Consider the following 119,364-nt stretch of genomic DNA (forward strand, 5'->3'; position numbering starts at 1 on the left):
TCCTTCCATTTATATAACTTCCAGATATAGGAGTCTTTAAAATGAAGGTATGAAACTAACAGTAGTAGCTCTCTGGACAAAATCCACCCATGTTGAACATTTTATGTTCACTTCCAGTATTTAACAGTTGGCCAATGGCATGTAGACAATTACAAATGTCTAGCACAGATAGCTTCTATAGTGTCATGATTAAATTCAATAAAATGCATTGTTATGACTACTGCTCTTATATAGTAGAAATTATTTGCTGCATACTCAGCTGAAAGTCTGCTTAACGAAGGGCTTAGATTTCTCCTCCAGAAAGAGAAGGCCATGGAATAGCTGTTAGCAGCAGTGTAGGTGTGTAGTTGATGAGCAGAGGCCAGTTCCTGTCAGCTGGGCACACCCGTGTCTGTATGGGGGGAAGTTTTGTTTTGTTTCAAATAGCCCTCCCCACTCCCCTGATGTTGTGGAGCACCTATGATAGAACACCCTGCTGTCAAGTCTTCTACTGTGAGCTTAGAGATTGATCTTGAGCTGTGGCCTCTAATTTTGAGTCTGAGGTTAATTACTACTTGTATATACGAACAAGAGATGAGCAGAGTAAGTATTAGAATCTTCAACAAGTGAAATCCATGTTATGATTAAGTTTGTGGTCAGATTGCAACAGTGCAAAGGATTGTACTTCCAACATAAGTCGTGCTATTTCTTAAAAAAAAATACATGTAATTGAAAGAGAAAGCATTTCAGTAGGAATATTCTGTGTGTAAAATAATTGATGGATGTTTAGTGCTCACAGAATAGATGCTGGTAGCTATTGTTATCCCAGAATGACCCACGATGAAACATACTGCTTAATAAGTTGATGTTACAGTGTGTTTCTTTCAGAGGCATTTACCCTTAGTTTGCATAAAACAAGCAACATATACTATTGAAACCTCCCAAAAGAGACCCAGATATTAATCTGGATAATGGCAGACTTAAAATGAGGTTATTTCCTATATCACTCCACTTTTTAAGGAAAACAGATGCAATTATGCTGCACATATGCTTATATGCTTATATGCATAATGCTTATATGTGTAAGTGAAGTCTTCCCCTGTGTTTACAGCATACGGGTTAATTTGGATGTGTAACTACTGCAATATTACTATAACTTGATAGCAATATTTTAAAAGTTTCCATTAATTTTCTCTGCATCCCCAGTGCTTAACACACACGCCAAACAGAATTTTGTTCCTCTGAAAAAGTACTGTTACACAAGGAGCAGCAATGTTAATTTGCCAGTCCTTTTACATTGAAATGACTGTCTATAAATGTCCTTACATGTAAGGCATATTTAATTTGCAGTTCTCTCAATCTGTCCTCTTTACATTCATGTCGACTTTTTGAGGGTTCTCTGGCTTGCAGATAAAGAAACTGAAGAGTTCTGTAGTTTGGAAACTCATAAATAGTGAATGAGACCATACAAAAAACTGAAAAAGTGGGATTTAATTTAAAAGTAACATAAAAATACATGTAAACTGTCTTACAGCAAAATTCTGTGGTGGTATTCTTCACAGAACTGCATCTTGACACAAGAAATCTTTCAGTGTCGTCTTAATCGTGATCTCAAAGGGAAATTTTGAGTTGTCTTACCCAATGAGGTTTTTTTCTCCTTAGCACATTGATGGTCATTGTCTTGCATATACCTTTTTCATTCTGAAATGTACATGCTGAAATAAACATTTTGAAGTTTTATCCATAATAACCCCAGGCATGTAAATACATGCACGTTTTCCTTCTAGCTTTGGAAATACTTTGGAAGAATAGATGACACACATGACAAAGTAAGAATGTATTCATTTTAACTCTTTACATACCTTAGCATAAGGGAGTAAGATAGTTGTGTATCTTTCAGTACTCTGCCATAGGAGGATGTAGCAAATTTTAGATTTGCTTATCCCCATGCTCCTTATTGAAGGCCTTACACAGCAAAACTATTGTCATGGGCCAAAATGAGATGGAAGGTAGCTGGAACCTTGGGCCACAGCTCTCCTTGGTTGCAAGCATTCACTCATCTGTGTGTAACTGCTTCTCAGTCCATAACATGGCAGTGTTCAACAGGGAGTAGTTGGGCATATAATTGCCCAATGTAACAACTCAGGGTTTAGTTGGTCTAATTAAGAACCATAGGCATCTCAGCTACTTTTTTTTCTTTCAAAAAAACCCCACACTTCATTACCTTAATTTCTAATTTGGCAGAAATAACGGGATGTTACTCTGTGTGTATGGACACAGGAGGCCCTCTAAATCATTACTAATACAGGTCTGCACATCTTCGTAAGCACTTAGGCTTTTATCAAGGTGATAAGGATGCTATGAAGTTCACATCTTCCAGCTGCTCGAGCTGGTGGCTACCATTAGTAAGCACTAGTATGTGTATCTATGGATGTTGTGAAGAAACAAGGGTAACAACTATTTTCGCATAGCATGACTTCTGCCCAAATGCAAACCATTCACCACCCATCCTGTTCATGCTGCCATTCTCATTTTTACTATGCAATCCTAATTAAGTACCTGTATAAGCAAATAGTTTTACCTCTTTCACAATATTCCAAATAGGTGCTTCTTATTTGGACAGCTAAAAAGTCTATCCAGACTAATATCTTTCTTTTTTTATTTTTTTCATTTACTATCTTATATAAATTCACTTGCAAGCCTTTTTGTTAGTACAGTAATAATGATAAGCTGTATTTGGTTTAATTAAAAACACAAGCACCATTTCTTCCACTCTGCTGTATAGAGAATACTTCCCTGAGATAACATGTAATCAGTTTAGCTTAGCTTCAGATCCTTCAACCACCAGTTACCTTTTCTTTTTCTGTTGTATATTATATCCAAAGTGGAGATGGTCTTTGTGACCTGGACACACATCTCGCTTATGTGGTGAGTGCTATGGAGGACTTTGGTGTTAAGTTATACAATCAGAGCTTGCTCTTCTAAACAGCTCAGGTTTGTTTGCTTTTCATTGAATTAAAATGCTTTAAAATACTTCAGTCATTTTCATTTAGGTTGTTTTTTACTAGTTGACTGCAAATAAGCTGCTTCAGATTCACTGGTTGATATATTTGCAAATAAGTGCCTAAAACATGTGCAATGTCAAATACATTGATACATCAACAGTATAAATTCAGCTAACCATTGAAAGTATTCCTGACAGCATTACAAGGTAATAATTTAATATGTTTTTTCCCCATCTTAGATAGAATATAGATGAAAAAAGACTGTAGTAGTGTACCTCTTGAACACATTAGAAATCTCCCACATTTTTTTATGCAGGGCTGGAGTGTGACTAGAAAAAGTCAAAATGGAATCTACAACCATTAAATTATTCTAGTTTGTAGTTACCAGTATTCACCAGCACATTCTAATCCTTCCATTTTATTGAAGGTTGATTTGATGAAGTGTGCTTTTGGCAGCAACAGAGCAGAAGAGTAATAAAGGTGGTGTATTGGTACCAAGTGACTCATTCTGAAACAATGCTGTTGGATTCATAATTTAAGTAACTGAAGTAATTAATGGGATGTGATCGACCTTGGTGACGAGATCAATAGGAGTGTACATTTAGGTATACAGTGAGTCGGATGACACAGCTTAATGGAATATATCATTCCAGGGATGTTGAAAACAGTATCATTAAAACTTGCTGTAGATCTTCAACAGAAAACAGAAATCATTACTAGCTTTGAAAGAACTTACATGAAGCATTGCACTGAGCTGGAAAAGAATCAGCTGATCTCTTACTGTAATAAATTTGTCTATCTGTAACTCTATGCACAGATATTTTTTGTTTATGTTAAACTCTATAAAGATGCTAGACGCATCCACCCGACCCAGAAGTATAATGTAGGCCGTAATCTCACCAGTGGTCTCCCATCAGACTGCAATTTGGGTTTTTGCATATATTTCAGAAAAGGGCCTAGCTTGTCTTAAGGTCGTGTTGGAAAATTCCCAATAATCTTTGAATAAATTATTTCAGGTTAGCTGTATTCACTGTTTACTTTATAATCTCTGTCTCCTAGCCAGACTTTTTTCCCTAAACTTTTCTAGCTTTAACTTCTGTCCACGGGCTTTCAGTACACTTTTTGTACAAAAAGCCTACAATAAATGTCTCATTGTGAAGGTAATGTATAAGTCATAAGCAAGTGAATTATTAAACTTCTGGGTAATATCTGCAGGTATTCAGGTACAAGTGCTTGGTTAGAACATACTCCTGGCGTTTTTTAAATCCTATAAGGTAACCTGACAGTACTTTCCAAAGTTGCCTAACAATTCTGTCTTTTCCCCATCTTTTGTTCTCCACAACAGTGGTAAACAACTCTGGATTTTTATATCTTCTGGTGCTCATAATGTTTTGGAACATACCTCAATTAGCAGTATAAATTTCTGTTTACATATCAAGATTCTTGTGTAGTTCTTTTAACAAGGACAGTAACGGGGGGAAAAAAAAAAAAAGGCATATCCTCAATGTGAAATACATATCTGGTATATAAAATGGCTCCACCTCCATCTGCTACTTCAAGTTGTCTTTAAAAAGAAAGTGCAGTGTTAGATTATGTATTTTACCTCAATCAGTTTCTTACTCCTTTTTAATTTATAAAAAGCTTTAAGTATCAACTGGCTCTTTGGCAGTTCATTATGACATTAGCAATGTCATAATCTGAATTATTTTTGGCAATTATTTGGATCCTTTATTCTTTTTTTCATCTTAAATATTAAAACATTCTCTTGTAGGTCCATGTATCAAGAGTTTTACTAAAAATTCAATGCAGTTATTTTACATAGAGTTCAAAATCAATTCTCAAATGGCTTAGACATAAAGCAAATTAACTTAGTTACTACAGGTAAAAAGACAGTATACAATCTTTATTTTTCAGTCATATTAATGTCTGAAGTCTACATTCACTATATCTTTAGTATCTTATTTGATAACTTCTTTCAAGTAGCAACTTAGTGTATATAATGCTACATCTGAGATGATCTACACCCTTTCACAGAATCACACAGAATCACAGAATGTTAGGGATTGGAAGGGACCTCAAAAGATCATCTAGTCCAATCCCCCTGCCAGAGCAGGAAAACTTAGGTGAGGTTACACAGGAAGGCGTCCAGGCGGGTTTTGAATGTCTCCAGAGAAGGAGAATCCACAACCCCCCTGGGCAGCCTGTTCCAGTGTTCTGTCACCCTCACTGAGAAGAAGTTTCTTCTCACATTTAAGTGGAACCTCTTGTGTTCCAGCTTGGACCCATTACCCCTTGTCTTACTGTTGGTTGTCACCGAGAAGAGCCTAGCTCCATCCTCGTGACACCCACCCTTTATATATTTATAAACATTAATGAGGTCACCCCTCAGTCTCCTCTTCTCCAAGCTAAAGAGACCCAGCTCCCTCAGCCTTTCCTCATAAGGGAGATGCTCCACTCCCTTAATCATCTTTGTGGCCCTTTAAAACAACTGGTTGTTGAAAATAGTTAATATTAACACTTATTAAACCAGAAGCTGGAAATATGGGAGCATGGGTAAACCACTTTGCAGAGAGCAAACTGTAAAATCAGAGGATGCTTTTCTGAGAGGGAAACTCTGATCTAAACACCTCCTTTCACATGTATGCAAGCCACATAAATGCCAAATGGCATTATTTTTCAAAAAATAGGAATATATTCATGAGATGTAACTGTTAGCTAGTATAGCCAAGAAGTCTCTTTAGTTCTTTGTACTCTTACTGTGAGGTTTGTTGCAGTTCTTTAACCTTATACAGATAGCAAAAATAGATAAATTGATTTTTTTAAGTCTCTACTAAAAAATTAGCAATCCAGAAAACTACTTGGATCTTCCATGAAAGCTGCTGAAAATATGCAATGGGAATGTTTGTTTTATTATACGGGACTCGCTGTGTAGTTATGGCTACGAAAATAACATTCCTTTCTGTCCACCACATTACACCAGGAGGAGAACATACATACTGCGAGAAAGAATCGACCTAACCCAGTATCCAGCGCTTGGCAGCCAGTACCTAGGGAAGAGTATAAGATTAAAGCACTATAAATGATACTATTGCGAAGTATTCTCACAGGCTTCACTAACTTGCAGGTCAGGGACTTCCAGAATAAGTGATGTTGCCTTTTTATTTAGTAATTCATTATGGATTTCTCTATCTAGAGAAACCTAGAAACTTCGTCCAGTTTCTGCTTCCTTCTAGGTTGACTGAATTCTCTGCTTGTGCTTTTATTAAGATATGTTTTTCACTTTTAACTCATTTATTCTATTCTTACTGATGAGTTCTCTATATTGTATTCCTCCTCAGTCATCTCTTTTCCAACCCGAAGAATTCTAGATTACTTGGTAGATGTTAGTTCCCATATCTTGGATTCTTTTTTGTTGCTCTTATCTCAGTCTTGTGAGATTTTTTCAGTTTGTGCTGTCAGGTTTTTTATTGTGGGGTGTTCTTTTTGCTTTGTTCTTGTTTGGGGTATATTGCATGTTGTTGTTTTCTTGGGTGTTTCTTTTTGTTTGTTTGTTTGGGGGGTTTTGTGTTGTGGTGGTGTGTGTGTTTGTTTTTAAGGTAAGGGTACCAGTACTGTGCACAGTGTTCAGAGTGCAGGTGCCCACACACTGGGTGAGGTTCTCTGTTCCTTTCCTAATGTTTAACAATTTGGTTTGAATATGACTGAGCATCAATTTCTGCCTTGAAGTCCTGTATTTACCTAGTGTCACAACCTCAAGATCTCATGTAAGTGTCAGCTCAGTCTGTCACCTTCTAGAATTACCTTAATAAACTGGCTGGTTATTGACCCAGCACATAAATACACCAACCCACTACATAAAATCACCTCCCTAACACACCTCCATATGCTGCTTTATGCTGAATTTTAAATTCACATATAAGATACTGAGCGCTGATATCTGCTAATGCCTGCTGCTGGGCTTTATGCAAGAAACCTGACTGAAAAACTGTACAAACACCAACTGGATATTGCCATGGCCCTGGCACAACACATGGACTGATTCTTCAGTCATGCTCACTACCGAATTATGCAGCAGCGCATAAAGCAAAGTAATCAGTAATCTAGGATTTTCTTACCCAGCCCAGTCTCCAAAGAAGCAGCCTGTGTAATAGGACTGTCCTTAGTAAGGACTTTTCAGTCTGTGCTATTTTAATGAGAAGTGACAAGATTGGCATGCAGCATGTAGGATGGTAAAGTTTAAGAACAGCCGTTTGTTGCTGGTTGAGCTTGTTTTATGCTAGTACGTGGAGTTCAAGAGAAGTTCATTCCCAAGAAATTAATTTTATTGTGGGGAATTCCAGTGTGTCTTAAGAACATAACTATTGATCCTGATCATCATCCCCGTCAAAGTGGTTTTCTGTATAACTGTGCCTATGCTTCAGGATGCCTTAAAGTTCACGTCTAAGATTTTACATTTCACTTGAATTTTTGTGGAAAGCCGTTGTTGAAAACCTGAGGATAGGTTTGATATTTGTGTGATAGTACATTGCTACAGCACTGCAATGTAGCAGTAGATAAGGGATTAATATATAGCTTTGAAAACGTGGAAGATGGGAACTTTTCTATGAAGTGTAGAAGTGAACCTGACTCCCCTTCCATACAGCACAGTATCTGTCCATGTGAAAGGTAGTTTTCTATTTTCCGTGGAATAAAAACTTTCAGCTCTGATCATGCAGCTTTTACCTCACTGTTTGCCCTCGTGTACCTCCTTAAAGATAGCTATGCACACTGCAAAAAGCACTACGTTCATACCTTCAGATTGTAATGCAGATTATACTTATATCAAGTAAACTGATGTATAAAGTAGTTTTTCTTAAATGTAGCCCTATAGCATGTTGTTACTGTTTGGTATACATGCTTACTACCATTATCAAGAGAGAGATCCAAATCTAAGTCTTGAGACTTCTGGAGAAATTTTCACCATTAAAGGGGTCCAGAAGTTTTCTGTCCTGGAATTGGCAATTTAGCAAACTTTGCATAAACTGAAACATTGCTAGCAAGAAAGGAACTCCTAAACTTAACTGTGGAGCTGCAGAAAGTGATGGACGAAAGCTACAGCCAGTTACCATTAACTGTAATTCCAATTCAGAATGATATGGTTTATCTTCTATGAAAGCATCTTTGGTAAAGGTAGCTGGAATTTTGTAATGCAGAATTAATCACACGGACTTTTTTTTTAATATGAATAATACAAATTGGGCTGCCTTGTTTGACCTAACTAGTATTTTTTTTGCCCAATGAGATTCTATAGCTTTGTAAACTTCTGAATCACATTTTTCCTAACCTTTTGGCTTTCGTGGAAGTCTTTAATCAGCATAAATTAAGTTGGTGCATTCATCAGGTGAATTCATCTGCTCCATGCTTTACCTGGTATCCTAGAGAAAAAAGGCCAAAGGACATCAGAATTAAGGTGGGGGTAAGTGAGATTTTCAAACCAGAACTGATATGGTTTCCATGAGGGGGGAGGACCTTGAGCACCAGGCAAATAATATCAGCTTCTTACTTTTTCTATCTTCGATAAAGTCTTGCACTGACAAAAGCGGAGACAAAATTTGGATAAAGTTGCACACGTTTGCATAGGGCAACCACCTGCAGCGCCTCACATCACTGCTTAGACCTGGTCCTCTGGTTTTAGTCAATAAGGAAAACCCTAACTGCTGTCTTGGGCAACGACATAATCTCAGTAAGGTAGGACAGGACCTCTGGGCTCCCAGGAAGAGCCCAGTGGTGCTGATTCTGCTGTGAAGAATATATTAAGGTATTTTCACTAAAAACCAGGGCTCTGGGTACAGATGGGCCGCAGATGGCATGTGAGTGGCTCTGCATTCTGGCCCAGCTATCGGCATCGCCCCCACTGGTTAATCATCTACATCAGGCACGTGAAGGGTCTGGAAACGGAACTGTCGTTGAAGAAGACGAAGGGTTGAAGCAAGTGGTTTCTCCAGACTCTTGGGCTTTACATGAGGCGCACTGTTTTTAGGCGCACGCGCCTGGAACTGCCAGGCCTGTGAGAGGAGGCAGTCGGGAGGGTAAGCTGGGCTTTATCAGCCAGTTCCAGCAGGGCCAGTCACCACCTGCTGTGCAGGATCTGACCCCGCTTGGCTGGCACGATGCTTGGCTGGCACGATGCTTGGCTGGCACGATGCTTGGCTGCGAGGCCACGTCAAACAGCACGAACGCCGCCTCTGTGCCCGGGTCGTGACTCAAGATTTCCGAGGGCCCTCTGCGACCCTGTCTGCTCTTCTGCAGATCGGGGTTTCTTCATCCGCCTGCTGCCCTAGAAGCCCCGTGCCCTCCCGGCCGGGTGTGCGGGGCGGCGGGGGCAGCCGGCCTCGACCCCCAGCTCCGCACCCCCTGCGGCCGCCATGGGCGCGGCGAGCCCGCCCTCCGCGCATGCGCCTCTGGCGGGCAGGGAGCGACACGCTCCGCGCCTGCGCAGGAGCCTGGGCGGCCGGCGGCGGCGGGCGCATGCGCGGGGCTGTGGGCGGTGGGGCGTGTGGAAGGAGGCGGTTGCACCGTAACGGGAAGGGCGGAGCGCCGCGGCGGCGCCCGTTTCCTCCGTCGCGTCTCGGCGGCTGAGGCAGCCGGGGCCGGGCTCACCGGGGCGGCGGCAGGGGGATGATGGCGTACTTCGTGGAGAGCTTCTGGGTAGGGAAGCGCCGCGGGCCGGTCCCGCCGCGCCGCGGGTGGAACGGGCGGGGCGCGGCGCGGTGCAGCCGGGGTCCACTCTGCGGGAGCAGCCGCGGCTCTTACGCCATCCCCGGGACTGGGCCGGGGCCTTGCCGCGGGGGGGCGCGGCGAGGGGGCGGTTGCCGCCGTCCCCCCCCCCCCGCCCCGCGGCCGCCAGCCGCCGCTCGCCTCGGCCGGGCTGGGCCGTGGGGAAGCGGGGCACTTGCCGCGCTGCCCGCGCCCGGGCATCCGGCGGCGGGGCGAGGGGACCGCCGCCCCCGGCCCCTGCCTGGCCCGCCGGGTCGCGGTGCTCGGGGCTCCGGTGGGGACGGGCGGCGGGGGCTTCGCCGGGGCCGTGGGGGCGCTGGGCCGAGCGGTGCGCGGGGTCTGGCTCCCGCAGCAGCGCGGTGCGGGGATGCGGCTGGAGCTGAGTCCGAACTGTCCCCCTTAAGCCGCCCAGACAATGCAGCTGTTCTGGGGAGCAGCACCGACTGTAACAACTTAACAGTTGTATCACGCAAACGCGAAGCCGCGCCTCGGAGCTCTGTGCTTTTGTACCGATAAGTTGTCTCTGTCCGCGTGTCAGAAGGTACAGCCTGAACAGCAGCCAGCTGGGGGAACGACAGTCTTTACAGTCTGGCTTAGAAACACAACTTATCAGTCATCTCTGTGCGCATATATATGTTTTTAAGTGGGCAGATGGATGTGGAGAAAAAAATAAAATATGGACTTGGATTATTATTGAGCCTCGCATGGGGTGAAACTTGTTTTCATTGTGACCGCAGCTGGTCTGAAACATTAAAATGAGCGTTCCTGTCATCATCGGGCTGTTTACAATGTTGCCACTTCGCTGCCTGCTTAGTTTTTAACGTGCATTCCTACCAACTAATAGGGGAAATATAAAAATGGTTATTTGTTCAGAATGAAACAGCAACAAAAAGAGAAAATAGCTTTTAGATGTCTGCTTTTTCTGCGTAAGCAGTTATCCTTAATGTTTAGAGAAAGCTAATTTCACAAATGCAATGTACTATTCTTGGCTATAAATCATAGCTAGAGCCAGGTTTTGTGTTTTGTTTGCAGCGTTGTGTTTAATTCTGACTCTTTAAGGTTTGCTTTCAACAGCATATTAAAATTTAATTAAACAAGATATTGGATTTGCTCTCTTGGCATAAAATCTGCTTAATTTGGAGCTTCAGTGCGGGAGATCAGTATTAAACTAATATGTGGAATTTTAAAAATTTTCATTAAAATAAAATTTAAATTAATTTAAAAGTCGAATTTTCATTTTAAAAGTTACTGTCTCATAATAAGGTTAAAGTAAAATATATGGTTTTTATTCAGCTATCTCAATCGAAATCAAACACTTTTCTATTTAACTGTGTTATATACTGTGTTATGTTGAAGTAAGTGTTTGATCCATTATATTTTATTTGGTCAGTAAGTTAATAATACTTTTAAATCAGTGAAGGCAGTGGGCCATTCCCATACATTCTGTTTCCCTTCCCTGTCTGTCTCTTCACAAATGCCATCAGCAAATATAAGGTAGTAGACATCCACCCAAACTTCCCAGTTCTCTCTCTCCGTTCTACACTCTCTGCCTTATAGCTCTGCTGCCAAAGCCCATAGTGGGGGTCAGCAGTGTGTGCCAGGAGAAGGAGATTTTCTTTTGTTGGTATAGATTTTTCTCCTACCCCAAAAAACAACACAAAGTAGGACAAGTATATTCTACATTATGACAAAGAGACAAGGTCTTAAATTTGCAAAACTTGGCTGATAAACCTTTGTAACACCATGGTCAGGGTTTTATTTTGTGTAGAAGTAAAACAAAAAGGAATGGGGACTGCTCCTTCTTTGCTGTTGTGGGTAAATATCTTTCAAGATTAACTGTAGTGTCTAAATATGATGAATTTTTAAAGTCTGAAAGTTGAGTTTCTAAATGTCCTCAGAACCAAGCACAGATTATAGGTGTGTTCATTTTGAATCATTAGGCTTCTCCATTTCTACTAACTTTTCAGAATAGGTTATTGTTCAGAATTGTTACTGCAGTACTTTGGAAGACTTGGGATACTTAGTATACAGTTTGGAATGTAGTGAGAAAGTTAGGATGGAAATTAGAGGATTGCTGTTAAATGCAGTGAACACACAATGACAAAAAATAGTGAAGAAAAATCCGTAAGGAGAAAGAAGGGTGGTGTTGTGTAGAACTTTGGAAGAATTGTCTTCTTGCTTTTGCCTTGACCTTATAGGTAACACCAGGCGAAATGCTTTTGTCACTCATGGAATGGGATAATTATACTTTCTAAAGCACTGATCTGAAAATAAATCCAAAATATAATTAATATTGCTTGATGTACATGCTGTCATCAGTTTGCACCTGAAATTGTGCATTGGAAATAGAACTCTGGATCTCGAGCTGCAGGATGCTCTCTCCTGACTTGGTAATTTGCTATAACTGATAGGTAAAGGTATCAGAAAATTGAGGGACTTAGCTAATTTCTTCAGAAAAGGAGACTAACATATACGTGAATGTGTATTAATTTCTTACACACTATTTATTACACACTATTTAGGCTGCTGTCTTTTAAGAACTTCCTAGGAGTGCTCATGTAAACAAAACAAACCTTAGCTTCTTTATTGTAATCGTCCTGAAGCTTGAGACTTTCATCTTGTTCTGCTTGTGAAGTGTTTGAATAGTTGCAATCCTTTTGTCGTTGTTGTTTTTAGAGAATGTAAGAAAAATGATGGGTTTTGGGCCTGCCATCTGTTGGCTGCTTCCAAGAGGTCATTGAGAGATAAACATGACTGTTTTTAGGATGTGTAAAGCTGAAGCACAGAGACCTGTAGTGTCACTTGAAAAATTTTACTTTCACTTGAAAAATGTAGGGGTCTGGTAGTAGAGTGCAGCACTCTAGAGGAGCAGTTTTCAAAGTCAGTAGGGTACAGTTACTTTTTGTTGCATCAAAAATTATGATCTAGTAGGATAGGCTATAAATGGCTTTGATTCTTATGACTGCATTTTAGGCATTCAAGTCACGTGGCCAAACATTCCCAACTCCTAATTAGGATGTTGTCATAAAACATTGGGTGCTCGCTGCTATGTGTGTGCTACATCAAAACAGTGATGTAATTTAAAGGGAATACATTCATTAAGTTATTTCCATTATACATAGCTACGTTGTGTCACTTTGAGTACACTCATACTGGTACAGTAGAATAAAAACCATTCATTATTCATTTTCTTAAGACTGTCTAGGAAGTGTTGCATAAGCTTTGACATTGTATTTAAACTGACTGGTGCGGGTGATAGTTTTGTTAATTCTAAGTCTATTGAACTATGTTGAGTCAACAAAAATATACTGTGTCAGTCAGTGTTTATTTATTAATTGTGTAACTTGATTAAACTGTAGGAAGTTCTATGTATAGCTGAAAATGGCTTCTGTGAAATGCTGTACTTGGTGACTCTGGAGGTTCTGAGATATAAAAGTGTGTGTTTAAATTATCTTTGAGAAATTCCTTTTATTTTATCTTTTTAATCGCTTGTGCTACCTGTAGCTTTTAAGAATGACTGTGAGGAAGATTCCTTTCTTAAACATGTAAGGTCTGGCTGTATGCAGAGCTAATAATATTAGCTTTGTGAAGAGGCTTGCTATAGTAAGTGTAAGACGTATTGTCTTAGGCACTTACATGAGATGAGTGACATTGAGACTTGTCATGTGTCCATCTGGAGTTCCATGCATATGTTTACGCAGTGTTTTTCTGCTTGGCATACAGTTGGATGCTCATTTGCAGGAGAGCTGTTGCTCCCTCCTCATGTGTGCATCTAGCATGAGTTGGCAACTCTCTGTCTTTTTGTTCAAAAAATATTTTTTATTATCTAGATAGACAGGAAAAGATCTGTCCTTCCTCATATGCGTAAAACTTCTGTGCAGCTGACCTTTAATTTATTGAAACTGGAAGAAGGAAATTGAAATTGATGAGTTGCTTTTGTGTTTGAACTTGTCAAAACCTTCAGAACTGAAGAAGTTAGATTGCCTGTGTAAACATCAGGTGACTGCTTTTTTTTCCATGTTTTGATGCTTTCAGTTTTCTATAGCTATTTCAGACACTCAAATAGAACTTTACTGATAGCAAGCTTTCAAAAATGTAACACCATAATATTAATCACAGGAGTATTTTCATGCATATAGGGCCCATTAAATTAAATAATTGCCTAGGTGGAAAGGATGAAACGCATTACTTATTTGAAACTGCAGCAAGGAGTAACAGTTTAACAAAAATGACAACAGTGTTTTTCAGAGCGTCTAAAATGAGTTCACATATCAGTGGAGTTAGGAGAATGTCGATTGCTCTGTTTCTTTAAAGTGTTACTCCTCTGTGAATGAAAAGAAGTTGACAATACAAATGGACACATCATAATGAACGCTATACACCTTTCTAAGTTTGTGGATAAAGAAAAGACTGGTTTGGGTTAATATTTGGAACTTTGATTTTCAAATTACGGGAATGACTACACAGTGACTGTTGTTCTTTTGCACTAAAATTTGTACATCAATTGTTAAAATAGGATATCCTTTAAGCTGCGTAAATCAAATCTTGTTGTTGCTGAACAGTTGTACCTAGTTTCAGCAAATACAGAATTTCACCCATATGAGGGAGTTGTGCTCCCCCATTCCCCATTAATGGATTTTCTACAGCAGAGATGTCAAACTCATTTTCATCAGGGGCCACATCAGCCTCTGTTGCCTTCAAAGGGCCGAATGTAATTTTAGGACTGTATAAATGTAACTACTCCTACAGCTATTACTTGGCATATTGGTGTAACTCTGGAATTTTCTTGAAACAAAACTTTTTTACCAAAAATACTTCGATGCTATTATGATTTATCTGTATTAAGATTCTTGTATGCATAATCTGTTGATTGGGGGTGTGGTTTTTCCATAGTTGTATCTCATAGAGGAGCACGAGCAGTAATTTAAGTGTAAAACTAGCTGTAGGACAGCTTCTCTAGACCTGGCCAAAACCAGAGGCAAAGGCTACAAATTTTTCTATTCTAGCCCCCCAAACTGAAGTGATTCTATTTCCCATATCCATTTCTAGGTTTTTCCTGTTTAGTATTTAGCTAACAAGGTGGGGAGGGTGTTAGTCATATTTCATTGATATATCATGTTTGCAAAAGGCCGTTGTGAGGTTTAACTAGGATTTGGAAACTCAATTTGGAGATTATCCAGTTTTCATTTTATGATAGTTTGAAGTAAATTAGGGACCTAAACTATTTTATGTTTAAAAAAAAAATCCTGCAATTAAGTTGGAGTACCGCTTCCACATGTTGCAATTTGAATATTTGTCTGCCAGTTTCCTGGAGAATAAGTTGTGGTTTTGGTAGGCAATTTTAAAAGGAGGATTAGGCAGGTTATGACTTAAATAATTTATAATCAAAAGTACAGTTTTCTCAGTTTCTTCCATTTTTTCTTTGTAATGTGGTGGTATGGTCATGTTTAAAGACTTAAAGGAATGATCGCGCATGCTTATCCACCACTAATGTGTGTACTAAAAGCATAGTTTGAAATAACAATAATTCAGTTATTGTAAAATGTTTCTATAGTTGCTGAACTTTGGTGGACAAAGTCAATCTTTGTCTGAGCTTCTCTCATGAAGATTCTAAAGCCTCACCAAAATAAAAATGTGATTAAGAACTGCATGTGCCTTGTATTGTCTCATATGCTAAGTTTTGCTGTGAAAACAGTATTTGCAGCTGTCCTTTTCTTGCTTCTCACAGTAGCTAAACATATATCTGACTACTCATGGGAACTTTAGAATCACCTTAATAACTGAGAAACATTTGTTTATAGTGGGTAAAAAGGCAGTGCTATAATAGAGAGTATTGACTTTTTACACTGGTACACATTAATGTTGAACAGTTTTAGTCCAATGTAGAGGGATCTTGCACTCATACATTTTGATTAGAAACATAGGAAATAAGTACTGCTGCAGATTACTCAGAAATTTCTGACCACTTTAACAAATGTAGGTTTTAAATTCAGAATCACCTTTATATTCAACAAACAAACTTATTCTCAAAATTTTTCAGTCTGTTGAGTAGTTCAGTAAAACAGAGTTCCTGTAATCTGTTTCCTGTTATGTACAAGTCATGGAAATGCTGAATTCTGACTTCACATTTGCTGACAGGGTTACTTTCATTTCCATGAGAAAATCATTGCAGTTAGTTCTTGATGAAAGGAAATGGAAGGACTATTTGCTCTTGCTTTCTATGACTTAATTTATTTTGTATGCAAAGCTGGTCAGTAATGCCTTATTGTAGGCTTATTTAAGTGAACTGTTAAGTTGTATTTAAAGTTTTGTTTCCTCTTATGGCTTGCTGTCAGGAGACATCTATATACACAAATGAGCTCTCTTACAGTAGTGTAAAATGGGAAACCTCAACAATACCACCAGCTTCTGAAGAGAGTTTTGTTAGGTCTAGGGAAGAACGCAAAAACTGCTAATGAACTTCAAAGTAATTAAATGAAGCCCATGTGGAGAGGGCACCACTTACATTTGGCATTCTTGTACACAGTTTTACAGTTGTTTTTCTGTTGGGTAATGACAGTATCATCCTCAACAGGTGGTGTTTTACCTGTGACTTGACATTCAGAATCATCTTTCAGGCTGATCTGGAAGTCTGTTGCATACAACCTGATGTTATATGTGACAACAGAGGTTCCTCTTTTCCAAGATGTAACTTCTAGAGGAGTCTGCATCTGACTTTACTGTCTGTCTGTCATAGCAGTGGATCATAATTGCTTCTGAAAGGGAGTAGAAGGTCTCACCAGTTCCCTCTGTTATGTGCTGCATTTATTTATTTTTAAGTAGGTTGATACTGGGCTTTTAGTGATCCCAGCTATTACAACTGCCACCAGGAAGGAGCAGGTAAAAACTCTTAATGAAGAAAAATTGGCCAGACACACAATTCCCATGTACAGAATTTTATACAATGTGTGTGTGAAGGTGTGATGTTGAGGAAAAACAACCAAAACACAAATAAACTGTGTTGGTGGCGTATGTGTATGTAACAGGATACATGTTTTTTGCAAATTGAACTACTTTTCCCCTTACCCACAGCGTACATCTCTATCTTTATCCTAAATACAGATCCTTAACTCTAATGCTCATTGTATTTATAATTTGAGCTACTCTTCATGAAAATAACTGCTGAGTGAAGGAATTGTGGACAGGCAGTGTAGCTTTTCCTAAGCAGAAAAATGTCTGCTCTCTGCACAGAGATACTATACTTAATTTGACATAGGTACACGTCTCTAAACATGAGTAGAAGACAATGTAATTTATAGAATTGTCATCAGGTTAATCATCAGAACTCTTGATCATGTAAATTATTGAACAGTTTTGAAGTCTAGATGTTTGCGATTATAAATAGAGCCTGATAATGGTAAGACAGGCTACATTTGGCATTATATTCACAGGGGAAAGCATGTCTTTTAGTTGTGCCAAGCTTAAACTACATAGACCCTCAAATCTGGGAGTCTGCTTTGGACTTGCTGCTTTATTTAAAACTTAATATATTTTTCACATAGCCTCTAAGCCTCTGATAACTATTGATAACACATAAAATGTGGCTTTCAGGAGACTTTTTTTAATTGAGGAAAGTATCTGTTCTGTTTCTCTATTATGTTTTCTACTATTCAATGTGAAGTCAGGAACAAGAGTAGGACTGATTAGAAAACTTAATTTAAGTGGAAAAATTAGTTCCTTTGCAGCAACCTTCAGTTACACTTAGGGAACAAGATGATGATGGGAATTGGTTGTTCTGGCTCATTCCATTCTCTAGAGGTTTGCAAAGTTACATTTCTGATAGATTATCAGCCTTAAGGAAGGCTGCAGCCGGAGGCTGGGTCATGGCTATGCTACACTTCCTGTATTTCTAAAGTAGCAGGAAATTTATGGAGCTTCAGTATAGAAAGGTCCTCATTAAGCTCCCATTATGAAAAGTTGCTTTTAAGAGTTCAGAAGCTGTCTGTGTTTAGCACATTTTGATCAATGTTTTGGTTTAGCTAGAACAAACACCTTAAGACAAAGAGAACATTTAATAAAGGAGAATTTTACTAGTTTTTTGGGAAGAAATATTCAACACTTATTTGTTAAATGCTTATCTCCAAATTTGGCTACAGTAACAACTTTGGAGTAGTTAAATAATAATTTTATTTTGTATTCTAATTGAAAATATTGGTGAGGTGTTAATTACAGTGTTATTCAGGTTGGTTTGGAATGCTGTGGCATTCAGGGTTTTGAGTAAATACAGGAAATTAATAAGCTATGTATTAGTGCATTAGTAGTCAAAATTATTGTGGGCTTCAAACTACAAGGGAAAATGTGACAACATTTAAAAAAATAAATTACGTTTCCTACTAATTGGTGTTCTTATCCATTTCTTTTTCAAACTTATAATTTAGTTCTGCCTGTACTTTGTACAGACCTTTCTGTAATTGCACTTATGCTAAATTGATCTGCATTTTGATGAACTTTTTCAGGTTACAGCTGAGCGTAACTCTAGGAACTGTGGTTTTGTAGGTGTTTTTTTATTTCAATTTGTTTGGTTTTGTTTTCCCCAATGCTTGGAAAAAGTAAAGCAAATAATCCGGGCTGGTAATCTATGTGTTGTGTCTGTTAAGGCAGCTTGCTATATTTTTTATAAGACTGTATTATCTAGTGCGGTGAACACAGAAGTGGGCCTACTACCACAGCTGCTGTGAAGTTCTTCCATCTACCCATGGCTGCTTCCACTTACTTAGCTGGTGGATCCTTGCCTGCCTTCTCCTTGCTCCCACCTCTTCTGCTGAGCAATGCAGCTCTTTTGTCCTCATAGTCATCTGGATGTCTGATCTTTATTTTTCTTTGCTAGCTTTGTTTTTCAGCTGTATAATTTCCCTGATCAGGTGTACATTATGACTGCACACATTTTTCCACAACAAAAGGGATGGAAATGTTTGGAAGAGTGTATGACCAGATGTTCAGGCTCTTCTCACTGGAGATAATAGACGTGCTGTTGTGAAAAGTCCAGGATTCTGCTTCCGATCTTTCTTTCCTTACCACTCTGAACACGCATGCAGTTTTCCTGAGGGTGTGCTTCTGTGTTCTTTGTAGCAGCAGCATTATGGATCCGAAGCTTTTGGATGGGAGGAGGGGAATGGGTAGTTTAACAGGAAAACTTTTATAGTAGCAGAGCTATTATGCCATGCCTTGCCACGTCTTCCTTTCATTTGTATTGTTGCTTTCTCCTGTCTGGGGAAGTTCACCATAGTGGCAGAGGTGACAAGCTGGCTGAATTTATTTATCAGTGTTTACACCAGTGTCTCTGTTTTAATGGTGAGGTACACCTTACTCACGGAAAGATATTTTAAATTTTAAAACTAAACTTAGGCAAGTTTAGAATAGGCAAAGGGAAGTTACCTGTGAGAAGGAAGAGATTAGTGATTTTTTTTTTCTTCTTTTTTTTTATTTTTTAACCAATTTTACAAAAAATTGAGCATGAGGAACTGAGGAGGCAGGATATCCAGTGATCCCAAAGTGTGAATTTTAAATCACGGAAAATAATGAAAGATACGAGAGAGTACAATAAGTACATATTTAATAAGATGGGAAGTGAAAGAATGTAAGATCTGGAGATATCCAGAAAAGAAATGGCTTTGAATAAAGCCTAGAAATATGTAATAGGAGAGTTGTCATTTGAAGGCTAGTAGCAACTGCTGAGGTGATTTTAGTTTGTTTTACATATAGGGGATTGAAGGGAACTAACAGCAATTGGTAAAAAACTGAAGCATTAAAAATCATTCACTTAATGAAACTTCATCAGTTATTAAAATGCGTAGGTTCTATACTTTGTTCTGTAATTGCTTTGGCGTGTTGTGTTTCATAGTTCTACTTTCTTTTTGTTAATCTTTAGGGGGAAAGGAACAATGGCTTTGATGTTCTCTATCACAACATGAAACACGGACATTTGTCAACAAAAGACTTAGCAGACTTTATAAGAGAAAGGTAAGTATTCATCCTCTATAGAGTTTGTTGTTTTTATTTAAATTTATGCTTAACAATAATATGCAAAATATGTAAAAATCAATGAGCATTTAAAAATATCTCTTAAATCCTACCAGAACATCTAGGTTTATTCCATTCACTTACAACTGAAAAGTGGCTCTTAAGCATCAAATAATAACAGGCCTCTAATTTTTCAGCTTTGAATTAATAAAAAAAGAGTTAAAAGCCAGAAGTGTCACATTAGGTGTCCAGCAGTTCATTTAAATTAAGCCAATTTTTTGGTCGTGTTTGGAAGAAAAGCAATAAAGTAGCAAAAATTATCAGTCTTACAAAGTTTTTGACCATAGATGTGCAATTAGGATATTAGCAACTGCTAGGATGATATTAAAAAAATATACTTTCTGATTAAGATGTTGAGAACCTAGGTTTGTTAAAGAAAAGGAGGTGATATGTAGGGACAAGAAAGTAATATGCAGAAAATAACAGGACTTCTTCTCTATGGGATGGAAGGGACAGAACTGAAATCTGCAGATGTGGCAACTTCCAAAACAGATGACCTAGAGCTGTTTTTAGTTCTTCTTTGTGAAAGATGCCTGCTGCTGCTGTGTTGACCATAAGAATTTTCATTCTGGACAAAATTAATTATACATCTGCTTCAGAGTTTTGGACAACACATGGCAAAAACTTGCAAAAGACCAAGGACCTGTTTCAGTGAAGGTCTCTTACAGTAAAAGCTATCCAAAAAACAGCCTTTGTTTTCTGGAATTTTTTCATCAAAATTTCAGTTTTAGCCTCAAACAGAACTCAACAAATATTTTTTTTTAAATTTCTGCAAATGTAACCACCACAAATTCACAGGTACTCAGATGCACTGACATTTGCGTAGTTTCAAAGTGAATTGGAGAAAATGACAAAAATCTTTCCACTAAGTAAAAATGGCTGAGTTCCAGAGTCCATGTGTGATGAGCTGTCTCCTGTTGGAAGGACTATACAAACTAAGAAATCTTGCATTTCAGGAATCCCTGATTCCAGAGAACACATTATGAAGCCAGAGAGGGCTCCAGTGAAATCCTGCTTTGGATCGAGCGGAGAGATATTACACTGTTCATGCTTAGGGTTTGGGAGGCTTTCACTTTTAATATTGACCATTATAAATGGTTGCCTTGTGTTACCTTCATGAGTGCCTGGATCTTTCCTTTGAAACCTGCTTTAATTCTTGGAATCAGTCGTTTTTTATAGCAGTAAGTCATAGACCTAAGCTGTACATCAACTGGACACGTTTAATTTTATTAGTTTTATATCCGTTGCATTTTGATTTGCCTCCATATTTAGATCAGAAGCTCCCTCACTCACTCTGCTTCTTATCCCATTTACATTGTATTCTTTTGGCATGCTCCATTTCATTCACATGGGCCCTAAGGTGAAAGGTCTTATGCAAATGCATTAAAAAAACTTGATGCTATATCTGGTTTGGATTGTTTGCTTTATTGTCGTGACATAAAGAAAACTCAGCAGTTGTTTCTACACAAAATTCCTGGTAAAAAGAATGTGGCATTCTAGGGTTTTTTTCCACTCTTTATCAGCTCCTACAAGTTGAATCTTGAATGAGATGTGCCTTTGCAATTAATAAGTAAAAATATTTGCGCCTTTCTCTGCATATTAAAAATGTTTCAGTTGAAATTACTGCTCATTAATTCTAGTGGTTTGTCAAGAAGGAGGCTTTGTTTTTCCCTAGTTAAACAACTTTAAGTAACATTTAAGACTAATGATTAATGACCATATAGAAATACATGAGGATCCACATGGGCATTTTATCCTCAGTGAGAGATCAAGAAATGTATCTTCTGTTCTTGTGCATGGATGTGCCAAAGAGATATGCAGCTGTCTTAGAGCATTTTTGGTAAAATATGTGAAAACTTTTAGTTCTCATTAAAACACTAACATTCACTAGAATGCTACTGCTATGTTTTAATCTATTTGACAAGACTGCAATATAGTCCCTTAAGAGCCACTTGCCGTGGGATTGGAAAACATGTCAGTGATGCAGACCAGGAGCAGTAAGTTCAGTCTTTTCCAGTGACATTCTCTAATCAGGATATTAAACCTGGAATCCTGTCCATTCCATTGTGTTTTCTTCAGCTCTGCTTTACTGATGCATCTCAGTTTAATAGGCAGCCAATAAAAAAAAAAAAAAGCAGTTGAATGCACAACAGTTCTTCCTTTTCAAGTGAAGCGTGCATCACTGATCAATCTCAGTCTAAGCTAGCAGTAGTTTGTGGTGTATGGTTTGTAGTTTCAAAGAAATTGATGGACCTTTTTAGTAAAGATGTTTACAAGTGTCCATGTCTAGGCAGTGAAGCCCTTCACTGCCATTGTGAAGTTACTGTTGGGGTGTCAGCTGATTTCCCGGGAAGTAAATATGGTTCAGTAGCACACATTTATTCACATGGGTCAAATTCTTGATCTCAAAAGAAATCGGATTGGACAGTACTTCAACACTATTTTACAACAGCCCAGTTGTCTCGACCATATTCTATTTTGCATCTTTGTTTATCACAAAAAATTAAGAGGTATTGCACACAATTATCTTTTCCCTTCCTTTGTCCACAGATTATAGTCTGAATATTGTTTTGCAGTACTGTTTTCTGCTGGAAATACATAAGTGGATGAACAACATTTATTAGGAGCCTCGTAGATCCTAGTGTTTTTATGCCCTGACTTTTATGTACCTGGTTTTCTGAATGGCTCCCTATGAAAACTAAACTTAACATACGTTTGAACTTTCTTCACAGCTGTCCTCCCATTACTTTTGAACATATCAGCCATTTTTTTTTCAGCGGAGACATAGGAGAGTGAAGACTGCTGGATAAGTAGAAGAGACAAATCTGAGTTGTTGATAATACTTCTAACAAGTCAGAGAACTTAACATCTGTATGTGCTGTTTGACAGTAGTCACCTGGTCAGTCAGGATTGCTGGAGTCTCCGTATTAGCCAGAGAATTTGCTTTTTCTTTTTTTTTTATGGAGGCATCTAAGAGAGGAAAGATGTTTGAGTGTATTTGGATGTACAGACTGCTTAGGGCACAAAGGACACATGTCTCTATGAAGTCAGTCTCTGTTACTTGCTCTGGTCAGAACAGTGTTTTGGTTGTGTGCAGCGTAATGGGGAAAGAGTCTATTGTACCCTTTAGCCTCAGAAATAGAAATGACAAAAAAAAAAGAAAAATTGTATAAGATGTGGGAAAATGTTTTGGTTTTAATTATAGTCAGCTTAAGGATTTTTAAAAGATTTTTCTTTCAGAACTTCTCTAAGAGCTTCTGAAATTGCAAAGTTGTTTCCTCTTAAAACAAAAGGGTTGGAATGTGTTCATTTTTAATAATATAATGTTTATGTACTGTATCTGCTGTTCCAAATGGATATGCCTAAAAGGAGCAGAAGCTTTCGTCCTTGGCTGTGTTCAGTAAGTCAATACCAATTCAATTTTCAGCAGTGTTGTTTCACTTCCTCATTTTTGTTTTTGAGTATTTGGTAATGGACAAGTACTAAAAGAACTGAGAAACAGTTAGATCTATGGTTCAGGAATACATCATCTGAAAGAATGAATTTTGTGGTAGGCAATCTGCTCAACGTTGGTAAAACTTGGGTGGAGCAGGTTATTTATCTGCTGGAGCGTAAATATCTTTATTCTGTTCTTGATAAAGTGTGTAGAAATTTTGTTTCTAAAGAAGTGAAAATGTAAGAAGGTTGGGCTACCCCCACAGGTTGTGGGGGTTTTTTTCTTTATTACTGGGAAGATTTTGTAGGTGAACTCTCTTGTATTTGAGTGTTTTTAACACCTGAACTGTTTACAAATAAGAAACCACTGTGCTTAGTTAGGAGCTGAATAGGTGTTGTGTTGGCTTTCCAATGTTTTTTTCTGCACCACTTGCCTGTAAGCATCATAAAACTAATCTACTTGATCAGAATAAACTGGAAGTGCATATATTCCCATTTAACTTTTAAACATTTAACAGATACCAAGCAAAGACGGATTTTCAAATGGGTGAAAATTAATTTACTGAGGCATTCCTGCTCTGGGTAGTCAGTTGACAGCACAGATGTGGATATAAGTGCCCAACTGGTCAATAACAGCATCTTTCGGTTGTCAGGCTTTGTAACTGTCATATGTTGATAAGATGTGGTAAACAGAACTCTAGTTTTGTGGAGATTGCTCAGGTAAGTATGCGGTAAATTGTTCCAAAGAAAAGAAGTGTGGATTTTGGTCAGGGAAAAAAAAGGCACTGAGCTATCAAACTAGAAAGCTTTGATAGAAGGTATTGATAATCAATCAAAATATATTGTTCATCCTGTTAATTAATTAAACATCAGTGTCTTTTCTGGATGTCTGTACATATGCACTTGTTGCTGTGCAGTGAACAAGAATTCCAGACCTTGGAAACTTAAACTTTTTCATATCATCAAAAATACTTATATATGTGGAAGGATAATAAAGTTATTTGACTTTTTTAAGGTGAATAACTTTGCGGTTGTTTGTGGGTGAGATTTAAAATGTAACTGAGTTATTACATTTTACAGTTTAATCCTCTTCTCCAAATTGATTGTCTAGCTGACTGGATAGTTACTTTGGAAGTCCAGTAGGCTTAAATACATGCCCCACTGTTTCAGGTGACAACTGCTACTTTGTTTCATATTTTCATACGAAAACTCTTTTTTGCTTGGAAAGTGTTGCTGTGAAGGAGAATGAAAAACCTCTGCCTCAGTGGTTATAGTCATGGTATAACTTGAGAGAGGAGTGAATTCTTCATCTCCCTTCTCTCTTTTGCTCCTGAATAAAGGAGGAAAGAAATTGCTTCAAGCTTTTGTATTTTCAAGAAAAGGCAATTACAGTATTTATTCAAATCCAGAATGCTTCTAAATCTAAGTTGACACTACATATTGATTATAGATTTAGCATGGGAAATTAAAATAGTGTATATCTTTACCTTAGTAATAGGAGGGCGAGGAAGACTGATGGGGAAAGACATCGCAGGGAGTCACTGCTGTCATACGCTGTGTGTGACTGCTATTCCAAGGCAATTGACTCAGCAGAGGTTCTAAGGAGGAATCTATGCCAACCCTTGGATTTTGGATCCCCAAAACACAAGTTACTTAAAAAAAAACCTGAACCAAAACAGAAACAAAAAACCACAAACAAACAAACAACAAAACCACAAAACACAAAAATCCGCTTATAAAAAAGACGAGACCCCATTTTATTTAGTGTGATTGCTCAATAAGCTTTTGGTTTGTTTATTTTAATGTTTCCATCACAAATTATTTCATTTTTTTGCTCTGTAAATCTCTGCTGTTTAGACAGTGCTAGGCAGGTGATTGTTATGTTGCTTTCTTGTGACTGTTACTAAAGAATGTTAAAGGCAGAGAGGAACAGCAGAGAGTGTAAGAGGAATCATCTTTTTCAAGTCTTGGGTCCTTAGGGTTTCTTGTATCTGTTCCCTGCAACTTTCTGTTACAGGCTTCTTAGATATATATGTATATTTAAAATATACTGTGATTTTTTTAAAATAAAGTTTTTGAAGTGTCATTACAATGGAGTCATTTTCAGCTAAATTTAAAAGTCCTCTGTTTTGCAGCTTTAGAATGCATATTCATCTGTCTTCAAATATCTTCCAAATTTTGATGATGCTTTTGATGGGTTACTTTGACAGGGCTACAATAGAGGAGGCATATTCAAGGTCAATGACAAAACTAGCCAAATCAGCAAGCAATTACACACAACTTGGGTAAGTGTACATGAGAGAAATAATTAACCGTATACATGTTAGGAATCAAGTTTGATTCTGAATATTTTATTGATGATGTTGATGGTAATGTAACTATGACAAAGCAAAAGACAGTACAGTTCTTTATTCATATTAAAAAAACCCAAAATAAACAAAAAAACAAAACCACAGGGGAACTGTCTGTTCCTCTGTGTTTAAGGTTGAGTTCTTTTCAGACGTAATAAAGAATGTGACTTTCTATTCTGTCCTCCCAAGCCTATGGTTTTTATTCTGAAGAGAGAACATATGGTCTGCAAATGTGGCAGTAAATTTATCTATTTGTATTATTTCTGCTTTCTGAAGTGTTATCTGTGTCCTCTGAGATGTCAGGAATGAGATTTTTTAGTAGATTTATTCTATAGTTTAATTTACATTATATAGAGGGGGTATATTTTTAAAAACTGGAATGGTTGGATATTTTTTCATTACAAAGATTATGCCAACAACTCAGACTTCTTAGATGAGGATGCATTTTTTTATTTGTAGTAATCACAGCTAGAAATGCGGGGAGTTTTCATCAGTGGATACCAGTTGCTGCTGCTCTTCAAATGTTCTGTAGCGGCATGCTAGTTTGAACATCAGTGCTTTAAAGGCTATATATAGTTTTGATGTTTTTCAGCAGCATTAACCAGGAAACCGAGGTAGAAGCCTATCTTTAGAAAAGCTGGAGAAGTCCGTCCAGTAGAGAAATCTGAATCAGAGCAATGACCTGTCCCCCACCTTCCTTTGCATTCTGGTTAATCTCTGTTAATCAGTAAATCCCTTTTAGTGGCAGACCATCTTTACCAGTGTTTTTTGTTGTGTTTTTTTTTTTTTTTTCCTGCGTCTTGTGGCTGTTATGATATAAGACAAGTAAAAGTTAAATAACCAAGTAATTTCTGAATTGTTTGAACTATTCAAGTATACATGTACAAATACTTCTACATGTTAAATTTTGAGCTGCTCTTGCATCATCTTTGGGAATATTGCTTGTCATTATTGTGTGCTTATGACAGAGAAGATTAAGTGATTTTTGCTGTGTTTTACTGATTAGAGTCAATAGAAGTAAAACATAAAACATGGAAAAATTAGTAGATAGGATTCCAAGTAAATTTGAAACATATTTAATACAAATTTATAGCAGTTGTTGGTTTTTTTTGTTTCAATTTTAGGAACAGGACTGAACTTCTGTAAACTTATCAATTATACTTTAACACTATTAAAAAAAATTACTGACAACTACAAGGAAAAAATCCAGATGAACATTACATATTGTTTTCCTCAATCTAGGACATTTGCACCAGTTTGGGATGTGTTCAAAACCTCAACAGAAAAACTAGCAAGCTGTCACTTGGATCTTGTGCGGAGATTACAAGAGCTAATAAAAGAAGTTCACAAGTATGGAGATGAACAAATCAAAGCTTATAAGAAGGTTATTAATTTTTTTTCTTATACATTTCCAAGGACTTGTTAACATCTGTTGTTCAAAATTAAAATGGTTTGGTTTTGACGACTATGTGATATTTGGCAGACTAAAGAAGATGTTTCAGGAACATTGGAAGCAGTGCAAAATATTCAAAGTATCACTCAGGCCTTACAGAAATCAAAGGAAAACTACAATGCAAAGTGTGTTGAACAAGAACGTTTGAAAAAGGAAGGAGCGACACAGAGAGAAGTTGATAAGGTAGTTCTGTGACTTTAATTCATCCTATTCTCAATCAGTAAAACATTCACATTGTATTTGTAAGTGAAATGCTCAGAAAGGACTAGAAGTATTTAAAAGTAGTAGTTGTGACTATATCATAGTGTGCCTTATAATTTGAATAACTAATTCTATTTTGTTTACAGTTACTTCCTTATCTGTTCTATCTGCATTGCAGTTCTAATTCTTTATTTTGTAAATACCTGCATCATACGATAATATTGTTTAGTGCTTTTACAGAAATTACATATTATTGTTTCAGCACCTGTTATGTTTTGGATACATTTCCTTAGGTAAATATGCAAACCCTCAATGCCCTTGCTATAGATTTAAGTGGCAGGAGGTTTTGTGTAGTTCTTTCAATGAGATAAAGTAGCTAATTATATGAGTATTTGAAGCCTGTTCCATTGTGAAGAAAACCAAGTTAACATTACTTTCAGCACTAATTTAACAGGTTCCAGTTTCACAGAGCAAAAACCCAAGGGATGACTATCTTGTTGTTGTATTTAGTACTGCCCTTGGGTCTTGCGGGAGCTTGATCCATTCACAGAATCACAAAATGGATGAGGTTGGAATGTACCTCTTGCTGTTCAAGCCAGTTGCCCAATACCACATCCAGACAGCTTTTGAATGTCTCCAAGGATCGAGGCTCCTCCAGCTCTATGGACAGCTTGTTCCATTGCTCAGTCACCCTCAGAGGAAAAAGTATTTCCTGATGTTCAGAGGGAACCTTCTGTGTTTCAGTCTGTGCCCATTGATGGCCTCTGTTCGTGTCACTGGGCACCACTGGAAACAGCCTGGCTCTGACTTCTTTGCACTCTGACTTCAAGTGTTTGCATACATTGAAGATCCACCTGAGCCTTCTCTTCTCCAGGCTGAACTGTCCGAGCTCTCTCAGCCTTTCCTTGTGAGAGAGATGCTCCAGACCTTCGTCATCTTTTTGGCCCCTTACTGGACTTGCTCTGGACAACCCAGAACTGGATCCAGTACTCCAAGTGTGGCCTCACCAGTGCTGACTAGAGGGATGATCTCCCTTGACCTGAAGTTGTCAGTGTAGCTTTTTCCTGTTTTCAGGAAACTAAGTAGTAGAGGAAAGAGGTCATATTTTCCTGTCTCTAAATATGTCTTCTCTTTTTAAATCTTGATACCTCTGCCTATTTCCATTTCGATTTCCTGATCTGTGTAAGACTCTTGTTCTTGTTAGAACAGTTGTAGTGCCTTTTGTACTCCTATATTGATGGAGCAGATAGAGTTGGTTTTTGTCTTTTCACTGATGACTAAAGTGATCCTGTTGACCGTGTTCTGATTGTTTTATCTTTGATATAAATCTAGCATTTTTTTCCTAGCTTCTGTCTCAAATGCCAGTCTGTTTTGGATTCTAGAGATGAATCAGAAAAATGTGGGTTGGCAAATGTTTTCCTGTCAGTCTATTCAAAGTATGATTTTTCTGAATTCTTGTAAATAGATTGAAACTTTTCAGTAGGAAAAGTTGACTTGATGGAGGGCTTGTTTTTAAGATGCAACGTTGTCCTTGTTCAGTTGGAAACAAAAAAAAAAAAGTTCAGTCTGACTGATTTCTATGTGAGAAGGGAGAAAGGGGAAGCACTATAGGACGAATTTACTGTTTTATGCATCTTCTCTAGATACTTCTGTTTGAACAATTAGGCCATAGTTGAATGCTCAGCAAGTACTTAAAAAATTTCTAGTAGGAGCAGGTAACCGTGACTTTCAGATCTCTTCAGTCATGTCTTTATTCAAATTTACACTCGTAATTTCAGAAACATGGTGACAACCATTGTATTTATTTATTTTTCCATTGTCAGATAATAGGTTTGTTACTTTTAGCACATGAAATGCATTTTCTATCAAAACTGCAGAATAACTACTTAATCAGAAAGCAGAGGATCTACACAAATATGCTAAGAGCCAGATATTTGCAGAAATACTTTATGGAACAATTTGAGGAGGTGTCTGAGACCCTGCAGTTTTCATTGCAGCTGAATGTTAGTGTTAACTTGTGTAATAATTTCCTGTTGTTCTCTGACATGTGAACTTCTCTATTTGTAGTGACTTGACAAAAAATCTTGACTGATCTTTATTCTTTCACTAACTGTAAATCTACTAAATAGAGTTCTATCAATTGCTGCACCTGAGAATAAACACATCCTGTTTTCAGAAGAGATTACTAGTTAATCATACAATGTTCAGATGTTTTGTCATTTTGTCTGTCGTGATGAGCAGGTGTTTTTTGTAGATGCTCATCAGCACATAACACTCATGATTCTGCTCATCATTAAACATGATTACAAGAGACAGTGAATGTTTTGGTTTTGCCAAAATCTCATGCAAATGGAGATTATATAATGCTTTATGAAAAACCTTATTTTTAAAATATTTTAACTTGGCGTTTCCTTCCTTTTCAATGATTATGTTTGGAATAATTTTATTGCAAAGCAGTCTTTAATTATTTTTAAAACCAAGTGTTAATAGAGCACCTTGTACTTTCAGAGTAGTAAATGGCATTTGGGAAACAAGATAGGACTATTTTCTTCTTGGTAATTTCCCTGTGTGAATGTGCAAGAGTGAGAATCATAAAGTAAAATTCAGGACAAACAACTGATGGGTTTGATACAACCTGTCATGTTCTTCTTTTAATGCCTGAAGGATCCATATTCTTCATACAGTGAAGTATGTTCAGGCTTTGTTATGCTGGGTTTAGAACACTACGCAACTAAAATCTGCTAGAGTTTTATTTGCAACTGGAAAAATGGAACTGTAACCTTGGTTCCTCTCCTTTGAAGTCCCAACTGGTATTTCCTCAAGTGAAAAAGTGCTAACACTATATCATTACTCACGATTTTCAGTTATTTTTCCTCCTGTAAATTGCAGAATATGACTCTCCAGAGGGCATCTGTCATGGTTTAACCCAAACTAGCAATATAACCACAATAGCTGCTCACTCACTCTCCCAAATAGGGGAGAGAGTCAAAAGGGAAGAGAGAAACTTGTGGATTGAGATAAACACAGTTTAATAAAATAACAAAATAATATAATATAATGGAAAATAGAATATAAAATAAAAGATACTCAATGCAATTCCTCACAAACTGCCTGCACTGAGCAGCCAGTCCCAAGAAGAGAGAGCTTCCTGGTCCCAGACAGCCGGTCTCAGGGAGGGAAGAGCGAAAAAAGCCAAAAAGGCAGAAAGACCCAGAGGCCACTGTCAAAATGGCAAAAGGCTGAACTAAAAGAACTCCCAAATGGAATTCCACCAAAACGGAGCAGAAACCAGAACAGGTCTCCATCTCCCTTGCTGGCAAATCCAACTGTCCTTAAATACGAAGCATGATGCTAATGGGATGGCATATTGTCACTGATCACCCTGGATGTCAGTCAAGCTCTGCCCCATCCCTGCCCCCCTTCCTCGCTCCTCACACCTGCAGGCACAGAGCTCAGAACAGGCCTTGGCTCCCAGACAACAACTAAGACACCAGTAAGCTCTTACGTTCTCTTTGTTCCAACTCTAAGACACTGGAAAGGTGTTGAAGAAAAATATCAACTCTGTTCCAGGGTGTTGTGTTCTCATTCTCAAACTAAATCCAAACAATGACTGTTCTAGGTAAGAAAAAGAAAGTTTTTAACTTCATGAAGCAAATTAATTGACTTTCAGTCAAACCAGCACAGCACCTCTGTATTAATTCACTTGAAAGTTATAGATAGTGGTCAGCTTTAGAAGTCATTGCAAGTGAGAAATAGTTTCTGTTTTTACTGTGGGACAGATGTAATTAATTTGAAAAAGAGGAGGAGAGCTATTCATAGCTAGAACAAATAGTAAATATACAGCTGTCTTCACTGATGTCATGAACAATTCCGGAATACTTTGGAGTTACAACGGATGGAAAATTTCAGTGAGATAAAATAAGCATGTTGAACAAAGAAGCTAGAAAAAAAGCTGGTGTTCAAGACAATTTTTTTCATCGGCTTTTAACTTGGAAATAGCAAGAATATCGAAGGTTTGAAAAAATCCATCTTGTGTGTCATGCTGTAAACTTTGAAAATAACTTTTTCGCTGCCACAAAAAATCACTTCATTCACTTCTGTTCTTCATGTAATACTGGGATTCTCCTGTATTTTGTCTTTTAAGAATATTAAATCCCCAGAAAAATATTATTTTGGTTTATGAACAACAAAAAAATGTTAAAAATCAAAAAATACTATTATAGACAACACTGAGCTGCATAAATCTGCCCATCAGTATGTTCTGTATTCACTTTCAAATATCTCTTAGCCTTAAAATTTACATTGTTGTAATGCCGATACTTCTGAATTTCTTCCTTCATTTCTAACAGAGAACTCTGTTTTTAATTATTGACTCTTTCGGAATTTCACAAATAACTGGTCTGTATTTCAGCCCTACTTTCTTCCTGTTTTTCTGTTGCAGATCTAAATATTTGACAAAGGCTAATTAGTTAACTTCAGCAGTACAAATTTTATTTCAAAATAAGTATATTATAAATCAGTCATTGCTGATAAGTGGAAGGAATTTAAATGAGGTGATTGCTTTGTTGCTTTTTAATGTGGTTTATGTATAGCTTTCGATAGAAATCTCTAATGGCTTGAATATGAGTTATTTAGTGGTGAAAATCTGTTTTGACGCTTCACTGTTTTGATATGCCCCTGAATTTTTTTAATAGTGACTTTAAACACCTTGGATTAGATTGTATGTGTGACATTTGACACTTTTTTTTTTTGTACTGATCTACAGGCAGCAGTTAAAACAAAGAAAGCTACAGATACCTATAAACTATATGTTGAGAAATATGCTGCATTTAAAACTGATTTTGAACAGAAAATGACAGAAACTGCACAGGTAAGGCTTATAGTAAATGAGTTACCTTTAAAATAGATTAATATGTGCTATTTCATCTCTGAAGACATCTGAAACCAAAGCTTTTGAAAAATTGGTTCAACATAGAATGATCTTCTGTGGGAACTGATATGAACAATAATGTGAGAAGTAATATGTTTGAGATGCAAACACTACCACTTATGTTGTGATGGCACTGTCCTTGAATGACACAGTTGAACACTAGCACTCTCGAAAGACTTTTAGAATAAATTTTTAGGAAGAAAACAAAATTAACTTCTGGAAGTATTGCAGATGCATTGCGATCATGTGAGAATTCTTGTGAATCGCTGTACACTCAGAACTCATTCATAGGAGTTTTAATACTGGGATCTGTCATGGTTTTTTCATTATCATTCCAGCAAAATACTTTAGTTACACCTTGTTAAAGTGTCTTCCCAGGGTTTACCTGAGGTTGTGAAAAGTCCTTACATCTGTTCAAGTTTATGTTGTTGGGTTTTTTTAAAAGACTTTTAATCTGTATTCCAGAGGCTATCAAGTTCTCTGTATGATTGCATATGCTGCTGCTTGTTACATTTTAAGGTTTCTTTTTCAGATCTATTGGTATCAGACCTTTTTCCATTGCCTCAAATCTCAAAAATCAAACTTCATCGATTCTGCTTTTAGTAGTAGTAGTTGAGGACTGGTTGACATACTTATTTGTATATGTTTCTTGGTTTGGTAAAACTTTTACAAGATGGGAGTTTTATTTTTCTTGAAAATTCCTTCCTCTCTTCATTAGTTTCAAAGATTCATTATTGGGCCTAGATGGAGATATTAGGGAGATACAGTCATTCTTGTGTTTTTAACACAGAAGTGGGAAAGTGTTAGGATTTTCTTTAACTCCTTGGTAATACGGATTTCACAGCATGGGGATTGTGTAGGCTGATATGTAATAAGCTGCCCTCTCCTAAACTGTAAGCTGCATTCCTGCTTTGAGAACTTCATTAGAATTTGATCTAGTTCATCTCCAAATAGATACTCAACACAGCTATTAGAGAAAGGTTACCACATGTATCACATACCAGAACTCTTCTCTTCCACCCCTCCCACCCTCCCCCATCCAGACATTTGCAATGAAGTGCCCAGGCATGCTACTGCAAAATTCTTCTTTGACATGACTATTACATTAGGAGTCTTGACAGCCTTTCCTTGAAGACTTTGCAGAAGGCATCTTTTAGTGCAGTATCCTGGCCAAGTTCTGGTTGAGGGAGCTGCAGTCCTTACGCTTTTCAGTTTGAGTTAAATTATGTACATTATTTTTCTCTCTTAAAAGAAAAAAGAAAAAGAAAAAAGATTACTTTTAAATGCTGTTTTTTTCATTGTAGAGTGTGAAGCACTGAGGATTGCAGTTACTCAGTGGTATAAAAAGGCTTTATTAAAAAATAAAAGTTCAACAAGAAAAAGTATGGGTACCATGGTCTGGGCCATAAGACCTGTTGTACTTCTCTCTTATCCCTGATGTGCAAAGACTTGTTTTCAAGACATGTTTTAAGTTAGCATTGCTGTCAAAGTAGCAGTTGTCCTATTTCCATACTTCTTCCTTTGTCAAGTATTTATGCAAGGAACTGTCTTGTAGAACTAATCCTGCTAAAACTAATGTATGAAAGAAGGTTGACTTTAACCCAGAAGAGACCTGCAGTCTGATTTATTAAGAGATCACACAAGTATTTGTGCTGGCACAAAGACAGAGGCAACGTGGTACCAAGGGCAGAGGACTGCATCTTTAAGCTGGCTTAATGTGACACTGGCCTGAACTTGCTCGCGTATGTGTCCGCCTTACATATTTACGTCTGTTTCCTTAGCATTGTGTGTGTCTACTGTAAGTTAAAATATTTATGTATCAGTTATCTCTAGGCAACTTGATTTGGATTAGGACTGGCATGTGTGGTTACAATCACTTGAGAATTTGGGGAATAGGCAACCTCTTCAAATTTAATTAATATGTATCTTAAAACAATTTTGGAAACAGGTATAATATAATAGCAAGAAAAGAATCATTGAAGTGTAACATTCCTCCGGGAGAGTTTCCAGAAATAAGAGTAGGTGGAATGAAACTGATGTGAACACCTACTCCTGCTACCCAAAATGGTAACTTTTTTGTAGTGTTCCTGTTAATTTAACTGTTGTATTTTCTCCATAAGCATTCTAGTAACTCCACCATTTCGTAATTTGTATGAATTGTAATGCAGCCTGACTTCTTCTGCTGTAGACCCCGCCTCTTGCTACAAAGAAATCAAGTAATTCCAGAAAAAATACTGATCTTTTCCGTTTATTTGTCTCAAGTCATATACAAGTGCAGCTCATTTGGATCAAGAAGTTTCTGCCTCTTTTTTATTTACCTTGCTCTGGAAGTTACTGAACCCCCACTGAAATAGATCCTGTGAATGCTTCTGATCCACTGCAGAGCAAGTTCAGTCAGGTTGCGTTAAATCTTGGTCTCACAAAAGCTGTCTGCTGTTGATTTGTTACCTTAAAACAGGGGTGTCAAACTCATTTTCACCAGGATCCACATCAGCCTTGCAGTTACCTTCAAAAGGCTGAATGTAATTTTAGGACTACTTATACAGTCCTAAAATTACGTTTATACAGTCCTGCTTTAAAAGGTCTATATAAGCTTAATCAAACAGATTTAAGTCTTGCATTTTTGAATGCTAGAGTTGGTTTTAATTAACAAGAGCAAATATTTGTAATAATCTACTAGATGTGAAACTGGTTTTGAGAGCAACAGGAAAGTAAAAGGCTTTCGGAATCAGAAATGGTGTGTGGCTTCTTTCCATTCCATGGCAACTCAATAGCACTAGTTTCACCAGTTTCAATAGCACTAGTGGAAACTCAATAGTTTCCACTCAATAACTGCAATTACATATTAACTAAAAAGGGATAAAACATTCAGGTACTCTTATGCAGCCATTAGCTTTTCCGATCCTTCTCTCCTCTCTGACCCTCCTCATCTTCCAGAATGTTACACATGAACACATTTTCTAATCAGAAATACCATAGAAATACATCATACTACTCCTCCACACTTCGCTTGAGCAACTTGAGATATTCCTGTTAGCACAAGCAGGAGAGGGAAACGCTGGCATCACGTAATAATGCAATATACAGCTGGTAAAATTATAAATACCTCAGAGAAAAACAAACAAACAGAACAAAGTTATTTCAAAAACTACGCTGTGCTTTCTTCTGCAAGGCCCATTTGTTCTGTGCACAGAGAAATCCCAAAAGGTGTTTTCTGTTACCATAATTTCGTTGCAATGATAACCCAGTAGTGCAGGGGTGCCAAACTCGTTCAAACTCCGTTCTCCTGTTCCTGCAGTGCAATGTGCACACCTGCACAAGGGTGGGAACAAAGTGGTGGGCTGGATGTTTGACACCTGTGCCTCACAAGAAAGAGATGGTGTTTATAGCAGTTGACTTATTGCTCTCTGAAACAATAAGAAAAAATTAACTATGACTTTAACAAGCTGGCCTTGCTAAATTGCAGTGTAAACTTGTCTCCAGTGAGCAATGAAGACGTGAGTAATGAAAAGGAGTTCTTGTTTAGAACTGACAGAAGATAAACATGAAGAGTATTTGAAATAGATTTTATTGTCAGTGAATTCGTGAAGAAAAATGTAGCGGCTTTCAGCAAGCAAATTAGTTGGGCTTTTCGTCATGTACTAAAAAAAAAAAATCCATTTGAACAACCCATGACAACAAAGGATGAGAAAAGAACTATAACACCTTATTTTGTATCTAGAGACAGAACATGAAGGTGCTCTTTGTTCAGCTTTCTTATTTGTGTTGTTAGGTAGGTATTGGATATTTAAACCAGGCTGAGATATGGAGAGAGAGAGAGAGAGAACAAATCGTTTTACTGTATCAGATGTTACAGCTGGAAAAAACCTCACCACGCTTTTGGGCTGCTTTGGGTTTTGTTTGTTTGTTTGGGAGCAGGGGGAGGCAGGTACAGTTAGGATCTCTTTGATTTGGGTTGGGTTTTCCCAATACAAAAATGGTGCAAAGTTATGTCTCACTACAAACCACAGTAAGCTGAATTTAATTCCTTAACTGCAACAACCCTTTTACTTAAAATTTAAATTTTCACTTGACATGATAATGGACGCTTGGAAACTTTTCACATCTGTCTACACTGGAAATCAAAATTGCCATCCTGCTAGTATAAGTCACATCTATGGAAGTCGCTTTAAGAATAATGATGTAGCTGCACCTACAGTTTAGTTGTAGGGGGCTACTCCTAACATGATTTGATAGGAAAAATAACAACACTTTTGAATATATGGAAGCCCACTTCTATATGAAGCACAGCCTAGATTATCTTAACTTACAGCACATTTCACTTGAAATACACTAGTTCTGAAAACAAAATCAATGAGAAGTGTGAGCATTCTCAGCTGTTTCAGTGCAACATCGGTTGGCTTAGCTTAAATTTGTCTTATACTGTTCACATAGTATTTTTCTGAGGACAAACATCTTGAATTGCTGTGGCATTATTCTAGGTAATCATTCAGTAATGTCCTCACGTAGCTATCCTCTCTTCTTAAACTCCACCGATCTTGTTGCATAGATTTTATGTATTTTTCCTTTTTTCATTATTTACTATCTTACCTGTAGTTATCAAAAGGAAGGGACTCACGATATATTATTTGAGAGGTTAAATTTTGAAACATATTGTCTTCCTAATCTTGAACTGCTAGTTATGGGGTTTGCTGCAATAAACATGGAAGGTTTTATTGTGATTAAAGAAGTAGGAAAATATAGTTCACTGTTGTTTAGAAATCAGATTTGACAGAAATTTCTCACGTTGAAAGATTTTTCTGAGTAAAGCTATAGTTGTATTATGCTATTGCTATACAGTTGCTAAGAAAACATGTTGTCTTATTTGCCCGATTTTCCATCTTGCTAGCAACTTTTAAAAAAATCACATAGCACAGTCAGTTCTTGGAATGGATCAAATAGCTGAAAGTGCTAAATTATTCTCCAAAAGTCTTCTGTCTTATCTAGAACTGAGTAGAGTTGAGTTTGAATGATTTTGTTCTTGAGCAGTCTGCATATAAATAAAGTTCAAGAATGAGTAATAATTCATTTTTAAAAAACATTGTAAAACTTGCAGGAAAACACAGACTTACAAAAAGGAATAATGCTTACTTAAAATGTGTGTACTGAGTTGGACAGCTAAAGATCCTTTTGATGATTTTTCATTTGTACTGTAGGTTAAAACACTAAGAAGTGGCTCACATTTGTTGGATCATTAATGCTACAGAATTATTTTCATACATGTTTTTAAAATGGGCTGCTCTTTCAAAAGTGAAAATAAACAATTTGGTTAATGATTATGTTTGCGATATGGATAATGTAGTTGTATTATGGTACCTAGCTTTATACTTTAGTCAGAACATCTTTGTATTATCTGTTGTACAAGGCCAAGATGGCTCTACTTCAAAGACTTTAGATCTTAAGTATAAAAAAATAAGCAAGAAATAAGGAAACAATTGGGGAAGGGGATGCTTTCCACTAACATAAGAGACAAAAAAATCTCCAAATGGCCAAGTGTTTTGATATGCATTGTAGAGAAGAGTTTAAAGGAGACTGGTACCTCTGTTTTGCAGAGTTTTGTGGGGAGCTCAAATCAAACATGAAGGAAACATCATTGGCATAGTCTCAAAAGTTGATTTTGTTAAAATTCGGTAGTGGAAAAAGGCACACATTGGAAGGTAACATTTGGTACATGTATCTGATAGTAACTGAGAGCAGATATAGATATGGACCATAGATAGTTTTGAAAGCAAAATAACATTGTTTATGTAATAAGGCAATCCCTAAGAAGTAACATCATAGAGTAGGCTGCAAAGGATGACCACATCCTCTATAATTAAGAGGAAGGCTGCTGGATTGATGGCTAGAGAGGCATGTAAGTATGGGAAAAGAGAGACTGAGAGTTTAGAAGTTAAGAGATATTTGACTTGTCCGTATGGAGTTGTGTTTGTGAATCAGAGTAGCAAGAGGTGTTAAGTGTGGAAAGATGGTCTTCAGAGAACTCTCTACATATTGGAGAGAGGATTAAGTGGTACTCCAAAGTTCGAACACACTTGAAAGGGCAGTTACAGAAATAGGAAGAGAACTAGGAGAGAGCAGGAGTAAAGATTTGAAGACGAATACGGTTGACTGTTGGAGAACGTGAGGACACATTTAGTTCTGATCTTTGGCTAGGAAGGGGTCATTGAAAACATTGCAAGTTATTTTAAAATGGCTGCCAGTTGGATGTCTTGGCAAAATGGAACAAACTGCAAAGATTATGCATGGTGAGTTTAAAGATCAAAAAAATGAATCATATTTAAAGCAAAAAAGAGCATAGATTTAACTAGAAAAAGAGAAAGCATGTGTATATTGTGAGCAGGAGAAGGTGCTAAGAAGGAAGTGCAAAACAGATCCAGAAATAAGATTTCTGGGTTTAGATGAAAAGACAAGACTCTTCGGTAATGGACAATAGAGACTTTTTTTTTTTTTTTAAACCCTTCTAACTGTATTTTCTTTTTGTAGAAATAGGTCAGATATTCTGAAAAATCCAGGTAGATAAAAGTTTAAAGAGTAAGCAAAAATGGATAATGCTTCTAAAAGGATTTATTATATTTTAAAGTAAATTATTTCATAATAGTTATTTCATAGCTTCTTTTCTTAAACATGGTAATTACAATGGTCATGATCTGAAAAATATAATTGTGTGGTTTAGTATTTGAAGAAATATTTTCATTATGGTTTATTGCTTGTATTTGTTTACAGAAATTTCAAGACATTGAAGAAACCCACCTTCTTCGTATGAAAGAAATTATAGAATCATTTTCAAATACCATAAAAGAAATTCATTCACAAATAGGAGAGGTAATTTTTTATATTATCATATCTAGCATAATCCAAGTAAACAAATTTTTCTTATCTATTAAATGGAACATTTCTTACTATGTTTCTGGTAATTACAAAATCACATCTTTCGAATTATGGTTAAGTCAACATAAGTTCAAATTTTTATGGCTTCTTGTTGCATTTTTAAGTTCAGTATCACGAATTTTACAAAGCTTCAATAAATTTTGTCTTAACAGAAAGCAAAGTGTTTTGACAATTTGAAGAATTTTTAGTGTATTTCAAATTTCTGTTGTTAATTATTAAATTAGCACTCATTTAACATGTTATCGGGATACTTGTACTTTTCTTTGACTAAAACTTCAAATTATATTGCTCTGAAAATTTCCAAATTTTTGATACACTTTGGATCTCCGTAACAGAAGCTTATATAGTATAATTTCTTTAGATGTAAGTTGGTTTAATTAATAATCCGTATGAGTAGTCCTTAGTTTTTAGATGTTTTGAAGTTTAGTTTTATTTGTGTACACTTGATTTGAGTTGCTATTTTCCTCAGTTTTAAGGTTTTCTGCTAATGGATGATGGTCACAAAAGTCATGCTATTTACTTCTAAAATGTATACATACTGCCTTCTTGGAAAAACTTGTTACTAACAGCATGTGGTTTTTCCTTTATCGGATCAAAAACATCACAACAGTAATGCTTTTACTCAAGCAGGTGGGCGCTGTGATAATACATTAGTAACAGTTCACACCCTTAACTGGTGCTGACTTAAGAGACTGCTTGTCTTGCTGACATGCTAGTGGGACATGTTGCTGATAAATTCATAAAGTAATATATACACAAGTTGTTTCAATGGAAGAAATGGCAGTAAATCCTAAACTGACCATCAAGCTCTATTCTTTCATTCCTTGTTTGTATCTGTGTTGTACACATGCTTCCTATTACTAAAGCAAAGAAAGTATAATATTTCCTTGATAAAACGCCTGTTGATTTTTGGAAGCCCTGTAATAAATTTTAGAGGGAAGTACTTTAAACCTTAACTATAGAGAAAACTACTTTTTAAAGTTAATGACGTTATTTTGATTACTGGTTTTTAAATTCCTTTTGTGTGTGGCGTGGTGTTTTCTTTTTATTTGAAGGTGCATGAAGAGTTCATTAATAATATGACAAATACTACAGTTGAGAGTTTAATACAGAAATTTGCTGAGTCGAAAGGAACTGGCAAGGAAAGACCCGGTAAGAGATTAAAAATAACAGAGTAGGAAATGTTAATTTTAAAACTGTAGATTTCCACTCCTAATAAAAGGTCAAAAGCCTGTTCGTTAATGTGTTATATTTTTAATGTACTTGCAATTTCAAATTCTGAGAATTCATTCGTTTTGGTGTTAATGATTCATAGAAATTGATTAATGCACATTTTTTTATGTACGTGTAGTATTTGTGTTCTAAAGCATGGCAATTTGTAACTATGAGCCCCTCTATGTTGACCTTCATGTGAAATTTCCTTACACAAACTGCATATCTGCTATGTGTTTATGCTTAAATTGTATGTCAAAACCTTATTTAATATAAATTCATTGATACATTCAGAACAAATGTGTCTATAAACTTGCTTATTGAACTGCTGGAACAGTTGCATCAGTTTATTTGATTAGCTTATAAAATTATGCATTTTAAGAGATTGTATGTAGATTGTTCTTTACTAAGCAACAAATGAAGTTGTAGTTCCTGAAAGTACTGCATGTTGGTTGTGATACATAAGACTTTCCTGGGCTGGTGTAAAAAGACAATCTCTCAGTACTGTGTAATTAGCGTTATAGGAAAAATAAAGACTTCACCTTAATATTTGGGCATGAATGCACAGTCACTAGGTATGTGAATACAAGAATTCAGTAGTACTTTTTTCTATTTTATTTAGCATCAGGAGTCCTGACTAGCATCTCTGTCTTCTAGCATAGAAGCACAAAGGGTTTTTTCAGAGCAAGGATGTACATAACAGAGTAAACCTTGAGAATTTATATTAAATTGTTAAATATGGTTACTAGGTGTTTTAAACATTATTTCGTATTCTTTCTGTGATCTAGCAATGCTGATACAGTGTGGGCTGAGGTAAGATTGTATATGGAACATATTTCAAATGTTTCCTGTGTATTTTGCAATTTTTCAGTAAAGATTAAGAAATAAAAAGCATGACCTTCAGGGGTTCGAGTTCAGTTGTTCTGAAATCAGGACAAAGATACATGAAAATTCACTGCTCCGACCTGTTTTTACTAGGTACTGCTGAGATATCATGGCTGGGGATCTCCCTCTTGCATTTAGGATATTGACTTTGAGTTAAAAAGACACTTGCTACTGTAACCTAGAGCACTGTGCACTTCGAGTCATCCATGTTATTAGTGTGGCTTTTTGCTAGACAACATAGTATTTGCAAAAAAAGTAACACTTCGCTTTTTTTTTAGTGGGAGAAGTTATACACACTCTACTTATTTGCTACTTCACCAAGCTCTTCAAATCCCATTAGAATTCTCTGGGGCCAAATAAAAGCTTTCATCATAGCAAATTTCATTTCTTCAACTCTTTTAATAGTGAAATATTCTAAGGAAAGGTAGTGTGTTTAGTGTGGAAAGGTATGCACCTTGAATTTTCTTTTACAGTGTCAAATTATTGTATTGATATCAACTTTGTAGAGCAGTCAGAGGGAAAGCACAGGCAAATTCAGCAGTAAAAGAACACAAAAAATTCACAAGAATTGTGAAGCGTCCAAGATAGGAGCCTAGAAACACAGACTACTAGTGATGTTAGTTATGGTTACTGCTTCTATTATATTCATTTCGTTAACTTAGAATCACATAACTTTGAGAATTAGAAAGATTTGGAAGTTAAAGTGAGGTATCATCCCTCTAAGAATGAGATGGAAACATCCAGTGTGGGAAAGACTGCTTTTTATTGATTAAAAAAAATACTTTTCTACACTTGAGAACTGTTCTTAATAGAAAGGTATTTTAACTCATGGAGCAAATGTCGTAAGTCTTTCTGTGCATGATGCTGATGAAGGAGATGGCTCCTCAGATAAATCTAAATATTCAATGTAAAAATGATACTGACTTGGTGTACAAAAAAAGTCATAGAAAAAAAGTCACTTGTTGCTTACAATTCCAGTCCTAAATCCCTTTGAAGGAAATACTTCAAAATCTCCCAGGACTATGGGCCCAGGCCTTCTCCCTTCTGTATTATTTGTGGGCTGGTATACTAAGTTAGATGGTGGGCTGCTTTCTGAAATACTGAATTTTGAGAACAAAATAAACTAAAAAGGTACTGCATAAGAAAATATTTTATTTTATTTCAGTATATTCTAGTTATAGTTCTTAGCAGAATTTACTTGCTCTTACTTGTATCTATAAAAATAAGAATGAATGTGAAATGAAGTACTAAGAAGGGCTGTTTTATTGCATTGACTATGAACAATTTATGGTAAAGTTTTCTAGATATAGGCAATTATTTTCTTTAATTCTCATCTGCATATCTGAAATTTCTCTTTATATGATGATGTCCTTTATGCGAGATTATATGGGCTCCCTCTGGTGGCTGATTTCTGTCGCCTGAAGTTGTCATATACAGGAACTTCTTCAGTTTAATACTGCTTTTCTAGTACCAATAGTGTTTCTTGCCGGCAGTAATGCTTTGTGAGGTTTTTTAAACTTCATTTATGGACTTATTTACAGTGGCTCTTTTTAAACTGCTACCTAAATAACTTGTCAGCTTTATCACCTACTTCTTACTGATTTCACTCTAAGTATTTTTATAAATTTTAGTTTACATTTTTTAGTAATACAATATTTGAATAAATTGTATTCATTGTTTGTTTTCTTACTTCCATTCAGCGTAATAAAAATAGCCACAAACATCCAGTCACAAATCTTGTAATTTGAAGTGGAAAAAAAATCACTTAAATGTAAAACATTCAAAAACAGAAAGAGAGCTGGCAGGATATGTGATGACTGGTCAGGCTTCAGGTTGGAATTTAATGTATTCTCTGAACCATTTCTAGTATTCAGAGAGACCTGTACAGGCTTGAGGAGTGGATCTGTGTGAACCTCATGAGATTCAACAAGACCAAGTGCAAGGTCCTACACCTGGGTCAGGGCAACACCCAAGATCCGTACAGGCTGGGAGACGAAGGGATTGAGAGCAGCCCTGCTGAGAAGGACTTGGGGGTACTGGTGGGTGAAAGGCTGGACATGAGCCAGCAATGTGCACTTGCAGCTCAGAAGGCAAATCATATCCTGGGCCAGCAGGTCAAGGGAGGTGATTCTGCTCATCTACTCTGCTCTGGTGAGACCCCATCTGGAGTCCTGTGTCCAGCTCTGCAGCCCTCAGTACAGGAAAGACATGGACTTGTTGGAGAGAGGCCAGAGGAAGCCACAAAGATGATCAAAGTGTTGGAGCACACCTCCTGTGAGGACAGGCTGAGAAAGTTGGGGTTTTTCAGCCTGGAGAAGAGAAGGCTCTGGCAAGACCTTATTGCGGTCTTCCTACCTAAAGGGGGCTTATGAAAAGATGGGGAAAGACCTTTTAGTGGGGCCTGTTGTGACAGGACAAGAGGTAATGTTTCTAAACTAAAGGAGGGGAGATTCAGGCTAGGCATGAGGAAGAAATTTTTACAATGAGGGTGGTGAAACACTGGAACAAGTTGCCCAGAGAGGTGGTAGATGCCCCATCCCTGGAGACATTCAAGGTCAGGTTGGAATTACTATGCCCTCTTCTCATACGTGGGGAACTAACTGTGTGTGTTTGCCCCTGTATTAATTTTTGCCCACTACACAGTTTACCAAGAAGGTACCTTGAAGGCCGAATTAGAAGACTCAGCTGTGTTGCATTGTCCAAAAAATTGGGAAAAACAGCCAAGTCTAGGTTATTTTTTTTCATTATTTTTTTCTGGTGTCATTGTTAGTGCCTGTTGGTAATTTATTAAGTTGTCCCTCTTAATTTTTAAATTTTTCTTAAAACTTTAATAAAGGGGAAATCCTTTATTATTGTAATACAGACAAAAATTGAAAGTTTGGCTCCTTAGCCCTACAGTGAAACAGTGGTCTGCAAATGGCAATTATTACGTATGCTGCGCTATTATTCAGCGTGAGAAGGTGCTGGGTCATCTTTTAACTGTAGTGAAAAATTTCATTGGTGTTGTGCTAGCTTGATCCATCTTTCACAGTCTGCATAAACAAGAACATGATTTGCAACGGCAACACGCAAGTAGGCAGAGAAGATTTGGCAAAGAGGAATTGTCATATGCAAGCTGTCTTCTAAATGTACCAGTGAAAACATCTACAATTTGGGCTCTGGAAAATACAAGCCCATAAAAATACTTCCTGTCTCCATTTGTTATCTGTCCAACAAATTCGACCTTTATGGAGGGGCTAGAAGTAGTCTGCTATTTTAAAAACTTGGTAAAATTTGTGTTTATGATCCATCAGCTCTTTGGATTAAATGACAGAAGTACCTTACAATGTTTTTATCCATGATTGCTGTTGATCAGAGGAGGTTTAGGTTGGGCATTAGGAAAAGGTTCTTCACCCAGAGGGTGCTGCAGCACTGGAACAGGCTCCCCAGGGAGGTGTCACAGCCCCAAGCCTGACAGTGTTCAAGAAGAGACTGGACAACGCCCTCAGACACATGGTGTGAACTGTGGGGTTGCCCTGTGCAGGGACAGGAGTTGGACTTGATGGTCCTGATGGATCCCTTCCAACTCAGGACATTCTATGATTCTATGATCATTGGCTCTTGCACATAGAGTAAATCATTTGACTTTTGTTCCACTTGTCCTTTTATATATTAAGAAGAATAGTGTAAGTCATTTTATTCAAATGGTACTTCCACAGATAAGATTCAGAAAAGGACAGATGTAAAATTCATACTCCATTTCCTTTTTCCACCAAATCTAGAAACTGGCGATTTGGTTAGTAATGTATCAGTAATGCTTGTTTAAAAAAAAAAAAAAAAAAAAAAAAAAAGTTGTTCTGTTGTTTCTTGGAGCTGCTGAAGCCTATTTTGCTTTATTAAAAAATTGTCTCAAGGCTCCTGGTAACTCCAGTCATGGGAAAGTTTGAGGTCATGAATGTCAAATGGAGACATTAATTTAGGATTTTTTTTCTTCTCTTTTATAATTTTGAAATTCTTTCTGGGAAGGCTATCAGGTAGTCTAGAGCTGAGGAGATCTGATACTGATTTAGGACAGCTGTAGTGTCAGAATATCCACTGCCTCAAAAGGTGGTGCATATAAAAAAAAAAAAATCGTGGCGTCCTTGTCAATGTCCAGTTGATCCTTGTCGGTTCTGAAGGAACACATTTAGGAGCTCTGTTTCTGGACAACTAACACATTTTGCATTTTGAGGTCTTAAGAAACAGTGGTTTATTTAGGTATGGCATTCCTACTGAAAGCAATGTGGACTTTTCGCAGGCTGCAAAACTGTTGATAAAGCATAATGTTTACTATTTGGATGGCAAGCAAACAGTTTAATCAATTTCTTACAAGTTCATTAGTGCTGCCAGCATTGCCTGTTACCAGAATCACAAAGCATTAAAGCTTCAATTTAGTAAACATTTAAAAAACAATATTCCTATTTAGTTAGTGTGTTGTGTTAAACTATATGTTTTCTATCTAATGAAGAAATGTACAAGATTAAGAGGACAAAGTAGGGGAAAAAAGAGTTAAGAATAACTGTATTACTCCTAAGAACTTTTAGAAATAATTTAGTCCTTTCTCAGAGGCTGAGAGACAAAACAAGGGTCATGGAGTATTGAAGGTTACTTTGATGAAAGCTACTAGCTATTATGTGCTTGAATAGTGAACTCTACTTTGAGAAAAATACTTTAAACAGTGCTGGGTGTGGCATTTATTTTTTCCATGGGTTTGTTTGATAGCATAACAGTTCATAGCATTTATAAAATGGACACTGTACATCAACAAAGTAGATGGAAATAAACACTGAAAATACCTAATACGAATATTTTAGCAGCTCGGCATGACATCTTTGAGGTTCTCTTCCACAAGGAAGTGTAACAAAGCAAGTATTTATTTTGTGTTCTTATAAATGATTTTCTTTATATTTTCTTTAAATATTGTGAATACTTTAATGCTGCCAACAGTTGTGATGAGGTGCATAAATAGCCTAAAGTGTCACCATTTCTCAAAGCCTGCTCCCACACACAATTCTACTCATAAGGCTGACTGAGGAATGAGTTTAGTTTATCAACACTGGCAGTATCCAGGAGATTCAGAAAACTGTTCTTTGTAAAGGAAGGCAGACCATTGCTATATTTCAGAATTTAATGGAAGAAATTAACTGTGGATATCTTTGAAGATTTTTATGAGAAGCTGGGTTTGAGGCAGATGAAGAAGTATTTAAGGGTCCTGTGCTGTAGAGCTTGATTTTCAATGAGAAGCTGCAAGCTCAATAACTATACCAGCAAATGTGTCTTAGTTCTTGTGCTGTTTTATTTTGCCTGCAAAAAATGGGTCCCTTCACAAATAACAAGCCTGTCAAAGCTGATGTGGACTTTAGGAAGTCCCATCTGCCAGCATAGATTTGTAATAGTTGCATATACCAAAGCTGCAAACTTGTTTTAGATTGTGATTTATTTTTTCTTAATGGTTTGGAGAGTTCTAGCTGCACAGGTTTTGTTCAAAAAGTCTCTTAATGCAAGTCAAAGACTAGTAGTGTTGATAAAAATAACTTAGACAACATCTGTAGATAAAACTGGGTTAAAGCTGGTTTTTGAATGATTTTGGACACTCAGTAAGATCCTCTTGAATTTTCTTGCTACAAACAAAAACAGTTGCAGCCTGAGGCAAATGCTTTTTCTGGTCTGTGGGAGCAAAGCAATGCCCATTTCAGTAACTTAAGGAGAAAAATACATTAATTAGATGATAGTCATCAGAAAATGCAGTAGTATGCAGGATAGGTGACACTATGACAATAAAAAAATACCAAACAGCTTTTAAACACCTGAGAATAGAAATAATGTACTGAGATGTGTTTCGTGCTAATAAAGTAAATAAGACCTGTACTTCAGTTACATAAAGTAGCATAACCTTATGTGGAATGAAAATTGAGGGAAAAGTTTGGAGTTTTTCATTTATTTGTTGGAGGCGTATTTTTCTTTTACTATAGGAAGTGTTCTTTGGACAGAATTGACTAGACCATTAACTAAATGGCCTTTTCAAACATGAAATTTTCACAGGAAGTGTACTTAGCAAAATTAGAAGGGAAAAGTGTGTTCTTTTCTCTGCTTTTTCTATCAGAAGATAAAGCTTACAATAAATGAAACTTTCTGAAATCTGGAAATATTTTGAAACCTCTTCAAAAACATCTCTACATTGGTTCATTCTTAGTATAGTGCATTGTTAGGGAAGAGCAAAGGCTTGAGTCTTGGAACACAAGGTTTTTGAGGAAAAATGTGGATTTTAAACTAAGGAAGCAAAACACAGGAATCTAAAGTTGTACTTAAGCCCACCTATCTTGTCTAATAGTCTACCTTTCTAATAAAATTGAAACAAATCCTAAACTGTGGATATGATAGTCTATCTAGTATTAGTGATCACTAATTTGTGTTGCACACGGTCACACTTCTAATTAACTCATCATTTCATTGGCAATAATACTGCAATGTCATAGTACATCATACCAGGACAAACTACCATTGTACAAGTTCTGCATTGAATTGACTGTCTGGTCAACTAGGTCTATATGTCATGCGCTTTCTTGAACATAGATGTTTATTCTGGCATTTGAAAATTAATTCTCACTTGACTTGTATTTGAACTTGTGTGTCCATGGTGCTTCTCAGGAAGTGCAGGATCTCTTCTGCTCTTTGTTATCTTTTTATTGTTGTCTTAATCATTATAGATCACCTGGATGGCTGCCTGTGTCATTAATTCCATTTTAAATGATAGATATTGATTTGTCTGCATTTTGGCAACATAAGGTACAGTGGGGTACACCTTGTCCTGTTGCCTGAATAGTATGAGAGTAGGAAAAAGGAAAATGTCATAGCAGTAGCTAATCAACCTAGCTGCACAGACCTAAGCCCTGGTTTGACCATAAAAATGAAATTTCAAATTCCTACCTTTGTTAATAATGTTTGTAATTTAAATTCTTTATTTAATGTTGAAATGGATTTGCTTTGAAGAGTTTTCTCTATTGGTTGCTCTTTTCGGGACAAAGGAGATATCTAGAAAAACAGTATAAGAAATGCTATTGCTATCATTAAACTTCTTCCTAAGCCTCAGAAATTCAGTTTCGCAGAGTCCCTCTCTGTTATACTGTCTTAGCTGATACAATCCTTCCGAGGATTGTGTAGTTCTGTATCATTTTTGGTAGCCTGGTTCATGAAGAACAGACAGGAGTGGAAAACCCTGATCTTGTCACGTGCATTCATCCTCTTTGCAACCACTGACTTGGATACTGTTATTGATAATATTGCATAATAGTATGCATATTTTGTGTCTTTAAATGCTGAGACATATTTCAAAGTCAAACCTGTACTGTCTTGGGCTCTAAGTAGCTCTTTGGGCATAAATATGAGGGAGATTTTGTGGTAATACTTAATAACGTGTCTCTCAATCTTACCCCTGTGGCTTCAACTTTCTCCTTCTACAAAGAAGTCTTGTACTCACCATAATCTGCAGAAAAAGCACACCAGGAAGAAGTTCACATTGAATTTATTTCCTTATTGATTGTTCATGTGTGGAAACTGTCATACACTAATTAATACTTCTGATTTTAGACTTGGGGTGGAGAGGTGGTTAAACACATATAGTTTGCTTTCTTTACCCACAAAATTAATATTCTGTTCAAGTAAATAGCAAAACACTTTCAAAGCACTACAAAACATGAAGATGTTCCCATGGAGGGGATTTTGTCTAAGTGAAAAAAGATTTTTCTGTGTGAAAAAATCTGGCTACGATAAAAAGTATAATTTTTTTTCTCTTTAGGAAACGCATTCAATTACATGTCTTAGCCTCTGGCAGTTTCACAGGTTTAAGTTCAGAACTTCAGTAAGACAGCATAGCCCTCTTGGTTTACAGGGACAATGTGTGACTGTTAGAAAGACATGATGCTTTGACGCAGCTTTTAAAGATGAGGGCTGTAATTTAACGTACTTACATGTCAACTGTTCTCAAATCTTAGCTGACTCTTCTTTAAGATGAAAACTACTTGAATGTGTCTGTGCGTTTCTTTCATCGCTGCCTACTTGCATGGTCTGCCTTCAGGAGGTGAAATACACACTGTGCAGTCAGGAAAAGCCATTTGTTACAGATACTTACATTTATAGACCAGGCTTATGCAGTTCTGCTGCTTCTTAGTTTTTCACACACACACACGCACACATAGCTTTCACAAGACCTTGCTACTTTCATTTGATGGAAAAGCAGAGTTTGCAAAGATTATAAAAATGAGGAGTCAGGGAAAGAAGAAGGACCCAAACTAGACATGCCATGAAAGGGAAAAGCAGTTGTAATGATGTAAGTTACTCATTTGGAGAGTCAGAAGACAGCAGAGTGTGTGTTCATATGTATGTGTGTATGTTGGCCAACCACTTAGCCTGTGGATAGTTCAAAACCAGCTACATCTAACATCCTGTTGTTTATGTAACCAGAAAGGAAAGATGGGGTGAATTTGAAGTATAAAGCAGAAGAATAGTAGAAAAGAATGAGTAAAGGAGCTGGAAGTGGTGTGGAGGATGGTACTAGGGGAACATAGTGTTCTGGAGATTGATGTCTTAGCTGACATTATTTTGCAGCTGACAGACCTCATGCTTTCATAAATTGCAGCTGAAACTTCCAGTGTGTGTCTATTGTCATAGCAGGTGTTAAAGGCTAGTTGGATCTCGGAGTTGAAACTTTCCTTTGGGTATGTGTTTAATGTGCGTTGTTGAAAATTATTCTGTTAGCTGAGCAATAAAAAATGTTTTCTTTGTAACTGAAGATGTTTGCCAACTTTTACGTTTAGAAAAAAGTCTCTCCTTGCTGCTGATAAACGTCTTACTTGATAATAACTATTTTAAAGCTACTCAGATTGTGATCCTTTTCTACTTTGTTTTTGGTTTGTAAGCTGCACAGAAATACTGCCCCTTGAGAATAGTGTGCTTGAGCTTATACCCACAGTACCAGAATAGCCTGAGATTAATGTTTCCTTTGATCTGGTGAACTGAGTGCAGGGCTGGAAAAGTAGTAACAGAATCAGGCTTAGAACTGATTGCTCCTTTGCTCTCCTTGTATGTTAATTTCTTCATCTAAAGAACTACTTTCCTTGGAAGTGCTACATGTGTTGCCACTGATAATTGTAGTTATTTATGGTGCCACTCCTTTCTTTTTTAAAAGGAGTACTATCACCATGCTGTTGTAGTTTTTTCAACATACATTTAAAAAAAAAAAGAGGATTTGGTCAAGTCTTAAACATCTCTAAAGGCTATAAGCCTGGGCACGTAACAAAGAGTAGTCAGAAATTCAATGATTATTGTGGTGGAACTGTGTCTTTGTAGAATAGATTAAGGCAGGCTGTTTTACCAGTATGATTTTAGTATTTTCCCCCAGACTGGCCTGTTAACAGGCCAGTTGTGTTTTCTGTCTCTTATCTGTTTTTTGGGAAAGTAGAGCTGACTGAATCCACAAAATAATATTTGCTTGTGGTGGTCTGGTACTAGCACAATAAATATGTCACAAATATGTTATTTAGCCCAACGATGGTAACAGCTATTTACTTCTAGTCTGCATTCCTACAAATAAGCTTTTCTTGAATTTAGTTTTATTTCTTCTTCTTTTTTAAATCCAGAATAAGAAGTCCTTTTGTGGAGAAAAATAAAATTCTCCTTATCTTCTTATAATATCACTCCTCCTTTTTGGACAGGCAATAAAAATGAGAAGTTAGTGTTAGAAACACTAATGTGGAGAAACTATATCTTGGTTTCCTGGCTTCTAAGTTTGAAAGCTGGAAGTTCTTTGATAAACATGTCACAGGATCAGATGATAGTAAGAGAAAGATTGCTTATATGTTTGTGTACATACAAAATTGACCTTTGTGATGCAGCTTAACATCTAAACACTAAAAGCAGTCATTTGTTTTGACAGCAGAATTAATTGAGGCTAAAACAGTCGAAATTCCACTTGTATCAAGCTGTTCATTAGGAATTGCTGTCTGGCTTTAGTGCTGTCAGAAAAATAACCCTGTTCTCCTATGATTAAATAGCAGAATGATGGTCGGTCCACTGAATTTGAGAGAGAGGTTGAATAAACTTTCTACTGCGGAAACAATTCAGAAGTGACACGCTGCAAGGGGGGTCAGAATGTGCATTGATATCCAGCTGAGCTGTCAACTGGCACTGAGCCAGGCACGCAAAGCTTTGCCATTTGAAGCAGCATGTGAAGCATATGCAGTTTTTAAAAAAATTGTCCTCCTTTCATGCATGATTTACACTTGTTTTTATCAAAAACAAGAATATGGTGTGTTATCATATTTGTAACTACAAGTACAAATTTACGGAGTTTTTCTAAAAGCTTTTGCTTGAAACAGATATGTTAATGTTTATATGTGTGCATGTGTGTGTGTAAACTGATTCCTCACGATGAGAGGAAGGGCAGAATTTTTTTTTTTTTCTTAGTGTCCGAGTGTTTCTAGTTGTCGAAAATTAAATGCAGTTAATAAATGTAAATGCTTGTGTGGGATAACCTTTCTGTCATGCATACCCACCTTAAAATAGAAAGGAAACAGTTTTGAGAGGAGATACAAATGTAAAGCAGTTTTTAGTTGATTTGTTGACTTCCTGATTTGTTTACCTTTTTAGCTCTGCAGGATTTTCCAGTTCATTGGTGTACTTACTGGGGGCTCTTTTTCAGGGTATGACATAATATTATGTTTTCCATCGTAGTAATAGCTGTTGGCTTTTGCATTTGCCTTGTTTCTTTATGAACCCAAACAGTAAAACTTTTTTTTCCCCCTCCGTTGAGCAGAGTAAAATTATTTCGTTGTTTCGACCTTAGCAGAACATTCTCCCGATGTCTACCACACAGACATTTTGTGTAAGAGGTATACAGATAGGTTAGAAAACTTATCTCTAGGATTTTGTAGAGCTAAGTTTTGTAACTTTTCTAGACGGTTGACAACAAACTTGACTGTCTTCAAGATAATTAGTGTCACTTTGTAGATAAATGAAGTAGCAGGTGTAAGGCTGTTATTTATAAACTATCTTCTGTAGTTGCTTTGTGTATACTCTGAGAATACTGTTCTCAATAGACATAAATATGTGGTAGATGCTGTAATATAATTTACAGTGCTATTATATTTTCTTCACTTTTGTATAAAATCAGTATCTCCTTATTGCTAGCCATCCACTTTGCCTGTTAATGTCATGAAAGCCCACATACTTACATGCCACTCGTAACGAGAAAAACAGTACATGTATTTCCTGAATAGTCTAGGAGATGCATCCTGAGCTGCAGAATCACTGGTGCTTAATATATGCTAGTGCCACATATTATAAGTTATTAGATTAATTAAAATAGAAAATACCCATTTAGTCAAATTACCTTTTGTCTTTTCTGTTCTAGCAAACCAAAGCTTCCTCATTTTTAGAAGCCTGACCCACTCCTGGTTTATTTGCTTCAGTGTCTTGTCAAATAGCAGCTGTCTGCTTCCATGTGTCTGTAAAAACATCATCCATCCATTTGCCTTTTCATCGTGTCCATGTCTGTCTCAGCTGGTAGAATGCTGCGAGCTGCAGCAGCTTGCCTTGGAAAATGCTTTAGGATGATGCTTGGTGGTAATGTTTACATACAATTAGAGAAGCTTACTGGTTTTTAACGCATGCTCTCTTTGTAGAATACTCATTAGCATCCTGATAGCTAGGTATGTATCCTTAAGTGACTGAAATCCCACTAGATACTCGTATCTCCTTCTGTTATAAAGGCTAAGTTTCATTTATGCACTGTGTTATTTTTTTTCTATTCTGTATGTGTACAGTAACAAATATTTTCTAGTCTATGTGAAGGCACGTGAGATGCTTAAGCCATACTTACTTTTCAACAGATCAACATAACAACAGGCAGACCAGACTGTAAAAAAGTTGTCTTGAACCTGCAACTATCTGTGCTCAACCCAACAGAGACTTTTGCGAGGAATGGACTAGATCTCAGCTATAACTTTTTACTTACTCCCATAAATGTCTTAAAATGTATTTTTGATTTTTTACAGTGCTGCTTTAGTTCTAATATTTGCTTTCATTTTGTGTTCATATGAATGTGTGAGAACAGGCTTCCTTCTCAGTTCACGTTGTTATCTTGTTATGAGAAAAAGAACAAAGGAAATCTCAGTGCTTTAACTGTAGCACTGTAAAATATAATTGTCATTGTTATTGCAGTCAGGATGGTCCTTTTCAGTGCTTTGGGCTACCTAGAGACTACTTCAGTGAACGACTGCAGTCCCCAACATCAGCAATACTACTTAAATGTGAAACAATTGCTTTTCTTTCTTTGGATGTTGCAAGAGACAGTGAATCTGTGTACTTACTTCAGAAATTTTGGCCATGATAATTTTCCTGATATTGAGCTGAAATCCTTATTGGTGTTATGCCTGTGTGTATACTTCAGTGTTCAGGCAGAAGTCTGTTAAGCAAGCTTTTCTGCCTCATAGAGAAGAGGTAGTGCATCCACATTAAAGTCTTTGTGTAGCTGTTAAAAAAGTTATTGTGACACCAGCATATGGATTTGCATGCTTTGACTTCCATCTATACGTTACACCTGTCTGGCAATCTCCTTTAACTCCAACCCACTGGGAATTTTTAACAATACTATCTAACGATTAAGGAATCAGGAACCAGATAGATTGGTGGTTCAGAGAAGGCGGCTCACTTTTTTTTTTTTTTTTTTTTTTTTTTCCTGTGACAGTGCATATGCTTTTGTTTCCATATATACAAGTACAGCAGACAATGCAGGGGAACATCTTAAGCAAGTATCCAAATTCCTTATTGATGCTCTGCTCCCATAGCAATATGTGTACCTAAGGCCTCTTGGGTGGCTAGGAGACTGCAGCTGCTTCTAGCAGGAGATGATGTGGTCACAGTACACACTTCTGGCTGGGGGATGGTATTATTGCCTCTTTGGGCACAAAGACATCTGCCCACAGGAGACTCCAGCTGTTATGTGGGCTACCAAAAGCTCGTCACAGCTATCCTGTTTTCTAGATTGACTTACCATAGAGCACCACAGAAAATGTCTATTTCTGTAATGTTATTTCAGTTTAAAAATACGACTCCCCAGGCAAAACGTGGTACTCTTTACAGCAGTCATGTAGGAAGCAGAACCATAGGGAGATCTGAAGTTACAGAGCAAAACTCTAAGAAAATTAAAACCTGCTAAAAAATTTCACTCTTTTCAAAAGGCAAAATGTATGAATTTTACTTTGCTGCAGGCAAATAACGCAACGTGTTTTATTGGTGGAGGTGGATTAAATACAAATTTTACAAAAACAGCAAACATTTTTGGGCATTGGAAGAAAATGCTAAATTTATTTTTTTTATGTTTGTGGATTCATTAGGGACAGCCACTGGCATCTTGAACATCTAGATTCCAAATGGCAAAGGGCCCTAATAGAAATTTGAATTAAGTAGGAAAAGCAAGTTAGCATCAAAAGATGGTTTTGAAATGTAACTGATTCACAAAATTTGTTTTAAGAAAATGCTGTCTTCATTATTGTTACTTATCTTTCCTGCAGTAAAGCAGCTAGTAGATACATGACAAGAAAAAAAGAGATAACTGCCCATTTTGCTGAAGCTTAAAAAACCTAATAGGTATCATTAAGAAGAAAGTGTAGTATACACATTTCCAAGTTAACTTCACAGACCTTAGTGAAAAGTGGGACCTGCTTACTGAAATATTTTATGCAGCTTCGGTAGATCATTACTACCTCAGGCAATTCTTCGATAACTGAGATTTTTTTCAGATTGCATTTTATAGTCTTCCCTATGAGAAAAGAAAACCTTGTTGCAAGAGAGAAGGGATTTGGAGGGGGGAGGGGGGTAAACCAGCTTTTGTTAAATCTAACTGAAAATGCTAATCTGATCTTCCTATTTTTGCATTTCTGTACTAAGCATGAATGTTTCTCTCTTCAAATAAAAAGTTTATCAATCTGAAAAAAAGAAGCTTTCAAAGACTAATGTTAGGCAAGTGTAATGGACAAAATACAGGAATTTGGATGTGTCATTAAAGAAAATATTTTGTTTCTGCTTATGTTAGAAGTAAAAGTTAAAGATACTGATCTGAAATAAGGATGAGTTTTACCTAAGCCTTGAATAATTATTTTAATCATTAGTGTAAAATTATTAAAAGTCTGGGAATCAGTCTTAGTAACTGGAAAGGGTAAAGAAAAAGATGGTATTCTGAAAAAGCTTGAGTACTGTTTTTGTCTAAGAATATGTTTAAGTAAGTCTCTGTTGTTTACAGTCTTTTTCTTCTGTTTTTGTTTTGGGGGTGAGTGTTTGTGGTTGGTTTGGCTTTTTTTTTTTTTCCTCTGGCCAAATGGGAGTGTGCATAGAGTCAAGAAACAGAAGTAGTTGAATCCTTAGCAGAGTGATGAAAATGTATTGTCTGAAGTGTAGTGCTGAAGAAGTAATGGATTTGTTCTTCAGCTTCTATGTTTTATGGTATTTTTTTAAATTTGTTACTCAATGTATTTTGAACAATGGAGTTTAAATTCCTAAAATAAAATGTTGATGAAATCAGTGTGGGAATGTAGACATCTACACTTTTCTGGATTTTTTTGCTGGTTTTTGTTTCATGAGATACATATTTGCTGATTTGGCGAGCAGGCTGACTTTGCTTTACTGTGAATGTAGTGGAGAGCAAAAGAGAAAGGATTGGAAGACCAGCTTAAAATGCCCATGTATTTACAATATTTAGTAGAATGAGAGTGCTGTTAGGAATTTGAATTTCATCTTGTTATATTGAATGATTAGACTTGCATTGAAATTATTTAGTAACTGAAATTTAAAGGGCAGTTAAGACTGCCATTTGAGATCGGCCTTTTGATATTCTACTCTCAAGAGCTTCATTTGGAGGCCAAACAATAACATTATCATAAACAGGATATTGACGGGTTCTAATCCCAGATTCTCATCCTGCTACTAGTTTTACAAGCACTCAGATCTTTTAACTGGTAGCAAAAATTCTGCAGATTCGGTCCTAATTACAATAAATGCAGGTCATTACTTTGGCAATACCTTTAAAAAAAACATTAGAAGTCTCCAAAATTTCAAAGAAAGTTATCTGGTAGATTTTATCTAATATGTCTAAAATAGTTCAATTTGCTTAACATCAGTGAGTACTGAGTTACATTGTCAGATTCTCAATTGTGTTTGTATTTGTTTGACATAAGGATATTTTTTTCTTATTTGCAGTTTTGAGAAATGCTTTCAAAATGTAGCATTTATACTGAATTGAACACAATTTTGAACTGCTGGGGGTTACATTACAAATAGGACCACTTGATTTACTTAACTGCATGAATCAAATACAAATTAATCCCAGTTGTGTAATTCACAATGCTAATGCACAGCTAAATTATTTTTTACTTTCATTGTGGCATCTGTAATTGCAGCACAATGATTTGCTACAGCATACTATTTAAAATCAAACTGAGGCTTGTAGTCTCCATGTTTCTTTTATCTGAGATCTGTTACTTTAAGACTAAGAGTATGACATATTCATTTTGAAAAGAATGTTTTCAAGTATACCTTTTATGTAAAAACACCTTGAAAATTGCACAGCTCTTGGTCTTGTGGTGGATGCTCTCAAATAATCATAACATCATAATAAAGATAAATCAGAGCACTTACTAGCACCTGTGTTTTGGGGCAGGAGTGAAAGTAGATTCTTTATTTGAGGCTTCTACAACTGCTTTCCTTCTGGTTGATTTTAGCTGAAATTTTCAATATTTTAATCTCTCACTTGAAGTAGCTGTTTAAGTTTAGGGGGCATGGAGGGAGGGACATTCTGCTGCCTTCGAATATAGAATTGGGAATCTTGTTTTGAGATTCCCCCCCACCCCGCCCCTCCTATCTTATCTGCAATATTCCTATGTACAAACTTGTGTGCACTCGTTAAAAAAAATTACAGAAGAAGTAATAACTCCTGTATCACAATGCTAGCATGCTAAATTTTGTTTTTTCTTTCATGAATACAGTTGAAAGCTACTGTTTCAAACAGAGGCTGAAGGGCTTATTCATAGTATGGGCTGAAAGTCACGGTGCCTGCCTGCATGTGCTTTCTCTGTTTTCTTCGCAGTCGCACAAGTGCTGTTGTGATTGTGCCTGTCCCTGAATGAGGTCTTACGGAAAATCAGTGTTTTTTCTGCACGTTTTCTCCCAAAAATGGCTCGTAGTGGGGTTAAACAAATTCTAGACCTGGACAGACTGAGAGAATGAGGGTTAGGGCTGCACTTTGCAATGTCGATTGACTGGTACCTTGTGACAACTGTAATGGAAGGCCATAATAATGCATTTATTTAGATACAATGCTTAACCAGTGTTCTTTGCATATTTTGTCCTGTTCGGTCTTAACGATTTTTTAAAAGTTTTTTTTTAATCTACTCTATTGCTGTGTTTAAGATTCTGCATGCCACTCTAATTGTCTAGGTAAATGGATATGAAGAAGAAACAAGAACAACTAATGATACAGAGTCAGCAAAAGTGTGAATCTCAAAATTAGGGCTAGAGCTGTGCTTCTTTCCTTTTTGATTTTTCTTTATATAGCTCTCAATCATTAAAAAAGATCAATTGATAACTTTACACTGATACTACATTATAGATGCAATTTTGAATGAGAAGAGGCAACTGGTTATAGATGTTTCATGTGGTTGTAATAACATAAGCAATTGAATTGTACTTAGTGTGCCCTATTATTTTAGTTTTTCAGTATAAAAGAGTGAACATATTTAATGATTTGCTGTACATGTATGATTTTGCAATCTGTTTGACCATCGACAGGGTGATTGTGCTTTTCTGTTACAACCTAAATTTATAATTAGATTAGCTAGTATTTTCAGGAAATTATAATAGTCATTTAAATATCTTAAATTCGATCTATTGTTTATCTTCTTTTTCATTTCTTTAAGGCCCTATTGAATTTGAAGAATGTAACACAACCAGTGCAGTTGAAGGTGAGTTGTTGTAGCATAGTTATTTATGTAAGAATACTGTGGATAAGGACCTTAAACTCTGGAGTGAAGGGTATTCAGTGTGTGAATCTGTGTAACTTTAGAATACTGCAGTAGACTAAAAAGCAGTTTTCCTTCTGAGAAACAAACTTCAATGAAAATAAGACCTACAATACTTTATAAGCCTAATGCACAAAGGTCAGAGAATTTTATTTTCTTTATTTCTTTAATTTCTTATAAATATACTTTGGCTATGACCCTGTCTTTGCAGGGGGTTGGATTTAGTTCACTTATGACTGTATTGTAACTTAATTTACACGTGTCAAAACATGGCCCAGGCTCTTTCCATTGTTAGTTATACCAAGTCTAATGCAGTGTTATGGTCGCAAAGCCTTTCTTTGTTGGCATAGCTTGTTTTGCTTAGAGGATTGTTTTAAGTGGTTAAGAACTGCTTTATTTGCATAAGCTATGTATTTACTTTTGGGACAGAGGAGTTGACAGTATAGCTATAGCAGCCAACAACTTTAAATTGCCAAGATTGCAGCTGAGACTTAAAATCTTTTTTTAACTGAAGCAGAGAGAATCCATGTTCAGAAACTACTCTTATATCCCATTTGTCATTGGTTTGGGCTACATAAAGCACAGAAAGAGAGGAGGGGAAAGAAAAAAAAAAAGTGCCCAGAGTAGCACTTAAAAATTATTTTGGATTATTTTCTGTCTCTATTAAAATACAAGACGTGGCCGAATTTACAGCTACCTCATTTGAGAAGGTTTGAGTTATTTAACCCTGAAAATTTGTAACAGTGGAAAGATTCCTTATGTGCTGTGTAATGTATTCCTGTAAAGGGCAATATAATAACTTTTTAAATGATGTGCTTGAATTGTCAGTAGTTAAATTTTGGAAACCAGATTATTTCCACCATTTTGCTCAAAAGCATGCTGTCAGTAGTATCTTACATCAAAATAGAATCATAGACTAGTTGGATCATATGCTTGCACTTAGCCATTTTGTTTGGCAGTCTACTTTCTTCACCAAGAACTGGGGAGAGAAGCAGATGTGACAGCAAGTCTGATTGAATATGTAGATGTGTTTTAATTTTATTACTTTAAACAGGTATGAAAGCAATTTTTTTTTCTGTATTTTAGCTATATATATCCAGTGTTAAAAACAGGGAAGAAATCGCAGAGGGAGGCTTGGTTCCAGACTCAGTGAGAGCCAGCCCTAGACCTGGCTACAGCACTGCGAAATCATGAACTTGGCATTAGCTGGAAAGCCAAGAGATGTTCTCTTTTTTTACATATCCTACTTCTCAGGAGAGACCGGGGCTTGCAGATATGGGAACATGGAGGGAAATAAGAACAGGGTGTTGAACTGCAATAGCTGGGAGGGGCAGGGTTCTGTTTCTCACCCAAGTGCATTGGCTGTTCAGGATCAGCCGGAGCAATAGCTCCTGTTGAGTTCCTGTGAGCAGGGTCCCTTTCCTCAAAAATCATAATGCACTTATTTTGTATTAAAAGAAAAATAGTAACACTCTGCATACTCATCATGGAGAGTTGGATGTACAATATGAATCAGTTTTGAAAGACTTATGTTACTAATGTGTTGAACCGTATTTTAGTTTAATTTTTTGATTGGTATGTTACTTAACAACAAATAGGGATAATGTTCTCTTAGTTTGGCTCCATACCTGTCTCCACCCTATTTTTGTATCACTCATGACAGCACTTAAGATGCATTGGCATTCGTATGCACCAGTGGTTTACGTTGCTAAATAGATCCCTTTTTCTTTGATATATAAATGAAATGTTTGTTCCATAGGGATAAAACCACGGAAGAGGAAGCCTTTTGGTTTATCAGGAATAATGAAAAAAGAAAAAGATACTGAATCTATGTAAGTATATTTCCATCTTGAAGCCTTGTCTTTTGTGAAAACTAGTAAAAGTATGGGGTTAAACATTAGCTGATCTTTAAAAAATAACGAAGAAAAAAATATAACAGAAGCTTAGGCGAATGCTATGAATATGAAAACATCACAGCTATTTAAGATTTTTGTAACTAAGGATTTTAAGGAAATAGCATAACTGTATTCTTAATAGTCTAGTCATGTCTCATTCTTTCCTTGCTCTCCCTTGTTCTACGTTAGAACCTTGTAGATAATGTGATTCTCCTGTGTGATCCTAATGAAATAATAGCTCTATACATGGAAAAAGGTACTGGATGCCTGTGTTTGCAGAACTGAAGCTTCAGTTATCCTTTTATTAGAAGAACTTTCGTGTACAGTATCAGACAGAAAAATCTTTGTTTTTTCACTACATCATGTGCACACTCATTTCTGAAAAACCATCATTCTATCTTATGACTGCTGTCCCTGGTATACACTTTGCCATATTCATTGCAGGTGCTCTGTCTCCCAGGAGTTAAAACTCTCCAGAAAGTTACTTTGAATGAAAGTTCTTGGATGGATTGGTAGCAGTCTACATATTAGTAGATATGGTCACTATATTCCAATGTATTTTTTTCATAATTTCTAGATGTGTTTTCTCAGTAGAAGTATTTGATTTAACATAAAATAGCTTTCATATTTGACAAACTTGCCTCTGAGAATACTTCTATATTGCTAACATCTGCATACATATTTTTCAAATTACTTTAAAAAAAATATATATCAGCCTTAGTTTTTTATATAATGCTGAAAAATTAATTACCTAAAAACTGCATGTGCTCATTATTTGCACACACAAAGTGCCTTACAGCTATTTTTATTTTGATGTTTGATTTCAATAATGATACACTTCTGAACCACGGTTTTTCTGCTTTCTGTCATGATGCTTTTAGAGCTTCAAGGTGCTGGGTTTTTTAAGTCATTCCTATGTATTTCTTTCTGTGATTTAGTCTTTCTCCCACCTTCTTTTCTGTACTTTATTAAGCTAAAGTAAATGGTGAGAGAAGTGTTGTGTATATAGTGTGATTTTGGTCAGCAGTAATCTGAGAATACTATTTTGTTACAAACATTTTTTTCTGATGAGGATTTAGTTTAAAATAATTAAAGTGTTATAAATATTTGACGATATTAGTGTTTTAAACAGTTATAGTGCTCCTTTTAAAAGTAATCCATTCTCTCTGAAAGGTTGTTTACTACACATTTTTTTTGTGATGCAAAACTTCTGCAGTATCAAATGGCAGCAAAAAAGTATGTTTGGTCATTTGCCTTTTGCATCTTGCATTTACTTAATTGCAAAATAATTGCAAATATTTTGATAGTACCGAGTACTGTTGTATGATTGAATTCTGTACCTGTTATCTTGTCCAACAAAGAAGTTATTTTGCCACCACGTGGATTGTTACTCAAGTTAATATCTTGTCACGTGTTAAAAGCCTCCTTGCAAACCTTCCATCCATTCTTTGTCAGGTGATGATACGTAATCTGGCCCCAGCAAAAGTTTTTGGCTCTTAGTAGTAGTTTTCTGGAGCCATAAAAGGCCCAGAAGCTCCAGATTAACTCTTCCCAGGTGTATGACTTTGTGTCCTTACTCAGACATCGTTTTTCTTTGACCTGTAACAGAAAATTTTCTTAGGCACTGAGGGCTGAAAACTGGCTTCTGCACTACCCTGTTTCCCCAAAAATAAGACCTACCCCGAAAAAAAGCCCTAGCATGATTTTTTGGGATTTTTGAGGATGCTCAAAATAGAAGCCCTATTCCAAAAATAAGCCCTAGTTACATTTCATTTAAAAAGTCAATTTAAATAGTGTCCAGGCAGATATACATGTAAAAAAGTAATAAGTTTTGGAGCAAAAATTAATGTAAGATTCTGTCTTATTTTCAGGGAAACAGAGTATGTTAATCCCTTTCCATCTTTATATGCTTATTCATTCTAATATCTGAATACTTTTCTAAAAGCTACTGTTTCCTGAATGTATTTTATTTAACATTGAAAGATAAAACGAGTGTTTCTTTCTAGAAGAAATTTTGGTTTTCATGGCATAAAGATGTTATCAGAAAATATAAATCAGCTCAGCTACTCTGAAATGCAAAAAGAATTTTCCTTGCTTTCAACAGTTGGACTGAAATGTGATCGATATGTTTCTATATTGACACACAATACAAAAATTAATAGATTCTGAGGTCAGAAAGAAGTGTGACTGCATGATATTGACCTCCTATGTAACTCATGCCGTAGACTTTTACAGAGATTCTTGCATTAATCTGTAACTTGTAAATGAACTAGAACATCACGAATAATAGAGAATTCATTATGTGCTTAAGTAAAATACTGTAATAGTCATTTATGATCTCTTTAAAAAATGTTATTGCTAGTCTAAACTTGTCTAATTTCATCTTAGCTGATGATTCTGTTATAGGCTGTACATGATAAAACTCTATATCATCAGAAAGTTCGCTGCACATAGAGGTCAAGTCCTTTCTTGACCTCTTGCAAAATTAAGCTGTAAGCTTGTTTAGTTTGTGTAGGACAGGCTTTCCAGATCTAGAAAAACATTAATGGTTTGTAGGCTTTTCAGTTCATCAATACAGTTTTTAAAGTGTTGACACCTAAACCACATGCTGTGTCTAGTAATGGTTTTTCACAGGGAAATTCCATACACATATTGCTATCCAGGTTAGTCAAGGATTTCACTTTTTTAATCACTGCTTTGCATGATTTGGTTGTTCTGGTTTTTCTCTACAATCCTTAAATTCCCTTAGAGAATCCCTATTTGCTGAGATATGTTACCTTATACTAGACACATGACCTAGGTCTTTGAATTAAAAGAAAGATCATCATCTAGTGATGTAAAAGCACATCTGTCTAAAAACTGATGTCCCAGTTTTCCACTTCACCAACATTTGCAAATTATCGAGTTTTCCTTTGTATCTTGAAGGGATCATGGAAAGTACTGTTGGTGCTCTTCTGAATGATACTAGATCTGCCATTACTTTTTGTGATCTTTTACCTCACTAATTTGAAAATCTTCATTATAGGCTGAATTGCCTTTGTTGTTTGCCTCACATCTTTCACGTTGCTCAACTTTTATGGACTTCAGGCTGTCTTGTTTGAATACAACCACTTTTTAAAACCAGATGTCAGAAAATCTGTGTTATCTTTTGAGAGAAGTCTAATACTTTGTCTTTTTGAGGTGTAAAATAGCTTTTAAAATAGCTCTTCCTATTGCTATGAATTCAGTTTAGCCAGCAGAGGGAGATAAGACATAAGTCGATTAGAAACTTTGTCACTTATGGGTTTTTTTTAATGTGGGGCCTTTCAGAGGAGAAGGAATCCTTCATCTCAGTATTAGTTCCTTAACAGGCTGTGCAGAATTTCATATTAGTGTTTCCATGTTAGCAAGTTCTCATACCTGTTTTTAAGGGCACTGTAGTGTTTACATTTAATCCATTTAGCCTTTCAGAGAAGACTATTCAGATTGTATTTTTTTTTCCCCTCTTTTTTTGATAAGTGCATGTTTAGGTAGTTCAGTGTGATTATATAAAAACACTGTTGTTTGGTTACACTGGCACTTGCGGCTTTATTTGCCAGGATGCAAATTAGAGACAACCTGTATGCTGCTCAAGTATTCCCACATTCTGTAGATGTTATTGCTTCTGCCTTTTGCAGACATCAGAGAGAATCAGTGTCATTCATTTTCTTTAAATATCACTTCATTAGTCAAAGTTACAGTGGAAAAATATTACACTTGTCGTTAATGTGCTTGCAATGACTACATTTCTGCTGATGCCTTTTTTTTCTTTAAAAAGACAGAAGGTGATTACTAGGAGAGTATAATTTTTTTCCAGCATCTCCTAGTGCTTGACTGCAACTGCACTTGACAAATATGAACTAAGAATCAGATTCCAAAAGAGTAAACTCTGAACTCCTCTAAGAATAGTAGGGATTTCTTTGGAAACTGTTTATTGTCCAAAATTATTTGCAATTGCATGTGGACTGTTTCATTAGCATTGATGACTTCTACTTATTGGGCACATCAGCCACAGAGACTTGACTCTTAAAGTATATTTATCCAGAAGACAGTGTGGTACTTCTGGCTTCCCTTTTTTTTTTTTTTAACTATGATGTGATTTTGGTTTTTCAGCATTTATTTTGAACTTTTCTTCTGTGTTTTGAGCATAAATTTTCGGCTTTTATTTAAATCTCAGTAAGTTGGATGTGGATTATGGTGAAAATCTTAACAGAGTTTGAGAGACAAAAGGGTCAAATGTAATGTTTCAAATTAATTGAAAAATATTAAAGGAAGTACAAGAACTGCATGAATAAAATAATCTGTGCATTGTATAATTGTGTGTTTGTTGTTTGTTTTTAATAGGGAGTGTCCAGATGCAGACTCAGTTGTAAGTAGACTTATTTCCAAAACAAATGCATATGCCAATATTGTCAAGCACTACAGTCTGAGAAACTCAACTTATATACCACCTCTGCAATGCATTATTTATCTGATAGAGGATTTAGTATTTTAATAACATAGATAAGGTGTTAGTTTTGCTCAGTACTGCTTTTTAGCAATATATGCAAATATGCGTCAGTAATACATTTATATTTCCTAAAGATTTTAAGTTTTTAAACAAGGTGTTTTCACTGCAAGCAACTGCTATTTTATTTTTCAAGTTGATAGTTTAAATTCTTTGGCTAATAGATTCTAAGTAAGAAAAAGTTCAGTTTATTTTATTGTGAATCCAAGTTTGCATCGTCATATTCCTCTGCTTACTAATGTTTCCCTTGAGAACCCTTCTATTATCAAGGGGATTCTGCTTTATCACTGGTGATAGAGTGTAGAAATACACCTTTTAAAATACAGCTTTAAATACAGTATCTGTAGATGCACCTTTTTAATGGCCTATTTTTCATTGCTGTCAGTTTCATCTGTGATATATCTTACAATTTTATTTATTAAATTCAAATAAGTGATAGTTGCAAAATAAATTCGTATGTTAATGCTTTTTTATTTCCTTAATAGAGCCTTTTTATTTGAACATGTACGTGTTCTTGAATTATGTGTAACAGAGATTGCAGCTCCTTATAGCTATACCAGGGAATAATTTATAGAATAATTTAAGTGATTTTTCTGTAGATTGATTTGGTTTTCAGTTCATTTATTTAGGTGCCAGTTATGTTAAACAATTTAAATTTCCAGGTTCATCTATTTTGTGGATTTTCTTCTTCGCGTTTGGTATCTGGGAGTTTTAGTACCTAATATTAAAACTTCTTTTGAGAAACTTGGTTTAAAAACATCTTGTAGAGCCATTCTTCTACATAAGGAAACTTTGCCACATAATAAAACCATATGTGTAAGAGCAACCTTGTAAGCATCATCGAGACAGTTATTTTATCCTGTGCTAGGTAATCTTGATACAGAGCAAATATATTTTCTTGGGTACGTTTAAAGTACCTTTAAAATTATCTATATAATTGTCCAGCTTTTCGTGGAAATAGTATCTTTTGACAGTTCAGATTGGGTCACTGGAGTGAACTACAACTGGGTTTTGGCTTGCAATGTTTATTCCCTTCTTTGCCTATTTTGGTCTCTGCATTTTAAAAAAATAATTAATGCAAAAATTTCACCTGTAAATGTGTCTGACGTTCTTTCTGGCTACATAAGGCACACCATATGATCATCTAAGTTAATTGTTCTGTCAAGATATAACTTAAATTTGTTTAAAAATCAAACCCTAACTTTGTCTAACAACAAAACTGATACTTTCATTGCATTCCTTTTATTTTTTTTTATGCCCAATATTTTATGAATGCATTTGGAACTGTAAATTCGTCAATCATTTCTTCTTGCTTTCTACAGGCAACAGTTTTATTTGAAATGGTAGAATACCTTAACAGCAGAAGCCATTATTATAATTCTCATGAAAAGTGATGCAGCATGCCATAGATGAGATTAATTTCACCCCTTAGAAACAAGCACCCCAGAGTGCTGTTACATCTTAAGATTGTTATCTTCTGGAAGATCTCATTTCAAACTCTTTCATTTTTGTCTTTTCCTTTAAGGTTTCCTTTCTGTTTCATATTTCAAACTTGATCTAAATAGATACAGCCATCTATAGTATTATCTCTATGAGCATTTGTTTTGTATTGATCTTTGCAATAAATTACACATTTCAGGAAATTTAAATTGGAAAAGCATTATTGAAAAAATAAAAGAAATAGGCAAATATAGTTTGTATTTAATTGCTAGAAAATACTGAGGACCAGCCCTCAGAAAATTAGATTTATTTAATGTGTCCCAATTATTATTTTGGACAGCTTTGGTCACTCACAGAAAATCTGTCTAGCTTTTATATTATTAACATGGTCTTTGTTAAAAGTTGGGTTTTGTTTATTTGTCAAGAATTTTGATTGTGTGAAAGGAATGTAAGAGATAACCACTCTACAGTTATAAATAACTCTAAGTACTGGATTAAAGATGTTGAAATTTTAGAAGTTAAGGATCCAGTAAGAGCTATATTCAATACTTTATCTACCAGTTGTGTGATATTATGAAATTTTGAACATCAGTTATGTAGTTAATACCATTAGAGCCTTCTCACTAATCCAAAATGGATAATGCAGTGTGTTTGAACTTGTATTCTCTGTTTACAGAAAACAAAACAGTGAGATTGTCCTAAAAAATGTCTTTTGTACCAAAACGGAAGTTGTCAAATTTATCTGTGGCAAGACAACCACTTATGCTCATGCTTTTTGTAGCTGCCAGTTTACGTGTATAGAAAAATGGAGTTGTGATGCATTTGAATAAATTGTTAATTCCTATCAAGAATTTTTTGTAACTGCTGGAAGAGGTTTTTATGTGCTCATGAGTAGTAAGGCAACTGAGAACTGGTATTTGTTAAAAAGATTGACTACTTCAATAAGCTGTCTGTGTTTAAATAAAGATTACAGTATGTCATGAGATTTAAAATTCCTGTGTTGTTATATGTCAGTCCACACATGTAAATTCCATTAAGCTAAGCCTTGATAATTAAGAAAAGTAGAAAGTTAACTGTGTGTACACTAAAAAGAGATGGCAACTGAAGTCTGGCTCTGTATGTCTTTATTACCTAGAAAGCTTTTCTAAAGGCAGAACTAATTGTTTTGTTTCCCATGCGTTTACCATGTCTCTAGGAATTGTCTGTAGGAAGATACAAGCTCTAGTAGAAACTTATCTTTTGCAGAAACAATTACAAAGTTCCACTTGTGTCCAGTAAGGTCTGAATTTGAATTGCAGCCCTTCCCTTGGTTGGGATACTTGCAAATCTCTTTCTTCTACTTGACTGCCTATTTTCATGAAGACTGGAGTAATGTAATTATCTTTGAGTCTTCTGTTCTGTCTGTCAAGTCCATTTGAAATTGTCCAGTAAGTTCAAAAGTAATTAAGGGAGCCACAGATGCACAGAACATAATGCTGAACCTTTTTTCCTAAGCAACTGGGATGCAAACAAATATATCAAGGCATCCAAAACTTTCAATTAACCTCTTTACATATGAGTGTAGCGTGATTATGGTTGTATGGTTGTATTTTTATTGCTGGAGACTGATTGAATTTGGAACCATCAAACTCTAATTAGTGGAACCTAAGTATAACCTCATATTTAGGGAAATTCAAATGTTTTTCTTTTTTTGCATTTTGTAATGTTCAGTTCTGGCATATTTTGAATAGTTTGAGACAGGGTACGAGGCTTTGTAGTCACAGCACAAGACAGGAGCACTTCGAATACCTGTTTTTCTTTCTTTCTGCATCTCTGGCAATGGAAGAAACCGGCTGTTCTCTTCTTACATGTCTTTTGGGTTAATAGGCACTCTAAGGAGAGGAGGCTGATAGTATGCAATACCTCTGTTTTAACTCAAGGACGTACCTGGGTCAAAATTACATCTCAAATATGTCAGAAGTGGAGAGGCTCTTTTTTCTCTTGTTCCAGGCTATGAGTTTCAACTGCTTTGAGTTCACTTTGATCCTCATCTGGATTACAGGAAGTCAGTCCAGTTCAGTAAAATGACAGAAAGCTCATCTGTCAGAGAAAGCAACATTGAGCTGTTCAGCTGTCCTGTATCTTGAAGCATAACCCAAGGAAAACTTGATAAAAAGCTCTCATAACCACTGTAAATATCCCAGGAGAAGAGAAAATAGACAGAAATCAAGCTGGAGTGAACGTTCTTTGCTTCTTGACCGATGTCTAACCTGTATGCAGTGCTAACGGTGCTGAGGAAGGGCCAAATGAAGTAGCTATACTGCAACATGCTCCAGATGTTCTTCTCTTGTCCTTTTCATGTATCCCAGAAGAACTAGTGACATGGTAATAGTGTGGCTTCTTCCATTCCTTTTGGATGACAGATGAGACAGAGCAATGAAGCCAAGTCAAAGTATTCACCAAAACTCTAAAAATAAATTTTGGCAATAGGATGCTCAGTCCTCCTGTTTTTTGTGTAGCCAGTTTTACTTTGTTATTTGTTATGTCCTTATGTTTTATTTCGTTAATTATTCACCCCAGAAAGTTCATGGAACATACTAATGCAAAGAGTTGTAAACCCTAAATTTTTAACGTCTATTTAGAACTATATAATACCTTAATTAGTAATATGTTGTATTACATCTGCAAACATGGGGAAAACTCTTTGTGTTTTTTCTAGCTATTTGTTTAATTGCTTAACAGAACCTTTGAGAAGGTGAAGCCTTCTTCTGACGAGGTCTATCTTTCCAGTAACTTCCACAGAGTTCAAGTTACATGCATATTGAGCTTTTCTTTACTGTAGAGACTACAAAAAATGTGTTTGGACAGGGGGCTAGACCAGGCCTTCATCCCCAATTGTACTAATAACTACTTCTTACAGAAACCCAAAGTTTGCAAAGATCTTCTTCCTCTGTGTTGAGATTCAAAAATGATGCAAGTATACATGAAGGCAGTGGTTTTTTCTTGCAGTCAGCATGATAGGCAAATCAGCTCTTGTCTGTACTGTGTCTGCTACTTAAAAGATGCACTGTGATCCACCACAGAACATACAGTTCTGTTGCAGGAGTGTTGAGAAGGGAGTAAGAATTAGTCAGGTAAATGTAAGTGCATTTATTAACATCAGATTCATGAATATGTCTCTCTCCCAAAGTGCTGTGTCCTCTACTGCTGTTACAAAATGTAGATTAATAAAATTCTGATATTTCAGAAAGCAGAACTGTTCACCAGTTCAACTGTTCAAAATATTGAAAGCAATATTTTGAAATTACTTCTTAACTTGTAAGAAAGATTTTGAGGTACCATTTGCTTGTACACAAAACAATCTGTCTTCATCAGTCCAAAGGTACATTAAGTATTTCTTCCACCCTTCTTTTGGTTTACACAAAAATATAAAATCAGTATCTTAATTAAAGCAGGAAGTGTGTTAAGAATGATCATAAATTGGTACAAGATCAATCTGAATCATTGACAAAGCTGGAAATACAAAGCAGATGATTTCTCACTCTGTATACACTATGTACAGTCAAGTTTTAATTTATATATATTTAAATTTTAGAAATAGGGAAAAAAGTACAAATTAAGTTCTCTGCAAACAGAAAAAAAACTGGTATTGTAGGCCTGCTGAAAAACAAGCAAGGAATTTTTCAGTTCCTGTGTTCAGAATTTAAGTTGTAAAGCTTCCATCTTTGTTACCTACATATTAATTTCAACTTTTTTCTAAAGTAATGAATACAGGCTACTTGCTAAAGTGCCATTGCTGAGGAACAGGTGATTCAAATATCTTTGCAAAATCAGAAATAATTAACATAAAAATATTAAGAAAGGCATTTAATACTTAAAGAACTTGAAGATTTTAGTGCTTTCTGTAGATTTAGTTTATCCTAGAGATTATTCAGTAAATTAAAAATAATGCAATGAAAATAATTTCTGCAAACTAAGTTCTTTCATGGTTTTATGCCACAGATTTGCCAGCTATGTTGTTCATGATGTGTGTGCTTAATAATAATATCCTTTACATATATGACCCAGCTGGAAGAAAAACTAAATGTTGTATATTTAAAGATTTTTGTTGGTTTTCAGTTCATCTTAACCATGAATGATCCTGATCTATTGAAAATTGCTTAGTATGACAACTAAAATAATTTCAGAATTCAGAAGTCGCAGTATTGTAGGAAAATGTACCTACCCTCTAGCTATATGTTTTTGTTCTGTTTATTTTGATGTCAAGTTCCATTAGTGTTTTTTAGTAGATAAACAAGGTCAGCCTGAGGTCAAGCGTAGCTAAGAACTCTGATTTGAGCAAGTAGATCTAAGGTACTGGACCGTGTGATCCTGCTTTTATTACCTTTTCCACCCCCCCCACCCCCATTTCTTTTTCTTCTTCCTACTCCCCCCCCCCTTTCAAGAAATGTCATCTCTATGTTCCATATTTTAAAATTCAGGTTTAGGCTTAAAGCTTTATTTGTCCTTAGTTTGATGCACTATTTAATTGGCTACAGTATTAAATCTCCTATATGGGATTGTATTTCTTACTCTTTTTAGCAGAAATTTGCTCTATATTTAAAGTCATTTTAGTTCAGAACTGCTAGATTTAAAGAACTGTACAGAGGACAATCTTAGTAAAATATCAGAAATCCCATATGGGATATCTATAAAAGGAATAGAGGAACAACTACTTTTTAATGTTTATCTTCCTCTGTAATTCAAAAACTATTCAAGGCGAATATATCTTTAAATTTGGTTTCAAATTTTAGGTGAAGTCAAGTGGTTCCTTGCTAGTCCACTTTAAGTCTTCACTATAAGTCGTTTTGTTCTGTCTTATGACTTATTTATAGGAGGGCCAAAATATACCTTGCTGATATATCTCTCTCAGTCAAGCTGCTTCACAGTACCTGGTTGGTACATTAGAGTAAATCACTTTTTAATATGAATCTTGTCATTTTATAAGAAATTTATAACTGCTGAAATCACTACATTTTGAAGGCATTTCATTTGTGTTTTTTGTAATAAACTTACTGTAGCATCTCAGCAGTTCACATAGACTAACTATGCACACAAAGTCATGAGTGGGCTTTTCTGTTTTGAATGGAGAAAGTATATGTTTATCCAACTTTATCCCTTTATAAACACGCTCATATGTATTTTTTTGCACATTTTTAAAATTTAGGTTATTATATTAGAGACTTTTTTCTCCCTACCCCAAAACTTTTTTATGAAACTAAGTGCTTAGCTAAGCCTTCTGAATTATTTTAACATAATTCTCTTCAATTTATATTTAATCGCCTGCAAGAACTGAAAAATTGAACTAGTGTGAAGCTCCCAGGTGCTTATTAGTGCTGAAAATCCAGGAAGGTGCTGGAAATGTGTGAATGAAAACTTTGGAACCTGGGTTTGAGCACTTGTGTTTAAGTTTCATCTATGCCTTTTAAATAATGTAGATATTCCTTGCTAAAGTAACAGTACAGGCTTGCTGTCTTTTCAAGGCGGGAGGAAGTTGCAGCCTGTGTAACATGGAACGCTTTTACTTGTGTATTGAAGTATTGACTCACACGAAAGATTTTGATCCTGCACCATCAGAGCCTCCAGTGTCTTAGCTGAGATAATTAGAAGGAGAAATTGGGAAAGTATTTGAGGCCGAGAGAATTGCAGGCTTATCAGTACTACTCAGTAGTAAAGCTAAAATTCTTCTGTGGGTTCCTGACCTTTTTGATAGAGTACCAGTAAAAGCAGATGCATTCAAACTTGCCGGTTTTCATAGGAAATTTGGAGGTTGTTCTGTTGTATTCTGTTCTGGAGGTATCTTGTCTATCACTACTTCTGAACTACAGAGCGTATTTGAGATAACTAAAAAAAATGTTGTTATTAGACTGATTTTTTATCAATGACAAATGAAAATTTGATTATGACAGCTTATGAAAGTCATTGCTATTCACCTTTAATTATTAGTTATTTGTCAATATAATTTGTTTGTTTGTTTGTTTTTAGAACATTCCTGATGTAGATGATGAAGGATACAGCATTAAACCAGAAGCAACACAGGATATCCTTTTCACTATTAATGTGCCAAGTTATTTGATGTTTTTACAGTTCTATGTAGAGAAGAAGTACTAATGGAGTGTTAAGTAAATGAAAAGGAATGACATTCATGCTTAATGTTGCAACCTTGTATTCTTGTGTTTATAGATTTTTGCAAAATATACAATATTTGTCTTAGGTGTTGTGTGTATGCAAAAAAAAAAAAAAATCCAGAACAGAAGCTTTAAAGTGATCACACAGATCTTTCTCCTTGAAAATAGAGTTTGTAAAGTTTGTAAACTTTTTTAAGCATACAGAGTGGTTTTCTGTTCCATACCCTCCCACTTTTTATAACACCATTGAAAAGACTGAGAGCTCCCACAGTCTAGAAATAGAAGTTCTGTTACTTAATGAAGTCATTATACCACGTGCTGTTTCTAACTGGTTCTTCTAGCTTTTATTGTCTTTTTAATAATAGCTTTGATATGCAGAATAGATTTTTGTTATGGATAATTTTTTATGGAGGCTTGTGATTTTCTCTGTTCTTCCTTTGAAGAAAAAGATCCTTGTCCTCTTTTTTTTTTCTCCCATCAGAAACAGAGGGAAGCTGTACTTAAGTGCTGGAAATAATTGCTCTAGGTCTAAGCAAGCTTAATGTGTTTGCAAGATAGTTCATTTTTGGAAATGTATTCACTGGTGGTTCTGAGTACTGCAGATAAACTTACAGTAAAAGTAAACTTACACTTTGCAATTTCCTTAAATGGTGAAAACTTTAAGCAGCTAACAGCACCTTAAAGTGAGCCAGTCCATCATTATAGTTTCTCTGTTTTCATCGTCTTTGCATATTATGCCTTTGTTGCCTCCAGTGAAGATTTCCTGTACTGATAAAAGCACTTCAAAATTGGTATAAAAGTGAAATACTTTTATCTGATTCAGGGTTGAGGGGAGCATTTTTTCATATTTTGCATATATTCATAAAATGGAGAGAGGAGTGAATAACATTCACGTTTTGTAAATCATTCACCTGTGCATCCTTTTCTCCCATATCTTTTTGTCATGAAACAACAGAAAAGACCATATATCCAGTGAAAAAGCTCAATGATTTGCAGTCCCTGTCAGCCTTGAGCTTCTGAAAATCTTGACCAGATTCAGGAAGGCATCAGTTCCTTTCCTCTTTTCCTCCCTTAGCATCCAAGAGTGGATATTTATTCTGTTGATGGGAACTCTTGAGACTGTTTGTTATAGGACAGGGGTGTCAAACTCATTTTTACTGGGGGCCACATCAGCCTCGCAGTTGCCTTCAAAGGGCCAAATGTAATTTTAGGCTTGTATAGATGTCCTACTCCTACATTACTGTATAAATGTAACTACTCCTGTTGTAGGACATTCTTTTACCATAATGGTAGTCAGTCTCAATAAGTCCAGTTTTAAGCTGGAAAAGTGCTTTACAAGAGCTGCCTGATTCATAGGAAATGTATCTTGAAACTCAGTGATAACTTTGAAGGCAAGACGTCTTTTGATGAAATGAAAAATGACTTTAACATTTTCTTTTCCAGATATAATCTACTTTGGGGGACAGATAGCCTGTAAGATGAAGACATTTGACTTTTTCCTCACCACAACTCAGGGATTCTTTCAGTTGAAAAGGATTTAGATTGTCTTTAGGGTTCAGGGTTTTAGTCTTTGTCAGGAAATAGTTTGAAGAGATTTCATTCAAATGGCTGGCATATTTCCAACTGAAAATAACAGAAGTGAGATATCGAATATGTATGCTCCCCCTAGGTGGTAAGAAGCTTTTATGTTTAAGCACAGGAAAATTTTCAAATTCTTTTTTGCCAGAACAAATGCATCTTTTAGGACTTAGCAGAGGCCTTTCAGAGCTTTCGTTCAGTGTAGATTCTGTCCATTTAAAGAACCAAGACTGAATTTGTTTGTATGTTTTGCCTATTTTGAGGACTGAGTTGTTGTGATTCCTTTAAGCAGCTGATGGTGTTCAGTTTACTGTGCAGCCTTCTGTGTAATGGGCATCCTTTCTTGCCCCTTTCGCAGAGTGCTACTGAAAGTTTTGCAAGCAATGGTGGCTGCTGCTGCTGCTTCTTCCTCTACTGTTAATGCTTGGTACAGGTAGCATGGGTGTTTCACTGCTGATTAAAAAGGCTGGGCGTTCCTTCACTTGGTTTAAAAGGATTTATACATTTTTTCATTACAAATCAAAAATTTAACATCAGAAGTGTTGCTACTGTAGAATCTTTCACTTATCCTGATGCCTTCAAATATGCAGTTGTTCAGTCATATGGTATATGTTACAGTTTTTCAGTTATATGACATAGCACCTTTTAGAACAGGATGTCAGTGTGGAGGTGAAAGGAATATAAAATCTGAATTTTAGTTCTGAGTTGTGAATTTTCATCAGTGGATATATTCGAAGTGTCTGTATAAGAACATAAAGAGCTTAGGCGGCATCGTTTATCTGTGGTGTTCACTTAATATGAGTATTTTATAGAGAGTAATTACAAAATGGATTAAGCAGATGAATTTGAAGTATTTCCACCTTAACTGAGAAAAACATACCAAAGAGAATCATTTCTATTCATCCAGTGATTCTGACTCTGAAGATGATGAACCCAGGAGGTTCCATGTAGAAATAAAACCTGTCCAGCCAAATAATAGCTCTCAATATACCATGCCTTCGTTGGATGAATTAAAAGTATCTATAGGAAACATCGCTCTTTCTCCAGCAATATCTGTAAGTTATTGTGTTCCCTGTATTTTTAATGCATAGAGAAGAAAGTGGTAAGGAATTCTTAGTGTAAACATAGATTTTACTGTTCAGAATTTATTCTAGGCTTAAGTACAGTTATTGGGGGGGGTTGGTTTGTTTGGTTTTGGTTGGATTTTGTTTTTTTCTTGTGTACTAGGTCACGTTTGGTATGCTTTATTGCAATAAAACATCAAGTAGCTTCTCCCTTCTCAGATTTTAACTTTTCTTTGAGTCTTGGCAGTGCTCCATCCTTGCCTTTCTGCTGTTGTCACCACAAGACATGTGAATACATTGTGGAGTTAGATGAGCATAGCTTTTAACATAGTTCACTCTTCAATAATATACAAACCTTTAAAAGGTCATAAAAGCTTTATTGTATGCATGTGGATTCTGTAATCCACAGAAAGATCCTTTATACCATGTGGTAATATTATAGATAAATAGTATTAAAGTATGCTAGTACAATATTCAGATCACAATAAGAATGCCTCTGATTTTAAGGAAAATATTGTGCATAACATATTAAAATAATAATGATGATTTTTCCTCTTTTTTTCCCCCACATTTTGAAAGCAGAGACACAGTCCTGTAAGTACAGAATGGCTTTTTATTCACACTTTTAGATTAAAACCAAGCGAGTGTAGTATGTGAGGGAGTTACTGGGAAAGCCATGTGATATATAAGCTGTTTAATTTTACTGCCCCAGCCTGTGAAGGGATTTATTATAGCAATACTGCTCCCTTTGTCAGTTCTACAGTGTTCATTCCAGCTTTTTCTTACTGGTGTGACGGGTGTGCACTGGTTGCTCTGTCCTGCCTCGAGTTCTGGTCTTCTGCAAGCTCAGAATGTTTTGCCTTGTGTTGAAAGCAAAGAAAGTTGAGTGGAAACAAGAATCATGAGGCTATTAAGCATTTTGTTTGACAGTTGGTGAAATAATTTATTCCTATCTTTTTGTTCTGTTTCAGGCACAAATGAATCGAAATTCATCCAGTAAGTGTCAATCTTTTAGTCTATTTCTGTTAGGTTTTTGATATAGCATGAAAATATTTTTTAAAATTGTTGAAGAAAGAAACTTCTTAAGTATCTGTATCTTAAACAGAAAAAATTTCTTGTCAGTTCTAGATACCCCTATGATATTTGCCTTTGAACTACTCACAGTAAATTCAAAGGATGCAAATTTTTTAGTCAACATTTCAACATAGCTAGTAGAAGCACCCAAACACCTCCTCTTTTTTTTCTTTTTTTTTTTTTCTTTTTTTTTTAAATTATTTTTGTATGTATACTTGGCTGTTCCTGTTCTGGGAAACAGATGAGGCTGTCTGTGACAGTGATGAAAAACACATCCAAGAGCCAGAGTGGGGACCCCATGGAAAAGGCTCTTGTGCAAGTTCTTAGAACCTTTCCACCTGCTACATTTAGGATGATCCACAAACTAGCAAGGCACACTCTCTCTGTTTTACAGTAAAAAAAAAAGTGGCTGTGGAGACAGAGGACAGAGCATTATTCTCTATCCTGTAGGGGTTTTTTTCAGTGGGAAACCAAGCCAGATTTGCAGAAGAATTATATTGATGTAAACAGTACAATTTAAGGAAGAAATTTCAAATGAACAACAACAATTCCTCCCAAATTTATTGATCTAGTCCTCTCCTATTAGAAGGTATTTCAGGAGTATATGAATTTATATATTTAGAAATAATGCATTTTCTCTTTTCCATTTTAATAATCCCTAATTAGTTTTGAACTTCAACCATTAATTTTTACTAATTTTTTTTTGTAATGAAGATGAAATTCTTGAGTGCCGCAGCTTTAGTGATAATCCTGTGTCTTTTGCTTAGGTGAAGAGTTAACAAAATCAAAGCTTTCTGCTCCAACTAATGAGTAAGTTCAAATTTAAAATTCTATCAAGTACAGTTTTGTGGTTATTTAGTCTTATTTTGATCTACTACTCAGAAACTCAATGGAAATGTCAGCCGTCTGCTATTTTAAACTGGGCATGGATTGCATCATAAGAATCAAGCATTAATTATGTCAAAATGGTGACTTCTATTCATTTGCTTTCCCCTTCTAATGCATTTGCTTCAATGTGATCTTTCTCAGTTGATGTTTAGAATTACATGATTACAAAACACTGTTTTTTATTAAAATCTCAGGTTTAGTTTCTATCATATAGTGTTCCATGGTAAAGTGTTTAAGATTACAAGCCCCAGATTTGGACAGGTCTGTATTGCTTATAGATGGACATACTGAAATAAATGGATTTGAAGATGTATGTATCCTTGAAAATGGCAATCATTTAACTGACATTATGAAGTTTGTCCACACACAAAGTTGCACCAAGGTATCAGTTCAGATATTCTCATTATGAATAAATAAGTTCCTTGACCTGCAATTTGTAAGTACTTTTATTTTTAGGTGCAAAGACTAACTAACAAAGAAGCATTTATCAAATGTATTTGTCATATTATTATATTTATTATCAAATTACTACCAAAGTTGTAGTTTGATTTTTTTATGAGTATATACATCTTTCATTTGTATTCCAATTGTAACTCTTAATATAGAAAGGGGAACAGTGACTTCCTGGCATGGGATCCACTCTTCAGCAGTTCTCTTGAATCTTCCTCTTCAGCTTCCTTGGCATCCTCATCCTCCTCAGGTAAAATATTTGGTAGTAGAAAACTTTTTTCTCTATATACTTCAGGGTGTTCTGTTGTTGCTTTTTTAGTTATTGCAAGGGGACATGCTTTGACTGTTGAAATGAAAGAATTTTGTAAAGCATTATGCTATGTTATAGGTAATACACAAATGAGGGTGCAGTATATCAGACTTTCAAGCTAAGGAGCAAAGGTGCAAGAGGAACACTAGAAGCCCTAGGAAAATTCTATCTTTTTTTTTAATCAGCTTCTCTCACTTTCAAAAAAAAAAAAATCACCATCTAGAATGTAATCCTGATTTATCAACTGGTAGGGCTGGGAGATTAAATGGAGATTGTTGCAGGAACTGCAGATGAGCTTGCACTGTGAATAGGATGGGTTTTTTCTTTCCAGGAACACCTGTTGAGCTCTGTAGTATAAAGGCACCACAGAACTTCGCTGTGAGGAAACTGTGATTCTGTTAGGAGATATACAGGCATAATCCAAGGGGAGTGGGATAAACATGGCAGGTCTGAGAAGAATTAAGGGAGAGTTCCTGACACCACCTGAGAGCAGGGGTATTGGGAAGAAAAAGAGGGGTTGAGGTGTATGGGACATAGAAGGGGGGAGAGCAGATGTTGTGTGGAAGTTTTAGGGTGCAGGATGCACGATTTTTGAGGGTATTGGTGTGGGCGGGACACTGGCAGGCTTTCCTGAAACCTGGTGTTTTGGGGAAAAGGGGAAAAAAAAAAATCATTGATTGATACATTCAGAAGGCGAAATAGCATATGAGTGGGTATGTCTGTTGAAGAGGCTGAAAGCAGGACATGTTGAGAAATTAGATCAGAAAGAGGAGGTAGAGACAGAAACAAAACCAGAAATTACGGCTATATTAGGACCTACTCACTGAAAATATTTCTTTAAATTATTTATTATTTGTGTTGATTATCTTGGGGAATTTAAAGCAGAATCTGCTATTTACTAACAGTAGCAGATATGCTGTTTCCGTAGTACTTTTAAATCTGCCTACTCCATATCTGTTTTCCAACCCCTACCGTCTTAATGTAGAGACTCTTCTCCCACATGCCTAAGAAAGGAAGTGTTTGCTGTTTCTTTTAGCTAGATTTTCGTATTTTAAAAATTATGGGAGACTTCACTTCTTTGTTCACAGTAATGACTTTCTAGCTGTTTTCCTCTGTACTTGATCATACAGATTGACAAATGGTGAGAAAAAGTACATGTATCAATAGGGGAATCCTGTTCTTCTTGGCCTTGGTTCCTTTTAGCAGCCACCAGCATTGCTATGTAACCCTTCGCATTTTAAGAGAAACTTATTCTTTCACTACAAATTTCTGTTCCTTAAAATTTATGGTTTTTAACAAACCTAGTTTACGGAAATCATTAGATTGTCCCTTTCTCACTTAGAGAACCGGCAAAGGTTATTGGCTAGTGGATCCAAGTTTGTAACATATTTAAGGATAAAGTGTATGTATATAAGTGGAATATGCTGAAAAGAAGTGATGCTTTCTCAAAACACTCTGTTTTGCTAGCTTTGGTCTGGTGTCGAAGCCTGTAGAGGATGGCAGAAGATACTTAATTTGTTGTGCTTGTGGTTGTTACTGTATCTAGTTGTTCATTGATTTGTATGGATGGAAGTTAGAGCAGGTCGGGAAATATTCCTACAGTCCCTCCTGGCAGCAGAACTTTAGAGAAAGTATTCCCTGGCTGATGAGTAGTGACAGGTAATTGGGATCCATAACATCCTCTGTAGCCATACCTGGAGGGGAGTCACCTGCCTGAGCCCTCATACCTAACAGAGCCCTACATTTAATTGAAATTATTGGAATATAGTATCCTGTGGGCATAAGTCAATTTTAGACATCTCTGCCTTGGCAAACTGTATCTGCTACATAATTGTTTAAAGGATTGTTCTTCTAGGAATTAACTGAGATATTTACATTTCTGAAATGATCCCTGGAGTTAAGTAGGAAAGTGAGTGATCTAAAGTATAATAAATTACTAATACATTTTTTTTGGAAAAAAAAAATACTGGATTAATGTAGGATGAGGGGAAACAGGCACAGACTGAAACATAAGCGGTTCCATCTGAATAAGAGGAGAAACTACTTTGAGGGTGACAGAGCACTGGAACAGGCTGCCCAGAGAGGTTGTGGAGTCTTCTCTGGAGACATTCAAACCTGCCTGGACACATTCCTGTGTGATCTGTTCTGTGATCTGCTTTAGCAGGTGGGTTGGACTACATGATCTCCAGAGGTCCCTTCCAACCCCAACAAGTCTGTGATTCTGTGATACTGTTTAAATCAAGTTCTGATACTGACTAACCTGCAGCTTAGTTCTAAAGACTTTAAAAAATACACAGCTTTGATCTGATTGTATTTTCCTTAAAATCAATGTTTTATCTTCAACTTCAAGGTTAATATAGGAAGGCTGATGCTTTTGAAAGTCTGAATCCAAAACTTAAATTACATAACTTAGTTGGTTTTTTTGTCTGCATATCATGATGTAGCATGTTCCACAGATTACTTTTTTTACTATTAAAACATTTTTTCAGATACTGTTTTGTAATTCTGTGTTAATGATTGAACACTTAAATTACCACGGTATTTGAGCAGACAGTGGTTTATGCAGCACATAAGTAAACTTCAGTCATCCATGAATAATCCTGCTTTATTAGAAGTTTAAGCTAACTTTGTTATCTTGAACAAACACAACAGACATTTTTTAGCTATTGATATTGTAAAATTGCTTCTTTTTATTTATCTTCCTCATTTTCATCCATGTGTATTTTTTAAATAGTTTTGAACATTTCCGCATTGCTTTTTGAATAGGATTTATGGCAGAATTTAAAATCCTTTGAATGATACTCAAAATATCTGAGAAATGGAAAGCTGTGTTAAAGCTCTGTTTATGTGGGCTTAGAGAATGTACTTGTTCATGACAAAAAGACCACTGTAGACTGGACACCTATGCTTTTGATCTGAACTTTTAAGCATGTTGCTCTCTCTTTTCTGTATGTCTGCTGTTGCTCGTAGCTTTGCCAATCTGCAAGATGTTGAGAATTGACTAATGTTGCATTTTCTGCTTCTGTTGTCATCTACTGCAACAGGCTACAGTCAAGTGCAGGGAATGCTTGTGGAAAACTCCTGTTTTCCAGCACCTTGAAGACTATAGGATGAGAGAAAATAAGCTGGGGTGGGTGACGCCTCATACATACAGTTACTAGATATGGATTGATGCAGACAGAATAATGCCAAACAAGATCACATGACTGCATTGTCTTTATTCATTCCCTGAACAGCCATTTATGTTGGGCCTTCTCATTGCAAATGTTAAGGATAAGAGTATAAAAATGTTTGGAAGGAACAGGATAGGATAGGTTTGATTAAATAGCTTTGAAATAAATGAAAAGCAGAAAGCTATGGAGAGGAAACAAAAATAAAGTAGGACACAAGAAGGGAAAGACAAAAATGAGAGGAAGTTAAACCACAACAGAGAGGAAGTTAAAGGAATAAGGAAAGTCATGACAAGTAGGGCCTTAAGTGGAGAGAAAGAACATTACTTTTTGGCTTAAAAAATGGAAAGTGACATGGTTGGCAGTATGAATGAAGTACATGTGATATGTGGTTGGGGTTTTTATTTGTAAGTGGTGGGATTTTTAACCTTGTAGAGCAGTTACTTTTCATGCTGGTTGGTAATCCTCATGTAGTAGATATTGAATACTTTGGGGGATATTGAACTTTTTATCTTTTCAGCGTTGGTCCAGTTTCAATTCTTCCCTTTTCCTTCAGCCATCCTAAAAGAGCACAATAGGAGCTCCTCCTCATCTACCATTGATATGCCGTGGTGTAGAATATCTCAGTCTTTGCTTGGACACCAGGCTGATTCTGGGTCTACAAGCCCATCCTCACCAGACTTTACTATTAGCACTTTGTGCAAATCTGCTGTTACAGCAGCGCCATCAGGGAGCATCAGTACTTTGTCCTGTCTTTCACGGTCTCAGAGTCAGTGGATTTCCTTTGCTGATGAACTTCTTACAATTAGACATACAAGCGCAGACAAGAAGGAGCCCCCAAGATTGCATTTTAAAACTGAAAATGCCTGCCTTGCCTCTTCTGCTTTGCTTGGGAATTCTTCCAACAACTGTGCTTCTGAGGATCAAAGTGACCTTTTCAGTAATACTATATGCCATGCACAATTATTCATTGAAGAAACTGTCACTGCTGCTGAAATTTCTTCCACATCATCTTCAGCACTACTGGACTATAGCTTAGTGTCTTCTTGTGCTCATACAAATAAGGGTATGGCAAGCATGCATTATGTACTGCTCTTTGCTAATAACTGTCTCCTAAAAGCAAGCTTTGAACTCATTTTTCTTTTTGTTATTATTGCTCACCTGACACTAAAATTAATTCATCTTCTTACTTAGAATGTACTAAACTGCTTCATTAGCACCACGTTCCTTGAAAGTTAGGACAATGAAGTAAATATTCAGTTTGAAATAAGAAGGAAATTTCAAATTAAAGGCATTGCTTTCTCTTAACTATGCAGAGCTTTGCTTTTTTAGAAATAGGAATGTATTTTTGTGGGATGTCAGACAGCAGTGAGATCTCAAAGATTAAGTGATTGAATTTGCAAAAACAATTCCATTCCTGAACGGCTTCATATAGATCTTTTCAGATTAAATAAGTCGAATTTATAACTGTTCAGTTTTATCACCCAGTCTTTTGAAGCATGGATGGTATCATGGTAATGCTACATAGTATGAGGGCAAAGGAAAAGTGCATTTGGGCAAGTGTGCCATGACTCATTGAATACCTGTGGTACTGCAGCAGATGACACAGTGTTTAGCAGAAACTGTTGTTTTGGAGCATAATAAGAATTTTAAAGGAATGACCAATATTTTAGAAGTTAATTTTTCTGGGCACATTTGACTTTGCAACTCTTATTGTGGATGTAGTCAGTGTTAGCCTAATTTCTTTCTTCCCAAGTCAGTGATGAAACTCCTGTACTTAAATGACAGCAGAGTTATGCTGAATGCCTGAGAAAACTTCATACTTATAAGTTGCATTTTAAATAACATGAACTAATTTAATTTTTAAAAAAAACCATCCAGAATAATTTGAGAGAAGTAGTAGGATGTGCTGCAACAACATAGTAATATACTAGGATTTCAAGTTTTTTTGAAGTTTATTTTAGATCTGACATACTCAATGGATGGCATCTAACATTTATTTTGAAAGACAGTTTTATTCATTCTATTCAGAAAAGTGACTTCCTAAAAATGGCATCTTTGTACTGCTGCCACCATCTGTTAGTTGTTTCTGGTAGGTTTAGAAGGACATGGGAGCAGTATTTTTTCAACTGCTCTTTACTGCCGATAGCTTGGCTAAGCGACAGTAAGGAGTTAGTGTGTTCTTACAATCAACAGAGTAATTTATCTGCTGCACTGGTATATACTTATTGAAGTCAATGGGATTTTAGTAGGCAAAATTTGGTGTGAGCAGGGTTATGTCAGTGTGAGCCAGGACTAAATATGCATTCCCACTGAATTTGTGGTGAGACATCAAAGACTGACCTAAATTCTGGATCCATATAGATTATACACAAAATACTCAGGTAAAATAATCATTTTACATACAAACCTCCAGGGATGGTTGGTATAAAATCATTTGAGAGCAATGAGAAAGCCCATGATGCCACTTTTAGAGTCACTTTCCAGGGTATCACATGGCCCTATTTTAAAAGCATTTATGATTAGTGGTAAATCTTACAAAAAGGAGCATGTAAACCAGGAATTTTTAATAGAAACTTCCAGATTTCTATTAAGTGTGTATGTATTTATGTTCAATGTGTGTGACCTTCCTGATATTTATTTCCTTACATTTGCTTTCTTTCAGCAAGGCCCACAACTCCTCTTTCTGTAGGCACCATTGTACCCCCTCCAAGGCCTGCTTCAAGACCAAAGCTGTCTACTGGGAAACTTAGTGGGATTAATGAAATAGTATGTATTGATTGTTTTTTAAAATTCTTCATTGTAACTGGCTTTCAGATATACCATTACTTTACATTGTTATAGCGGAGTTACCTTCCAGCCAATGTTCAAGAAATCATGTAAGCAGATTTTCACCACTGCCAAATATGCATGGAACTTGTTCGTGATAAGTGTATTACTATAACAAAATAATTCTTAACAGAACTACAAAGGTCAAAATCATATTTTTTGTGTTAGCTGAATGTTTTTAAGTGAACAAATCAATAATTTGATAATGAAAGGATAGCATGTTCATGAGGTTGAACTTTTTACAATGTGAAAGAGTAGTGAAGTTATTAACAAAGCTCCATTGATTTAGGGATATCACCAAAGCTTTGGAGTATGAATGGTATTAAGTAGATCTTTATCAGTCACGTGTGGACACAAATAGCCCTGCTGTGACTTCTCCCTGCCCTTGGTGCTGGTTGGTGGAACAGGAAGGTGGCAGATTGCAGCAGCTGCCCTTTGGGTTAATGAGAGGCTGCATGCTGCCTGCACTTCTGCTCACTGCCTGCAGTACAGGTCCGCCTGCCAATAAGGAATGTGACAAAGAATGCAAATACCCAGACAGCATATCAGACCCAGCCATGCTTAATCTCCTCTGTGAATGTTAGGATTCTTTGGGTTTCATTTGACTTACTGACTCGGAAAAATGTTATTGTGGTAAGATCCTCTTCAAAGTAGCAAGATTTTTCCACCATATTGTTGTTATGGACAGAATTCTGGTCCTATGCTTTGACAAATCTGGAACATTTTTAAACTGTACTGCATTTCTGTAAGGTCAGAAAGGGGTTCCTTTTGAGATTCTTTTCTCATTCAAATATAAACTTGTAGTAATTGCTCTTAGACCAGGGAATCCATCCTTCATGTTATTGTACTTAAAGAGAGAATTTAGCTGGTACTGTTCTGCTATGAGTTATGATTCTGCACAAAGCTACATTCATTTTAAACTGTTGTTTTAGAAATTGGCTATTATCTGGATACAAGTGGAAGATTGCCAGTTGGCTTTGTTACATATCAACTACTTTTACAGTTCCCATAGTCTGTCTTTTGACACCGTATCCCACAGCATTCTCCTGGAGAAGCTGGCAGCCTGGATGGGTGTACTACTATTTTCTAGATAAAGAACTGGCTGGTTGGCTAGGCCCAAAAAGTTGCAGTGAAGGAAGCCAAATCCAGTTGGCAACTGATCGTGAGTGTTGTTCCCCAGCGATCCGTCTCAGGGCCAGTTCTGTTTAATCTCTTTATCAATGATCTGGACGAGAGGATTAAGTGCACCCTTAGTAAGTTCACATCTGCTGGAAGGTAGGAAGGCCATACAGAGGGATCTGGACCAGATGGATTTTTGGGCTGAGGCCAGTTGTATGAGGTTCAGTAAGGCCAAGTGCCAGATCCTGCACTTGGGTCACAACAACCCCAGGCAGCGCTACGGGCTTGAGGAAGAGTGGCTGGAAAGCTGCCTGGCAGAAAGGGATCTGACATCTCTGAGAAAAGCCTGACTCTGCCTTCTTTGTACCTCCTTTTAGCTAGTGAAAGACTGCTAGTTGATCCCTCCTTTGGCTTCTGTCCTTCAGGCTGAACAGACCCAAGACGCAGGTTCTTCAGCCGGTCTCTCTCTCTCTCTCTCACTCTCTCTCTCTCATGCTCCTGTGCCAACTGTTTTAGTTGCACTCTGCTGGACTCCACTTCCAGTTTCTTAGTAACCCTGCTTTGGTTTTGTAATCCGCATTTGCTGCACACATACACAAGGCTGTAGACTTAGGTTCCGCTACTGTGTTATAGCACAATTATTGACAGGCTGCCACATAACCAAACATATTAGACTTAACTACCCAGGCAAAAAAATTAATAATGATAACACTATGAAATAGTGTGATTGATTCCAATGGGAAATCTGGATTCTGTGTTTTACACTAAAAGTAGGGTAGTATTAAAGGAATTATGTTGAGAAACACTATGAAATTGATTTGGGCATGAAATTAAGAACTATTCTATTTGCAGTCCTTTTTCATCTTCTTAAAACCACTTTGTGTAATGCTCTTGTAATCTCTTTTGTTCAGCCTAGGCCATTTAGCCCTCCATTGACCTCTAACTCGAGTCCACCACCTGCAGCTCCCTTGGCACGTGCAGAGAGTATTTCCTCAATATCTTCTTCTGCTTCCCTCAGTGCAGCAAACACACCTACAGTTGGTAAGTTAAATTAACTATTTTAACATATTTTAGAAATAGCATAATTCTGCCACTAGGTTCCACCTGCTAGGAAAATCATTCATCAGAGTTAGTTGTTCCATAGTGAGTCTAGTCTAGGTACTTCAAGCGTCCTTTGCAATACCTGCTTCTAAATGACACTGAGAGACAGGACAGTGGATTTAATTAGATTAGACCATAGATCAAATTGCGGCATGGTCTTTAGGGAAATATTTTTAAAAATTATTATTCCATGAATTCATATTTGATTTGCTTGTATATACATTCATCAAGCACAATGAGTTATCATGTTTTTGTTCAGAAGATGTTATTGTATATGTGCAGAAATATTTTTGGATACTGATAAATTTGAATGAATATAAATGTTCACAAAATTGAGTTCTTTTATGTTCTCTTTATTTTGTTTGTTATCCTATAATTGCAGTTTCCAAAAAAAAAAAACCTAACGCATTTTTTTCAAGATAGTGAAGTATATAAGATAAACAGAGGTTTTTACTAAAAGCAAAATAAGCAAAGAAAGATGGAGATAAAAAGCAGTCTTGATGTGTTGCCACTATTTCAGGTCTTCTCATGCTTTTAAAGGAAAGTCCTTCAGTTTTGATATTCGATTATAACAAATTAAAAGGAGACTTATTTGGGGGTTTTTGTTGTTTGGTTTGGAGGTTTTTTTAAGACATTTTAACTTGTTTCTTTAGCCGAATTGAAGCATTTTATTCATGAACACTATTACCACTTTAGACCCAAGTTAAATCAGATTCTTGAGTTAACAGTCAGTTATCTGTGAATGTTACTGATGCCAAGGATTCCTCACCCAGGCTTAGCAACTTGGGGGAGCGTCTGCACAGTTTCCAGTGGGAGTTCTGCACTGGAAGCAGTGCAGCTGTTTTGTCCCTGTGCAGGACCAAAGCTGGTAAGGTCTGTCCAGCCTTAGCTGCTACAGTTCACTGTCCATCAGTTTCCCAAATACTGAGAAGCATCACAGAAAGATAACTGATATTTTGCTTGCCAAAGTCCATCCAGGCTCACTTCCTTGGGCCTCAGCACTGGTGCCAAAGTACCAAAAGTTGGTGGCAGCGGCATCAATACCGCCAGGTCTGAGTGTGTGTGTTGTTGGAGACAGCGACAGAGTGAAATTGTGAGGTGAGGGAGGAGGTAAGGAGGTGTGTGCTGACACAAGTTTGAGATGGTTATTAACCTAGCCTGCCAAAAATAAAGGAGGCCAGTTCCATCTGCACTGACTGTATGAATTAAATAGTCCTGAAGTGCTGGGAAGGACAGTGCAGACAGCTGAATGACTTCGGGGCATGAGGATATACTTTGCACTACTGCCCGTATTCTTTTGACTTTTGCACAATCCAGTGTTTCCCTTATCCCATTTGGATAGTTGACTCTATCTTCTTCCAAGTGAACTTTATGGTATGCATAATTGAAAGTTTCTTTTACACTTTAGACTTGTTTTAATTTGCAAAGTATTTTTATAGATATATATTTTTAACATCTATTTTTGCTTGAAATATTTTGTTTTCTTGCGATGTTTTGTTTCATTTAAATGTAATAGAGGATGATCTTTTGATTGGAAATCTTCCTACAATTGAAAAGCTTTGTGAGACACCACCAGGTATTGTATTCAAAGCAGATTTACATGTTAACTAATCATCCTAATACACTACACATAATAAAATTTAATTTCTTTTGAAACAAGATTCTCCAGCTATTTCTAGTATCTGGCAGGTACAAGAGGCTTGAAAGCTCAACTACTTAACAAGTTATATGTTGCTGAAGTCACCAACACTTGATGTAGCTACTTTTATATAACGTAATCTTCTGTCTATCCCTCCTGCCCTCAAACAAGCTGAAACTTGGTCTTGCTTCTTTGGTTTGTCATTACTACTTTCTTTCAAGTGAAATGACTGTATTTTTACTTTGACAATCCTTATGCTTATAAGACAAGTAGGTAAAAATCTTCTATATTTACATACAATACTGATATTTGAAGATACACATAATAAAAGTAATCTTTTTAAAAAATAAATTTTATTTTCATGACAGTCTTTTAGCAAATATTAAAATTGTCTGAATCTTTGTTCCTAAACTGAACTAATAAAACCATTTGATCAGGTTTATTTGTTTGCCCTTGTTATGACCAGTGATGCAGTATTTTATTCTGCAGCCTGGCAAACCACCTTGAGTGTGTCAGTGCAACTGTTGGCACAGTTGTGTCACTAGCTTTTGTGTCAGCACACCTCAGGGGCTGTTAGTGGTGGTCATGCTGAGGCAGGTGCCAGGGCATCAAAGGCAGCTTTGCTGAGGCTGCTGCCAAAGGTGCTGGAACTGGACCCTTGACCTGCGCTGCAGCCTCAGCACAGGTCTGTGACACCCCATCCCTCTGAGAGCTTGCAGCAGGCATCAAGGGCTCTGAAGCTGGATGTCGCTGCATCGCTTTGTATTTTCAGCAGCCAGGCAACAAAACAGTGACTTCTGGAGTTAGGTTAAGCAGTTATGTTTGTTTCAATTTCCTTTTTTTTAAGAGAACGCATAGTTTTTTGTGAATCAAAGGGCGATGAACGGTGGAGGCAGAGCAAATAAGACACAAGCTATCTCATTTGTAGTCTCTCAAATACATCTCAGAGGAATGTATATACATCAATATATTTGCTTTGGTGTTCCCCCCAAAAAGTAAACATAATGTTATTATTCTGATTAATTTCACCCTTTAGTCAAGAAATCAGTGTTTTTCTTTTACCAATAGGACTATCATTTATGTACTTGCTTTACTCTGCATGATTTGAAGTATCAGCATAAAAATATATATGAGGCCATTATAAGTAAAAGATTTTAAAATACTTTATGCATCTGTAAACAACTTGCCATAATTAATACAGGGGAATTGCCTTCCCTCTGCTCTGCAGTTGTTCGTTATTCCTTAGTAAATTGAGGAATAAGAAAACACACCAGCAACTGTAGTGCCACATCCATTCATAGAACCATTGAATGGTTTGGGTTGGAAGGGACCTTCAAAGGTCATCTAGTCCAACCCCCCTGCAATGAGCAGGGACATCTTCAACTAGATCAGGTTGCTCAGAGCCCCGTCCAGCCTGGCCTGGGATGTTTCCAGGGATGGGGCATTTACAACCTCTCTGGGAAACTTGTTCCAGCGTTTCGCCATCCTCTCATTGTAAAAATTTTCTTCCTCATGTCTAGTCTGACTCTCCCCTCTTCTAGTTCAAAATCATGACCCCTTGCTTTATTGCAACAGGCCTTGCTAAAAAGTCTGTTCCCATCTTTCCTATAAGCCCCATTTAAGTACTGAAAGGCTACAACAAGGTCTCCCCAGAGCCTTCTCTTCTCCAGGCTGAACAAGCCCAAGTCTCTCAGCCTGTCCTCACAGCAGAGCTGTTAGAGCCCTCTGATCATTTTTGGGGCCTCCTCTGGACCCTCTCCAACAGGTCCGTGTCTTGTGCTGAGGACCATACTCCAGGGAGGGCCTCAACGAGTGGAGTAGTGCATATTTTGCTCTGGTGGAGAATACTTCTGGAGTGCAGTATTTCAGCAAACAGAATTTCTTGTTGTTCACTCTTTATTGCACATTTGTTTCTTGAAATAATGATTTCTCAGTTCCTGAGAGTATTGAGAATCACAGCTTTTATCGGTACTTTTCAGGGTGAAAAAGAAAACTTTGGAAACATGACCCATGTATTGTCTGAAATAATTAAAAACAAACAAAACAACAAAAACCAAAATGAAACAAACCATCACAAACTACTGTTCATAATGAATAATTAGATTAATCGGTGTTTTGTAACCAGCATAATAGTATTTTGTTCATCTAAGAATTTTTTGGGTTTGAACACTTGTGACTGGAGTATCACTTCTGATCTAAAGAGGCCTAAATGTTGCCCTAAGATTTTTTTCATGGTGCTGAGAAATATTCTGTACATTTTACCACCTTAGGCAAGAAATCATGATGCAGAGTGAGGCATAAGGTAGAATAATTAGACCAACTCCTGTCTTTTACTCTCTCGTTGTTACTACTTCTTTCACTTATCTCTGAAGTTAAGGTCTAATATCTCATATTAGATCTGTGTAGAGCTGGTCCCAACTATCTTTTTGTTTCTGAAAAAGCTCAGAAGGCACAGCCACTGTTCTAGAGTAAACAGGTTTAGTTTTCCATGAGCAATATTACAGGGAAGCATTTTGCTTCTGCTTTATGGTGTGAAAGAAAAATTGTTGATGAAAGAAGAAAGATTGTGCTGTGATACAGGCCATTTCATCAGTGGTACAAAAACTTAGTAAGATGCTCTCCACTCTGCTGCTGCACTAATAAAAGGGCGGAACTTCCACTATTGGCTTTTATATTCAGCACACGTATAGAAAATTGGTGAAAAGTAAAATCCCATGACAATTGGTTTTGTCAGCTGTACACACACATTTCAAAAGCTGTGGCATAACGTCTGATTTGATTTTTATAGTTATACATTGGAAGTGTGTTGTGTTGGAACAGGCATCTATGAAGGCATCTACAACCGCTTCTGCTTGGGGATTGTGATCTTTGTTGGCTGAAATAACTAAAAGAATGTTCAGCAGTTCATTTATGTGGGGCAATATTAATATATTTGCATTTAAGTTCATGCATACTGTAAGTGAATTCTTTGCATTTCTGTGACCATTTTATCATACATATTTCCATATAATAAGCATACAGTAGGGGTTTTTTCCTAAGTATTCCAGTCAATGTCTAATTTCCTTTGGATCTGTTGACTTCACTTTCATCTGTAGCCATTTTAATGCAGTGTTCCTCTCTCACATGTATTTCCTTGTGTCTGTCCATTTACACAATGTCATACTGATAGTCCTGTTTTCTTAGGCTGCTAAGCAGTGTTTTGATGGTCCGATTGTACTGTACTATGTTCATATTTTTCTACACACTTTTCAAGTAATGTTTCAGGCACTACTGTGAACTTGATGGTGGTAACCTCTTCTGAAATCTGTTGCTAAGCTTTTTGAAAATTAAACCTATACACTGTATGTATTCTAGGTGTTTCACGTGGCCCCAGCCCTGTCAGCCTTGGAAACCAGGACACCTTGCCTGTTGCAGTAGCCCTTACTGAATCCGTTAACGCCTACTTTAAAGGAGCAGATCCCACAAAGTTAGTTAAATAGTGAATTGTTTTGGATGTAATAAGTTACAGTAAGAAAACACACTGGTTTTACTTTTAATATTTGGGGGGAAAATATGGATGCATTATAAGGGGGATTCAAAGGGGTTTTTTTCCCCGGTCTCAGTAGCAACAGTGGCTTATTGCTCTATATTGGCTTGCATCCTGCTGAGAATTCCTATATTCCTGCTTTACAAAAATGCCTTCAGTGAGAACACTTAAGAAGGATTTTTGTCAGTCAGGTAGGTGCTACATGTAAATTTGGGCAGCTAAAGCACCTCATTTCCTTTGTCACATCCCTTGCTATGCTACTTAGGCCTTGCCTAAGCACAGCTGTGTCATCTTTTCAAAGTCTGAAAATTATCCACCAAGACTACTGTATGCTTAATCAGCTAAACCTTTTTCTTTACTTATTTCATCTGACTTCTGAGTTGAAAGTGGTAGTACATTGTCACAGTACCCTCATTTGAAATTGATTTTCTGTCTTTAGTTTTAGTATTAAAACTAGGCAGTGAATGAGTTGCAATTAAACAGATGTTTTCATTCTCTTCTAGATGTATTGTGAAGATTACTGGTGATATGACAGTATCATTCCCCAGTGGGATTATTAAAGTCTTCACCAGCAACCCATCTCCAGCTGTCCTCTGCTTCAGGGTAAAAAACACAAGCAAACTAGAGCAGATTCTTCCAAATGCACAACTTGTATACAGGTTTTGTATTTTTTTTTTAAATATAATAGTAAACTACATGATTTGTAAAATATGAATTGTGTATGTAAATCAGAATTCTCTACAGTCTTGTTGATTTGCTTATAGATAACTTAATTTCCTGAATTAATCTTGTTCAGCTCAGATCTCTCTGCTGTCACCATTAAAAATGTCAGTAACTCCTAGGCTTGAAACTTGTGCTGAATATAACAGGAGCCATAAAAAATAGTTTGTAAATGTAGCTGTGTTTTTACAGGCATTTGATAAAAGATTTCTTTATACAGTAGTAACAATGGTAAGATTACATGATGAGAGAGTAGCCTTAAATGGAAAACAAGTAGTAGGAGCTGCATCCAATCTCATTTGTCACTCAGTAATGTGTTTTTAAGCTGTATCATTTTCTGCAGTAGATGAGATCTGCTATATAACTGTATCTCTCAGATGTATTGCAGCATTCTTGGGATAATTCTTGAGAAACAAAGGCTGCCGGTTGAGTAGGATAATTGTTGAAATCACAGCATTTGGAGATCTTAGATAAAAGCATAATTATTTAGCAGAGGTCTGTTTCAACTGAGCGGTTTCTACTTCATTTATTGGAGAAAATATCTGAAAACTAGTTAATGCTTTTAGATTCTACATTTTTTCGGTTACTGAAATAAAGAATCAAACTACATGCATCCATTCTTTTGTATTTAATTTCATTTTAATCATTCATACTTAATGAATGATTAATACAAAATTAAATTTAATCACTTTTTGAAACGACAGTTTATAACTGAAATGTTAGCAAGGCTGTATCTGACAGAGTGAATTATACTGAAAAAGTGTATTTTGCAAAAAAGTGAAAATGTCAAGTATTCTTGTCTGAGCACTGTGACACTTCACTTTTAATTAGAAAGGATGCGTGCAATAGATATTTACGAAGTTAAACTCGTATGTTAATAATTTGACTTTTTATCATATACTGTGAAGGTATAATTTGCTTGGTATTTATAGAGATTAAAGTTTTTAATGAGAGTGATATTTGTGGTGGCATCTGAATTTCCTCACTGTATCCACAGACATTCAGAGGAGGTACTTGATTCTTAAGTAATTTGAATTTCACTTTTGAATCAGAATTCTTCTTCAGCTTTATTCAAAGTAAACCTGATGCAAACAAAGCTGAAATATTCTTGATCTTCAGAGCACCATGCTCCAGTAGCTCACAAACAGGATTTTGGTTCAGCAGTCTTGTGCGCTCTTACCTACATATAGAAGTGATATAATAAATTGTTACTAAGACTGAATGCAACCATATGTATCTGAGAAACAATTCTTTGAAATAATTTGAAAATCACTTTTAATTGACAAAATTTTGAAAGTTCACAAATATATGAAAGTATAGTGACACATATAGCCAAAACCTTAATTCAGTGCATTAGTGAAGCTATGTCATAACCAAAGCTAATTGTGATTTTAGGATTTATTCCAAACTGGATAACATTTCTTCTCAAATACCACTTTCATCCCCACCTTCCATACATTGTCACAGCACTTAATCGTATTAAAATTGTGTTTTATTGAATGTAAAATGTAAAATTCAGCATTAACTCAATCTTGTGATTTAAATCATCAGTGGAGGAAACTCACTGCTCCACAAAATGGAAGGAGAATTTTTACCAGATACAACAAGCAGTTAATTTGTCTTAATATTTGAGAAGGTACAGTCATGTCTTACAAAGCATTAGAACAAATTCTTTCTTGAAGCAGTGAAGAAGGGCAAAGGTCAAATTGTAATTTTTAGACTTCCGAAATAATAAAACTCAGTATTGCCTTCTGACTAGTACCTTGCTTTTTCTTTGTAGTGATCAGTCACAAAGCGATTCCAGTACTAGGGATTTTTGGATGAACATGCAAGCTATAACTGTCTACCTCAAGAAATTATCAGAGCAGAATCCATCTGCATCCTATTACAACGTGGATGTTTTAAAGTATCAGGTAAACACTTCTTTCCCTTTGGAATTTGTTAAGGAAGTCGGCAGATTTGCCATCTACACAGAAATTAAAAATAGTTGTTCTTTGGCTGCTAGCGTGCAAATGAACTGTCATCCCTCATCTAGATGAATTCTGGGTGTGTCAGTGTTTACAACACATAGGTTCTGCCCAGGCTTGGTACATTCCTGCTGTGCTTCATGTCATTTCCTTGGATTCATGACCTGTTTCAGCTTATTCACACTTCAATTCATGTGTGCAAGCTTCAAACACTGCTTCTTTAGGTATTTGCTAGCAAAACCAAATTTTCCTTGAATTTAGAGGGTTTTTTGAGTTCATAGTTGTACTGTCTTTGATTTTGTAATTGCATAAGTTTTGCATGCTGTAGCTGATGAATTGCAATATGTGAGAATCTATGATGTTCTCGCATCTCGCAATATAATGGAACATGTCATCCTGGAAACCATGTACAGGTACACAAAGGACAAGAAGGTCATCAGGAGTAGTGAGCATGGATTTACCAAGGGAAAGTCATGTTTGACCAACTTGATAAACTTCTGTGATGAAATGACTGCCCTAGTGGATAAGGAAGGAGCAGTGGTTATTGTCTACTTAGACTTCAGGAAGGCTTTTGACACTCTCCTCCATAGCATCTTCATAGAAAAGCTGGTGAAGTACAGGCTGGATGAGCAGGCACTGAGGTGGATTGAAAACTGGCTGAAGGGCCAGGCCCAGAGGCTGGTGATCAGTGGCATGAAGTCTAGTTGGAGGCCAGTAACTAGCAGTATTCCCCAGGTGTCAATACTGAGTTTACAGTCCTGTTTAATATCTTCATTAATGATCTGGATGGTGGAGCAGAATGTACCCTCAGCAAGTTTGCTGATGACACCAAACTGGGAGGACTCTGTGGATACACCAGAGGGTCATTCTGATATTTGCTGGGGGCCACCCAGCTGGAAATCAGCTTGGCAGAAAAGGGTGTGGGTGTCCTGGGGGACACCGATTTTGAACACGAGCCAACAAGGTGCCCTTGCTGCAAAGGCAGCAAGTGATATCCGGGACTGCATTAGACCAAATATTGCTAGTAGGTAAATGGAGGTGACCTTCCTCTCTACTCAGCACTGGTGAAGCCACGCCTGGAGTACTGGGTCCAGTTCTGGATGGCCCATTGTAAGAGAGACATGGACAATGCTCCAGAGAGTCCAGTAAAAGGCCACAAAGATGCTGAAGCAACTGGAGCGTTTCTCCCATGAGGAAAGGCTGAGAGAGCTGGGACAGTTCAGCCGGGAGAAGGGAAGGCTTAGGGAGGATCTTATTGAAAGATACAAATACTTGAAGGGAGGGTACGTAGCCAGGCTCTTTCCAGTGGTACCCAGTATCAGGACCAGAGGCAGTTGGCACAAACTAAAATACAGAAGGTTCCCTCTGAACATGAGGAAACACTTTTTTCCTGCAAGGGTGACTGAGCAGTGGAACAGGCTGCCCAGAGAGGTTGTGGAGTCTCTATCCTTGGAGATATTCAAAAGCCATCTGGACATGGTCCTGGGCAGCTGACTCAAAGTGGCCCCAGGGGACTTGGAACAGATGACCTCCAGAGCTCCCTTCCTGCTGCAACTATTGTGTGAATGTATGAGAAGATATTCTGGCTGTCAATAAAAACTCTTTATGAAAATTCAAGACAGACTCACCTCAAAGGGAGAACAGGGATTTGCTAGCCCTGCATTGAGATGGTTTAACATCTGAGACAACAGTGTACATCAAAAAATAACAGAACCTGTCAGTCCAGCTATTAATATCATTGTAGTTTCCACGTCCTCCCAATATAGTTTAAAATCTTGGCATACTGAATCTATAAAAACCATGTTATGTGCACAGAGTTCCTGAGAAAGATGGAAGGAAAAACACATTTATTTGGATTGCAAAAATGAGTACTGTGGAAGAATGATATCTATTTAAGATCTTTACTGCCAGGGAAAAATGAGGCATTGGCATGCAGAAACCCTGTCAGATGGAAAGGGTTCTTGGCTACCAAGGAAAGGTGAGAGGGGGCACAAGGATGTAGAAGGTTCCTCAAGTAGGCTAGGAAGGTGATAGTGATGCAGCAAGATAGTAGCACAAGCTCCACTACAGAAGCAGGAGCATCCAGCCCTCCCACAGCAGGAAAATAATGCTTTGAAAACGTAAGAACTGTGTTGCTGCCTGCATGTCCCACAATGACAGGTATTGCCCTCTGCTGCTGGCTGCTTGGGCAACTGAATTGGTATGGCACACAACTACTAAGGATGAAGTCATTTTGCCACAAGCACGTTTCTTGTGCGATGCAGAAATCAAGACTAAAACAAAACAATTTTGACTCTCCAGCTTTCTTGTAGGTCCCCTTTAGGTACTGAAAGGCTGCTATAAGGTGTCCCTGGAGCCTTCTCCAGGCTGAACAACCCCAACTCTCTCAGCCCGTCCTCACAAGAAAGGTGTTTCCAGCCCACTGATCATTTTTGTGGCCTCCTCTAGCCTCTCTCCAACTTTCTTGTCTTTCCTGAGGACTCCAGAGCTGGATGCAGGACTCCAGGTAGGGTCTCACCAGAGCAGAGCAGAGGGGCAGAATCACCTCCCTTGACCTGCAGGACATGCTGCTTTTGATGCAGGCCAGGATACAATTGGCTTTCTGGGCCATGAGCACACATTGCTGGCTCACGTTAAGCTTCTCATCAACCAGCACTCCGAAGTCTTTCTCCTCAGGGCTGTTATCAATACATTCTCTATCCAGCCTGTATTTGTGCTTAGAATTGCCCTGACCCACAAGCAGGACCTTGCACTTGGCCTTGTTGAACTTCAGGAAGTTTGCAGGGACCCACCTCTCCAGCCTGTAAAGGTCTTTCTAGATGGCATCCCTTCCCTCCAGCGTGTTGATGTGAGCACACAGCTTGGTGTCATCGACAGACTTGCTGAGGTGCACTTGATTCCACTGTCCATATCACTAACAAAGACATTAAATAATACTGGTCCCAATACCAACCCCTGCAGAATGGCACCCGTCACTGGTCTCCACTTAGAAATTGAGCTGTTAACCACAACTCTTTGCATGCGACCATACAGCCAATTCCTTATCCACCAAGTGGTCCATCATTCAAATGCATGTCTCTCCAATTTAGAGACAAGGATGTCATGCAGGACAATGTCAAATGCTTTGCATAATTCCAGGTAGATGACTTCAATTGCTATTCCCTTATCCATGAAGGTTGTAGTGCTGTCATAGAAGGCCACCAAATTTGTTAGGCACGATTTGCCTTTAGCAAAGCCATAGTAGCTGTCACCATTCACCTCCTTATTTTCCATGTGCCTTAGCGTAGTTTTCAGGAGGATCTGCTCCATGATCTTGCCAGGCACAGATGTGAGACTGACTGGCCTGTAGTTTCCTGGATCTTTCTTTTTCTGCTTTTTAAAAACAAGGGTGATGCTTTCCATTTTCCAGTCAGTGGGAACTTGACCAGACTGCCATGACTTCTTAAATATGATGGGTGGTTGCTTAGCAACTCATCTGCCATCACCCTTAAGACTCAGAGATGCATCTCATCAGGTCCCATGGACTTGTGCACCCTCAGGTTCCTTACATGGTCTCAAACCTGATCTCCTATAGTCGGTGGTCCTTCATTCTCCCAGTCCCTGCCTTTGACTTCTGCAACTTGGATGGTGTGTCCAGAGCACTTGCTGGTGAAAACTGAGGCAAAGAAGTTGTTGTGTACCTCAGTCTTCTCCATATCTCGGGTAACCAGGTCTCCTGTTTCCTTCTGGAGAAGGCCCACATTTTCCCTAGTTTCCCTTTTATCACTGACATACCTATAGAAGCTTTTCTTGTTGTCCTTGACATCCCTGGCCAGACTTAATTCTATCAGGGCTTTAGCTTTCCTAACCTGACATTTTAGTTAAGCTGCTTTCAATGGTTTATTCTTTTACAGGTATCTTCAAATGGCATCCAGTCCACTCCCTTGAATCTTGCAACTTACTGGAAATGTAATGCTAGCACTACTGATGTGAGAGTGGATTATAAGTACAACCCAGAGTCTATGAATGTGCCTAGTACACTGTCTAATGTCCAGGTTGTGGTACCAGTAGATGGAGGAGTAACAAACATGCAATCACTTCCGCCTGCAAAATGGTAATATTAATAGTTTTCGTTTTATTATTTCAGTGTATTCATTGGTGTCATAAGACAGTCTGAAAAATTTCACTGGAAGAAACAGTTAATTTTTTTGTCTTGATAAAATGCATATGTCGTGGTTAAACCCAAGCTAGCAATACAACCGCGATTAGCCGCTCACTCACCCCCTCCCCCACCACCGTCCCAACAGGGGAGAGAATCAAAAGGGAAGGGAGAAACTTGGATTGAGATAAACACGGTTTAATAAAATATCAAAATACGAATATACTACTAGTAAATTTATATAAGATAGAAATAAAAGATACTCAAGGCAATTCCTCCTGAGCAACCAGTCCTAGGAAACAGCCCAGTCCCAGCAGCTGATCCCAAAGTGAGAAAAGAGAAGAAAAAGGCAGAAAAGCCCAGAGACCTCTGCAAAATGGCAAAAGGCTGGACTAAACGTCCTGACCAAATTTCCCGGCTAGCCCCAGAGAGAGAGAAAAACCAGAGAGATCGGAAGAAGCAGCAAAAAAAGGAGGGCTACCTGGAAAAGCAACTCTCCTTAAATAATTAGCATGATGCTAATGGGATGGAATACTCTCATTGATTAATCTGGATGTCAATCAAGCTCTGCCCCATCTCTGCCTCGCTGTCTCACACCTGTAAGCAAGGCGCTTAGAATGTCCTTGGCTCTCAGACCAGAGCGATTAAAAACATTAACTCTGTGCTGGGGTGTTATCTCTTGTTCTCAAACTAAGTCCAAAAAATGAGCATGCTAGCTATGAAAAAGAAAGGTTTCTAATTGCATGAAGAAAATTAACCTATTTTCAGTCAAACCAGCACAGCATAGTATCAGATGTTTAGGATGTTTTATGGTCCAAAACAGATCATGTGCAGCCAATTCACATAAATTACAATGAGACAATATGCACCCATTCCAACTCTGTAATCATACAAGCCTTTATGAAATTTTCAAGTTTCCTTTCTTTTGGTCAATAGACAGGATAGACATTTTTAATACAGTAATTTGAAACCAAAATCTCTTAATGGTTAGAAAACATTTTGTATGTGTGTGTGTATAAATATATGCATATATACAGAATATATAGAGTAGAAGAAATGCAGTTCTTAAAAAGATTTCTTGATTGTTCAAGCTTAAATATTAGCTTCTAATTGAAATGGTTTTAAAACAAACCTTAGTAAATGAGGAGCTCTTCATAAGCCAGGTAGCACTGTCTCTCACTCAAGCATCATGCAGATTATTATCGGACTAGCAGCTACCTGCCACCTCCTTCTAAGCCTGCGTTTACAGTAGCACTTGAAAGTGAGACACAGATCTCACGTAATTATGTTTCTACAAGTTTGTGAAAACAAGCAGAAGGTAGTGGGACTGGGCAGAACAGCATGTCCCTGGAGCAAAAGGTGAGCAGAATTCAACCACAGCACCCATGGCTTGGCAGCCCGTCGGTACTTGCCCAGCTGTAACATAATTCCTGGACTGCGTATTTCCAAGAGGGTCTTTTTAATGCAAATAGAGCGAATAATACCAGGTTGAAGGAAGTCAGGCTTTGTTAACGTTGTTACTCTTAGATCAGTTTACCTTATAAAGCAAAGTTCAGAACATAAATAAACCTGATGCATTTGTCAGATAGATTCTGATGTCTCTGGAGGCAATACATTTAAATGCATTAATTGGACAAAGTAGAAATACGGTATAATTTTAAGTGGAAAAAATTCTGGCAAGACTGAATATTTCTTGACTTGATATATCAAGGGAGCAATACTTTTAATGAAATCACCTTCAGCTTATTCTCAGCAAGGGCAGGTTCAGTATCCTGCCTGCACAAGAGGACTAGAACATCTGGTGAAGCTGGACTCCTTGCCCAGGCTTCTTCCACAAACCCCTCTGTAAGGAAACCGCAGTGAGAGCAGGAACGCCCACCCAGAACACTTAGTGTTAGCTTGGAAGAGTCAAATCTTAGTGACAGTTTCCTTACAGATTCATCAGATTAAGGAACTTGAGCCCACATCCTCTCTTTCATTCAGGCAACTACTGGAGGCCAGAAGTTTGAGTCTGGAAAGCTGACAGGGGAGACTCGCATCCCAGAGGGCTCTAGTATTTGTGTTGTGCTAACTGTTTGGTCTACTGCATTGTGTGGTGGGGTTTTGCGTTTGGTTTGGTTTGGTTTTTTAAAATATATGTTTTATAACTTGACCCTCCTGCAAGCAACCGCTACCACCTGTGCTACTTGTGTGAGCATTTTACTCCTGCAACAGCTCACAGCTTTATGTTGTTGACTTTCTTTCGATAGAACTGCTGCAAAGTGCTCCAGGAGTTAAAATGCCCTGTCAGCTTAGAGCCTCTGGTGCTTGTTGCCCTTTTCTGCCTCTTTAGAGCATCAGAAGTTAGCTTAAACCCTGTGTCGCTTAAACCAAATAGATTTACTAGAATGGAAATGGAATAAAATTTATGCTGTCGGGAGTCTCACATAGGAGAGAGCAATCCCCCCTCATACCATCATCGTGAAGCATAAAGACAGAGCATTCAAACTCCTTCCAGAGTGTTTGGGCTGTCATTGCCCTTTCAGACTAGAGGGGTTTCTCTCTCTTCTCTTTTCCTGTTTGCTTTGGATAGTTTTCCACAAACTTACCCTAGAATGATCAAGTATTTTTATAAACCTCTGTTTAGAGGTATCTGTCCATACTGCCATAAATCTAGGGAAATAATATTCTAAAAATTGGTGCTTGTAATTAACCTGCTCCTCTCTTACAGGAATGCAGACCAGATGAAAGCATATTGGAAAATATCTAGCATTTCGGAAAAGTCTGAAAATGGAGGCAAGTTGAACTCTCTTCTTTCTTTTTTTTTCTTGTTTTCTTGCACAGAAAAATTGTAATAGTAAAAAGGTAATCATTTTAGCCTTTATGACCTCGTGACTGTTTACACATCTTCTCATACTGTATCCTGTTTACTAGTTCACCACCTTCTCAGTGGATTTCCTCTTAGAAATTCCATTAGCAGTGCAATGTCAAAATATTGTTATTGATTAACTATAAAAGTAAAAATAGTGAAGCCCCTGAAATCAGTTGGTAACTCTAAAATAAAGTTTAGGCTAGTTAAGAAATTATTACATTAATACTATTTGGAAATGAGCAGTTATTCAAAGGAAAATATGTCTAATATCTGTGTATTTCCACACTGACAATTGACATAAAGTAGAAAGAGGCAAGTAAAAGAACTGTGTGGAAGAAAAGAAAAAAAAAAAAAAAGTCCTGTGCTGAGGTAGGCTCAACAATAGATAATTCTAGACCAACATTCCAAGGGTCTTTGTTTTGACCATGCGCAACTCCAGGAAAAAAAATGAATCTATGTACATCCTCTCAGAGTAGTAATTTATACAGCATTTTGTAAGGTACCAATAGCTGTCCTCTGCCCAGCTGCCTTTTCCTGAGGCCCAGATGATACCACAGCTCTTGCAGCCTCTGCAGGGGCAATGTTCTTCCGAAGCAGAAAAACAAGGGCCAAAGGGAGTCATTTATCTCGTCCTTAAAGCCTCTGTGGAGAAAAGAACTCATGGTGTAAGGGAAAGGTCTTTAGCCCTGATAGGAATTCAGTGAAGGGCATTATGAAAGCGTAGATTTGCTTTTAAGAATGACTGGTTTCACATAGAAACCACAAGCCTGGAAAGGGAAGACTTCTTTTCCTGCAAAGGCTGCAAAGTTGTGGTCATCATTCAAACAAAATCAGAGGAAATTTTATCTGACAGAGGTTATTGCTGTAGTCTGGTGTACTTTGTCATTCACTGACCTCACAGGTCTTTGCCATCTGTCTTCCATTATGATTACATAGGGATATCCCTTTTTTTTTTTTTCCCAAACTGTGGAGCTTCTTTTAAAAGAAGAAATAATACTAAACCACAAATGCAGCCACATGAAGAGCTACCATACACCTGCAGTGCAGCAAAAAATGGGCTGCCAGTGATACAGATTGCATTTTGTGTGTGTTCAGAAGACTTGCATATATGCCACTGCTTCTCCTGTATATCCATCTCTTATCACCATCTTTATTCCCCTTTTCTTTGAGTATAAACACATAGTACTCACAATTTGGTGTTTAGGGGGAAGTAATACTATGCTGGTCTCACAGAAAGAAAGGGAGAAAGAAGTTGCATAAACACTGTTGATATTAGGACAAATGACTTGAAGTCTTCTTTATTCTGGTGTACAGGGTGGTAACATGTTTTGAGGGTTTTTTATGGTCCAATACATTATGTAAGCTGTCAATTGCACACAGAGATAAAACACAGAACAAACTTTCAAAGCACTTGAATATACAAGTTTCCATACTTACAGTGGAAGACAGACCTACTGAAGAAATAAAAAGCATCTTAAGCCAAATTTATCAAGAACAAGCCATTGCATAGAACAATTTCATCCATTAATTCCCATTTTTATCCCAGTAACATTTTGGTTACTAACTTCTGTCATTTAGCAGTTCCTATTGACTAGCAAGAGTAAGTTGTTTTAAAGAAGTAAAAATAATAGACTTTCATTATTCCATTATTAATTACTTAAATCTCATTTTCCACAGCATATTTTGCAAGAATTGGAAAAAGACTTGCTTCAGTACTAGAAAAATATACTAGTAATAATGTTGTGGGGTTTTTTTAAGTGCCTTGCTGTGACTACAGAAAGGTACTTGAAGTAATTTTGAGCTGTTATTACTTTATAATATCATTGAACGGATGACACTTCACCACTATCTTTGAAAAAAGCAATTGAAATTTGTGGGGAAAAGTATTTCATTAGACCTTGTCTTTATTAGAAAAATAAGAATGTCTTTCCTCTAGGTACATTACTGTATAGCTGCGTTTCTTCCAATGGTTTTGTTTGTGTACATTCATCCAGACAGATCACAACGTCTAAATATTCTGATGTAGTTTCAAATTTGCTAATGAAAAGTACCACATACAAGACAGGTGATATTAAGTACTTACAAACCAGTAAGCATAAATGATGATTGTAGGAACTAATCAGATATTTCAAGAATAAGAGATTACCAGGCTGTCTGATACACACATTCTGTATAATCTTGCAGAAATATGTAGCCTTCTTCTTTAATCATTCACTACTCATTGTCTCAAACAGAGTATTGGAAAAAACAGACTTGGACTCTCACGTCTTCTGAAAATTTATGTAGGACTGCTGCTAGGGATAGATCCAAAAGCTCACCATGTTGGTTCGCTTCTTACTGCTAAAAATTTTGGGAGATTGTCTCGTTCTTGCAAAACAACCAGCTTTTCAGTTTTCTTATTTTTGTAGGTTCTGGATCCCTCAGGGCAAAATTCGAACTTTCAGAAGGACCCAGTAAACCAGCAACACTTGCAGTGCAGTTCATTAGTGAAGGAAGCACTCTTTCAGGAGCAGATGTAGAGCTTGTAGGCACTGGCTATCGGCTTTCCCTCCTTAAGAAGAGATTTGCCACCGGTAAGACACTGACATGCTTATACATTCAGTTAATATTATGTAGTCTATAGTGTTAAATTATAAAATATGAAACGTAAGTGATGCATAAGTAACTACTTTTCATCAAAACATGGCTGAAAAACTGTTTCACAGGTTATTTGGTTTTCCATGGTTACTCAAACTGCTTCCAGGAAAATACTGACAAAATCTATTTTATCTACTGACTGCAAAAAACCTACCTTTGTTTTTCAGGACGATATATGGCAGACTGCTGATATACACATGAAAGTCATTGGATCAAAGGAGTGCAAGAAGCTGATTCTGCCCTCTCTACTTTTCAAACACTATTTTAACATGCATTAATTTTTTCAAAATGTTGACCTACTTTGAGGCTGAACTACAGAGCATAAAATGCACTTTTAAATGTCATTTTGCAAACTTTTTATTACTTTATAATAGCACTGAAGTTAACTTCAACACTGTAAATTATCAACTGCAATATTTGGGAAAATTTGTTGAAATTTTAGTAAATTTATGTAGATGAATTCAAAGTAGTAATCCACAGTTGTAATGAAAGTATGAAATTATATGTTATACTGTAAACATTAAACCTAAAAATGTAGGAGAGCAAGTAAGACATATTCGAGCTTTCCATAAGTAATATTCATTTTCAGATTCTTTAATTGCCAGTTTTTAAAGAAAACAGAGGCAAAGTCTCATGTAGTTCTCCGATCCACTCACACCACAAAACCAGCTGAGTTAGGGATGCATAAAAGAAATGTGACTTGATGCCCGTGTATCATATATTATTAACATGTAACTTGTTTTACATAGGAGTTTTTTCCTAAGTGCAATGTGTTACAAAATTGCAAAAGACAGCAGAGATCTATTTCTGCATTTAGTAAATTTTATGGGCGTTGTGATTATTTGAATTAATGCTGTAGATTTAATTTATTTTTATATGAATTGCATAACATTTGTGCCTTTAAAAAAAGCCTGTGCCTATCCAATTTGTTATTCACATGCCTCACTTCCTTTTTCAAAGTTTGGCTCTTCATCAAGAAAGCGTGGTGTTTGTATAATACACATAACTTTATAAAAATTCCTTTGACTGGGATTTATTTAGAAGGCAGATTTGCAAAAACTGGGGATTGTTTTAAAAGAGGTTTTAAATACTGGATTACTTCCTCATGGGGTAATTGCAATAAATGTGGTCGTAGTAAAGAGAGGTGCGTCACACAGGACTTTGGAACTTTGAGATAGTAACTTTAATGTCACCAAAGATGAGAATCCTGAAAAATCACTTAGGATGGTAAAAGCAAACTTTTAAAAGCAAAGAGCATTTCCCTTCACTTTGACTGCAATTCTTTGGACTTTGAGTACTGTTGGGGTTGCGTGATGTGAATGTAAATGCAGTACTTTGAGAGGAATAGCATTTTAGAAGGGTATTTTATGGCAGCAGGATGACAAGTACTGCCATTTCTATTAGTCTAGATTTTTTCTGTCATCGGCAATTTTAATATTTTATTGTCATCTAATCTGCTTGCCACAGCCTAAGCACAGGGACGTGACACATTAGTAACATTTTTTAAAGCAAGTCACAGATTTAGAAAATCTTGTATGTATTTATATTAGCAAGTCTTTTTTTAGTGCTGAAATCAAAAGCATTGGAGCAAAATAATTCAATAACCTGCATGTGAAAATTTTTACATGACCATTTTGAATACCGGTATCTATTTCAAATTCTCTATTAAAACAATAAACTTACTTCAACTAATTCATGCAAAACCAGTAATGAATTGGACTGCTGAAGCTTTAAAAAAATTGAGCTTTGTAGTGGCTACATAAATTCTAATATATACTACACACTTTTGCAGATGACAGTTCCATTATTAGCACTAAACACATACTGTACTGTAGATTTGATGGGAAGAGTATATTTGGATCTTAATTTGCTAGTCTTAGTAAATGGTAAATTTCTAACTCATAAATGGTACAGTCTTTTTACTGGAATCTTAATTGTAACCTGTTTTGCAATCAAACTGTGTTTAACATGACAATATTTTGTTAATGAAAACCCAAAACTGTATTGCTGTTTTTAATCAAGTATTACTTTCATTTATGAGTTAAATGAAGTAGTTATGTTTCAGGACTTTTTAACTAGCCTTCATTCAGGTGATTATACATACATTTACATTGGGTGCAGGTTACAATTTTGACGCCATACAAGTTTATAGAGATTTTTTGTAAAGAAATTCAAAAACAATGTATGTAGCTATCTGGTAAAAAAAAACATCTAGCAAGCTGGTTCTTGCTTATATACACAGCAATATCTCTTGTAGTTGCCTCCTAAGAAAATTAATTTGTAAACACAACTCTAAAGAATCTGAATTTTTATTAATTGTTACTACGTCAGACTGTAAATTAGAGCATACAAGTTTATCTTACAAAAATTGTAAATATTTCTGACTTTTCATAAAATGTAATTTTTTTAAAAAATTGCACCCATAATAAACATGTAATATATAATTTAAATACTGATTTATATTGCCTATACTTTTGCAGTTAGTCTCACAGATCTTATAAGTAGTAAGATGATAGAACAAAACTATGCCTGTATTGAACATTTTTAAAGTTTTAATTGATTTTTAAGTGATAAGGGGAAGTGATAATATACAAACTCTTTTATATATTTAAAAAATGCCACAGAGAAGTTGGGTGGCAAGATGACTTCTGCAAAGAGTTGCTTCTTTACTAAACTGGAATGTCTGAGATGTCTACAATGGCTTATGCCTTTACTAAATTGATATGCTTAACTAATAACTTAGATTAAGCAAAACTGGGGATATGTTTGTCAGAAAAATCTTGACTTTGTAGACATGAGCTGCTCTCTGTAAATAGTGCTATGAAATGTTGTACATTCCCTAACTTCCTTAATAAAGCTATGTTTTGTTGAATGCACAGAAAAAAAATCAGTGGCTGAATTAAAGTAATTCTTTCTGATTTCTTATGTTGCACCAGTCCAAAAAAGTAGATGATTTAAGTACTACTTCAGCAGTCTGAGAATAGTCCTAAGCTGTGAGCACACGATCAGAAGTTGAAACTGAGCAAGTGCTTTTGAATGTTTCTTTCCTACTAGTCCCACAGCCTGTTTGTGTTTAGTAAGTAATGGCTTATTAAATTGACTTTCTCAGCTGGCTGGATATCACTGCAATAAGTACCATTCTTGTCATGCCGGAAAGGAATTGTCCAAGGGCTTGATTCTTATCTTCTGCTGGAAGGCAGGAGCAAAGAACAGAAATGGTCGGTGGTCAAACAGTAGTCTGTCTTCAACCAAAGAACAGACTACAGCATGGAGAGCTCACAAGCCATTTCCTTTCTACTCCCCATCATCCTCAGTTATTGGTTAGGGATGTAAAAGGGTACAAGGCTGCTCAGTTCTTATATTATTCATTGACATTAAAGTGTCAGAGATCACTGCTCTGGCACTTCGTTAACATTTGACTTCTGTTTTTGTAAGGTAGTGCCAAGGTACTACTCACAACTACTATAAACTGGATTTATACTGCTCAAGCAGGTTTGTGATTATCTAAGTACATGATCAGGTTGTTTTTCAGGGATAACTGACTCCCTTTACCACTGCCAAATAATATTTATGTAGGGTATTTGAAGGAGCTGAAATATTTGATTATCAACTGGAACAGCGTGGGAGTTTGTGTGGTGGGGTTTGCTATCTAACTAGAAAGGAAGGTCTTGCATAATTTCAAGTTTTGTGTGTTTTAGAAGCTTAAGATAGGCATCTTAATATCTGTCTACCTTTTGTTTCCTTGGAATTGCTAGATAATTAGTTTCCTTTTCAGTTGTCATGAAAGGGCAATTTTACTTTAGAGCATACAAGAAAAAAAATCAGGAATTCCTTCGAGGATAGGGTAAGCTAAAAACAGTTCAAGGTAGTAATGCAGCAGATAACATATTTACTGTGTGGTGCCCTTGATTGGGCTGATTACCAGGCCTCTTAATTGAAAACTTGATGTTTATCTTCAACTCTGCATGTTATTATGCTACTGAGTATTCCTTCTCAACTCAGTTTAACCTCCATGTTTACTGTCATGTTGATTTTTAAGTTCTCCCTTAGTTCATTCAATAATGGATAGAAAGCATACAGTCTTTAAAGAATAAAATAATCTTAAAAACACAGGAGGCCTTTCTGGATTACTTATTGAACATTTAATACTCAAATTCTGCACTTTCTGTAGCTGCTTTCACTTCCTTTGGCATCCATTCTTTCTGGTTTTAAATCTGGGGTGGCTGTTTTCTTTATATAAAAAGCTTTGTTCTGTAACTTAGCTTTTTTTTCATTATTAAAACTCAGCTGTTCATTTTTTAAAACATAGGTTAATAATTACAAGCCATAAATCATGCCAACTTTACCATTCTGATTATGATTCAATTTTTCCTCTTAGCATCACCCAATCTGCCTTCTTGAAGTTCTCATTTCCTAAGTCGTGTTTTCTTCTCCAGAAAGTTAGCAGTGGTAGTGTGTTCAGCAATGACTCAATTCCTTCTTCATCGTGGTTAAATGAAGCAGTCCATTTTTATCACAATTGCTGATTCTCCCGTCCAGATGCCTCCTACTTCTTTGTAATTAGATAAACTCCTTGTATAATAGCCACAGCCTTTCCTTCCACTTCCCACTACTGTCACTGGTAGGTTTTATCAATAGTCATCACTAACACAGAAATATTAAAGCTGCCCCAGTGTTAGTACTGATAAGATACTGCATGCAAGCACAATGCACCAATACAATCTGGGAATGAAAAAAAAAAAAAAAGGCAAACCCAAGCTCCAAAACTGTTATTTACCTTCCACTTTTATTATGCTCTGTTTCGCTGGAGCCTTACAGGACTGTGGATTTAACAGAGAACCAGAATCCAAACAGACACAACTTTCAGCCCCTGACTAAGCATTCGATCTCATTCTTGAAGACAAGTTTCTCCTCCACATGTCAGAATCCCTCAGCCTCTGTTTACGAGTCCCTTCTGGCTTCTGAGCAATTCCCAGACTGACAACACACACTAACTGCTTGAGTATGTGAGCACAGGAGGACTGTCACCATCTGTGATCTGCCATCTCTGCAGATGACATCTCCCCAAAGTGTCACCAGTCTATTTGCACGTATGGGCCAAATGCTGCTGCGGCTTTTCTCCTGCTGAAATCAGATGTCCATGTTCTGAGTCACTTCATAACAAACAATAGGCTCTATGTCCACTTCTAGTGAGAAAGCGGAATTTGATGACTCAAATGACAGAATAAATTTAGTTTTATTTAACAGGAGATTGCTCGATTTAAGAATTGCATCTTGTACATCTAGGACAAGAAACTTTGCCTCAGATGAACACACTGTTACTCTGGCATAACTTCTTCAGATAATACAGAGCAAACACTACACTCACAGGAGACGGAATAAGGAAATTACCTGGAAAAACAAATGTGAGCTCCAGTGTTCCCATTAGATTAAAAGGGTGAATATGTATTGGACAGAACTTTCCCATAAAGGAGTTGAATACTAAAATGTTGAGGTGATGGGCCATAACAACTGTTCTCTTGCATTTTGCAAAATATTTGAGGAGGCCCTCAACTCACTCAAAACTGAAGCTGAATCTTTAATACTGTGGTAGAGCACACAGGATATCTTCCCTTGCAAGAACTGCTGCTCTGTCCATGTAGCTATAAGCCAGGACTTGGCATTACTGCACTCAGTGCTGACTGAGCATGGGGAGCGCAGCTCACCTGAGCATCCTGCTCCACTTCCAGGCAATAGTAAGTTTCCTAGAGGGACAATCAAAATTCGGAGGTTTTTGGCAAATAGCACCTTCTAGCCTTTCCTCCAGTGGATCATCCAGCTTAAAACCTGGTTTTGGTCAAAAAGAGTAAAATGATAATTCCATAATCTGTGTTTCAGGAAGCAGTTCATCCTCTGTGTAGGCAGCAACAATGCAGTCTCCTGGGTTTTATGCCAACAGTGGACACAAGTTGAAAACAAGCTTTCAAAAAATGTTGCATCTTTCTTAAACTGGTTACTGTTACCTGACACCATTTTTAAGCAAAAATTGTCCCGAGTTTTACCCTTAAAGGGTCATTCCCAGTCCAGGGGAACGTAGACTCAGCTATACCTTCTATTCAGGTCATCAGTAAAGGTAAGTGTGTGTTTGTACCAGCACACAGCAGGAACAGTAGTATCCAGAAGACATGCTCGCTATTTGAACTACTCACAACAGTCTACAAGCCATTATTTTAGTATCTGAAGCGAATCTTAAAACCTTGCTTCTCTGTCCAGCAGCACCTGCAGCCTGCTATGTCCTCTTCACAGAAGCTGTAAAGTATTCACAGCGTACTGTGCCATATACAGCATATTACAGTTTGGACACAAAACAGATTTCTACATCAACCCTGTAAAAATTAACTGGTAGCATCTGGAATCTCATGCTACTATATTTGAACCCCTGTGATCTCTTCTATTGTTTTGTTTTGTTGGGTTTTGTTGTTGTTTTTTGTCTCTTTCTGGAATTAAAAAAAAAGTAGAATATTTTTAAGAACTTTGTTAGTGTTCATAGTGAATAACAATATCTGCCATGTCCCATCTGTCCCATCCGTCCCATCCAAAAATGGATTAACCAAATGTACTAAATTTGTTAAGCCTCTTCTGACTATTTTCCTTTAGTTAAAGGGTCTTCTATTCTCTTAGACTTTTTAAAGCATTCTGTACTTGCCTCTGTAACTCCACCATGAGTGTTTAGCAAAGCCTTGTTCACCTCTCTCCCAGCAAGGCTTGTTTTTTTATTGTTATTGCTGCCATTAGCTATATTTAAAGACACATATTAATTGTATGTTTACAATAGATATGCAACCAGATCTAACCAGAGGTTTGCGAGTAATGATTCAAATGAAGGTTAGACCACATCACATACATCTTTCAGGTACAACACGCGAGTGTTCTCCCCAGACTTCACTGGCTCTACAGAGAATACTCTCAGCATCTTGTACACACTCTGCTGTCATCTCTGTAAGCCAAGGCAAGGAATATGTTAAAAATGATGTGGGAATATTTCTATATTGAATAGACTGATGCCATCCTTCCAGAATAAAGCACACTGCACTGAAATTCAAAAGACCTCCTTGCTGTAGTCAAGATGCACATTAAAATCAGAAACACACAGGGCTGCTGGTAAGGACCATATTGGAACTACCTACAGTCTGCTCACACCTTGACTTAGAGAGATACTGTTAGTGTTGAAGTGATCTGCTGTTAGCCATATCTAATCTCGAAGATTCCCTTTGGCCTGTCACTTTCCTGAGTTAAGAAATTCTGTGCTCTGATAATTTTGTATAGCAGCTGCTTTCCTCTAGGAGGGTCCTAAACTCTGCAAAAGCCCGAACACTTGCTGGGTGCAAGCAATTATGGGCAACTCCTTTATAGTGCCCCAAACTGATCTCAAAACTGGAGGCTGGAGCATAGAGGTTGTGGAAAGGAATACATCTAAATGAGACACTCTCAGATGCGGTTTCCGTCAAACAAAGAATCATAAAATATAACTGATCTTAAGCTGCTTGTCTGGATTGCACAACCAAATATTAGTGACAATCAAGTCACCGTTACCTGATTGCATTTGCTGTTTACAATCAGGTTCAAATAGTATGGTCAAGTGGTACTTCAAAAGGTTGACTTCCAGATTTTTTAGATGTTCATAAAGCAATAATCCCATGATTGAGATACCTACACTAATTAAAACCAACCAAACTGGCTTAGGCTACAGGTTCTTGATGGGCCAGGTAAACAGTTCAATATTGCCAAAAGACATAGACCATGCTCTCCACCTTCACCCACCACACCTTGTACCAGCTCTGGCATGCATCATATCTGTCTATGAGTCACCTCAGCAACCAGACATACATTCAACACACACACACACACACAAAAAGAAATATTTCTCCTAAGTTAAACCAACTGAACCAGCTTGCAGCAGGGTCTGGCAGACACCATGTAGAGAGAAGGGGTAGAGAATGAGATCTCCCCCTTTCGGTAGCAACCTCAGCTCAGCTGTTCACTAAACCATAGCCAGGGTGAGGAACTAAAAGCAGCTGGCTCCAGTGACATAATGAAAGACTTCTCCTAATAGTGGCTATAAACCCTGAAGTCATAAACTGTAAGAGATTGATAAGAAAAGCAAATAAGCACAGGGGGTAAGAAAGTCCATGTAGATCGTTTAACTGAAAGTGATAGAAAGGAGTTTATTCCAAAAAATGGACAAAAAAAATTTTAACTTCCACTGTGTTACTGGACCCTTGCTACACAGAAATGCCAGAATAAGTAAGAACACAAAACAGAGAAATAAAAATGTTTGATAAATATTTTGTCACGTTTCTTAAAGGATACAAAGATTATGTAATCACATGGTGAAAATACTTTGCAATCCAACAGTATCTAAAGAGAGATGTTAACACATCATCTACTAAAGCTAAATATTTTTAAACCAGCAGATCAGATAAACAACATCCAATAATTTAGGAAGTTGAATAAAACATACTATGGACCGTTAATTTTTATTTCGTTGAGTCTTAAAATGCTGGAAAGTATTAGAAGAGTAGAAGAAATCTAACACTGGACCATTAAAAAATGACCCAAACCTGACAATCCAAATAATTGTAATACAGAACTTGGTAAGAAAATTAAAATACAGTTCAGATAATTTCTATAAATCATGGATGTACTAAATAGAGGTCTTAAGGTAATCTAGGATTAGGTTGAAAATCTGGATCATAAGAGTAACAGGGTCAAAGGAAAAAAAAGATTTATGTAAGATACCTGATTTAGCAGTACACAATATTTTGCTTTATAACTAGAGCAATGGAAGAACATGATACTTTAAAAAAATGAGTCTTAAGACATAACTAAACTGGGAATCAACTTTAAGCACATTTCTGGTGGATTCCTGCAGACTTCATATTATTTAATATTTTTCCACTCGCCTGATGTTAAAAAACTGAAGTTTTGCAGATGACAAAAGACTGGTGGAAAAAAAACCATAAGCTGGATCTCATGTATAAACAGTTTTTGCCACTTAGTCGTACAAAATAGGCAGGAAGAAACTTAAGAACCAAATAAATAAGGACAGAATAACCTATCACTTTGGGATATTTAAGGACTTTCCTGAACTATTCTTAAAAGACACACAGGGCCAGAACTGCTGACAACAAATTTGCAAATCTTCATGGGATCACAGAAGAGCTGAGGCTAGAAGGGAACTCTGGAGATCATCTGACCATGTCCACTGCTGAAAGCAGTGGCAAACACCTGAAGTCTCACCAAACTAGTGAACTCTGAAGAGTTTAAGATGTGGGGATTAACAACAAAAAGGTCCAAAAAATTGTTATCTCTGTGGAACCAGTCATTCCCCCATTTACCAGTACAACCTCCTCCAGGCTGTATTGGCTTTCTGGACCTTTCATTAGTTCAGTGAACATCTATTTAACTATTAACTTATTATTTTCCTCCTTTTATTATTATATTGACCGAAGCTCCACTCCCAGCGTCTTCCTTTGAGTTTTTCTTCAAATGAAGAAATAAGTTCCCTGGAGAAAGTTTAATTTTACTCTCTTGACCTCAATAGAATAGTGATGTAAACCTTTGGTTTCATTTACTCTTTTCCACCTTAGTAAAACTTGGTATCTGGCATCTTATACTTTAGCTACAATGACTAGAAAAGACATAGCCCAGTGTGACAGATCTGCCTATACAAAAGAGTTTTGGAGGCAAGGTTCACTTCAGATGGACCTAAAGTTCCTACCGAAAGGTAATTTCTGAGCTTCACCTAGTCCAAACTAACCCTACATCATGTCCTAAATCTTGTTCATCCACAACAGAAGTAACAGCCTCTACTCTACATACTAACATGCCTAGATTTTTTTTTATTTGGACAGAATAAATTTCTGTTATTGCTTTCTCCAAATATCTTCCCACAGTCTGCACCGATCTTTTCCTAGTGTCCATGTTAGATCACACTGGGAGATGAGTAGCTTAGGTGTGTGGCAGTAGCATCCCATAGGTATCATTAGTTAAAGGCTTTCAGCTCCAGTCCCTGGATGCATCCATGCACAGGCATGCGCTCACGACACTGAGAAGAATCAGTAACCTGCCTTTCTTCTGTGATGGCGAATTCCACAATACAGGAGAACAAACATCAAGATTGCACAGAAATGAATTTTTCATCAACTCTAATGGGAAAATAATTAGATAAAGCAAGCAAACCATCACCAAAAAAATCAGCTCAGGTAAGGTCCCTCTGCATTTATAGTCATATGTGGAACTACTGGCCATGATTAAGACAACGCTCCCTGTTTCTTGCTTTTTATTTTTAAATAAAATAACTTAGATGCACTAAAATGTAAAATGCAGAGGTAGAGACATTAAAATAATCTTAAATCTTAATATTATTCCATTTGACTTACTTTAAAGACAATATGAAATCTTGGGGGAAAAAAGGCCATGGAAGTTGCAAAATGAGTAGAACAGGACACCAACGATTTGAGTCTATTTTATACTATTAAAGTCACAGCCGGCATGAACACAGGTAGAAAAGCAGCGTGCCAAGTATGGGAACAGCACTGTAAGGGGCTCATACTAGATTCTTTAGCTACCAGATTTTAAAACAAAGACTGTGTAACTTTTTAAGATGTGCTCTAATTTACAGAGGAAGTGATACAGAAATGTCATATGGCCTGTACTTTACAGGCTGTATTAGAAAACTGTAGTGCTTTATAAGCTGCAAGTTTGAACTATAATTCTTGAGGGCCACCTTAAATGCTGTTCCAATAAAAAAATCCTTCCAGGTCTATAAACTCTTTGTTGAAGGACCAGAAAAATAATACCTGCAGGTGGTTGTTGCTGTTGTTTGGTTTTAAAAAACAAAACAAAAACTTGTGGATACATCAGTTCATCCTTATTTTGAAACTGATGATGCATATCCTTTAAATATGAGCCCAAAAAGACAACTCGTAAGCTGATATTAACAGTATTAGCAAGCACCATCCTAAGCGTGGTTTGGGTCAATCACCTACACAACAGACACACCTTATGCTCTATGAACATGTGTCTGCTTTAGACAAAAAAATTAATCAAGAAAAAAAGTTGACAAGGACACAGAATGTCAAAATTGCATTATTAAGAGACAGTAAGCAGTACGTTACTTACGGAATTCTTACTTTTCCTTCAGCTCTCTATAAATCTAATTAAAGGCATAATTAAATATTCTCAGGGCTATGATCTACACAAAAGCATGCCCCATGAGATGAAGACTTCATTTGATGTGTGGTCTGATGAAAGTGAACTTTATATAGCTTATTTTATTTATCCACAAAAATAAGTTAATCTTGCTCAATGCAACAGAGTGAAATCTGAATTTCACTACGAACGCCCTCCTCTCTAACTACTAAGTAGGCTTGTTAAAAAGAAATGTGTGTTGTTTGAGAGCAACCCACCTAAAAACATCACTCGCTTGACTGTTTGGCTAGTTCACAAAGCAGTGTATTCCACAGAAAAGCTTGTGCTCTCAGAAACATCATACGGTGAACAGCTGGAAGCAAGAAGACCTTTGCAATCATAACCTTCACTAACGTGCCTCCAACATATCACAGAATCACAGAATCACAGAATGTTAGGGATTGGAAGGGACCCCGACAGATCATCTAGTCCAATCCCCCTGCCGGAGCAGGAACACCTAGGTGAGGTTACACAGGAAGGCGTCCAGGCGGGTTTTGAACGTCTCCAGAGAAGGAGAATCCACAACCTCCCTGGGCAGCCTGTTCCAGTGTTCCGTCACCCTCACTGAGAAGAAGTTTCTTCTCAAATTTAAGTGGAACCTCTTGTGATCCAGCTTGAACCCATTACCGCTTGTCTTACTGTTGGTTGTCACCGAGAAGAGCCTGGCTCCATCCTCGTGACACCCACCCTTTATATATTTATAAACATTGATAAGGTCACCCCTCAGTCTCCTCTTCTCCAAGCTAAAGAGCTCCAGCTCCCTCAGCCTTTCCTCATAAGGGAGATGCTCCACTCCCTTCATCATCTTCGTTGTCCTGCGCTGGACTCTCTCCAGCAGTTCCCTGTCCTTCTTGAACTGAGGGGCCCAGAACTGGACACAATATTCCAGATGAGGTCTCACCAGGGCAGAGTAGAGGGGAAGGAGAACCTCTCTCGACCTACTAACCACCCCCCTTCTAATACACCCCAGGATGCCATTGGCCTTCTTGGCCACAAGGGCACAGTGCTGGCTCATGGTCATCCTGGTGTCCACCAGGACCCCCAGGTCCCTTTCCCCTACACTGCTCTCTAATAGGTCATTCCCCAACCTGTACTGGAACCTGGGATTGTTCCTGCCCAGATGCAAGACTCTACATTTTCCCTTGTTATATTTCATTAAATTTTTCCCCACCCAACTCTCTAGCCTGTCCAGATCTCGCTGGATGGCAGCACAGCCCTCTGGCATGTCAGACTCCTCCCAGCTTGGTGTCATCAGCAAACTTGCTGATAGTACACTCAATTCCCTCATCCAAGTCATTGATGAATATATTGAATAGTATTGGTCCCAGAACTGACCCTTGAGGCACTCCACTAGATACAGGCCTCCAACCAGACTCTGCCCCATTGACCACGACTCTCTGGCTTCCCTCCTTCAGCCAGTTTGCAGTCCACCTCACTACCCGATCATCCAGTCCACACTTCCTCAGTTTTGCCGTGAGGATGCTGTGGGAGACGGTGTCAAATGCTTTGCTGAAGTCAAGGTAGTCCTATTCACATGCTATGTGACTGGAGCATGTAAATATTTTATTTTAATTACTTGGGTGTTATGATCACTAGGTGCCTAAATAGCACCCACTTCAGCTATGTGGAGAGGGCAGGGGGACACAACTTCAGCAGCAACAACAACTCGATTACCTCAACCAGCCACAGTTCACTGTTAGCCCAGTTTATATTTTGAAATATATCCAAGTCCTAGTCTTCGAGAGAAGTGAAACCACATTCAAAGGAGATTTTCACCTGTGTAAGCGAAACTATCAAAACAAATCTAAATATCACCTAGGATGCTCAGAACATAAAAGTTGCTTAGAAAGTAAAATAACTGATTAGACAGATGGAAAACTATTCACATTTCATTATGACTTGTTATTCTCCTCCCCCAGAAAAAAATTTCATGTTCCAGGAAGTTTGTCCTTCCACAAGTTGCAGTATCACAACATGAAATTAAATGCTCTAATTTTTTCTGTCTGATAGATTACTTAGTTTTAGGCTAAGAAATACATCAGATGTGCAGAAAGCCTTCAATACATTATAAACAGTAAGTCCTGCACTTTTCATACTACGACACAAAATTTTACCTTTGCAAATGGTTTTCCAGCCAAAAAGCTCTGGAGCTACATGTTACAATGATAAATTTATCTACCCAAAAGGTTAATAATAATTTCAATGCACTTACAGAAGAAGAAACAAAGTACAATACAACCAGCTTTGCACTTGAACGTTTGAAATGCAATAAGTACTTCCCAAAAATGAACTCAGAAGGTAATCTTGATTAATACTTTCCAAGGAAGATTAATTAGAGGAGTGCTAAAAACATTTATCAAGCCAGTAACATTTGGCACACAACCTGCTAAGGTTTTGCTCTATAACCTTAGAAGATATGTTATTTCCCATTCAACCAATCCGAAAGGGCTAAGTATAGCATCCTTACCTCTGATATCACACACTGATGATATGCCACCATCTCTCTCGAATAAATATTGATTCTTCACAAAGATAAATGTAAACCACCACATTTTGACCACTCAACTCAAGCCTTTCAGCAGTGCTAACCTCAAAACAACAGTTCTCATTGAATACTTCTGAATAGGTCCTCACCTGTAAATAACCTCCCAGCTGGGACCTGCCCCCAGTCTGAGGAGTTCAAGGTTTCTCATTGACTCAAACTCTGCTGTAATTTGGGCCTACAGCTCTGGAAAATAACAACAGGATGGGAGGACAAAAACACATGGATGCAGGTCTCTGGCAAACCAAAATACAAGACTCCCAGGTCACAGAAAGTAAGTGGTCTACCTTGTAGCCTGGAAATGAATGCTCAGCTCTTGGAGTCCTTTCTCCTGGACTGGGGCCACTTGCTCATTTACATTTAAAAGTTAATTGAACTCAATCAATGACACACCACCAACATGCATTTTCTCCTTGTTAAGCTTATACCAAACCTACTGGCCTTGTGTTCCTTTTAAATAAGGGCACTGATGGTGAACTCCTAAATGGAAAACTACAGGTCTTTTAAGACTGCTTTGGAAGTGTGCAGCTTACACAGGGAAAGGATTCCTCAAGTCCAGACTGGGTCTCTGTGTGCACAGGATGAGAAGAAATGGAAGAGCTTTGCATCCCGCTTCCCATCTTTTCACAGCATGAGCAAGCTGCCCATCTCCAGGCTTCAATTCCCAATGGTCAGAGGCAGCACAGCCTTCAGCCAGGGACGGGGTGTCTGACGCAGATTCCACACTGGCAGGTGCAGCGCGGAGGAGCAGTCACAGGGCTCACCTTAATTTTCTGATCCCCGTGCCACCACAGATCAGTGCAACAGGTCAAGGGTTACCAGCACCACCAGCTAAAGTATCTGTCACACCTTTCTCCTAAAAATGAAATGCAAGCATGGTAAGCAAACCCAACAAATTAAGATGCAGATGTGAGATACGGGTCTGCCTCTCCTGGCCAAAACAAAGCTATTGGATTTTTATTAGGGTTAATACATAACCTCTTTGAATTTTATTAATTTTTAATCACTTGTCTCTAAATATCTCCATTTCCTTTCAATACTTAAAGCAGAGATGGGGACAGACTTTTTAGCGGGGCCTGTTGCAATAGGACAAGGGGTAACGGTTTAAAACTAAAAGAGGGCAGATTCAGGCTAGATATAAAGAAGAGGGTTTTTATTATGAGGGTGGTGAAACACTGGCCCAGGTTGCCCAGAGAGGTGGTAGACGCCCCATCCCTGGAAACATTCCAGGCCAGGCTGGACGGGGCTCTGAGCAACCTGATCTAGTTGAAGATGTCTCTGCTCATTGCAGGGAAGTTGGAGTAGGTGACCTTTAAACATCTCTTACAACCCAGAATATTCTATGATTTGCTAACAGAAATATTGAACTGGACTGTTGCATTCACACACATTTTAGAGGGATGAGCAGAGGAAGGGTGGGAAAGAAGATTTATGAAGAGGAGGCAGTGACAGCCAGCCAAGTCATGCACACTCCTGGCATGCCCGGGCCCTGAAGAGAACAGTCATCTTGGTTTTGTTATTGAGTCTTAGTTCCTCCCCGGGAGAGGGATCTTCATGGGTTACTAGGGTACCCTGCAGGAGCACAAGGCCACAGACCCAGCTGGCTGCTGGTTTGAGGTGAAGGTGTCAATGCCTGGTTCACCCTCCCTTCCAGTATAGCCAGCAAGACACTCTTTTCTGTGGTTCTTTTGTAGCTATCTGCCAAACTGCAAAGAACCATTTCAGGGTTAATTAAGTTTGGTTCAAAAGCTTACTGAATGTTGGCAGCAATGATTTTGTCATTTCTGAGCCTATGAACTGACAATTCTAATAAAACAAATATTTTTATATGCTCCTATTTATAAGTACAGTTCTTTTGAGTCTACCAGAACTTAAATAAACCAAAACACACAGTACTCAGCTATTCAACTGAGCTTTGCAGTTTGTATGCACTCTGAGTGCTTGCTGTGAACTGGCTGTACAGAACATAATGAGAATCGGAGAACTGGGTCACTCTTGACTTCTGTGCCATCATCTCATTTGGTCCACACCATCACAGCAAGCAAGTTGCACTTTTAAAAGTAACATGCACTATGTGTTACATCCATGCCTTATGCAGCAGCTCTTGCTTCCAAGTACACCAATAAAAGGTCAGCTGTCACTGAAACAAAGTAAGCAGCACCAGCCTTGACCCAAGTATCTTGTACAACTTCAGAAGAACAGAACATAAAAGCTTCCAAATGTGCTGTGAATTACAAACACTGGAT

At 37.0% G+C, this 119,364-nt stretch overlaps 1 protein-coding gene across 4 annotated transcripts; it reads left to right on the top strand.

Annotated features, from left to right (window-relative positions):
• The first annotated feature begins 9,533 nt into the window (after positions 1 to 9,533).
• FCHO2 (FCH and mu domain containing endocytic adaptor 2) lies at positions 9,534 to 107,097 on the top strand. 4 transcript variants are annotated; one of them, XM_065655682.1, is made up of 27 exons: positions 9,534 to 9,671; positions 19,648 to 19,739; positions 25,445 to 25,519; positions 26,828 to 26,969; positions 27,069 to 27,221; positions 32,005 to 32,109; positions 38,932 to 39,030; positions 40,152 to 40,248; positions 58,176 to 58,220; positions 60,037 to 60,109; positions 64,535 to 64,559; positions 72,141 to 72,195; positions 74,738 to 74,916; positions 75,505 to 75,519; positions 75,897 to 75,921; positions 76,767 to 76,809; positions 77,493 to 77,587; positions 81,374 to 81,883; positions 83,483 to 83,586; positions 85,677 to 85,806; positions 90,860 to 90,971; positions 91,535 to 91,690; positions 93,532 to 93,664; positions 97,612 to 97,811; positions 100,567 to 100,631; positions 103,116 to 103,280; positions 103,512 to 107,097. In XM_065655682.1, exons 1-27 carry the CDS (start codon positions 9,642 to 9,644, stop codon positions 103,532 to 103,534), a joined length of 2,946 nt encoding a protein of 981 aa, XP_065511754.1. In that variant the 5' UTR covers positions 9,534 to 9,641; the 3' UTR covers positions 103,535 to 107,097. The 4 variants fall into 4 exon arrangements, with proteins under 4 accessions (XP_065511754.1, XP_065511755.1, XP_065511756.1 ...); XM_065655683.1 differs by lacking the exon at positions 75,505 to 75,519; XM_065655684.1 differs by lacking the exons at positions 75,505 to 75,519; positions 81,374 to 81,883.
• Positions 107,098 to 119,364: the final 12,267 nt, after the last annotated feature.

Source organism: Caloenas nicobarica, chromosome Z, assembly GCF_036013445.1.
Source record: "Caloenas nicobarica isolate bCalNic1 chromosome Z, bCalNic1.hap1, whole genome shotgun sequence".
Lineage (NCBI taxonomy): Eukaryota > Metazoa > Chordata > Aves > Columbiformes > Columbidae > Caloenas > Caloenas nicobarica.

Bases quoted from the DNA above. Each gene is read 5' to 3' on its own strand.
- FCHO2 (XM_065655682.1), top strand. From the start codon at position 9,642: ATGATGGCGTACTTCGTGGAGAGCTTCTGG. The intron at 32,110-38,931 runs GTAAGGCTTATA...ATTTGTTTACAG, and splicing joins AAATGACAGAAACTGCACAG to AAATTTCAAGACATTGAAGA. The intron at 97,812-100,566 runs GTAATATTAATA...CCTCTCTTACAG, and splicing joins TCACTTCCGCCTGCAAAATG to GAATGCAGACCAGATGAAAG.